This window comes from Notamacropus eugenii, chromosome 1 (genome assembly GCF_028372415.1).
Source record: "Notamacropus eugenii isolate mMacEug1 chromosome 1, mMacEug1.pri_v2, whole genome shotgun sequence".
In the NCBI taxonomy this organism is placed as follows: Eukaryota; Metazoa; Chordata; class Mammalia; order Diprotodontia; family Macropodidae; genus Notamacropus; species Notamacropus eugenii.
The window spans coordinates 533962912-534107090 of record NC_092872.1 but is presented as its reverse complement, the minus strand read 5'-3'; the positions used below and the strand labels follow the sequence as shown (position 1 = coordinate 534107090).

Below are 144179 nucleotides of genomic sequence, written 5' to 3'. Positions count from 1 at the left end.
TGCTTTCAAAAGCAGAATTAGCCAAATGGAAAAGGCAGTTCAAAAGCTCACTGAAGAAAATCGTTCAAAGTTTATATTAGCTCTACTAAGAAAGAATTGGGTTAAACATTAAACAATCAAACCTGTTGGCTAGAGCTTAAATAAAGCATGAGTTCTTTGAATACATCCAGTACAATTTTTCTCTGATTTCCCTTTTGTGAAGGAATAAAGAATGGGCCTCATGCTGATTTTGCAATGGAGAACAAGAGAAACTTGAAAGGATGTATGATGCAGAGGACCCCTAACGGGGGAAAGAGTAGGGCCCAAACAATTATAAGGCACCCATTATGCTAATGCTGAGGTTCATTGTGGGAATATGTGACCACTGGTGGTGTTTCACTGGAGTTTTCACAATGGAACTTCATTGCCTCATGTAGATTGAGCAAGCACAGTTACGAATGCAGTTGGTTTATAAGACTGACCCTTACTTTGTTGATTGCAATGAGGATTGGCTTTTCAGCAAAGAGAAAAACTGAACCAAGATGGGTGGCCCTTCCACGTTTAGGGAAAGGTCTGGCTGTAGTTGTATAGATATTCTGGGCAGTTTCCTTTCACAAGATCATTTTCTCTAGGGTCCTCCATGACACTGCTCCACAGAGTCAGAAAAGCAGATGTTTGTCTCTACATCCCTAGTTGGTGGTGCAGTGGCCTGCTCTTGAGTCAGGAAGACCTGAGTTCAAATTTGACTTTAGGTACTTATTAGTTGTGTGACCCTGGACAAGTCACTTAAACTCTATTTACCTCAGCTTCCTCATCTGTAAGATGAGGGATCATAAAAGCACCTAACTTCCCCAGGTTCTTGTGAGGATCAAATGAGACAATAACTATAAAGTGCTTAGCACATAACAGGTGCTATGTAAATGTTAGCTGTTATTATTGTGTTATGTATTTACATTAGACTTGGTTGTGACATCACACAATTCAAATAGAACTCAGGCATTATTACTGATAAGGCTGTTGTCTGAGACAGCTCCATCACCTTTGTGTGTTTTGAGGGCCCAAAATTTAACAGAGATGAAGAAAAGACAACTCATATGGCAGACAACAGACAGAAGGAAAACTAACCCACATGTATATGAAAGAGGAAAGTCTCTGGAAGGGTGACCTGAGCTTTAGTTCTGAGTGTTGTCCCATAAGTTGCTGGGCTAATTTTTTTATAGAATCATGAAAATCTTTCACCCTGCTGGACAAATGGAAGGATTCACACATCTTCAACAGGAGGTCTCTCTCCCCTTGTCTTATTAGAAATAAGTTCCTTCGAGGCAACCATAATTTTATTTCTTTCATAACATGCCCGTTGCCTTGAATGATGCCTGGCAGAGAGCTGGTGTTTAATAAATGCTTTTGACTGATGGGTTGTTTGATTGCTGAAACCAGGACTAGCCCCCCTCTCTCACTTGAGCCTGCCATTCTTACTGCTGCCTTGGAGCTTGCCCTGTGCGCTGCTTTTCCTGTCTAGGATTCCCTTTTCCCTCCTCTTCATCTGTCTAGATCATTAGTATTTGGGAAGCCTTACCCATCTGCTGCAGCATGGCCAAATGTCAGCTCTGCTGCTTACTATTTGTGACACTTTCAGGAAGCCTTTAACTCCTCTGGGCCTCAGTTTTCTCCTTTCAGGCACAAGGGAATGGGACTAGATGACCTCTAAGATCCCATCTACTTCTAAATCTATCACCCCATAGGTTTTTTGGTTATCATGAAGATGTTCCATTCCTGTGTCTCTTATGAGTCAGCGTAGAGAGTAAAAAAATTGTGGACTTGGAGTCAAAAAGATCTGGGTTCATGTCTTGTCTCCATCATTGAGTAGTTGTGTAACCATGGGTAACTCACTTAATCTCTGAGCCTCCATTTCCTCATCTATAAAATGGGGACCCTAATGTACCACTTAATTCACAGGTCTGAGGAGGTGCTCAAATTAGAAAATATTTGTAAAGCATAATACAACCATAAAGCATGGTATATGGGAGTCAATATTCTTTCTTTACTTAGGTTGAATGTTCTAACAGGGGTGACTTTAAAGACTAGGATGAGCAGTTTGTATTTTCATCCTAAATTTTATCCTAAAGGAGCCACTGAATATTTTTGAGCAAGGGATTGACAGTGTGACCAGTGTGTTAAGAATCTTGATTTGGTAATTGTATGGAAGATAGATTAGGAGAAAGGTAAGTCTAGAAGTAAGGAAACCAATAGGGTGGCTGTTTTTTTAAAATTTTATTTTTTTTCAGTTTTCTACAATGACTTCCATAAGTCTTAGATTTTCTCTCCCTCCCTCCCCTCTCCCTCCCCAAGATGGCATTCAGTCTTATATGTGGTCTACACATACATTCTTCTTAAATACATTTTCACATTAGTCATGTTGCACTGAAGAATCAAAATGAATAAGAGAAACCATGAGAAAAACCCAAACAAAACAGAACATAACACAAGAGAAAATATTCTACTTCATTCTGCTTTACATTTCCATAGTTCTTTCTCTGAATGTGAATGGCATTTTGCCTCAAGAGTCCTTTGGAAATGTTTTAGATCTTTGCATTGCAATAAAGTACTAAGTTTACCAGAAAAATTCCTTGCACACTGTGGTTGGTATTGTGTACAATGATCTCCTGCATCAGTTTCATCAGCATCAGTTCATGTAAGTTCTTCGAGGCCTCTCTGAAGTCTTCCTGTTCATTGTTTTTTATAGCAAAATAGTATTCCATTACATTCATATACCACAATTTATTCAGCCATTTCCCGATTGATGGGCATCCCCTCAATTTCCAGTTCTTAACCACCACAAAGAGAGCTATTATAAATATTTTTGTACACATGGGACCCTTTCCCATTTTTGTGATTTCTTTGGGATACAGTCCTAGAAGTGCTGTTGCTAGGTATGCCCATTGTTGTAGCCCTTTGGGCATAGTTCCAAATTTCTCTCCAGAATGGTTGGATCAGCTCACAACTCCACCAACAATGAATTAGTGTTCCAACTCCCCCACATTTTCTCGAACATTTATCATTTTGCTGTTGTGGTACCTCAGAGTTGTATTGATTCGCATCTCTCTAATCAATAGTGATTTAGAGCATTTTTTTCATGTGAGTATAGATAACTTTAATTTCTTTCTCTGAAAACTGCCTGTTCATATCCTTTGATCATTTATCAATTGGGGAATGACTTGTATTCTTGTACACATGACTCAGTTTTCTACATATTTTAGAAATGAGATCTATATCACAGACACTGGTTGCAAAAATTCTTTCCTTGTTTCACCCCTGATCTTATTGGAAATGCATCTAGCTTATCCCCATTGTATATAATGTTTGCTAATACTGCTTATTATTTTATGGAAATTTCCATTTATTCCTGTGTTCTCCAATGTTTTCAATAGCAATGGGTATTGCATTTTGTTGAAAGCTTTTACTGCATCTATTGAGATAATCATATGGTCTCTGTTAGTTTTGTTGTTGATATGATCAATAGTACTCATAGTTTTCCTAATATTGAACCATCCCTGCATTCCTGGTATAAAACCTACCTGATCATAACGTATTATTCTCGTGATAAGTTGCTGTTTTCTTTTTGCTAATATCTTATTTAAAATTTTTGCATCTATATTCATTAGAGAAATTGGTCTATAATTTTCTTTCTGTTTTCACTCTTTCTGGTTTAGGTATCAGAACCATATTTGTATCATGAAAAGAATTTGGTAGGACTCCTTCTTCACCAGTTTTCTCAAGTAGTCTATATAGTATTGGAATTAAAGGTCTTTAAATGTTTGATAGAATTCACTTGTGAACCATCAGGCCTGGGAGATTTTTTCCTAGGGAATTCACTGATGACTTGTTTGATTTCTTTTTCTGAGATAGGGTTATTTAAGTATTCAACTTCCTCTTCTGTTAATCTGGGCAATTTATGGGTTTTTTTAATATTCATTCTGCTGACGTAGATTGTCAAATTTATGGGTATACAGTTGGGCAAAGTAATTTCTAATTAATTCCTCCTCATTTATGGTGGCTGTTGTAATGGTCCAGTTGAGGGGTGTTGGGGGCCTGAACTAGGATGGTATATGAAGAAAAAGGAAAATATTTGATAGAGATGGTAGAGATAGGAATAATAAGAATTGCCAATGATGGCAATTTAAAATTGTGAACCAGGGTGATTTGAAGGAAGGTGATGCCCCCCCCAAATCAAGAAGTTTGGAGAAGGGGTAGGTTGGAGGTGGGAGGGAGGTAGATAATGACTTCCATTAGGTTGTTGGACTAGGTGATCTCTGACGTCCCTTCCAGCTCTAAATGATCTTATGAATTAAAACCATTTGGTTAGAAAGTGTGAACTACTGTGGTTAGTAATTGTGTCACAGAGATTCTGCCAGAGCTGAGATATTTAAAGAGGAGGTAACTGAAAATTGTAAAGGGCTGTTTTGGGGTATCGCATGGTGACTGGATGCCTACTATGTGCTAAGTGTTGGGTATCCAAAGATAAGAGCAAAATAAGTCTCCACCCTCAAAGATAGCATGCAATACACTGGAAAAAATAATAGATACACAGATAAGTAAGTTAAAAATATACATCAAGTAAATACAAAGTAATTTAGAGGTGACCCAGGGCTGAGGAGAAGACTGATTACTGGGAGTATCAGGAAAAGTCTGGTGTAGGGGATGGCCCTTGAGTTAAGCTCTAAAAAGAACTTTGGATTCCAAGAGGAGGAGAGAGCACCCCAGTGTAGAATGTGTATGTGTGTCCGTCCTTGGTTGACCAAGAAGACGATGCCATCAGAGAAATAATGATATAACTTGTACTTGACTTTGTTTTGAGTGAAGGAGGGCTGTGCTGGTCACCAGTCTCACTTCTCCTCCAGAACCATCTGAATCCAGATACTCCTCAGGATGACTGGAGATGACCCAGGATGAGGCAATTGGGGTTAAGTGACTTGCCCAAGGTCACACAGCTAGTGAGTGTCAAGTGCCTGAGGTGAGATTTGAACTCAGATCCTCCTGTCTCCTGCACTGGTGCTCTATCCACTTCACCACCTAGCTGCCCCACTCAGTGTAGAATGACAACCTGTCCAAAGGCATAGACTGGGAGATGAAATAAATGCTGATGATCCTACATTGGAAATGGGGGGACAGAGGAGGGCTGAATACATAGATTCTGGAATCATCTGCACAGAGATGATAATTGAATCCACAGTACCAGTGAGCTCACCAATTCAATAAAAATTTTTAAAGTATGTATTTTGCTACTATGCTGAGTGCTTGAGATACACTGTATTCAGGATAGAGAGGCTGGAGCAAGGAGGGGGAATAAGCATGTATATGGCTTCTACTGTGTGCAGGCACTGAGCTAAATGCTTTACAAATATCTCATTTCATCCTTACAAAAATCCTGTAAGGCAGGTGCTGTTATGTCCATTTTGTAGTTGAGGACACTGAGGCAAACAGAGGATAAATGACTTACCTAGGATCACAAAGCCAGTAAAATGTCAGAGGCTGGGTCTGACCTCAGGTGTTCCGGACTTCGGGCATAGCTAAACTGTGACACCTGACCTCTGGCTAGTGATTGCGACAAACTCTGAAGGAAATTAGGTATTCTGAGAGATAAGGGATGATGTAGGAGTGAGATGAAGTACCATATTCCAGGAAGAACAAATAGACCAGCATGGCTGGAACATAGATTGTATGAAGGGGACTAACATGTAATGAACTTGAAAAGGGACAGACTGGAGTTATGACAAGAACAGAATTTGTTTCTGCTCCTAGAGGCATAGACTTGTCACTGCTTGGCACACTGCTTGGCACTTGACTCCCAAATCTATGTCTATCTTTTAATCTCTCTCAAATTCCAGTCCCACATTCCCTATTTATTATGGGACATTTCAAAGTAGTTGTCTCAGGGACATCTCAAATTCAACATATTCAACAGAACACTTTGTCTTTCTCCCCAAACCCATCCCTCTTCTGGATTTTTCTATTTCCGTCAAGGGTATTGACACTCCTCCAGTTTCCCAGGTTGGCAATCTTGATACTTTTCTTGACTCCTCCCTCTCCCTCATCCTATATCTCTAATTAGTTGCCAAATCTTTCCCTTCCTGTCTCTATATTATCTCTTGTATCTGATACCTTTCTCTACTCACACAGCCACAGTCTTAGTAAAGACCTTCATTGCTTCTAGCTTCCAAAATTGCAATGAACTTCTAATTGCTCTTGCTCTCTCAAATTTCTCCCCTCTCTCTTATCCTTCACACAGATCCCAACATGATCTGTGGTAAAGTGGTTTGCTATTTCTTGCTCCAGTTCATTTTACAAATGAGGGAACTGAGGCAAATGGGGTTAAGTGACTTGCCCAGGATCACATAGCTATTAAGTGTCTGAGGCCAGATTTAAACTCAGAAAGAAGAGTCTTCCTGACTCCAGACTTGGCATTCTATCTACTGCACCATCTAGCTTCCTGCCTGGCATGTAATAGGCACTTAATAAATGCTTGTTGATTATCTGGTTGCATATGGAACCAATAGAACTTGCATAAGGGAGTGACATGATCAGATCTCTTAATTTTCATGGAGAAAGGAGGACTGAGACAAAGTTCAAGGTATACCCACATGTAGTAGAGGATATAGCTTCATTTAGCAAAGGAGACTGAAGAGTCATCATAAAGGTAGAAGAAGAACCAGGAGACAAACTCTCAAGGAAATTAGGGATTCTGAGAGGTAGGGAGGAGATAGGGATGAGATAGGAGAGAGATGAAGTACCATGTTCAAGGAAGAGCAAAAGGACCAGATTGACTTGAACATAGATTATATGAAAGGGACTAATGTGCAATGAACTTGGTGCAGGCTGCAGGTAGTGGTGAAGGCCTTCAAATGCCAAACAGAGAATTTGTTTGTCATTGAAAACACCAAACCCATTATTTTAGACACTCTATTTTGAATTATTCTTATGTGGGTACATGTAGCAATCCCCGAATTATGGCAATCACCTCTTTTTAACTTTTGTACTCCCAGGGTACCCATGCTTAATAAACATTAGTTGAATTTTATTTACTTGAGTCTAATAGACATAAAATCATAGACTTTCTACGTCCCTTTAAGTCTAAGTTCTACATGGAATTGTTACCACAATGTGCCAGACAAGTGGTCATCTAGTTTTTTATTGAAGATTTAGAGCTAAGAAAGACCTAGGAGATCATCCAGCCCAATCCTTTCATTTTTCCGATGAGGAAAATCAGGTTTAGAGAGGTAAAAATGACTTGCTCAAGGTCACGTAGGTACTACTTGAAAGAGTAGGTAGGTCCTGTGATACCAAATCCAGCCTTCTTTTCATTGTACTTAATCTCTGGTGGCAGTGTGGTGGTGGTGGTGTGTCCATTGCCTACTGAGGCAACTCATTTCACTTTCTGGTTCTAATTAGTAGGAAGATTTTCCTCATGTTGGAGGTGGTAGCTAGTAGTGGCCTGGAGTCGGGAAAACCCGAGTTCAAGTCTGTCCTCACACATTTATTATTTATGAGACTCTGGGCAAGTCCTGCAACCTCTCTCTGCCTTAGTTTCCTCATCTATGAAATGGAAACAATAACAGCACCTACCTATCAAGGTTGCAGTGAGGCTCTAATAAGATAATATTGTAAAACATTATATAAATGTTAGTTATCATTATATCAAACCTAAATCTTTCTCTCTGCAACTTTTAGCCGTTGATCCTAGTTAAATTCTCCATGGCTAAGAAGAACAATATGAATATTTTTTGTATCTGACAACCTTTCAAATACTTGAAGGTAGCAAAATTCCTCTTTGTCATTCTAATAGAAATATATTAGCCAGTGGAGAAAATGGTTTGAAAAGAACAATAGTGAAAGTAGAATGGCTTAAGATTGGTAGCACAAAGGATGGGCTGGGTCAAACTCATTATCAAGAATAAAGTCTGATTCTGAGCCCTGTGGGTGGCATAGTAATAATGATCAGAACTTAACATTTGCAAAAAACAAATGATACCATTTGATCCTCAGAAAAGTATGAAGTAAGCAGGGCATATATTATTAGCCTTATTTTACAGATGAAGAAACTGAAGCTAGGTGAGTTTAAGTGGCTCCTTGAATTCATCAGGGCAGCTAGATGGCACCTTAGAGGTAGAGTGGATGGAGTCAGGAAGACTCATCTTTCTGAGTTCAAATCTGGGCTCAGATACTTACTGTCTGCGTGATCCTGGGCAAGTCACTTAACCTTGTTTGTCTCCATTTCCAATAAATAAAGTAGAGAAGGAAATGGGAATCCCTTTTGGCAAAACATTCCAGTATCCTTGTGAAGAAGACCCCCAAAGGCCAAAGGGGTCACACAGAGTCAGACAAGACTGAAAAATGACTTAATAACAACAACCAGAACAAAGTCATGCAGCTAGTAGGGTAATAGAATGCAGAGCAGGAAGGGACCTTAGAGATCACTAGGGAGTGAGTGTATTCAAATTCACCTAACCCATGATAACCACCATGTTCCACATTCCATCCAGTCACACCAAAGCCTACCCAAGCTTGGGTACCTTGACTTCAGCAATGTTCCACCTCTTCTTACTTTCCACCTCTGGTTTTCACTCTGTAAAGAGTAATCAAATCAGATCAAAGTTACCATTGCTACTGGAAAGGGTGTGACAACCAATGAAAGAGGGAGGGGAACAAAGGGTGGAGAGGGGAAGAGGAATTCTTAGAAGGTGTTGTACTACTCTAGTAGATAGAGTTCTAGACTCAAAGATAGGAAGACTTGGGTTCAACTCCTGTCTAGGCATTCACCAGCTGTATAAGCCTGACTCTACTCACAATTCTTTACTCTCCAGACCCAAATTCCCTTCTCTGGCCCAAGTATCCCTACATATATTACCTTGCCCTATTGTAATGTTAAACTTGTTGAAGGCAGGGAGTGCCACACTTTTTGTATTTATGTCCCTAGCATCTAGCACAGTCCTTGACATATAGTAGGTACTTAATTAGTCCTTGTTCATTCATTTATCATTTTATACAATCCATTTATTTTGAAAATAGAGAAAACGAGGTGGAGCCAAGATGGTGGAGTAGAAAGAAGGACCTATAGAAGCTCCCCAACATGGCCATAAAATACCTGTAAAAAATGACTCTAAACAAATTCTAGAGCAGCAGAAGCCACAAAATGACAGAACGAAAGAGATTTCCAGCCCAAGACAATCTGCAAGGCTGACAGGAAAGGTATATCGCACCAGGTGCTGAGCAGAGCACAGCCCAGCATGCGTTGTGCGGTATGGCAGGGGTAGGACCCAGAACAGGCTTCAGGGAGCCACCAGCAGCAGCAGTTATCAGATTGCTCAACCCACAAATGCCAAAGACAGCTTCAAAGGTCAGTGAGAAAGCCTTTTCATCTGGGTGAGAAGGGAATGTGTTGTGGCCCCACCAGCAGCAGCCACTACAGCTGTAGCATCCATTTTTGGAGCCCTTGGCTTAAAGCTCCTGGGGAGTTGAGCAGCTGACCTGACTCTCAGCCCTGGCCTGGGCCCTGGGTTGAGGAGGAATGCTGGCCGTGGAGTTGGAGACAGTTCTGGAGAGGGAACTCTACTCGCAGATTCTCAGCAGAAAAGTTTTTGATTGCTCCCAGAGCAGAGTGCAGGCCAGGAGAGGAGTAGTTCATTTTCCTTGATTGTGCCACCTTGGAGGAACTGAGAACTTGCAAGTCCCTAGAGTATACTCTCCTCCTGACAAAGGACACAAAAGTCAGGTAAGTGGCTCTGAAAATGCCCAAAAAAGGGGAAAAAATAAGGGTATAGAAGGTTACTTTCTTGGTGAACAGGTATTCTCTTCCATCCTTTTGGATGAGGAAGAACAAAGTGTAAAATCAGAGGAAGTCAAGGCTTCTGCATCCAAGACCTCCAAAATAAATATCCAACGGTCTCAGGCTATGGAAGAGCTCAAAAAGGATTTTGAAAATCAAGTAATAGAGATGGAGGAAAAATTGGGAAGAGAAATGAGAGTGATGCAAGAAAATCATGAAAAGTGAGTCAACAACTTGCTAAAGGAGACTGAAAAAAATGCTGAAGAAAATAACACCGTTAAAAACAGGCTAACTCAATTGGCAAAAGAGGTTCAAAAAGCCAATGAGGAGAAGAATGCTTCAAAAAGAAGAATTAGTGAAATGAAAAAGGAAGTTCAAAAGCTCACTGAAGGAAAGAATTCTTTAAAAATTAGAATGGAGCAGATGGAAGCTAATGATTTCATGAGAAATCAAACATTACAAACCAAAACCAAAAGAATGAAAAAATAGAAGATAATGTGAAATATCTCATTGGAATAACAGCTGACCTGGAGAATAGATCCAAGAGAGACAATTCAAAAATTTTGGGACTACCTGAAAGCCATGATTAAAAAAAGAGGATAGAGATGATCTTTCATGAAATTACCAAGGAAAACTGCCCTGGTATTCTTGAATGATAGGGCAAAATAAATATTGAAAGAATCCAGCGATCACCTCCTGGAAATGATCCAACAAGAAAAACTCCTAGGAATATTGTATTTAAATTCCAGAGTTACCAGGTCAAGGAGAAAATACTGCAAGCATCTAGAAAGAAACAATTCAAGTATTGTGGAAATACAATCAGGATAACACAAGATCTAGCAGCTTCTACATTAAGGAACTGAAGGGCTTGGAATATGATATTCCAGAAGTCAAAGGAACTAGGATTAAAACCAAGAATCCCCTACCCAGTAAAACTGAGTATAATACTTCAGGGAAAAAATGGTCCTTCAATCAAATAGAGGATTTTCAAGCATTCTTCATGAAAACACCAGAACTGAAGAAAAAATTTGACTTGCAAACACAAGAATTAAGAGAAGCAGGAAAAGGTTAACAGGAAAGAGAAATCATGAGGGACTTTCTAAAGTTGAACTGTTTACATTCCTACACGGAAAGATATTATTTGTAACTCTTGAGACTTTTCTTAATATTTGGATAGTTGGAGGGATTACACACACACACACACACACACACACACACACACACACAGCCCAGGATGAGTTGAGTAAGAAGGGATGATATCTAAAGAAATAAAATTAAGGGGTGAGAGAGGAATATAATGGGAGAAGAAAGGGAGAAATGGAATGGGGCAAATTATCTCCCATAAAAAAGAGAAGAGAAAGCTTTTTCAATGGAGTAGAAGAGGGAGGAGAGGAGAGGGAAACAGTGAAGCTTACTCTCTTCACATTTGGCTTAAGGAGGGACTAAGACACTCACTCAATTTGTTTTGAAAATCTATCTTACAATACAGGAAAGTAGGGGAGACGGGATCAAGTGGGATGGGGGGCTGACAGAAGGGAGGGCAAATGGAAGGAGGGAGCAATTAGAAGTAAACACTTAAGGGGTGGGACAAGGTCAAAAGAGAGAATAGAATAAATGCGGGGCAGGATAGAATGAAGGGAAATTCGTCTTACACAACATGAGCATTATGGAAGTTTTTTGCAAAACTGCACATATATATAGCCTATACTGAATTTCTTTCCTTCTTAGTGGGGATGGGTGGGGAGGAAAGAAGGGAGAAAAATTGGAACTCGAAGTTTTAGGAATGAATGTTGAGAATTGTTTTTGCATACAACTGGAAAATAAGAAATACAGGTAATTAGGTATAGAAATTTTTCTTGCCCTACCAGAAAAGAGAGAAGATGGGAAGAAGGGAAGGGAGAGATGTGATAGAAGGGAGGACATATTGAGGGAAGGGATAATCAGAATGCAAAGCATTATGAGGTGGAGGAGGGGAGAGATGGGGAGAAAATTTGAAACTCAAAATTTTGTGGAAAGGAATATTGAAAAACAAATACAGAAACATTAAAAAAAAAAAGAAACTGAGGCCCACAGAAGTTCGTTGACTTTCCCCATAAACATGAGAACTATAATTCACATTCAGATCTTCTGACTTTACACCCAATCCTCTTTGCAGGACACCACCTTACACAACTTTCTGAATTATTCCCAGCTTTTACTTGTGCTGCAGATGATCTGAGTTATATATTTCTAAAAAAGAAGCCTGAATTTTTAATAGAAGTTTTATTTCTCTAATACATAGAATGCTAGACTCAAAGTGAAGAAGACTTATTTTCAGATCTGTCTAGGCATTTACAAGGAATATGACGCTGGGCAAGTCACTTAATTTCTCTTCCTCTTCTGCATATTGAAGATAATAATAGCACCTATTTCACAAGGTTTATCAGACTGAAATGAGATGATGCATCTCATCTGTCAATTGCTCCATAAAATTTAAAATGCTACAGAAATGTGCTATTATTATTATTATTAGCTTCCCTATTCCTGCCTCCTTCTTCCCCCTCACTCCCCCCCACCCAGTGATATATTGGACTTGCTCTGGATCAACTCCAGGTTTTGGAAAAAGATAACCTATAGAAATTAATTTTCTTTTTATCTTTGAAGAAGAATGGTCTTTCATTTTTGTTAATTTGTTAATTAAAATGTAAACTCTTTGACTATTTCATGTTGGGGGTGTAAGCTCAGTTTTCACATGAAACTTTTACCTGCCCGAGACTGTCCACATGAAAACTGAGCTTACACCCCCAAACAATTTCACTTGTACATTTATATCCCCAGCACTTACTACATTGCCTAGCATACAGTAGGTACTTAATAAATATTTGGTGATTGACTCAGTGAATTTATATTACTCATTATTCACTGCCAGCTACATGGAATAATAGATAGAGCAATGGGCCTGGAGTCAGGAAGAGGAATTCATATACATACTAAGACACTCCCTAGTTGTATGACTCTGGGAAAGTAACTTAACCTCTGTTTGCCTCAGTTTCCTCATCTGCAAAACTGATATACTAGTAGCACCTACTCCCTGGGGTGGTTTTAACGATCAAATAATTGTAAAGCACTTACCATAATGCCAGGCATAGAGTAGGCAATTTATAAATGTTAGCTATTATGATTATATTTAGTAAAAAAGAAGGTGGCTGTGATCAGGGTTTATTAAATTTCCACTGGGAGAATAGCAGAGGTGTCTTCAAAGAGCCTTTCTTTCCTTACCTGTAAAATTAGGATAATTAGACCAATAGTATACCCTGTAAAGGTTGTTATGAGGCTCAAATGAGATACTATGTGCAGACCTCTTTCCAAATGTTAGAAATATATATATATACACACATATGTATATATGTACACATATATGTAAGTAACCATAATTACAACTATTTAAAAAATTTTAAAACATTTTTATTCAAAGTTTTGAGTTTCCAGTTCTACTGTCTCCTTCCTCTTTCCCTCCTTCCCTCCCTTCCCCTGTCCCTACAATGGTAAGCAATTATACATGTGCAATTGTGTAAAACATTTCCATATTAGTCATTTTGTATAAGAAGCCTCGAATAAAAGAAAAAAATGAAAGAAAAAAGTGAAAAATTTCATGCTTCAGTCTGTATTAAAACAACATTAGTTCTTTCTCTAGAGGCAAACAGTATGCTTCATCATTCCCCCTTTGGGATTGTCTTGGATCACTGTATTGCTGAGAATAGCTAAGTCATTCATAGTTCTTCATTGAGCACTATTGCTGTTACTGTGTACAACATTCTCCTGGTTCTGTTCACTTCACTATCTATCAGTTCATTAAGTTTTTCCAGGCTTTTCTGAAATCATTTTGTTGGTCATTTCTTATAACACAATAATATTCCATTATGATCATATACCACAGCTTATTTAACCATTCTTGAGTTGAAGGATATCCGTTTGATTTCCAATTCTTAGCCACCACAAAAAGAGCTGCTATAGATATTTTTGTACAAATAGCTCCTTCTCCCTTTTTTGGATATCTTTGGGATATAGAGACCTAGCAGTGGTATTGCTGGATCAAAGGGTATGCATAATTTTATAGCTCTTTCGGCATTGTTCCAAATTGCTCTCTAGAATGGATGAATCAGTTCACAACTCCACCAACAGTGCATCCGTGTCCCAGTTTTCCTGCATCCCCTCAAACATTTTTCATTTTCCTTTTTTGTTATATTAGTCAATTTGATAGGTGTGAGGTGGTACCTCAGAATCACTTTAATTTGTATTTTTCTGATTAATAGTGAATTAGAATATTTTTATATGACTTAGAGATGCCTTTGATTTCTTTGAAGCTACCCATTCATATCCCTTGACCATTTCTCAATTGGGGAATGATTTGTATTTTTATAAATTTGACTCAGCTCTCTTTATATTTGAGAAATGAGGCCTTTATCAGAGATACTTGCTGTAAAGATTGTTTCCCTAGTTTTCTACTTTCCGTATAGTTTTGGTTGCATTGGTTTTGTTTGTGCAAAACCTTGTGTAATTTTATGTAATCAAAATTCTCTATTTTACATTTTATAATGCTCTCTATATCTTCTTTGGTCCTAAATTCTCCCTTTATCCATAAATCTGACAGCAAGCTATTCCATACTCTCTTAATTTACTTGTGGTACCATAGTTTGTGTGTAAATCATGTACCCATTTTTACCTTATCTTGGTACATAGTGTGGCATGTTGGTCTACATACTCTATACCTAGTTTCTGCCATGCTGTTTTCCAGTTTTCCCAGCAGTTTTTGTCAAATAATGGGTTTTTGTTCCAGCTTAGATCTTTGGGTTCATCCTATACTAGATCACTATGGTCATTTAATATCATGTAATTCATACCTATTAGATTCCATTGGTCTTTGACTCTAATTCTTAGCCAGTAACAGACTGTTTTGTAATTACTGCTTTATAGTAGAGTTTGAGATCTGGTACAGCTAGATTCACTTTCTTTCACATTTTATACAACTATTAATTAATTAATGCTGAAGGATTTCATAGTCAAACTATGCACATCCCCAAGGTAACTTGCACTGAAGGTTGATCAGGAGGAGCTGTGACCAGAAGCTTTTTCTTCCTAGGGAAAGTACCACAAGCCATCAGTATGCACCAGTAGCGTGAAGCACACTTTCAATTGAGCATGGAGAAGATAGAGATGCTGAGACGTCAGTGTGAAATAAGGGAGCAATGGAGGTAGGGTGAAGTGCCTATAAAGGAAAAGCATGGAGTAGTGGGGGAGTGTACCACAGAAACCATCTGATAGCTTCCTATTTTAGTGAATTATTCTCACTAACTAGGTGCTAAACACTGTTGTTTCTACTGATGGTAAAGGAATACGAATTCTGTCAGCATTTTCTCTTGATTCATCACCCTGGAAGAAAGTCCTGGTTATCACAATGTAGTTACAATTCTGACAATACATTTCATTTCAATGTAACTTCCACTATCAATTTACTTTCTAAAAAATAAATAAGCATTAATTTTCTCATCCTCTCACCCTCCCCAATTCTACTTTGGGGAAAAGAAAGAAAAAACAAACAAAACGCTTCTAATGAATATGCATAGTCAAGAGAAACACATTCATTCATTGGCTTTGTTCAAAAATGTCTATCTTACTCTGGATCCTGAGTACATCACCTGTCTGGCATGAAGTGAGTATCATGCTGCATCTTCTGTCCTCTGTAATTATGATTGGTTATTGCATTGATCGGAGATCTTAAGTCATTCAAACTTGTTTGTCCTCAAAATACTGTTGTTTTTGTCTAACAATATATTGTACCAGAAGTTCCTTGTGGACTGTTTGGGGAACCACAGCCCAGCCAAGTCATTGGTTGAGATACCTTGGAGTCAATGGACTTCAAGTTTATCTTATTCCTTCTGGCTTTCTGTGCCCTTCCAGGTCTGGACACCAGTGTACTTGAAATGTCCTATCCTTGTCTTGCAGATCTTGATGCTCTAGTAAGTGAAAAAAAACATGCATAGAAAGGAAACACATCATCATCTCTCAATCATTGCTTGCTACGAAATGGAATCACTAATCAAAGTTGCTCTTGTGGAGAGATTAGCAAGGTAGAGAACATAAGGCCTCAGAGAAAATACCAAGTATTTACCAGATACTTTATGTCCCTGAGATGAAGGGTCAACAAAGTGGATATAAAGACTTTTAAATGAAGAACTCTTCTCTACCTATCATGCTTCTTAAACCAACTCTGTCTCTTGCCCAAATACCTGTGAAACATTATTACACTGTGAACATTGTAGACAAATATACAAGATGTTAGAGGTGAGGAGAGGGTGAGATACTAAGTACTGTGCCAGATATTGGAAGACAAAAGAGGGTTAAAATTCCTTCCATTCAATCCACCAACTAAGCAAGAAGCATTGATTAAGCTCCTAGTATGTACCAAACACTAGATATGGAAAAGCAAAAGGAAACAAGTTCTGTCCTCTAGCATCACACATTGTAGTAGGTGAGATAGTATATATGTACATGCAGAATAATTAATTCATTTATTCAATAAATATTTGTTAAGTGCCTACTATAGACCAGGGACTACTCTAAGCACTGGGGATGTAAAAAGAGGCACAAGACAGTCCCTGTTTTCCAATCTAATGGGGGAGCCAATATGCAAACAAACATATACAAAGCAAGCTATATATAGGATAAGTAGAAAATAATTAAAAGAGGAAAAGCATTAGAATTAAAGCATTAGGGAAGGCCTCCTGTAGAAGATGGAATTTTAGGTGAGGCTCAAAGGAAGTCAGCAAGGCCAGTAGTCAGTGCAGGAGGGAGAATATTCCAGGCATGAGGGAAAGCCAGAAAGAATGCCTGGAGAGATGGATAGCCAGGAGTCTGTGGATTAAAGAATGCTAGTCCAGGAGTAAGGTGTAAGAAGACTGAAAGGTAGGACAGGGGGTTGGGTTACAAAAATTTTGGAATGCTGAATAGAGCATTTTGTATTTGCAACAGGGAGCCATTGCAGTTTTTTGAGTAGGGGGGAGATGTGATCATTTTATGAAATGGGTTTCAGGACTCACTTTAGTGGTTGAATGGGGAATGTATTAGAATGGGAAAAGATGTGTGTATGTATATGTAATATAAATCCATGTATATCTAGACCATACACAAGAAAACACATGGTAGTATTTGGAGTGAGGTTGGGGTGGTAAGGGAAAACCTATGGTGTAGTCTATGCTAGGCACTGTAAGTACAAAGACAAAAGAGAAAAACAATTCCTATCCTCGAGGAGCTTATATTCTCATAGGGGAAGGAGGAAGGGTGAGTCAACAACATTTTCAGTGGTGGGCAGTGCTGGAAGTCAGAGATGAAGGCCTCAGAGTTCTAAGAGTCAGAGGAGGAGGGAAGTAGCTGATACAGATGCAGGGAAGTGTGAGATGGGGTGGTGAATCTGGGGAGCATCAAATCAAGTCAGTTTGGATGGAATATAAATTGTGTAAAGAAGACTGATGTGAAATCAGTCTGGCCAAGGTAGGTTGGCCAGACTGTGAATGACTTTAACTGGGGAAAAACTGGGGAAAAAAAGAAAGAATGATGATAAATACCCCTTTGCTCTGCACATACACTCACTACTTCCTGCTATGGACTTTGTTCACTTGAAAGAAGATATAGACCCACAATGTTGCAACATGCCTTTATTGACTGCCAAGCAGATACACGTGAAATGAACACTTTGAGCCAGTAACGTGTGTAAGGGTGGACTTGTCAGAGATGAAAAACGGTCCTTAGGGTAACAGGGGTGGAGAATCTGCACCCTCCAAGCCACATGTGGCGTTCTACATCCTTGGGGTAGGTGTTTTGACTGAGTCCAAGTTTTATAGAACTAATGCTTTTATCAAGGAGATCTGTTTCATGAAGTTTGGATTCAGTCAAAGGGCCTCACTTGAGGACCTAGAAGGCCACAGGTGGCCTGGAGGTCACAGGTTCTCCACCTTAGGGAACATTCTACACTGTGGAACTTTCCCTTTCTCTTTCCTTAGCTCTCTGCTTGGTATGGCTAACATCTAAGCAACTCCTAAGGTAGGGAGCTATTGGGTTCCAGGGCTGTGTCCAAATATATCCTGAGCTATTCAGCTGGACAAATTTCATTTCAATCAACATGTATCCAGTTCAATTCAAAAAGTTTTTATTATATGAGAATCTTCTATGTATGAGGCACTGATGATGCAAACACCAAAACAAAACCATTCCTATTCTCAATGAGTTTATATTCGACTATTCACATTGTGACACTGTTTCCCTCAATAAAAACAACATAGTTGTTGTTAGAGCTATTAAAAGTTCCCAGGTATGCCAATTATTATTTATTTGTGAGAGACTATGAGTGAATCTTAATTGGAATTTAATTGTCCCAATAAGAGAGGCTTCTATGAGTATATGGTATAAAAAAAGGTCTTTCTCCTATGTTGAGACAGCTTTATGGTCCTTTAATTAGGGACAGGTTAACGATCAGTAGAAACCTTTGGAAGTCTGAATGAGAGTGTCAACACCCCAGAGAGCTACATCAGGTAAAGTCTCTTAGCCTTTAATTTCTCCATCTGTTAAAAGGAGATAATCATAACAATGCTCTTCCTTTCCTCCAAAAGCATTGTTGAGAGGATCATCTGAAATAATGTAGGTGGATGAGCTTAGGAAACTTCAAAGTTCTATGCAAATGAAAGGCTCTGGCCTTTTTTTTTTTATGATGATAATGAGGGGGATGGTAAAGCCCTGTCTCTACTTATGCTCTAGTCTCATGTTTCATCCTGGAGTGGACATTAGCTTAAATTCCTAAAAGCTAGGCCAGTGGAATACAAATTTGAGCAGTTTGTAAAAAATTGGAAAGGTTTCAAATATAGGCCAGGTGATAGACGCCCACCCATCTATGAATTGAGGTCAGTCCTAGCTAAGTTCTGAAAGGCTCATTACCAGAAGATTGGCTAGCAATAGCAATGCTATTGGTCATAGCTACTTAGTGAGATCTTATGGGGGCCCTTGGTAGTTAATTTTCCTCTACTCTCCTCCTTACACAGTTCATATATATATCATATACATATATCATATATATATAAAATTTGTGAGCATATGCATATAATAATATGTTTTATATAATATTAATAAGTAATATGACAACAATAATAATATGAACTAATATAAGTTTGTTTGTAGTGTCTATTGTCCAGGGGTATGTTATCATTCCTTCCTCTTTCCTCAGCTTTTCACAATATGGCCCCAGCCTACCTTGTCCAGATTAATTCCACCTTAGTCCCCTTCACATACTTTCTGCTCCAGTCAGACTGGTCTATTTGACATTCCCCAGAAGTGGAGAGAGTAGGAGCCAGTCTACACTGGAAGCTCAGTACACACATGAAATAATAAGTCAGACCTAATAATGATGATGATAAATTATGTAATGTGATTTTATCTGTGTGGGGAGCGTTCAGTAAGGAAACTCACCCTTCCAATGCAGACTGGCACCTACTCTGAGGCTAGTTCTCTATGCCCTAGTGGGTGCTCATCTGTACATGTATGTATGTATGTATGCATATGTCACCTGGCTCTTGCCCAAGCAGGACAGAGAGAAAGGAGCCCTGTTCTGCATATGGAAGGAGATGTGTTGCTTGATTGGGTGAATTTGTCCTCATATGTGGCATAAGTAGCATGACATAGTGGATAGTGAGCTAGGCCTTCGAGTCCAGAAGAACCAAGTTCAAATTCTGCCTCTGACTTGCTAGGCAAGATGCTCCAATTCTCTCTGCCACATGATAAGTGACAGTTTCCAATCTGTATTGGCAAAAGGAACTTCCACATATTTGTGTGTTAAGGTAGGCTCAGTTCTCATGTGAACAGCCTAGGACCAGGTAAGGGTGAGGGCTTCTAACCCACCAAGCTATTAGAAGGCCCCACAGACAACAGCTGGGAATTGAGGAGTGAGACACGAGTTATCTCACTTTCCACATCTTCTCAGTGGAAACTTGCTGGGGAGAGCGTCCCACCCTTGAGATTGGTCCATGGTCTGAGCACACCTTTTGTTGATTGGCTAAGGGGCTGAAAGCATGCAGTCCACGAGTGAACTAGCAGGGGGACAGCTTAAATGGGGACAGGAAATCCTGAGGAGTTGTTCTTCCTTGCTCCTCGGGAGGGAGAAGGGGGCTCTCACATGGAGTAGTAGCCCTGCATGATGACATGTAGCTTGTATCCAGAATAAAGCCTATACCTCTGACTCTGGAGGCCTCTTCTCTCATTTGTTTATCTGGCTGGCCACCAAAGACCTGAGATAGTTAAGATGACCCAGGCAGGCCACAGCAATTATGCCAGGAGGGGTGGCACCCGAACAGGGACAAGTGGTAGAGATCCTGGGTGGCGGGAAACCCAGAAGGGGCTGAAAGAGAGAGGGTACCTGAACCTTGTTTTCAGAAGTAGAGAAAGAGGAGCTTCCCCAACCCGTGGGAAAACGGCAGGGATGGGGAATCAATTGTCAGTAATAAAGCCAAAGGAACAGGACGTCTGTGCTAAGATACTCTAGAAGGAATGCAGGAATGCGGGGGTCACTAAACATCTGAACGACCTCCGAAAGTTTTGTAAACAAATGACCACTTATGAACAGCAATACCCCGGGGAGTTGGAGGATTTAGATTTCCTGATATTTGGTTTGATAAAGGGTCTGCTGAAAGGCCCCAGGGACCACAATGGTATTGGAATGAAAACAATAGTAACAAAGCAGAAAGGGGAAGAGAATCCTGGTGAGCAAGTTAATGAGGAAAAGTTAAGAAACATTCCCCTGTTCAGTCAATTACCCCTTCTGTTCTAATCTACCTTTCTTCACTGGTTAGTGATTGTTATATACAGTATTCTATTGATTCAGTTTGGAGAAGAGGTTTTCAACATGCACAGAGCTGCCTATTAAACACAAAGAGCAATGCACACGATTTAGGTGATTTGAAGGAGGTGTTTTTCCCTATTCCCTTAGTAACTAACATCTCAGGCTTTACAAGTCCATTGGTATTTCTTGTCAATCAGTAGAATGTTTATGTAATGGAATTGCTACAATTTGCCACATGCACTGTTACACCCACTGAGGAAAATGTTGTTGTTCTAATTGTGCTCCAGCTATGAGACATTTTGTTACAATTCCACAGCAAAACCGGAAGGAAAGTGATACCCAGGCTGGAAATAAGGACACATGGGCCATGGTAAAGGACATGGCCTCAGGGAAATGGCAAGGTATTAGTATGGCATCCAGGGTATGTTTGTGTTTCCATAGGAAAAGGGGATGCGTGGATCCCCATCAGAAGGATCCACATGGGGGAGCCACCGTCGGAGATGACAAAGACACCGCAAGCGACGAGCTTGGAGGCCCTGGAAAAGGACCATGCACCACCTAAGTCTACTGCTGACAGCTTTGACCTTGATGCCCAGAGGGGGAGCAGCACCAATCCCAACCCCTGCCATGCTGATATAGTACTGGGCGCTCCTGCAGAATCCATTATGGCTGGTACTCGTCAAGTGGACTGATACATTGCCACCTGTTATCCATCAAGGCAACTCCTCCCAGTGGCTGAAGGAGGACTTTGACATCACGGATCCAGGATGTACAGGGGTGACAAACTTTGTCTGAACTCCACAGGCTTGGCCGTGCGGCCCATTTGCATAACTAAGGGGGGTGGTAAAGTGATTAGGCGCCTGCACTGCACCACCTCTCGTGAAATACACTTTGAGATTAGTCATTGCACTTTCCATCTTTGCTTTGTTGCAAAACCATATTTGTATCATAGAAAGAATTTGGGAGGACTCCTTCTTCCCCAATTTTCAAGAATAGTGTATGTAGTATTGGAATTAACTGTTCTTTAAATGTTTGATAGAATTCACTTGTGAATCCATCTGGCCCTGGAGATTTTTTCCTAGGGAGTTCATTGATGGCTTGTTCAATTTCTTTTTCTGAGATGGGGTTGTTTAAGTATTCAACTTCCTCTTCTGTTAATCTGGGCAATTTGTATTTTTTAAAATATTCATCCATCTCATTTAGATTATCGAATTTGTGGGCATAAAGTTGGGCAAAGTAGTTTCTAATTATTGTTTTAATTTCCTCCTCATTGGAGGTGAGTTCACCCCTTTCATTTTTAATGTTAGTAATTTGGTTTTCTTCTTTCTTTTTTTTAATCAGATTGACCAAAGGTTTATCAATTTTATTAGTTTTTTCATAAAACCAACTATTGGTTTTATTTATTAATTCAATAGTTTTCTTAATTTCAATTTTATTAATCTCTCTTTTGGTTTTCAGTATTTCTAATTTGGTATTTACTTGGGTATTTTCAATTTGTTCTTTTTCTAGCTTTTTCAACTGCAAGCCTAAGTCATTGATCTCCTCTTTCTCTATTTTATTTATGTAAGCATTCAGAGATATAAAACTTCCCCTAATAACAGCTTTTGCAGTATCCCATAAGTTTTGGTATGTTGTCTCACTATTGTCATTCTCTCGAATGAAATTGTTGATTGTTTCTATGATTTCTTCTTTAACCCAACCCTTCTTTAGAATTAGATTATTTAGTTTCCAATTGATTTTTGGTTTCTCTTTCCACGGCCTTTTATTACATGTAATTTTTAATGCATTATGATCTGAAAAGGATACATTGATTATCTCTACCTTTCTGCACTGGATTGTGAGATTTTTATGTCCTAGTACATGGTCAATTTTTGTAAATGTTCCATGTACCGCTGAGAAAAAAGTATATTCCTTTCTATTCCCATTTAATTTTCTCCAAAGATCTATCATATCTACCTTATCCAGAGTTTTATTTACCTCCTTAACCCCTTTCTTGTTTATTTTGAGGTTGGATTTATCAAGTTCAGAGAGGGGGAGGTTGAGGTCCCCCACTAGTATAGTTTTGCTATCAATTTCTTCCTTCAACTCCCCCAACCTCTCCTCTAAGAATCTGGATGCTATACCACTTGGAGCATACATGTTTAGTAATGATATTGCTTCATTGTCTATGGTGCCTTTTAGCAGGATATAGTTTCCATCCTTATCCCTTTTGATTAGATCTATTTCTGCTTTTGCTTTGTCTGAGATTAAGATTGCTACTCCTGCCTTTCTTACATGAGCTGAAGCACAATATATTCTGCTCCATCCTTTGACCTTTATCCTATGTGTATCCTCCCGTTTCAAATGTGTTTCTTGTAAGCAGCATATTGTTGGATTATGGCTTTTAATCCATTCTGCTATCCGTCTCCGTTTTATGGGAGAGTTCATTCCATTCACATTCACAGTTATGATTACAATCTGTGTATTTCCCTCCAACCTCTTTCCCACCATTTGTGCTTTTAGCTCTCCCGTCTCCCTTCCCCTCCTCAATAGTATTCACTTTTCTCCCCCTCCTCCTGCAGCCTTCCCCTCCTTCTTTTGACCCCCCTCCCTTTTAGTTCCCTTTACTCTTATTGCTTCTTTCCTCCCTTTTAGCCACCCTCCCCTTTCTTCCCCCTTCCCCTCCTACTACCTATAGAGCTAGTTAGGATTATCTGCTTAAGGTTATTGTTCCCTCCTTTGAACAAATCAGATGAGAGTACCTCTCAAACAATGCTCATCTCCCTCCCCTCCTTCCCTCTACTATGGTTTTGTACTTCTTCCTGTGATATAATTTGCCATTTTCTGCTTCCCCCTTTCCACACCTCCTATTACATTCCCTTCTCATACTGACACAGGACATGACATCATTTACTTTATGCCCGTTCCCTCTACATATATCCCTTTTATCATAATAGCTGCACAGTTCTCAAGATTAACAGGTATCATCTTCCCTTATAGGGAGGTAAACAGTTTGCCCTAATTGAGTAGCAAGTTTTTGTTTTTGTTTTTTCCCCTCTGTTTACCTTTTTATGATTCTCTGGAGACCTGCATTTGAAGATCAAATTGTCTATTGAGTTCTGGTGTTTTGGTCAGGAAGCTCTGGAAATCCCTTATTTCTTTGAATGACTTTCTCCTTGCCTGAAATGTTATGCTGAACTTTGCTGGGTAGTTGATCCTTGGTTGAAGTCCCAACTCCTTTGCCTTACGGAATATTGGGTTCCAATTCTTTCGATCTTTTAATGTAGAAGCTGCAAGGTCCTGTGTGATCCTGACTGTGTGTCCTTGATATTTGAATTGTTTCTTTCTGGCTGCTTGTAGTATTTTCTCCTTCACTTGATAGCTCTGGAATTTGGCAACTATATTTCTTGGGGTTTTGAGTTTGGGATCCCTTTCGGGAGGGGAACGGTGGATTCTATCAATGACTATTTTGCCCTCTGAGTCTAGTACTTCTGGACAGTTTTCCTTGATGATTTCCTGGAAGATATTGTCCAGACTCTTTTCTTCATCATGGGTTTCTGGCAGGCCAATAATTCTTAGATTTTCTCTCCTGGATCTATTTTCCAGGTCAGTTGTTTTTCCAATTAAATATTTTACATTTTCTTCTATCTTTTCATTCTTTAGATTTTGTTTGACTGATTCTTGTTGCCTCATTGAGTCATTAGTTTCTACTTGCCCAATTCTAATCTTCATCGTAGTGTTTTCTTCAGTTAGCTTTTCCATCTCCTTTTCCATCTGACCAATTTTTCCCTTTAAGGAGCTATTTTCTCCATTTAATTTTTGTACTTCTTTTTCCATTGGACCAATTTTCCCCGTTAGGTTTTGGGTTTCCTTTTCCATCTGATCAATTTTCCCAATTAGGTTTTGGGTTTCCTTTTCCATTTGATTAGCTCTTCCTTTTAGGGAATTATTCTCTCCAGTTAATTTTTGAACTTCCTTTTCCATTTCTTCAATTTTCTTTTTCAGGGTGATGTTCTCATCCGTGAATTCTTTTTTTATAGTTTTAAAATCATTGGCCAGTTTTTCTTTTATATCCTTCTTCAGACGTTCCAGGTAATCTAGTTGTGCTTGCGAGAAGTTCATAGTCCCATCTGAGGTTTCAGATGGAAGTACAGTCTCAGCTCTAACCTCTTTGGTGTTTGTGTTTTGGTCCTTATCCCCATAGAAAGATTCTATGGTTTTTTCACTTTTCGTCTGCTTTTTCCGATTCATGATGTTGGCTGAGTGTTGTGGCTTTTGGTTCTTTCAGTCAGAAGGTACAGATCTTTCCATCTTTGCTTTGTTGAAAACAAACCTGGTTCCCTGTGATGGGGAGATGCCTCTCTTTGTCAGTTGTTGTGCTAGCTGCAGATTCCTGTGTAAATGAAGTTCTTGCTGTGGGGCATCCGTATGTTAAAGGCTTCCCTAACCCACTTAGCCGCCAACAGCTGTTTGCTCTAAGGTCACGTGTGCTCCACGCAAAACAAAAAAGGGGATATGTTAAGGTAGGCTCAGTTCTCATGTAAACACCCTTGGGTCAGGTAAAGGTGAGGGCTTCTAAACCTCCTAGCTCTTATGAGGCCCCCCAGAGAACAGCTTGGAATTGAGGAGTGAGACACGAGTTATCTCACTTTCCACCTCTTCTCAGTGGAAACTTGCTGGGGAGAGCATTCCACCCTTGAGACTGGGCCACGGTCTGAGCACACCTTTTGTTGATTGGCTAAGGGGCTGAGAGCATGCAGTCTATGAGTGAACTAGCAGGGAGAGAGCTTAAATGGGGAAAGGAAAGCCTGAGGGGTTGTTCTTCCTTGCTCCTCGGAAGGGAGAAGGGGGCTCCCGCAGGGAGCACTAGCCCTGCATACTGACATGTAGCTTGTATCCAGAATAAAGCCTACACCTCTGTTTGACTCTGGAGGCCTCTTCTCTCATTTGTTTATCTAGCTGGCCACCAAAGACCTGAGATAGGTAAGATGACCCAGGCAGCCCACAGCAATTAGGCTGGAACATTTGTGGATCCAGAAGAGGGGAGGAATAGCATGTCCACATTTGTAGTAGTTGAGGTTTTAATTTTACTATTGTTTTTAAACTACTGTGAAAAATATCCTCAAAACAATTTGTCACATGTATAGGTTAAAAACACTATTCATCATCTCACTGGATCTTTCTATTTCTGTAAGGTTTTTACTGGAAGTATTTGTATTATCATCTCCATTTTACAGAGGAACCAATAATCCAAGAGAGATTAAGTGACTTCCTCAAGGTCAAGCAGTTGGCAAATGGCAGAGTTTGTCTTTGAACCTGGGTATACAGACTCTGAGGCCTCTCTCTTGTCTGCTTCCCTCACCATAACTTTCAAGTTTCAGGGGAACAGCTAGTGTAAAAATGTTTAGATTCCTCTATATCATCTCTTTAGTTTAACAATCTCAGCAGACGTTTAATAAGTACCTACAAGAGGAGAGCTCTCTTTGAACTTTGAGTGGAGTTGGTGTTTCTTCATGCTGATTCTGCTTCATTTGTGTAGAGGCCTTCTTGGCCCCACCTTCGGTCCTGCCCTCCAATAGCAAGAGGTGAGGAAGGATAAAGCAGGGTAGGTGCAGGCAGGGGATGAGAAAGTTACCCCTGTCCCGAGGTGGTTCCTCTATCTCTGGATGTGGTCTGACTGGAGCTCTTGCAACATACAAGTTTTGAGAATTGGCTGTGTAGGATTGGTGGAGATTATGCAAACAGTAGAGACTCCTGCCAAGGACTTTCTGTGCCTGCTTGTTAATAGCTGACTTAGTTTAATTTTTGATTTAAGTTGCATCTGGAGATAAGGTATTTGTGGTGGTGTGCACCAGAGGCAGCTGTGAGGGGGAACCCAAGAGTGAGTTGTGGGCAGCACAGGGACATCAGCCCAGGGCCATGGCAACAGATGAGTTGGTTTTCTTTGTCAATGGCAGAAAGGTAAGCAAGGGTCTGATCTTTGGCTGTTTTTGATCCCTAAAGTGGTGTGTGTGTGTGTGTGTGTGTGTGTGTGTGTGTGTGTGTGTGTGTGTGTGTGTGTGTGTGTGTGTACTCGACTGGAATTTTTTTCCATGCTCACAGAACTGGTGCTAAGTTTTTATAAAAAGTTTTAAGTTTTTCTATGTTAGGTTACAGGGCAAACATTCTGGGGATAAGGGATACTTTGGGAGGGGAAAATATGAAAAAGAAAGGAAGCTGGTTTGGGAGGAAGGGTAAGAGAGGAACTAGATCTGTCCTACAGACTGAGCTAGTGGAAAGGCTATTGAATCAGGACTCAGAGGGCCCTGGTACAAATCCTGTTTCTACCCCTTACTGCTGGTGTGACTTTGGGCAAATCTCATCATCCCCTGGGCCCTGTAAAATAAGGGATTTGGACAAGATGATGTCTAAGTGTCCTTCTAGTTCTAAAGTCTAAAGGTTTCTAGGAGGCTCTGGCCTTCTGTTGTAGGTGGCTAAAGAGATTCTTAGGTGTGTATACATGTCAATGTATAAACATATGTCTATAGATATTTATGGATATATAAAATGAAGGTGAAGCAGAGAAGGACCTTAGGTTGGATTTGAGAATATTGTTGCTTTCAAAAAATCAAAGAAAAGAGACTGGACAGCCTCACACTCTGTGAGCCATTTAGTGTGGAGTCTTGGCCAGCCATTACACAATGCTGCTTAGCTTATTACAGGCCTATTTGACTCTGAACTTTTCCCTTTTGGAGAATTACCATCAGCTATAAGCTTCTTGCTATGTGCCCACTCACACAACCAATCAGAGTATGGGATACACGTACTTCCTCTCCCCCTTTTTTATTAAGGAGAGAGCAAAGGATGAGTTTTCTCTCTAGGTCTCCTCTCCCTCTTGCCCCAAGTAGAGGGCTTACCTGTGCACAAGTGGCTGCTGCTACCAAGTTCAAAGACTGATGCTTTAGCAGTTTTAGGGACTATGGAGCTTCTCTTCTGGCAGGAAAAGTTGGTTGGTCTCAAGATCAGAACTGGACAGTGACTCAAGAAAATTCAGAAGGATTGAGGCTAGATTGGGAGGTCAAGCAGTTGAAAGACTATGAACGATTTGCCTAAAAATCTGCTCTCTTTGAGGGATGGAAAGAAAAAGATCTTAAGATTTAGAACTAGAAGGTACATTAGAAGTCATCTAACCTCACATTCTCATTTTACAGGAAGTGACTTGCCCATGGTCACTCAGCTAATTAGTGCCCGAGGTTGGAAAAGAAGTGAGGGAGGACTGTGTAAAGTCACCAGCCTGGCTTGGTCCTCTGGAGTTGTCTTGGCCCAGTGGCCAGATATAGATCAGGGTAACTGGAGATGGCTCACAATGCAGAGGGAGGTCTCAGCTTTTTTAAGCTAAGGTCCTTCTAAGTTCTCACTTTGACTGAAACAACACCCATTCAGTGATTAGAGGTGTTTAAGAAGTGAGACAAGGGATGCCTCCTTTAATAAAAATAAGTAAATAAATAATCAAACAGGGAGGAGAAGACCTTCAGGGTTTCTGGCCAAAAGAGCAACAATTACTGTTTATATTCACTTTGAGCCCTCATCTTCCTGATGTCACAGTCCTCCAAGAAAGAAGGACAAACCCCAATCCTGCCAATAGAACATGGATTTCTTAGAGGCAAGAGAAATTGTATTTTGGCCATTCTATCCCTGTTGGCTAGCACAATTCCTTACACGCAGTACAAGTTTAATAAATATTGAATTACTGGCGAATTCAAACAAAACGTTCCAAGCTGCCTGAGTGTTCCACATGATGTATTTTTTTCCTTCTTTTGTAGGTGGTGGAGAAGAATGCAGATCCAGAGACAACACTCCTGGCCTATCTGAGAAGAAAATGTATCCTTGAAGCTTGAGGAAGAAAAGGCTTAACCTTCAGACTTTTGAGGGGAGGCAGGGTGGGTCAGGGGCCCTACCTGTACTACTGACTATGTGACCTTGAGCAAGTCATAGCCCTTTGGTTATCGTCCTATGGACAATGTCCAGTTGTCTCCTGGGGTGGAGGTGGGTGGGGTCTGAGGGGAATTAGTTTGGTCTGGATGACCTCTAAAATCCTTTATAGCTCTAATTATCAATGATTCTGTGGGTATAAAAGTTTCATTTTGGGGCCTTCAAGGTAATAGATCAGATAGGGTGCTCCCTTTAGCCTTTGTTCACTCCAAAAAGATTACATCTCTAGGGAAGTGAAGGGCCTTTTTCCTGTGAACCTTGGTCTAGCCATATGCACTTATCCCACCCTATACTAGTTCAGAATGATGGAAGTGCATTGCTGGCAAAATGGGGGGAAGGAGGCAATGGTGTCTGCTGTCTGGATGGGCAGATCCTGGGAGGACACGGAATCCTGTGGCAGGTTTGGGTGACCCCAAGGGACAGCCCAAGTGGGGATGTGGAATCATTTGTGTCCTTTGCTCTATTAGAAATGGGTACAGAAGAAAAGAACAGCCGTTCAGTCTCTGTAAGCATGTCTTCACTGGTCATCCTGGGGACTTGAACTGCCTATTTTACAGACTCCCTTGGATTGGCACTGATGTTTCTCCCCCTCCATCCCCCACCACCCACACCCACACCCACATACCCACACACACACAGCATGCCCAGAGCAAATTAAGAGTTGTTGTAAAGATAAAATGAAATAATTATTGTGAAGTACTTAGCACAGGACCTGACACATTTTGGGGCAGTCATTTCAGTTGGGTCTGACTCTTTGTGACCCTATCTGGGGTTTTCTTGTCAAAGATACTGGAGGAGTTAGACATTTCCTTCTCCAGCTAATTTTATAAATGAGGAAACTGAGGCAAACAAGGTTAAGTGACTTGCCCTGGGTCAGACAAGTAAGTGTCTGAGGCCAGATTTGAATTCATGAAGAGGAGTCTTCCTAAGTCCAGGTCCAGCACTCTATCCACTCTGCCACCTTGCTACCCCTGGAACATGGTAAGTTCTACACAGAAGTTAGCTATAAATATTATTATTATGCAAATATAAAATATATCTTTTTTTAACCAGACTTTTGATTACATTAGTGTGGGTATGTCCACACGAAGAACTCTATTTATTCAGCCAGACCAGTGCCTCCTCCCGGACAAAGGACATTGGCAACTGGGTAGGGAGACAACTGGACTAAGCCTTTTACAAGCTGTGACTCAGGGCCTACAGTTATAGATCATCCAGCCTTTTTATCAGTCTGTGCCTGGCAGATGCACTTGGGTTTTGCCTTGAGGTGGGCACAATTAAAAGGTTTCAATAACTGCTAAAATCCCTTCTACCTCTAAATCTATGATTCTGTGATGAAGATTATTGGAACCATCCAAATTTCCTGTGGAGAGGAGCTGTAGAACCCTCCCCCTGGCCCCACATCTGGTAATGGATCTGGAGTGATTGTATCAGTGTCCCATAGAACTCTCTGGAACATTTTCTTTTTTCTGTTTCCTTCTTTATGAAATTGGGATGGCCCTTTCCCTGCTGCATTCCAGAAATAGTGAGTCACCCCTGATTAAGTGGGAAAATTAATGAGGATCTTTGGATCTCTCCCTTGCCTATGTAAGGAAAGATAGATAGGGCACTTACATATGGAGAGTCCCAGCCCTGTTACCTGGGTGGGCAACTCCTCAGGCAGCTATTCTGTTCAAGTATGTCTAGGGGCTGAGGAGTCCCTTGCATTGGACCCCTTTCCTTAACTGTTGTACTCTCAGTGGGGTTAAGTGGAACCAAGCTTGGCTGTGGAGAAGGTGGCTGTGGAGCCTGCACGGTGATGCTGTCCAAGTTTGATAGACTCCAGAACAAAATTGTGTATCCTTTGTCTATTGGTGTGACTGCTGGGACTCGCGTATGACTTCATATGTGTTTGGGTCCATGACAGAGAAGGACAACAAGGTTGATGAAGGGTGTCAAGATTGTGATATTACACATGCATAAGGACTGAGTGAAGGGACTTGAGATGTTTAGCCAGGAAATGAGAATATGATGTGTGTGTGTGTGCATGTGTGTATGTATGTGTGTGCATATGTGAGTTTCTGTGTGTTGGGAGTGGAGACAGATATGAGAGTTATCTTCAAAAATGTGAAGGATGGTCATGAGAAAGAAGGGTTAAGGTTATTCTGGTTGTCCTTGAGCACAGAACTAGGAACAATGGATGGAAGTTAGAAATAAACAGATTTGTTGTTGTTTCATTGATTCAGTCAGGTCTGACTCTTTGTGACCCCATTTGGGGTTTTTTGGTAAAGATACCAGAGTGCGTTTGCCCTTCACTTCTCTAGCTCATTTTACAGAAGATGAAACTGAGACAAACAGAGTTAAGTGACTTACCTAGGGTCACATAGCTAGTAAGTGACTGAGGCACTTAAGCAAAATATTCCCAATAATTAGAGCTGTCCCACAGTGAAAAGAGTTATCTCTGGAGACACCACATTGCCCTCTACTAGATGTCTGCTGAGATGCTTCCCAATTCTGAGATTCTGTGATTGTGATAGGCTGTTTCTGGTTCACCTTTGATCTTTGGAAGAAAGGAAAGAGGGAAGAAAACAGGAAGGGAGAGAAGAAGGAAGGGAGGGAGGAAAGAAAGAAAAAAGAAAAGGAGGAAGGAAAAGGAAGGAGGGGGAGAATGAAGAAAGCAAAAGCTGAAAGGGCAAGTGAGAGAAAGATGGAGAGAGGGAGAGAGAGAGAAAGACAGGCAGAGAGGGGAAGGAGAAACATGGAGAGAAGGAGAGAAAATATGTGAAGTGATGCTATGAAAAGAAGAGGATCTATGTTCTGTGTTCAAATCCAATCTGAGACTCTTTATTAACCTGTGTGATCTTGGGTAGATCATATAATGTCCCTGGTTTCAGTTTCCTCATCTGTACAATGAGGTAGTTGGAGCATGTGACCTTTGAGGTCCTTTCCAGGTCAAGAGCTACTATCCTTTACTTGGGTTTCCAGCCACTTTTCTGCCAATGCCTGTCTGGCACCTATCTGCTCCCTACATCACATTGCTGTGACAACAGTGGAAGGAATTGGAAGCACCAAGACCAGGCTGCATCCTGTACAGGTGAGTTGGGCTGGTTCTGAGGCTGGTGAACCAAAGAAGAGAAAGCAGGTTCTTTGGCACCAGTAGGTTTGCACTCACATTCCAGACTCATGACTTGAAAGATTCTCAGAGCTAGAAGACAACTCCAAGGTCCTTGAAGCTTATACTATGTCTCCATGAGGACAGTGCTCCTTACTGACATCAGGTCTAAGTACTTTACAAACATTGGGTTTTGTATTTAATTTTGCTTTCTGATGTTTGTACTACTGGGCTGTATTTATAAAAACAGAGAAAGTACTACCTATCTGATTCTTGTGGGTACTAGGAGACTGAAGGAAGTCATAGTTGAGTATAGTTTTTCATTACAGATTGTTGCAAAATCTTGTGTATTCCTTATTTTGGTAGGAGGAGGAGGCTAAAAAGTAAAGAAAAGGGAGATCAATTAATCAACATTAATTAAGTGTCTACTGTATGCTGGGTACTGTGCTAGGCAATGGAAATGATACCTTTTCTCTCTTCTGCTCATGACAGGTATGACAGGTGAGGCCTCCCATTATAATGACCTTATTTTCTGAACCAAAAATGGGGATACATGATCTGGCCAAGGATATATTACTTTAGCAAAATCATGCTTATACATTCAGTCAACAAATATTTTAAACACTGAGCTAGGCAATGGGGTGAACTACCAACTTTAGAGAAGCTACAGGCCTTGTCCTCATGGTCTGTTAGATAAACACAGATCAACATGGTACACAGTGTGGTGTGGTATTGTGGAAAGCTCAGTGCATCTGGAGACAGAGGATGTGAGCTCAGTCCCTGGTTCTGCCACTTGCTGATCTGTTCAACCTTGGCCAAATCCCTTAATCTCTCTGGGCCTCAGGTTCTATATCTGTAAAACTGAAAAATGTGGACAAATGAGACGAATTCTAATGTCATTTCCTTCTTCAAGTGTGTGATAGAAACTCACTCAAGAAGCGTTTCTTGGGCGTTTACTGTGTGTCAGGCATTGTACTAAGCACTAGAAATATAAAGAAAGGCCAGAACAGTACCTGCCCTAAAGGAACATATATCCTGATGGAAGTTACAATATGTAGATAATTAGGTTCACTAATATATATATATATATGTATGTATGTATACACATATATGGTGAATGCACATGTGTGTACACATACACATATACACCACACACACATATTTATACACATATATGGTGAAGGTATATATGTGTGTACACATATACACCACACACACATTATATATACATATATATCTAATATCTGTCTGCCTATTTTTCTATCTGCCTCTTAGATGAAAAGTAATATGAGAAGGTAAGGTGGTAGCAGCTGGGAGGGGACCAGGAAGGCTTCCTGCAGAAAATGGGCTTTGAGCTAAAGCCTTTTTTTTTAACTTTTTATTTTTTTTGTTCCCTCCCCTCACCCCAAAACACAGAGCATTCTAATTGCCCCTATCACCAATCTGCTCTCTCTTCTATCATCCCTCCCTTCCCTTGTCCCCATCTTTTCTTTTGTCTTGTAGGGCCAGATAACTTTCTATACTCCATTACCTCTATTTCTTATTTCCTAGTAGCAAGAACAGTACTTGACAGTTGTTCCTAAAACTTTGAGTTCCAACTTCTCTTCATCTCTCCATCCCCATCCATTCCCTTTGGGAAGGCAAGCAATTCAATATAGGCCATATCTGTGTAGTTTTGCAAATGACTTCCATAATAGTCATGTTGTGTAAGACTAACTATATCTCCCTCCATCCTATCCTGCCCCCCATTGCTTCTATTCTCTCTTTTGATGTTGTCCCTCCCCAAGAGTGCTGACTTCAAATTGCTCCCTCCTCCCATTGCCCCTCCCTTCCATCATCCCCCCCACCCTGCTTGTCCTCTTCTCCCCCATTTTCCTGTATTATAAGATAGGTTTTCATACCAAAATGAGTGTGTATTTTATTCCTTCCTTTAGTCGAATGTGGTGAGTAAACTTCCTATTTTTCTCTCACCTCCCCTCTTTCGCCTGCCTCTTTTATGAGAGACAATTTGCCCCATTTAATTTCTCCCTTACTCTTCCCAATATATTTCTCTCTCACCGCTTAATTTCATTTTTTTAAGATATGATCCTATCCTGTTCAATTCCCTCTGTGCTCTCTGTCTCTCTGTGTGTGTGCATCTGTGTGCGTGTGTGTGTGTGTGTGTGTGTGTGTGTGTTTGTAATCCCACCAAATACCCAGATACTGAAAAGTTTCAAGAGTTACAATATGGTCTTTCCATGTAGGAATGTAAACACTTCAACTTTAGTAAGTCCTTTATGACTTCTCTTTGCTGTTCACCGTTTCATGCTTCTCTTCATTCTTGCGTTTGAAAGTCAGATTTTCTTTTCAGCTCTGGTCTTTTCATCAAGAATGCTTAAAAGTCTTCCATTTCATTGAAAGACCAATTTTTCCCCTGATGTATTACATTCAGTTTTGCTGGGTAAGTGATTCTTGGTTTTAGTCCTAGTTCCTTTGATTTCTGGAATATCATATTCCAGGCCCTTTGATCCCTTAATGTAGAAGCTGCTAGTTCTTGTGTTATCCTGATTGTATTTCCACAGTACTTGAATAGATTCTTTCTAGCTGCTTGCAATATTTTCTCCTTGACCAGGGAACTCTGGAATTTGGCCACAATGTTCCTAAGAGTTTCTCTTTTTGGATTTCTTTCAGGAGGTGATTGGTGGATTCCTTGAATACTTATTTTGCCCTTTGGTTCTAGAATCTCAGGGCAGTTTTCCTTGATAATTTCATGAAAGATGATATCTAGGCTCTTTTTTTGATCCTGGCTTTCAGGTAGTCCCATAATTTTTAAATTGTCTCTCCTGGATCTATTTTCCAGGTCAGTTGTTTTTCCAATGAGATATTTCACATTATCTTCCATTTTTTCATTCTTTTGGTTTTGTTTTGTGATTTCTTGGTTTCTCATAAAGTCATTGGCCTCCATCTGTTCCATTCTAATTCTGAAAGAACTATTTTCTTCAGTGAGCTTTTGGACTTCCTTTTCCATTTGGCTAATTCTGCTTTTGAAAGCATTCTTCTCCTCATTGGCTTTTTGAACCTCTTTTGCCAATTGAGTTAGCCTATTTTTCAAGGGGTTATTTTCTTCAGCATTTTTTTGGGTCTCCTTTAGCAATGTGTTGATCTGCTTTTCATGCTTTTCTTGTATCTCCCTCATTTCTCTTCCCAGTTTTTCCTCCACCTCTCTGACTTGATTTTCAAAATCCTTTTTGAGCTCTTCCATGCCCTGAGCCCATTGAATATTTATTTTGGATGTTTGGGACACAAAAGCCTTGATGTTTATGTCTTTCCCTGATGGTAAGCATTGTTCTTCCTCATCAGAAAGGATGGAAGGAGACACTTGTTCACCAAGAAAGTAACCTTCCATGGTCTTATTTTCTTTCCCTTTTCTGGGCATTTTCCCAGCTAGTTACTTGACTTCTGAGTTTCCTTTCCACACGCGCTTTGAGCTAAATCTTAAAGGAGCACATGGAAACTAAAAGGGAGAGGTGAGGGGATAGAGAACATGGAAGCAGATAGAAGTTAAGTGACTTGTCCAGGGTCACACAGCTAGCATCTGAGGCCAGATACATCTATCTGTCTACATATCTGCTATATGTCTGTCTGTCTGTCTATCTAGTCAAGCTAGTACGCCTCTAGTTATTTGCATGTTATTTCCTTGGTTAGAACTCTAGGTCTTTGAGTTCAGGGACCTGTTTTGCCTCTTTTTTTTTTTTTTTTTTTTGGTATCCCTAGTACTTACAGGATTTTGACACACAGGAAACAGTAAATGCCTGTTGACTGACTATTGGCAGCTAATTAAGGCTTTCCCTCCAATAGAAAAGTAGAAATGAACACCACCAATGGAAGGGTGTGCAAAGTGTGTGATGGGATATCTTGTATGGAAAGGCCTCTCTGTAACCAAAGGAAAACAGCAAGTACAGTGACAGAAATAAATTCCTCTTTGAAGTAAGGAGATACCAAACATTTTTCTCACTATTTTGCAGCTGGGGAAACTGAGGCACAGAGTTCAGTGATTTTTTTTTTTAATAGTCACAGGAAGATGTCAGACTCACATCTAGATTTAGATGTTCTGATTCCCTTGGTCCTCACCCTTTGTCCTCAGACTTTCACAACTAATGATATAAGATATTAATGCACCTCATTTTATCTGTAATCCTGCATCTTCCCATTAAAAGTCCTTAAACCCCTTGCTCTGCGGCCAACATCCTTCCAGAAGGCTTTCTTCCTTGGGACTGACTCTGACTCTGACTCACAGAATGCCCAAGAAGATGTTGTTTCATTTCCAGAAATATTGGTTTCTTTAGCAGTAAGAACAGTATGCTGTTTATTTGCTTAACTTGTGAGAATGGTGTAAGGTTTAATGAATACTTGTACTTGTTTTCAAACAATAGATAAAAGATAGAATGAAAAGTTTTATTCTGATAATCTGCCTAACATCTATTCTCAACCAGGAAAACAGGTCTTTATTCCTAGAAGACTGGTAATCTCAGCTACTTAAAGGAGCCTAAATAAGGTGCTTGGCTAAATTTCTTCTTTGCCCACCCTTACCTTGCCTCTATTGGTCGTAAGAGATCAACTGGTATTTCCTAAACATCAGCTTTCCAAATGTTGCAACTGTATCATTCAGCCCCTATCAGGTTAAATGTGAATTTCCTTTACAACCCTTCTCCCCTCCAACTTCCTCTTCAAGGAGCTTTAAGGGACCAGTAAAACCATCTGTTTCTTAGCTATTCCTACTATGAGATCAGAGAATCATAATTTTAGAACTAGAAGGGAAGTGAATTGAATCCAGCCTTTGCATTTTACAAATATGGAAACTGAGCTGAGAGATGTTAAGCATTATATTAAAGGTCACACAGGTCCAAAGTAGCCAAATGGGAATTCAAAGTCAGATCCTAATCCGAGATTCTCTGACTACAAATCTAATGGTTTTTCTGTGTTGGTTTGGATATATATATATATATATATATATATATATGTATCTGTGTGTGTATACATACGCACATGCACATACACATGCACACACACTCACACACATAGACACACACACACACACACACACACACACACACACACACATACACACACATATAAGAATTCTCCCAAGGAAGGAAATGTTCCTAACTTGGATCAAAAGACAGGGAGTCCAATTACTTCACAACTCCTATTGACAAAAATTCCCATTTCTCACTTTCATTCTAGACTTTCTAGACCTTTGGGGATCACTTCATTAGAATCTGGGTTAAACAATTTAATGCTGTAGCTAGCTCCTTAATACCTACTGGTTGGGTGTACCCTGAGGCTACCCTCAATTTCCACATCTGTAAGATGAGATGGAGAAGAAAATAGCAAATCACTTCAGTATCTCTGCCAAGAAAATGCCAAGTGAGATCACAAAGATTTTGACACAATTGAAAAACAACTGAACAACTACAAGAACAACTGGGTGTAATAACCATATATTTTGGGGAAAAAATAAATTAGGAAATGTGTTCTGACAAAGGAAATTGTTTTTGCAAAGTTTTATCGAAAGTGTGCTTTTTTCTTGAAATCAGTATTGTCCCAGGTAGTATGTGGTCACTTTATACAGAGGGACCCTCTTAAAGTTCACTGATGCCTTTTCCTCGTAGGCAGCAATGACCTTTCCATTTTGACAGAATCAAAATTGGAAGGGGCGTAAGTGGTCAACTTGAAAAAAAAATCTCCATTACATTATATCATTTAGCCATTCATCCTTCACGTGAAGACCTGCAAAAATGAAATCCAGCTGTCTTGAGACAGTCCATCCAACTTTTGGACTTTACATAGCATTTTGTTCTGAATCACTCATGCATTTATGATGTAGGATTTGGTATCCTAGATGTCTGTATTTGTATCTTATTCCCCTGCTGGACTTCAGGTAATCTCCATGTGGGCAGGGACTCCATCTTATTTAAACTTTGGACCTCCTCGAGTTCTCTGTATGTAGCATGTACATAAAAAATTCTAATGGCTGAATGCATGACTTTACTTGAGCCTTGGTCAAAGCCTTGGGATGTAGCAACTGGTTCAACAATTTGTACCTTCTCTTTTAGGAGAGAATAGCCAAAAGTCATGGCTCCCAGTGTGGCTTCTGCACCCCTGGCTTTGTCATGAGCATGTACACTCTGCTCCGGAACAACCCTGAACCCACAGTGGAGGAGATTGAGAATGCTTTCCAAGGTTTGTTGGCTATCCCCCCCCCCCACCCCCATAGCAGTCCAAGGGAGGTACCCTAGAGGATTACTTGGAACTGGGAATCTTGAAGGAAAAAACCATCTATAGGTTGAAGTTAAGACTTAGATTGGTCTCTTAAAATGAGGCGTGCTGGAAGAAGTAAAACAGGAGACACTACTGTTTGGAAGAGGGAGAAGATTTAGGCAGGATGCAGAGCTGTCTTCAAGAATGTGAAAGTCTACAATGACAAAGCTTGCTCTTGACCTCAGAGGGCAGAAATAGGAATAGTGGGTGGAAGTTGCACAAGAAAACAATTTAGGCTTGATGTAACAGTAGATTAGATGTAGCAGATCTGATGTAGTAGAATCAGGGGGAACTTAGTAAGAAGTAGAGTTACCCAAAGTGGAATGGACAGCCTCAGGAAGCAGTAAGTTCCCCCTGACTTGGAGATCCTCAGACAAAGACTGAAGAGCTCATTATCAGTCTTAATGACCCCTGTCATTAAGGGTGTGGAGCCTTTAGACTTTGAATCCTGTGATATTAAGAGCATTTGTCAGAGTTGTCCTAGAAGGCATTCTTGTTCAGGTACTGATTGGATAATTGGCCTCTAAGTCTCTTCCATTTCTGAGATTCTATGATCCCAGTAGCAGAGAGAGTTTCTAAAGTCCATAGGATCAGGATTGAGATTTGGCAGAATGTAAACCCTTTCCTTTTGGGAGGACTTTTTATACCGTTGAGGATAGGCAGTTGGGGAACATGGGAGAGAGAGTGCTGGACAATGGGCCCAAGCTAAAATCCCAACTCATGTACTTGTTAGTGGGGGGAGACTGGGCAAATCACTTACCCTCTGCTTACCTATAAATACTGCTTACCTTATCTATAAATAGGAATAATAATGGTATCTATCTTCCAGGGCTGTTGTGAGGATAAAATGAGATTATATGTGAAAAGCATTTTGCAAATCTTAAATTGTTCCATAAATATTAGCTATTATTATTCTTATTACATCTTATCCTTATATTCACCCCAGTCAGTCAATAGAAAACTTATTGAGCACTTACTGTGTGCCAGACATTGTGCTAAGTTCTGGGGATACAGAGAAAGGGGAAAGCATGGTGCTTGACCTCAAGAGCTTACATTCTAACAGGGATAGACATTAGAGGAAAAATTGATATTGTTTGCAAGGTCCATACGGTGTCAAAGGAAGGCCATCTCCCAGGGCAGATGCTGGCAGTTGGGGCTCCTCTTTGAGTTGGCCCTGGTCTGTTCCTGGCTCCAGCGTAGTTGGTGAGGAGCTGAAGTGGGCCTTGCTCACACGTTGGGAGATGGAGGGAGCAGTGAAAGACCCATGAAAGGCCAGTTTGAGAAACAGTATGGCAGCCAATGAATGCATGTTCAAACGCCTGTTCTTTTCCTCCACTACAAGTTTACATGTTTGTGTTAAGTTGAGGGTGAAGATGGTTTGCTACTTCAGGGCAGTCGTAAAGTCCGAGATCAATATTAAGTTGTGAGGAAAGAGACTTTTGTTTCTTAATAGACAGAAGCAACATCCTTTTCGTTTGTCTTCCTAAATGGGGACCTGCATCATGATAGTAACGGCTAACATTTAAGTGGTGCTTACTATGTGTCAGGCCCTGGGCTGGGTGCTGTACAGTTATTATCTAATTTGAGCCTCACAATAACCCTGGTAGTTTGGTGCTATTATTATCCCCATTTTCCAGGTAAAGAAACAGGCAAATAAGGGTTTGAGTGACTTGCTCAGGGTCACTTAGCTCCTAATTGTCTGAGGCTGGATTTGAACTCTGGTCTTTCCATCTCTAGGCCCATCCCTCTATCCACTGGGATACCTAGCTGCCCAATACAGTAGCCATCCTGCTGGCGGGTGGGGACTGTGTGTCCCAGTGAACTTACCAAATGGTGGCTCCTAAGCTGCTAGGCAGTGCAACAGATAGATACATCCTGACTCAGATCCTTATCAGCATTGGTACGTAGTTTAATAGTTTAATCTCTTCTAGTCTCAGTTTCTTTACCTGTAAAATGAGAGGTTGGACTTGATGCCTTCTAAGCCCTCTTTTAGCTCTAAGTCTGTGGCCCTGCAACACTCCAGATATGCCCATTTAACTCTCAGATCCACTCTCTTAACAATTCTTTGTGCTGCTGGGTATCACCACTGATGGACATCTCTGTTTTTTTGCTTTGACCCCACAGGGAACCTGTGCCGTTGTACAGGCTACAGACCCATCCTTCAGGGTTTTAGGACATTTGCCAGGGTAAGTACCATTAATCAGTTGCTACCTTACCTCTTGGCACGGGGAGGGAAGAACTGACATAAATTCAAAGTAGCAACAGGACTGTCTGGTTCAAGTAAGTGGCTGTCCCAGTCCTGCCTGGAATGGTCTTAATTCATTTCTGCTTCTTGGAAATCTTTAGTTTCCTTCTAGACTCAGCTCAAGGGCCCCCTTTGACAAGAAGCCTTTTTCCTGATTCTCTCCGTTGTGTCTTCTTCCTCCCTCCAAATTCCTTTTTATTTATTTTTATATCTACATGCATTTTATTTACTTAACTGTTTTCATATTGTGCCTTCCCCCTTTACCCTTCCAGGTAGAAAGGAAGTCCATGAAGGCAGGAATTATTTAATTTGTGTTTTTCTATCCCTAGTGCTTACCACAGTATCTGTTACTTGGTCAGTGCTTGTGAATGCTTGTGGAATTGAATCAAGCTGACTTGTTGACCATGGGAAAGTTATTCAGCTTCTGTAAATCTCAGTTTTCTCATCTGTAAAACTGAGATTAATAATACTTAAGCTCTTTATGTCTTAGAGTTGTTGTGAGGAAAGTGTTTTGCAAAATTTCCATCTCATAGAAAGAGGGGGTAGGGTTAGGGTTAGAGTGCATTTAGGGTTACGGTTAGTATTATTATTGATTGTGACATGATGATTATGATGAATCCAACGCCATAACTAAGAATTGTGGTGCCTGGGGCCAGTCCAGTTGTCAGGTGGAGAGGGCAGGTAGGGTGAGGAGCCTTTGTATGAGCACTTATTGAGATGGCTCAGATAGACTAAAGAAGGAGACAGGGACATGGTGGAGCCAAGTTGTACTCACTCATGAAAGCCTATTGTTAATTTTCAATGTGAGCTTCAGAAAACTGCAAATTTACTAGCTGTGTGACCCTGGAGAAGTCTCTTAAATCTCTGTTTGCCTCAATTTCCACAACCATAAAAAGGGAATAATAATAGCACCTCCCTCCTAGGACAGTTGTAAAGATCAAATGAGATAATGACTGGAAGATACTTGGTGCAGTGTCTGACATTTAATGAGTGCTACATATATGATAGCTATTATTGTTGTTGTTAAACTCGAATATCAATCAATCACCTGAGAAGCACCTGCTATAGGCTAGGCACTGAGAATACAAAGACAGAAATGAAATCGTCCCTTCCCTCAAGGAGGTTGAACTCTTTTGGGGGAGACAAAATGTACATTCACAAGCATATACAAACTATGTATGTAAAAAGGCATTTTGTTAGGGGAGGGGCTGTACTAGAAGCTGAGGAGATTAGGAGAAGCTCCACGTAAAAGGTGAACAGACCTTTGAAGGAAACAGAGTTCTAAGACATGTTGATGAGAAGAAAATGAGTTATAGGCATGAGAGAGGAGATGAGATACCATGTCTGAGGCGGGGAGAGGTGTGTAATGAGTCAGGAAAAGGAAAAGATGAGCTTTTATTTTAGGCTAGAGGTAACAGAGAGTCATGGAGAGTTTCTTCAGTAAGGGAGTGGTGTGATCCACTCTTTCTTTTAGGAAAATCACTATGGCAAGCACTTGAAGAGGAGGATGGAGTGGGGAGAGACTCAAGTCAAGGGGATCAACCTGTAGTCTCTTTTAATCTACCTGGCAAGAGGTCTTTGTCTCACCTCTACTTAGCAATGTACTGTGTGTGTTACAAGTGACTTATCCTCATTGATTTAGGGATGTCTTGTGTTTAGAGTAGACCAAGTCACGGAAAAATCTCATAGAGATACCAACTTTTGTTTGGAAAAGTAGATGAGATGGGAGGTGTCCTTTAGACTCATTTTCTCCAGCGAGAAGGAATGGGGCCTGTAGTTTTCTGAAAGGGAATTCATTTTCTTTAGCCCTGAAATTTCTGAGTTAATGCCAATGTTCCTTGTTCTCTTAGGATGGGGGATGTTGTGGAGGAAAGGGAGAGAATCCAAACTGCTGCATGAATCAAAAGGAAAATAGCAAGGTAAGTCCTGCCTTTGACCCTCACCCTCAGCTCCAGCCCTACCCCTAGTCAGAGCCTGTGCAACTGAGTGTTGACAAGGGGCGGCCTGCTGGGCAGGGAGGTACATGCTTGGTGTTTCTCCTGGGCCACTGCCCTGTATATCCTGGGATTACCGCAGTCATTTCTCATCTTTACTCCTCTGCTCCTACTTCAGTAAGTGAGTGAAGGGAATCCTGCAAGAGCTTTCTTATTATTAGATATTTTAAAGGGAGGTAGAGAATGCAAGTTTCATTTCTTCTCTTTCTCTTATCCTTCTTTATTCTTCTTGTCTTCCTTCTTTCTTTCATACATTCCTCTCTTCCTCCTTTTCCTTCTCCTTTTTCTTCTCTTTCCCCATCCTCCTTCTCCCCCTCTACTTCCTTTTCTTCCCTCCTCCTCCCCCTTATCTTTCTCCTCTTCCTCTTTCTTTTCAATCTCCTCCTTTTCCTTTTCCTTCTTCTTCTTCTTCTCCTCCTCCTCCTCCCACTTCTTCTTCTCCTCCTTCTCCTCTTCCTTCTTCTCCTTCTTTCCTGTCCTCCCCTTACCTCTCCTTCTTCTCCATTCTTCCTCTTCTTCTTTCTCCACTTTATTGATTCTTTTGTTTTGTTTTGTTGCAGTTAAATCTCTCATCATCTTTGTTCAATCCAGAGGAATTTCTGCCATTAGATCCCACTCAGGAACCTATCTTCCCACCAGAGTTAATGGTAGGTGAGGTCCCAAAGAAGGAACTGAATCTTTTTAGCTTGATTGTATGAGACACACTTCTTTGGTTTCATAGCCCCTGGATGCTTGGGTGAGGTGACTCCATGAACCCATATAGTTGTTTCTTCCAACTGTACAGAGTCACCTTGGAAGAGAGGCTCACATAAAAGACAAAAGTTACCTGACTATTCAGCCCAGTTTTATGATATCACATAAATCTGTTCTCTCAGTTTTATCCCCAAAGCACTTTCACTGTGACTATTGTAATAGCAGGTACTGATTAAGGTCAGAATTAAGTCACTGTCAGAAAAAGGAACTAAATACAGATTTTTCTGTGGTCTCTACCACAGCCAGCTATGAGGTAAGTGGATGAGACCCAGTAGTCTTGGGTTTGCATACCATTCTTGCTATTTATTAAGTGTGCAATAACCATACCTATTGCACTGAACTTGGGGCTGTTCTGGGGTAATGTATGCAAAGCACTTCATAAATGTTAGCTTTTAGTAGATAAGAACAGTGGGATGTAGTACGTCTGAAGCTGGGAAGCTCTGGGTCTGAATCCCGGATTTGTTTCTTCATTTTTTTTAAAGTTGCCTTCTTTTGAAATGGAATTCACCCAGCCCAACAAAAGTCCTTTGACTTTCAACATTTGATTCACTCCTAGCTTTTCAGGAATATAATTATACAACAGAGAAAAGTTTGCCTACAGTGCGATTTGAGGGTGGCCTTTTAGTCTATAACTTATTGTCTCCTCACGTAAAACAGTGTGTTTCCCTTTATATCCACAGCATCTTTGGAGTCTCTCTATTTTGGTATACTATTTCAAATCAAAATCATTTATCCAAAGATTGTTTATCTCACGTGAATTCATAGAGTCACAGAATGCCAGAGTTTGAAGAGAGCTTAGAACATAGAGTATAAAATACCAGAGCTAAAAGGGACCTCAGAACATAGAAACATAGAATGCCAGAGCTAAGATGGGCCTTAAAATATAGAACAATATAACATCAGAGTTGGAAAGAACCTTACAACCATCGACCTACAGAATGTTAGAATTGAAAGGGACCACAGAGGTACCGTCATAGCTAGAAGGAACCTTAGAACATAGAATGACCCATCAAAAGTGAGATCTAAGAGGTGTTAGAATGTAGCGCTATAGATTTCAGAACTGGAAAGGAGTTTATAAATGCAGAACAACAGAATGCCAGAGCTAGAAGGGACGTTAGAGTATAGAAACACAATATCATAGCTGTAAGACACCAGCTTAGAACACAGACTTATGGAATGACGTAGAAGCTGGAAGGGACCTTAGAAAATTGAACCGTAGTTTCATAAATGGAAGAGAAGTAGAGCTGACACATAGTGGCTGTGTGACCCAAGGCTAAGTTAGTTAGCTCTTGGTATTCTGGGCAGACCACTCTCTAAAACAGCTGCACAGAAAGTACATTGTTACCTGCCTTGGTGGAGGTTTCCTTACCCGGAGGGTTTTCCACATTGGGAAACTGTGGGTCTAGTCCCTGTTCCTAAGAGAGCATAGAACAATCAGCTAGCTCTCCCAGGGCACTCAAGAATGACTTCTGTCAGGAAAACAGGAATAGGGAAGAGGTGATGGGGCAGTATGTTTTCCCCAATCCAGGGAGAAACAATTGAAACCTATGTTCCTAGAGGCTGAAAGATGAGCTCCAGAAGCAGCTATGTTTCCAAGGGGAGCGTGTGAAATGGATCCAGACTGCAACCCTGAAGGAACTGTTGGAACTGAAGGCCCAGCACCCAGATGCCAAGCTCGTGGTGGGGAACACTGAGATTGGTAAAACGGGATGCCTCTCATGGGCAGCCACAGAGATGGTGTGCATGTTGTACTGCTTTTGGCAAAGTTCAAAGCTGGTGTTTGTTCCCTTTGGTCTTTCCACAATGCTCCACATGTTGGATGCCTCAGAGGAATCTCTGGTAACCTGCAAATCTACCAGACTGTTTCCTGACTATGTCAAGGAGAACCATAGCTTGAGAGGGTTCGGTGCTCTCTAGCATCCCATGTGTGGAGAGGTGCTCTGATAGGAAAGGAAGGAGGTGCCCAAATGAGACTCCAGCTTGCCTCCATTAGTGCTGCTGCCCAGAACTTTGCAACCCTAGAAATAGGGTGCACAAGAATGTGAGAGGCAGAGCTTAGATTTGGGGTCAGAGAACCTGGGTTAAACTTCCCCACCTACCCGAATACTTAGAGCCTATTTGAGTGAGATAGTGCCTGTAGAGTACCACTTTCCTTATCTATAAAGTGAAAAATTTTGACTAGATGAACTTTAAGGATCCTTCTCATTCATATCCCAGGATCCTTCAGGTTCCTGGAATCTCAGGCTCTGTTCAGATGCTCACACAAGGCATGAAGATACATCATGCATGGCCAGTATTCTCACAGACTCTTTCAGTTTTTAAAAATGACTTGGGGAAATGTGACAAATGACTTCAGGTAGTGACAGTTTGGGGGGGGAAATTATACCTGATGCTCCTTGGAAAGGAAAACATCACCTATTGATAAAATGGCACGTTGGAGAGTGACTAGAGAGATTTGCTGCCGAGGCAATAACTGCATTTCAGGTTTGGTAGAGCTACTCCTGATTGCTCAGTGGTAATTATCCTGATGTTCAGATGCTGGAAAGGATCCCTGTTTGTGACCTCTTCTTTCAATGCCTCCCAGCCTTCCAATGGAAATTGTTTTAAATTTAATGAATTCAAGCTTGCCAAGAGGAGTTATGTCCTACCTGCCCAAATAGATCATAAACTCCCTGAGGGTGGGAAGAGCACAATTTTTATAATTGTATCCATAGTCCTTTGTTCAGAGTTTGGCAAATAGTAGGTGCTATTGAATTGTAGAGAATTATGATTGAGAGGCAGCATTTTGTGATGTGTGGAGAGTTGGTACCACCAGAGCCTGGCATGAAGTCTTACCTCTGAAACATACTGGCAAGTCTCCACCTCTTAGTGCTCTTATCAGTGTTCTAATATTATAAATGGCAGCTGTATTGATAGAGAGTATTTCCTCACCTGGAAGTTCCCTAGAATAATGAAAAGCCCAGGTCCAAGATCTATCCTCTCATTATGATAGATGCTCAGTAAGTGTCTGTTGTGAAGAGTCAGTCTGGGTTCTTGCTGTCAGATTATGTCAATGCTTAGGGAAGCATTTGTTAAGTACCTACTATGTGCCAAGCACTTTCCTAGGCATTGGGAAAGCAAATACAAAAGTGAAACAGTATCTGTCCTCAAGGAGCTTATGTTCTAAAAGAAGGTTCCCAAATCTATCAAAGAATGGTAGCCAGGAAAGAGTGTTTTAATATAGTTAGCCCAAGAAGTTGTCAGTAAAATGGTAGGGCAGTTGTGGTTGTTTATCCTGACTTTTCTAGTAGTGATAATGGTGATTATGAGGACAATGATGACTGGATTTATAAAACTCTAACCTTTTCTTAAAGGTATTGAGATGAAATTTAAGAACAAGCTATTCCCTCTAATAGTCTGTCCATCTTGGATCCCTGAGCTGAATTTTGTGGAGCGTGGCCTAGAGGGTAAGTGGGAGATCCTTACTGAGTATGGAGGAGTTAAGGCATCACACATACATGAAGTACTTATTATGGGCCAAATGCTATGCTAAGCACTGGAGATCCAAAGCAAAACAGGGCTGCTGACCTTAAGTAGCTCACATTTGAATGGGGGAGACAACATGTGAAAGACCTGAAAAATGTGAATGGAAGGCAATCTTAGAAGTAAGGAGGCAGCAAAAGGGGAGAGTGGGAAAGGTTTGATGCAAAAAGTATGACTTTATTTGGGCCTTGAAGGAAGCCAGGGCAGCTAGGAGGTGGTCAGAGGTGAGGAGGGAGCTATGATGAATCACCACTAAAAATATAAAGAGTCAAGATGTGGAGTGTTTTATATATAAGGAAAAGTGAGTAGACTGGTATCACTGGACCATAGAATGTATGGAACAATACAGTGTAAGAAGACTGGATAGGTAAGAAGAGATCGCCTTGTACAGGTCTTTAAATGCTCAACAGGATTTTGTATTTGATTCTAAAGGTGAGGGAGAAAGAACTACCGGAATTTATTGAGCGGGGGGACAGGGATGGCTGACATAGTCAGAATTGTGCTTTGTGCCAAAATCCCTTTGGCAGCTGAGCATAGGTTGGATTAGAGTGGAAAGAGATTTGAGGCAGGGAGATCTGGTAGGGGGCTATCACAATAGTCTAAGTAAGAATTGTTGAGGGCCTCACTAAGGTGGTGGCTGTGTGAGTAGAGATACAGAGATTGAAGAATCAATTTCCTAACTACTAATACTGTTCAAAAATGGAAGGAACTTTTTTGAGAGATAATGAGTCCTCTCTCCCAGGTCTTCAAACAAAGCCCTTGTTGGCTATGCATGTTGTTCAGGAGTTCCTGAACAGGTATTGTTCATGGATTTAAATTTTTAAACCTAGAAGGTAGAAAGAGCATTTGACTGAGGGAAAGAGAAAATATTTTGTGAAGAAGTAGCATTTCAGCTGGCCATTAAAGGATAGGCAAGATTTTGACAAAGAAGGGGGAGGGTATTGTAGGGGAAGAAAGAACAAAAGCAGAGGTAAAGAGGTGGGAAAGGGTAGCATTCATGCATTTAAAAAGTAATCCAGTTAGGCTACAGGAAAGTAGTAGAAGATAACATCGGAAGAGGAGGCTCAAGAAAAACCATGGTGGACCTTGAAAGCTAGTACAAGGAATTCAACAGCTGGTTGTGAACAGTTTATTGAATTGTTTGAGATTTGAGCAAGGATATGACAGGATCAGTGCTGTACTTTCTATCAGTAGTTTGGAAAGAGGAGAAGTTAGAGGTGGACAGACCAGTTAGAAGGCTGTTGACTGACAGCCAGAACCAGATTTATAGAATGGGAATGGAAAGGAGGGGCATTGTACATGGTAGGTACCTAATATTCTGAGTGAATGACTGAATAGAATGGGGCACATTGCAGAGGGAGAATTCACAGGGCTTGACCATTGTCTAATGCAGATGAATGAATGTGTATGTGTGTGAGTGTTAGTTGATAGGAAAGATGACAGTAACTTCCTTCCTAGGCATCTCCTTCGGGGCAGCCTGCCCTCTGAGTGATGTGGAGAAAGCCTTAGTGGCTGCCGTAACTGAGCTCCCAGCATACCAGACTGAAGTGTTTAAAGGGATCTTGGAGCAGCTGCGCTGGTTTGCTGGAAAGCAGGTCAAATCTATGGCGGTGAGTCCCTGTGTCAAAGATTCAATCAGGTAAAACAGAAATGTCTGGTCAGGGAGGATAGGTTACTCTGTGAGATGCTAGAAGAACTATTTTAGTCTCTGCAGCTGATTTGTTTTGTACCTTCCAGCCAAGTGCATCTCCCTCTCATTGGGCCTAGGTTTTCTTGAGGCTAAAAAAAAATATTGGATCTTGGAGCCAGAGGATATGTGTTCAAATTCCAGCTCTGCCTCTTGCTACTTGTGTAATTTTGACAGAGTTATTTATCTTCTCTGGGTCTCAGTTTCCCCATCTATAAAATGATGGAGTTGAATTAGTTGGCCTACAAGGTCCTTTCTAGCTCTAAACATATGATCTTATGGTCTTGAAAAAGACAAATAATTTTTCCCACTCCTTCCTTGACATGGATGTAGAAAGGATGAACAAGAAAGCTAAGATTCCCACAAACAGACCTATAAAGAATCCTGATGGTATGGAACACTAGGATGAATCTAGTAAGATTAAATATAACAGAGATAAATGTTAAGTCTTATACTTAGATTTAAAAAACCAACTTGACAATTATGGGATTGGGAAGGCATAACTGGAGAGCAGTTAGAAAAAGAGCTAGGAACCATTAGTCCAACTGTTGAATTTTGAAGATTTTTTTTTTAAAAAGCTAACAACATCTTAGACTGTATCAAGAAAGGCATCACTTCCAGGAATAAGGAAGTGGCATTTACCATAAACTCTCCTATGGTCAGACCACATCTGGAATTTTGAGTCCAATTCTGGATGTCATGTCTTTGGAAAATCATTGATAGGCTGGAGAGTGTCCAGAGGAGGGCCGTTAACATGGTAAAAGGCCTTGAGCTCATGCTGTATGAAGATGGCTGAAGGAACTGGGGATGTATAGATTGGAAAAGAGAAGATTCACAGAGCAAACAGTAGTTGTGCTCAGAGTTATTAATTGGAAAAGAGAGAAGGTTTGTTTTATTAGGCCATAGAGGACAGAATTAGGAGCAATGGATGGAGGTCACATAGAGATAAGTTTAGGCTTGATATCAAGAAAAATTTCCTGAAAAATTAGAACTATCCATAGGTGAAAAGGCCTATTTTAGAGTCCTCTCCTTCTTCCGCACTGGAGTTCTTCAGGCAGAACATTTGTCAAACATTTGTCAAGTATATTGTAGTGGGGATTCTTTTAGGGGTACGAGTTGGACCAGAAGACCATTGGTCCAGCTCTCAAATTCATCCATTCAGAGTAGCCAACCACTGGTGATTCACATAAATCTGATTGTCCTATCTACCTTGCCCATTTTCAAAGTTAGGGTGATACTTAATGGAAGACAGTCAAAGAAATGGGGAAGGTACATTTGTAATAGACAAAGGTGGGGTGAGTCATGAGAACTCCCCATCTCTACCAGCTCTGTTTTCAAAGATTAAGAATTAGTAAGCAAAGTTTCCTGGTAGTGGGCTAAGTTTAATCACATGTCTCTGTTTACAGTCCATTGGAGGAAACATCATCAATGCCAGCCCAATTTCTGACCTTAACCCTGTCTTCATGGCCAGTGGAACCAAAGCGACTCTGGTATCCAAAGGTGAGTTTCCACAAAGTGGAGAGAGGGATGGACCCGAGTCAGAAAGACCCAGTTTCAAATCCTTCCTCTGACAATCATTAGCTGTCTGACATGGGCAATCATGTCACTTCTCTTGACCTCAGTTTCTTTATTGGTTAATTATTTACATCTGTAGTACCTATTTCCACAGTAGTGGATTAGAGTGCCAGGCCTGGAATAAGGAAGACATCTTCCTGAGTTCAAATTTGGCCTTAGACACTTACCAGCTATGTGACCCTGGGCAAGTCACTTAACCCCATTTGCCTCAGTTTCCTCATCTGTAAAACTAACTGGAGAAGAAAATGGCCACTCTAGCACTTTTGCCAGGAAAACTCCAAATGGAGTCTCAGAGTCAGACATGACTTAAAATGACTAAATAATAAGAAGTATTATCTCACAGGATTATTCCACGGTTCAAAGATATGTGGACCATGCAAATCTTAAAGCACAATTCAGATATAAGCTGTCATTACTATTATTATAAGAAAGAAGGCACTTAAAAAACTATTTTTTAAAAAACATTATTTAGTATTTTATTTTTCCCTAGTAAATGTCAAAGTATAAAAACAATTTTTAACATTCATTTTTAAAACTTTGAGTTGAGAGCAGTCAATATAAGTTATTCATATGTAGTCATGGAAAACATTTTCATAATAGTCATGTTGTGAAAGAAAATACAGACCAAAAAAGAAACAAATCTCAAGAGAAATAAGAAAATAAAAAAATATGTGCTTCAATCTTTATTCAGACATCATCAGTTCTTTCTCTGGGGATGGATAACATTTTTCAGTCTAAGTCGTTCAGAGTTGTTTCAGGTCATTGAACTGATGAAAATAGCTAAGTCATTCACAGGTGGCCATCTTAACAATACTGCTGTTACTTTGTATACAATACATTTCACTTTTCATCAGCTCATGTAAGTCTACTCAGGTTTTTCTGAGAGAATCTTACTCATCATTTCTTACAACACAATGGTATTCCATCATAATCACACACCACAATTTGGTCATCCATTCCCCAACTGATAAATGATCCAAAGATATGAACAGTTTTCAGATGAAATAATCAAAGCTATCTATAGCCATATTTAAAAAATGTTTGAATTCACTATTGATTGGAGAAATAAAAATTAAAACAATTCTGAGGTACTAGTACCTCATACCTATTGGACTGGCTAATATAACAGAAAATTAAAATGACAAATGGTAGAGGGAATGGAGGAAAAATGAGACATTAATGCATTGTTGGTGGAATTGTGTACTGATTCATCCATCTTGTAGAGTAATTTAGAACTGTGCTCGAAGGGCTGTATAACCATGGGTACCCTTTGACTTAGCAATATCACTACTAGGTCTGTATCGCAAAAAAAGAAAAAAACCCAAAAAGGACAAGGATTAATATGTATAACAATATTTATAGAAACTCTTTTCTGAGGACAAAGAATTGGATATGGAGGGGGTGCCCTCAATAGGAAGTCTATGTTCTAGGAAAACAGAACCTGGGACCAGTTGGGAATGGGAGCGGGGAGAAGTTCAGACACCCTGGTATCTAGCCTGGTTAATGTTTGAGATCAAAGGGATTACTATGGTAAGAGAAAATATTGGAATGATGGTCAGGGTAGCTGCACTCATTCTGAAAAAGGCATAATAAATAAATAAAATTAAAAATAAATTGAATGAATGAGTGGAAGGAATTTTTTTAAAAAGTGGTATTTTATAGCAGAAAGAATGCTAGATCTTAACCTCTGTGGTCCTCACCTGTAAAATGGGTTTGGACTGCATAGTCTCTAAGGCCTCTTCTGTCCCGAACTCCACAATCTTATCAGTGATTTTTTAAAACCAAGTTAATAAGACATTTTGTTGTAGAGGATACAGAAGTAAATTCTTTCTGAGCTTTACTCCCTTTTCTATGCCAGCTATCCTTTGAATTCAAGGTTTCATGATGATTCTGAACTGTTGAAAAAGAGATCCAGGGCCCAGGTGTTTCTAGGCTGGGCTTGTGATGAGCTCTGACATAGCCCTCTGAACTTACTCCTCCTGAGTCTCTTCCTTCTTCTCTCCACACAGGGACCAAGAGGACTGTTCGGATGGATCATATGTTTTTTCCTGGCTACAGAAAGACACTCCTAAGTCCTGAGGAGATATTGCTTTCCATTGATATTCCCTACAGCAGGAAGGTGAGATGTCTGGAGCTGACCCTGTAGTCTGATTGAGGTCTGACTCTTATATTTAGAGACACATGCTTCAGGGAAAAGAGCTCTGACTCTGGAATCAGAGGACCTGGATTCAAACATTAACTCTGTGACTACCTCTGTGACCTCATGTAAATGATTTCACCTTCCTGAACATCAATTTCTTCAGAGAGATGGTTTCTGGGGTTCTTTCCTGGCTCTAAATCCAAGATAATATCATGTCTAGAGAAGCAAGATGCACAGTCTACTTCATAATCTATCACATCTGGAACTTTCTTTCTTTCTCTCTTTCTTTCTTTCTTTCTCTCTTTCTTCCTTCTTTCCTTCCTTCCAAACCAACCCCAAATCACTTCTGCAAATTAATTCCAAGAACACATTGATTTATTGAAAAACACGTTCAGTGTTCTTGTTCCAAAAGATGGCATCATACTTGTCCCACCTCTGCCACTCATACCTTTCCGCAGCATCACAGACTTACAAAATTGGAGAGTTGGAAAGGACATCAGTAGCCATCTAGTCAGACATCAACAGGAAAGGAACCCTTGTGATCATATACCCAACAAGTGGTCATCCAGTCCCTGCTTGATGACCTCCAATATGGGGACTCATCCCCTCCCACAAGGCATCCCATTCTACATTTGGGCAGCAATAATGGCCAGGAAGGTTTTCTTTATAATTAACCTAAATTGGCTTCTTTGTAATTTCCACCCACACTGGCTCTGCTTCTGATGTCTGGAGCCAGAATAAACAAGACTGGTCCCTCTTTTATGAAGGCTCTCTTCACATACTTGAAGACAACCCTGAAGACAGAATCTTACCTTCTCCACAATAAACAGTCCTTCACCATTCTGGAGATCCTCCTTGTATCACCAAGGCAATATTCACAGCACCAATGGCAGCTATGAATAGGTTGGTGTGGTTCTGAATCACAAAGTATAACAGATTCTCCATAGACAAGGCAGAAGAAAAACATTTATTAAGACACCAGAAAGCGAAACCTTTCATAGTAACCCAGAAATCCATCATAGTGACCAAGAAGTCCATACACATTATCAGGCCTTTCCACAAACAGGGTCCCCTTGGCAAAATGCCCTTCTCTCACCAAATGGCCTGCTCGTCTGTATCCTTCCCAGCTTTGACTAGTCTGACCAACTTCCTCTCAGCTCTTCTCCAGCTTCACCTCTTCCTATTCCACCCTTCCTGCTCTACCCATTCAGTAAGCTCCTCCTACCACATATGACTTAGGTTTCCATGTATTTTAAGCAGGTCACATGGGCCTATTTAATGAATGGGAAAGATCTTCCCATTTAAATTACCATTACACTCCTCCAGACATTGTTTAGCTTGTCAATGTGCTTCTGAAATCATGGTACCCAGAAATGAACACGGTCCTCCAGACATAGTCTAATGGCTGCACAGCACTACGGGCCTATCACTTCACTATTCCTAGAAACTATGCTTTTCTTAATGCCCAAGATTTCTTTGACTATTTTGACTGCCATATCACACTACTATCTAATAATGAATTTGTCATCCATTAAGACCTCCAGATCTTTTTCTCCCATGGAATAACTGATGTGTCTAACTATGCCTCCTCCATGTTGTCCTTGGAGCAGTTTATCTTTGGAACTCCTGGGAAAGATTTTATATTTAGAAACTCCCTCTGGACTTCACCTTAGATGCAGCCAAGCCCTCAAGTCAGCCAAAATTCTTTCAGACCCTGACTCTATCATCCACTGTGACAGCTCTACCTCTTTGGTCTTTAGTTTTATCTGTAACGTTAAGGAGAGATGGATGAAATGGGCCATGAAAGTTTCTTCCACATCTAGCTCTATCCTCCTATGGTCCTATGTAGTCACATGGTAGAGTTTTGGTTCTAAGGAGCAGAGTGTAGTAAATAGAGAGCTGGCATTGGAGTCAAGAAGACCTAAGTTCAAATCCCTGCTCTGCACATTTGGTTAGGGCAGCAACTTGGGCAAGCACTTACCCTCTCAGTGCTCTAGCCCAGGAGTGTCCAACTTGTGGATGCAAGGCTGGCAAGACTCCTATTTAGCCAGAAAATGTAATTAGGAAATGTTTAACAAAATACATAAAACTCTAATACAATGTAAACAATGTTAATTTGTGATTTTTGATGCCAACATGCAGCTGTCAGGGATCAATTTCTGTTTGAGTTAGATACCACTAGACAACTTTCTAAGACTACAAAGGTGCCAACTCGTACTAGTGGACAGAGTTTCCTTATCTTGGAATTCCCTACAGCACCGAAATCACAAGTCCAATCCTGATTCCTTTCTTATTTGAGGAAATGCCACCCACTTCCATTTCCATATAAGTGCTCTCTAATCTCTATGTCTTGATTTAACAATTCTCCATCCCCTATCTGGATTCCTTTCTCCCATAGTTGGTTCATTTCCTGGAATGTTTCTATAGTCCAAAGAGCTTTGTATGGTTTCTTCTAGTCTTTATGACAGCCACTTGTCGGGGGCTGTGTGCCCCCCGACCCTCGGGGGCTTTGTGAGCCCCGACACTGGGGTCCGCGAGAGTTACCCAGCTAGTAAATGTCTGAGGCCAGATTTGAACTTAGGAAGGTGAGTCCTCCTAACTGCAGGCCTGGCGTTCTATCCAGTATACCACCTAGCTTCCCATTTGTTATATATGAAATATATTAAAAAATGAATACAACATATTTTTTGGTGGAGAGTTCCTAGCATCTGGAGTTAGGGAGTTAGAATAGACTTTGTGTTCGAGGAGATGGTTCTTGAACTGAGCTTTGATGCCTGTGGCATTTAATAAGTCCTGGTGAACTTGACAAGTTACCATATGTAAAGAGCTTTGGAAACCTTATAACGCTATATAAATAATAGCTATTATGAACATTATGGGCAGCTACATAATATTCTGGATAGAATGCCAGACTTGGAGTCAGGAAGACTTGAGTTGAAATCCAGCCTCAGAAACTTACTAGTTGTGTGACCCCGGGCAACTCACAATTCTGTTTGCCTCAGTTCCTGGAGAAGAAAATGGTCAACCATTCCAGCATCTTTGCCAAGAAAATCTCCAATGTTGGACACAACTGGACAGCAACAATAAGAAATTTCTAAAAAGTGGAAGTAAGGAAGACTATTCCAGGCATTAGGGATAACCCATGCATGGCTAGAAAGACAGGAGTTGGGATGTCTTGTGGGTATAATAATAGCAAGAAAACTAGTGTCATTCCAACCTTCCAATGAAAGGGGATAGGAATTCAGTACTAGCCCACTGAGTTCCAAGGTCCCCTCTTCCTCTGATTTCCTGCAGGTTCCCCTCTAGGTCCTCTCTGTGACTTAGTTGTTCCCTCTATAAAGTAGGGACAATAATCCTAATCTAGCCAACTCAAGTACTGGGATCCTTGCAAAGTATGGTGATAAATAGAAGACCACCCTGTGCTTCTTTCAGGGGGAATATTTCTCAGCCTTCAAACAAACCTCCAAAAGGGAGGACGACATCGCTAAAGTTACCTGTGGAATGAGGGTCTTATTTAAACCAGAAAGTCTCCAAGTCCAGGAGCTAGATATCAGTTTTGGAGGCATGGCCAACAGGACTATCCCAGCCCTGAAGACCACCAGGAAGCAGCAGGGGAGGTGAGATAGTACTGACTGAATAGTCTCATTCTGTCAGGCGGGGGGATGGGGGGTAAGGGGCAGGGGCAGAGGACACTTTCTTCCCATGGTCTCAGGTTAGCACTTCCTCTCTGGCCAGAGTCTGGAATGAGGAGCTGCTTCAAGAGGTGTGTGCCAGCCTAGCCCAGGAGCTGAGCTTGGAGCCGGATGCCCCTGGTGGGATGATAGAGTTTCGACGTACGCTCACTCTCAGCTTCTTCTTTAAGTTCTACTTGACGGTGCTCCAGAAACTGAACAAAGAGAGTTCATATGTGAGTGTGGGAGGGTTGGCTTGATCAACAGGGTTTGCGTCGGGAAGCTTCATGACCTGCCTTGGTTGATGTATCCAAGGAATAGTCATCTGGGGCAACGATATCAAACAAATAGAATCAGGGTCTCTAAACCATACATAAGAATCCCTGCTGGCTGCATATTAACTTAGAAACCTATATATTAACATTATCTATGTTCTATCGTGTTTTTATTTATTTTGTTAAATATTTTCCAACACATTTTAATCTGGTTCTTCACCTGGGAGTGTTGTGGAAGCTTTGTGTATGGCACCTCTAGTCTGGAAGACAGATGGTGTATCTTCAGTCCTCTGTCCTGTGTGCTCTCAGTGGGGCAAACAGACCTCCCCTTTGGAAATGCAAGGACCTGTGGGAAAGAGCAAGTTAGCACATCATCATGACACTGTGTGAGAGGCTGCATCGAGTAATAGAAAGAGACGTGGCCTCAGTCAGGGAGACCTGAGTTCAAATGTCATCTCTGATATATGTGTGACCTGGGCAAGTCACAACCTCTCAGCACCTCAGTCAACTGTCTAAGATCCCAAGATGCAGAACAATTGATGATCTGCATTGGCAGAAGGAATTAATCACAAAACTGGCAATGGGAGTGAGGGGCAGGAGATAAACTGTATACACCTGTAGAGTTTTAGATTACATGCTGCAATCTAAAACTATACAGACATGTGGTAGAGTGAATAGAGTGTTGTGTCTGGAGTCAGGAAGACCTGAGTTTAAATATGGCCTCAGACACTTATTAGCTGGTTGACCCTGGCAAGTCTCTTCACTCTGTTTACCTCAGTTTCCTCATCTGTAAAACAAGCTGGAGAAGGAAATGGCAAACCATTCCAGTATCTCTGCCAAGAAAACCCCAAATGGAGTCCTGAAGAGTCAGACACAATTGACCAATAGCAACAGCACAGAGACCTGGGTAATTTTAGAATGTCTTGTCCTTCCAAATGGACCATTGAAGGCAGCATGGTGTAGTTACTAGAGCGTTGAGTTGCAAGTCAGAAAGATCTGAACCCAAATTCTGCCTAACTGTGCTGCTTTGGGCAAATCACATCATCTCTCTGAGCCTCATTATTTAATCAACCATCATTTGTTATGTCAGGCTAAAGCTAGGCTCTGTGTCTTGGTTTTCTCATCTGTAAAATGTACATCATGATAACAAGTACTTCATAGAGCTGCTGTGAAGATGAAAAGAGATAACTGGACAAGATTTTGGCTCTTAGAGTGCTGTATAAACATATTAGAGTGGAAAAGCTGTGGAATGCAGAGCTGGTATAGACCATAGGAAACATCTGTCCTTCAGAATAGGTGATAACTATGTCTAGAATATAGATCATCAGTTTTGGAGGTGGGGTAGGGAGGGATGGGATCTCTGATTTTAGAAGGGTTGAAAGGTCTTGGAGAGTAGTTCCCTCTACCATCACATTTTGACATCTTCTCCAAATTAGAGTCTTATGGAATTGCCTGGGGGTCACTGAGAAGTGAAATGACTTGCCCAGGGTCATAGAGTCAATATTTGGCATTTGTTGCTGTTCAGTCATTTCAGTCATGTCCTACTCTTCATGATCGCATTTGGGGTTTTCTTGGAAAGATACTGGAGTGGTTTGCCATTTCCTTCTCCAGCTCATTTTGCAGAGGAGGAAAGTGAGCCAAACAGGGTTGAGTGACTTGCCTGAGGTCCCACAGCTTGGAAGTATGCGAGGCCAGATTTGAACTCAGGAAGATGAGTTCTTGACTCCAATTCTGGCATTCTACTCACTGTGCCACTGAAATGCTCTAATATATGAAATAGGCAAGACAAATCTAGGTCTTCCTGGCACCTGGGGCCAGGTCTCTCTCCACTATGTTGCTTAGGCTGCAGATGTGATTAATAATGTATCAAAACTGTTTCGATGTGGATTCCCCAAGATTCCTCATCACTCTCTCTCTTTCTGTCCATCGTCCTATAAAAAAAAGATGCTGCTGAACAATCCATTCTCCATTGGTCATCATTGTTCAAGGATGGAATGGCTATTCGTGCATAGCATATAGGGGAATATAAAATGACATGACCTCTTCCCTAGTGGAAAAACCTTCACCTGGGGACAAGTAAAGACTAATAATAGAGATTTAACTATTGGACATTCCCAGTAAGTCCCAACTAAAATCCTGTCCTATAGGGAGCCCTTCTCAACCCCTCTTATTTTTCCTGTATATATGTTGTTTGTACATATTTGTGTTTTGTCTCCCCCATTTCATTCTAAGTCCTTGAGGGCAAGGACTGTCTTTCATCTCTTTTTGCATCTACAATGCTTACTTCGCATGCTATTTGTCTGACTGGGATATTGTGAACACGTCCATCCAGGCTCACTTCTGTCTTCTCTCTTTCACAGAAATGTGATAAACTGGATCCAACCTACGTCAGTGCCACTACCCTCTTTCAAAAAGAGACCCCTGCCAATGTTCAGCTCTTTCAAGTAAGTGGAATGCCTCCAGGTCTCACCTGGAGGACCTCTCCTAACTTAATCTTTTGGATAGAAGTAGGAAGTCCACTGAATGCATTTAGGATAGTGATCCTTAAATGCTTTTGAATAAAAAGTCAGAGAATAATTCCAGAATTTTTCTCTCGATAAAGAAACCCAGAATCACATTACAATCAATATTACATTTATTTTCTTTTTATTCCTCCTCATCTTGTCCCTGGAGCTTCAGTTTCTACTTTTTAATCTGTTCTTTAAATAATGATCAAACCCTCCCCACTCTCTTGTCTCTTCCGTGCCTCTCCAGGGTTGGTGGACAGAACTGTGATTAATCATGCCCACCTTTGCTTTCCCTTCTCATCAAAAACTGCTTCTTCTACCCCCTTCTGTATCACACTCAATCTTGAAGCCCTACTGTCTTCAGTCTTACTAGCAGGCTGTAATATAAAGTGAGAAAAATCTGGGTTCAAAGCCTTTCTCTGCTGCCTCCTACCTCTGTGACTGTGGGGAAGTTATTTAACCTCCTTAGTCATCAGTTTCCTCATGCACAAAGAGGGGGTTGGATTAATGGCCTTTGAGGTTCCCTTTTCTTCTATGATCCTATATCTTCCAGTCTTTTTTGTCTCCTAGTATCTCCCATCTCATTTCTCCAGCCTCTTTTGCTGCTAGCTTGAACTTTTCTCCTCTTTTCCTGAGTAGTTGCAGAGACACCTCCCTTCCTCTTGTTCTAGGAAGTTCCCAAGGGACAGGCTGAAGAAGACACGGTGGGCCGGCCCATCCCGCATCTTTCCGCTGCCATGCAGGCCTCAGGGGAGGCCATGTACTGTGATGACATCCCCCTCTTTTCCAATGAACTCTACCTTCGGCTAGTCACCAGCACCCAGGCTCATGCCAAAATCAAGTGAGTTGTAGCTATGAATATGATAGAATAAAGTGACCCTTGGACCTAGAAATTAGGAATTAGGTGGTATCTTCATAGAATTGACCGCCGAAGGTCTTATTATGTTCAGAATTCTCCATGAATCTTACATCTAAAAATGGTTTTTTTTAGATTGCAAGATTCCTAGAGAATTCTGAATGATCTATTAAGGTCTCAGCTCACTTTTGTGTGTTCAGACCAGAGCATCCTATTCTCCCTCACAATCTAAAGGGAACCAGATGTTTGTTAATTGACTGATTAATCTCCATTTCTAAACATTCAGTTGTGTAGCCAAACACAGGGAAAACTTAAAAATTTTGGCAAGCACTTTCAGGAAAATGATATGAAAATTATCTGATGCATTATTTGTGTTGGAGCCTAGAAGCCTGGGCCAATTGACTGACATTACTTAAACAACATAGGAGACTATGGGGTACTTTTTCAACGTCATCTCAGACATTCTTCCCTTCAGCCAAATAACATCTGGATGGAGGTGAAAATGTTGAAAGAGCAGAAGCACCTTATATACGTTCTTATTTTTCCATGGAGGAGATGGAGCAAAGGATGAGAGAATTTCTGTAGCTTGGTTACTTTGGGCTCCCCTCCCGTAGTACCCTGGACCATTTGAGATGCAAACACTGCAACTTTCCCTCTGGCAAAGTTATATTGGATATTAGCAAAAGTGTTGTGGAAAATAGATGAGCAAATTTGCTTCCTAGATTTTGCATCAGGATTGTGTCAGAAAATTCAGTGCCTAGCACAATTTTCTGCATATTATGTGTATATTTAATATATATTATATATAATGTATAACATATTATGTTATAACTAAATTTTATGTAACACCTTTTAAAGTGTATTACAAAAGTTAGTAATTATGATGATGCTGCAAGTAAGGTAGTATAAGTATTATTCGCTCAGCTTTATGGACGATCAGAGTGAACCTCAGAGAGGTGATGAGACAGGTCACATAGCTAGTAAGAGACAGAGAAGTATATTCAAATTCCAAATCTAGGGACTTTTTACTACCCTGTGCTACTTCTCTGTGCTTTTCTATTCCCTTGGTATCAGGGGAGGGGACAGGGGCAGAAACTAGACCAGTAATCACAACCCAAAGTGTAGAGTGGAAGACTCCAGACAAAAACAAGTCTTGAGTGGAAGAAAACATGATTAAATTCATTGGATAATTATTTCCTTTTTTCATTTTGCCCATGGAGACCCGGCCTGAGTAATAGAGCTTGCTGCAATTTCCTTGCCTTCTCAATCATGATGCTCCTTCTTTTAGGTCCATAGATGCTTCAGAAGCTCAGAAAGTCCCTGGGTTTGTTTGTTTTCTCTCAGCTGATGATATTCCTGGAAGTAATGAAACCGGACTATTTAATGATGAAACTGTCTTTGCTAAGCATAAGGTATGCTTGTTCCCTATGAAGTAAGTGGAGACTTTTATAGATTTAATCTTGATCATGTCTTCTGAGGTTTCTATATTTTCCATACCTTCATGGGCAGCCACCATCCATCTGACTGATTTGCCACAGAAAGTTCTGTGTAGGGCTACCTTAATTACGTTTCTACTATCATCCTTCTGTTGGTTTAGTTGATGAATGACTGATGTCCTTATTAGGTGAAAATCCTACATCAAAATGATGTCTGTTGAATTTGGCAAACTGATTGTGCTTCTAGTTGCCCTTTAGTTCCTAGAGATAGTCGCAGTCATTTAAAAATTTCCCCTTTTGCTGCTCTGAGTTTCTCCATTTAGAACAGGAGCCATCATTTAAGTGATAATGATGGTTCTGGTGCCAATAAGAGCCAGCATTTATATAGTGCATTAAGATTTGCAAATTGCTTTATAAATATCATCTTATTGTATCTTATTCTTACAACAATTTTAGGAGGTAGTTGGTATTATTATCCCCATTTTACAGATGAAGAAAATGAGACCAAGGGAAGTGAAATGACTTGTCAGCAACCCGTAGTGACTGAAGCTGGATTTGAACAGGTCCAGTGCTTTATCCACTATGCTACCTAGATGCCTCTATGTTAGATAAATACACTAACTACTTGAATAAGAATAGAACTGTAAATAAACATAAACATAATTTGTGGTTATATCTTATACATTCTAGTCACTTCAAGCAATCTATATGCTCAGTCCCTTCACTTTTGCACAAAGTAAGAAAGCTATCTGAATAGCCAAAAATAGAAGTCACTTGGTTTACTTTCTAATAAAAAAATACATATGTATATATATGTATATATATGTACATGTATATATAATCTGTAATGTGTGTATTTACATGTATACTCTATCAATTTAACATTAAAGAAACATTACTCATTTACTACATACAAACATAGTATTACCAGAAAATAGACTTTGGGAGGAAGCAAAGGAACATACATTCACTGAGCTGGGCTACTATATTCCAGACGCTGTGCTAAGTGCTTCGCAGCACTATCTCATTTGATCCTCACAACAACCCTGGGATGTAGGTGCTGTTATTTTTCTCGTTTTACAGGGGAGAAACCAGGCAGACAACAATTAAATGACTTGCTTGGGATCAAATAGTAGGTGTCTGAGATCACATTTGAACTCAGGTCTTCCTGATTCCAGGCCCAATGCTCTATTAACTGAGCTTCCTAACTGCCTCTGGCCTCAGGGATACAAAGACAACTCTAAGAATAACCTCTGGCATTTATACAGTGCTTTAAAGGTTATCAAAGTTCAATTATCTGGAAGTTTCAGTTCTGTAGAATACCTTTTTCCCCAGTGATACTCACTAAATGAAACATTACTGTACTATAATAGAACCTTGTAGTAGTATGAGTGCTGAGAATATTAATAATAATGAGATTAGAAAGACAACATCGTTGTGAATATGTCTTTGATCTAATGAGATAATCTTTAGAAAGGCCAAGGTCCCAGGCCATCACCAGCTGTCTTGACTTTTGTCTTGCTGATGGACTTTGATGACTGGATGAGAGAGTGAGGTTGACAGCTTGGTACAACTCTGCCTCCCTCAATTCCATTTCATGTGCAAGTTCAAGAAATTATGCTTAAGATGTCATTGGTCCTCTTTGAGAAAAAAGGATGATAAACAATTTGTGAAACACAGAGTGCCTAAAATAGGTGCCATATATGCTCAGTCTCTTCTCTTCTTTCCTCTGAGACACAGGGAAGACACTTGGGATTTCATTAGCATAGGGATCTCCCAGGTGAGAAAATTTCTACCAGTGAATGTCAGGACTTTCTCTGTTTCTTATAGACTCAGAGAGCTGTCTAGAGCACTGAGAGCTTAGATAATTTGCTAGGGCTACATTCCCTCAGGACTTCGACTCAGGTCTTCTTTGCTCCAGATCAGGTTCTCTATTCTCTTTCCTGCTCAGCTCCTCTGTCTTTGATAAGGACAGGTGACTTAGGGAAGGCATAGAAAGCTCAAGGAATGGCTGAGTGGGCTTGTTGATTCACTGAGACCATCTTGGGTCAACAGCAGTTTCTCCTAGGTCACTTGTGTGGGACACATCATTGGGGCTGTGGTCACAGATACCCCAGAACATGCACAGAGGGCAGCTCAAGCTGTGAAAATTACCTATGAGGAACTTCCAGCCATTATCACGATTGAGGTAACTGATGCTAGACCCTGGCCTTCCCACCTTTACCCTGACACTGTCCTGCTCCCCGCCTAAACCTCCATTCATCACAGTCATCCTCAGCTCTGACTACATTCTTGTAGTTATTTGTCATCCTTGATATACAGTGTTTAAACACGATCCCTGTGCCATGCTGTGTAGCTTGCTTTGAAGAAATACAATCCCTGAGCCCTTTTCTGATTTTGTGGTCATATATCTCCCCACTTCCACCCATCTCCTGAGTGCATCCAAATGAACCTGGGAAAGAAAACCAACCAACTGTAAGAATTTGCCCTCCTCAAGTCAGTAATACCCCTCTTCTCTCTTCTTCTGTTAACTCCCTGAAAATCTGGGTACCATCCCTTATTTTTTGTCATTCAGGATGCAATAAAAAACAATTCGTTCTATGGTTCAGAGCTCAAAATTGAGAACGGAGACCTCAAAAAAGGATTTGCTGAAGCTGATAACGTTATTTCAGGTACAGTCTAATTTTTCCCTTCATGATGCCTGGGTAGGGTTGGGTGGCAGCTGTTGTTTGGGAAGAAACCAAATGACAGTTTTACATAAAGGATGCTAGTCTTTTCTGTTATTTCTAAATATCATAGAAGTTTATAACTAGAATGGAGTTTATCAACTACTTCAGTCCTCTCATTATAAAACTATGTAAAGATGAAGTAACCAAAAGGGAGATTGGGGAGGGAAGGGAATAAGCATTCATTAAGTGCCTCCTGTGTACTAGGTACTTTGCTAGGGCACTTTTGATCTTCTAAACAACTCTGTGAGGTAGTTGCTACTATTATCCCCATTTTACAGCTGAGGACACTGAAGCAGATAGAGGTTAAATGACTTGCTCAGGGTCACACAGACAGTAAGTGCTTGAGGCTCGATTTGGACTCAGGTTTTCCTGACTTCAGGTCTAGCACTCTATCCACCCTACCACCTGCCTGCCTCTAGATTTATGAACTATTAGATTTCTGTTTAAGTCCAACAGGATGATCTGTAACTTCCATAATCTTGGGGTATTCTGATTCCATGGTAACATTAAATTGCTTTAGTCTTGACCCATAACCAAAAAGGATGCTTTTTAAAAAAAGCTTTGAGACTTAATAATAATAGCTAGAATTCATAAAATACTTCAGAAGTATCAACTATTTTACTTTCACAATAACTCTGTGCTATTATTATCCTCATTTTACAGGTGAGGAAACAGGCAAAAGTTAACTAATGTGTCTGAGGCTGGATTTGAACTCAGGTCTTCCTCAGTCCATAACTATTCACCATTCACGATGCCAGTTAGCTGTCTCTGGCAGAATCCAGTCTAGATTGACCCCAAGTAATTGTCAAGAAAGCTAACATTATCTTGAGCTTCACTAAGAAACGCATGGTGCCCCCAGAATAAAACAATGAGAATCCTAGTGATCAACTACATTCAGAGTCCTGTGTTCATTTCCAAATGTCAACTTTTAGTACAGGCGTTAATAAATTTGAGAGTTTCTGGAGTAAAGTAACCAGGATGGTGAAGATTCTCATGTCCATACCATATGAGGATGGATTAAAGGTACTGGAGAGTGTTTACTCTGGAAAAAGGAATACTTTGGGAAGAAATGCTGTGTTCAAATATGAGAAGGGTCATCATAGGGAAGAGTGCTTAGATTTTTTCTGCTTTTGAAAATTTGGTTGACTTTATTATATTCTTTAAAAGGCAATCAAGTGACATATAATAGAGATCTGGGGTTCCATGTGTATAGTTCTCTCATCTATATGAAAATAAGTAATACATATGTTGGGAAGTGTTCATTTTATTTGGTATTGGCTAAAGGCAGAATAAAAATATATAACTTTTTCACAAAAGATTCATTTTTCTTGGTCCTCGAGGATACAGCTAGGAGTAATGGGTGAAAGTTGCAGAATAAAGTTTAGACTTGATTTCAGGAAAACTTCTTAATAGTTATTGCTATTGTTCAGTCATTTCTGACTCTCTTTGACCCTTTTTGGGTTTGTTTGTTTGTTTTTTCTTTTTTGCAATGATACTGGATGGTTTGCCATTTCCTTCTCCAGTTCATTTTACATATAAGGAAACTGAAGCAAATAGGGTGAAGTGACTTGCCCAGGGCCACACAGTAAGTGTTTGAGGCCAGAATGGAACTCATCAAGATGCATCTTCCTGACTCCAGGCTTGGCATGGTGTCTCCTCTCTTTTCTACAAAGTCCCACACTCAACACCTTGATCCTTAATTTGGACATTTCTATTTCTTCTACTGTACTGGAAAAGTCTGAGATTATTAGGTGTGAACTCTCTCATTTTCCCTCCTGCCACCTGAAGTTATCTGCCCCCAATTCCAATCCTTTCTCCTTTCCTCTCCTATATCAGGTTTGCTCTTCCTTTGCACCTGTTTTCTTTGTCCCAATTTATCTCTGATTTTGTTTCTTCAAACAAATCTCTCTCTAGTATTTTCAGTTTCTCCTCAACAGAATCCCTCCCTCCTTCCTTTAAGGATATAGGCATTCAAGACCCCCCACTCTGGCCCCAATTTACCATTAGTTTTATCTCTTACTATCTTTCTCTGTGAAATATTGACATCAAATTGGTCTATTCCTTATATCCCCAATATAACTTGTATCCTTCCATTTTGTACCTCCATCTACCCCATTGGCTATATCTGAAATACCCTTTCTCCACCTGTTCGATCATCTATACTCTCGTAACACACCCTAGAATGGCATTGTCTTTCTTTGCTGTCCTATTTCACCATTGATTCACGTTTAGTTTGGAATCCACTGAGACACCCAGATTATTTTTTAAAAGACAAACTGCTACCTAGTCATGCTTCATCCATTATGTACTTCTGAAATATATATTTTTGAAGCCAAGTTGCCAAACCAAGGCAACTAGATGGTATAAAGGAGTATTGGATTTGAAGTCAGGAAGACCTGCCTTAGACACTTACTACCTGTGTGACCCTGGACAAGTTATTTAACCATTTGCCTCAGTTTCCTCAGCATAAAATATGGGTGGTAATAGCACCTACCTCCCAGGCTTATTGTGAGGATCAAATGGAATAATATTTGTTAAGTGTTTAGCATTTAACAAGGCACATAATAACCAAGTCATTAATAAATGTTTATTCCCTAAACCCTTATTTCTATTGGCTTTTTTCCATATGTGATCCAGTCTCTTCTATCCTGTGAAGAACTCTTTGAGTCCTAATTCTTGCACTCATTATTTTAGTTACTTCTAATGACTGTGTCATTGGCAAATTTAATTAGCTGGCTTCCTAGGCCCTTATCCTAGTTATTGCTATAAAACAGTAAACAACACAGGGTCCCACACAGATCCCTTGGGATCTTCTTGAACAAGACCATGGATACCTCCTGTTTGGGTCTGGCTACTCAACCAGTTCTGTTCCCATCAAGCTGTGCCATGATCAGGCTTGCATCCCTCCATCCTTCACAAGAATAGCAGGAGAGAACATCAAATGCCTTGTTAAAATCTAGGCAAATTCTATCCATAGCATTTTCCTTATTCTGTTTTATGACATAGTGGATATAGTGTTGAACATTGGAAAGAAAGATGCTGACAGAAATCCAACCCCAAATACTTTCTCATTAAGTATGAATGATTTCTCTTTGAACTTCAGGTTCCTCACTTATAAATTGAATAATTAATTAAATATTAAAAGACTAACATCTATCTCATGGGGCATTATGGAAATTGCTCAACAAACCTCAAGGAGACACATTAATATGAGCTGTTATTATTGCCAGTTTAGTAAGCCTTCCTAAGCGTAAATATGATTAGTTGGCCTCACCTGTGGCTGAGGTATGGGGAACAGGAAGCACTGGATTCAGTCCTACGTCATATACTTATTAATAGTGTGATCCTGGGCAAGGCACCAAAGATCTCTCAGTCAGAGTTTCTATATCTATAAAATGGGGATATCGGTGACATCCATTCCGAAAGGGTTTTGTGAGACTCAAATAAGATAATGTCTGTAAAGTGCTCTGGCAGCCTTAAAGCAGTATAGAAACGTGAACTACTGTTAATGCTGAAGACTTCCTGATCATTGCCTGCATTCCTATGCATTCACGAACCATGTGTTTAGTGATGTGTCCTAGATTTTCTCTCCCTCTTTTAGCTGGTTTAAAGTCTTGTACATGCCGTGGGGTAATTTGATTTTCATTATCCTGCCTTGGGCATATGTAACAGTGAGTTACTCTTCTTATAAAAAGGAAGATTTCCCTTGTGTTTAACCTAAATCTCTCCAAAATGCAAGGGGAGCCCATTTCTTCCAAATGATAGCAAGTAAAGTTTTATAGCATTTTTAACTTCTTTGAAGAACATTTCACACAATCTTCTTGGATCTCCCTTACTGACATATAGTCTAAGTGGGAAATTGTTATCCTCATTCCACAGATTTGCTTAAGGTCACACATTTGGACAGCACTGCTTATTTTTCATAGTCTCACAGCATCATGGTACAATGGGAAGAACATAGTTTGAGGGCACAAGATCCTGGATTCAAATTCTACTTAGGATAGTCACTCCCTCAGTAATCTTGTTCAAATAACTTCACTTCCTTGGACCTTAATTTCTCATCTGTAAAACAAAGGGATTGGATTAGATGATTCCTACACTAGGTTTATGTTCCTACTATTTTCTGTCTCTGTTGCACTAATGTACATTACTAAGTATGCATCTCTTTTTCAAGTTCTATAGCCTCCTGATTAAAAAAAAAAGACATTTTCTCCATATGTAATAGAATTGATTAATGTTAAAGCTGAAGATAATTTCCCTTCTTTTGACAGGGATAAGAAAAAAAGAAAAAAAATCTAAAAAGGGGAAGCATTTGGGCCAAGGTTGCATAGCTACTATCAGAGCATAGAGTAGAATTCAAGTCATTTGACAAATAGCCTTTAATTATTTTTGTTGATTTCCTTTTATCTTTTTCCAGAATTGTACAATAATCTTTAGCAAAGACCTCATCGTTGCTGACTGCAGTAGCGGCATACACATTCTTCCTAATATTTTAAAATGTCATTTAAATGAGTTCATCTTCTACCCAACTACCAAATTGATTTTCCTAAAGCGTGTTACCTTCCTACTCAATCACCTCTAGTGCCTTGAGCAGTGTGCTTGTAAATATTTAACCACCATGAATTTGGGGAAACATTGTAGGCACCAACATATTCTGACATTTAATCTGCCCTATTAATATTTTCTCCATCACTTTTTAAAGACTTTGCAAGAAACAAAATAATCAAGTACTGATTTGTAGCATTTGCTGATTTCTGAGGTGTAAATGTTGTGAGAATTTCACACTTGCCTCCTCAGTTAGACTCTGAAAAGTCTGATTGAAAGGAAGGACTGCTTTTTGTCTTCTCTTTGTATCTCTTTACACAGTGCCTGGCATGTAGTAGACACTTAATAATACTGGTCTTGCCTAGACTAGACATTACCGATGCTTCATTTTCAATTCATGGTCAGCTATGAGCCTGAGATCTTTTTCTGATTTCCTCATTAACACATAAACTTCCTCCAGTAGGAATCTGTGTACTACATTTTTTCCTCCTTATATAGGATTCTACTCTACCCTGCACTACTAACATTTAATTTTCTGTGGCCTTTCCAGGAGAGCTATATATTGGTGGGCAGGAACACTTCTACTTAGAGACTCACTGCACCATTGCTGTTCCGAAGGGTGAAGCAGGAGAAATGGAGCTCTTTGTTTCCACCCAGTACCCAATGAAGACTCAGGTAACCATCTAATTCATTAATGGACTAGAAAAGGGAATTTGACAGAAGTATGCAAAGAGCTGAAATTTCTGTTTGCAAGTAACTGTAGAGAGGCAACACTGAACAAAAAATCAGAGGCCCATCTAGTTAGAGCTAAAAAGCACCACTGGAGGCTAGCAAGTCCCCTGCCCTTCCTTTTACAGAAAAGAAAATAAAGCAGAGATAAGGAGTGAAATGATTTCCTTTAGGCCACACAGCTTGAGAGTGTCTGCTATGGGATTTGAATCCAGGGCTTCCTGACTGCAAGTCCATGCTGTCCATACATTATACCTGGGTGATTTCCTACATCTGCCTCATACTTCCTGTTTGACTGTGAGGCAAGGAATTTAGAGAAGGGATTATTGTTCAAGTATTGGTCAGACCAAATGGCCTCTAAGGTCCCTCTTGACTCTGATATTTTGTGATCTGAGTGTTTTTGTAATAGTAACCATGGTAGGGCTAGATGTAGTAGTGAATGCTCAGAGGTATACTGGTCAATTTTTGGTTTAATCTGCATTATTAGTATTTTTTCCATCACTTTATTAAGTCCTGGTGATCAACAAAACAATAATTTGAACCCTGATTTGTAACTTTTGGGAATTTCTAGGGTTTAATGTTCACACTGAAAATCTAACAGAGTTACAGGGGTAGGGAACCTACAGCCTCAAAGTCACATGTGGCACCCTTCTTGGGTGCAGTCTTTTGACTGAGTCCAAGTTTTACAGAACTGATCTTATTGTTAAGGGGATTTCTTTTGTGCAGGTTGGATTCAGTCAAGGGGTGGCTAGATGTGGACTTGAGGCCACAGGTTCCCCACTCATGTAGGAGCTGGCTCCAGCATACCCTTGTCTTATCCATAGTCTCTGCCTATAGTCCTTCCCAGCCAGGGAGGTTAAGGCTGATAAATCATTGGAGTTTCAGAGTTCTGAGATATAGTAGGGTTAAAACTGATTGATTAGGTGTTGAATCAGAGTTTCAGCATCAATATGGGAACGAGGGATGGGGATTCAGAGTGCCAATGGAGGAATGAAGCAGTACAGGTTAAAAATAGAACAGTTCAAAGTTTCCATGCCAATCAATGATGGAATTGGGCTCATAAGTGGATGCTGCATTTTCAGCCTGGGCAAGATCAGGATATCCAGTAAGGGTGTGAGAAAGAGAGAGGCAGAGAGAGAGAGAGAGAGAGAGGGAGGGAGGCAAGGAAAAGAAAGAAAGGAAGAAAGCAAAGAAAAGAAAAGAAAAGAGCTATTATGCTGGATATAAAATGAGGAGAGTGTAAGTTTAGGAATAGTGGGGACCAACACTTCAATGGAAACCATGATGTGGTAGCAAAATCAATTTTGTTAAAGTCATAGAAAAGATAAATGAGGTATGAAAGGTGAGTTGTCCCTCCCCCATAATATTCCTGAGGAATAGGCAGGTTCTGTGAGGTAGAAGTCTCACTGGGAATGAGCCTGTTGCAGTTCCATGTTGTGTGGTGGTGGAATCATCCCAAAGAATTCAGTCAGACTAACTCTAATCCAAGTGTAGGCATTTATTGAGATGCTTCTCATGAAGTAGGTCAAGTTCCAAGAGGAACCAGTCACTTCAGAGAAAGCAAGATGGATTTTTATAGGGTAAAGATGCAATTACATAACAGGAATTATGAATATTAAAAAAGTAGGAGGGGTTTGTTAAGGAATTAGGTAATGGGGTGGGGAGGGGATGGCCTGGCCACAGTGGAACTGAGCATATGATTACCAACAATGATCCCCAATCAGAAAAATCCATTTGGGAGGGGGATATATGTATGATAATGATATTATAATAAGCTTCTCTACTTCATAAGTTTATTGTAGGTCAGTTCTTTACTGTTACTGTGCAGGTGCCTACTTAGGGAAAGTCCCTTCTATTGTTTTTGGGTCCACATCCTGTTTGGGTATCCTGGTGGTGGTGCTTCTGATTGGCTGAGTATTGTGGTCCTTTCTGAGATTTGATGGATGTGGTTGTCATTGAGTGCATGGACACACCTGCTGTTTCTGTGGGAAATATGAAGAATGGATCTGCAGGCAGTGGCTAGCTAGAAGCAGTGGCTGGGATCCCATCACATGGACACACCTGCTGTTCTGTGAGAAATAAAAGTTCATGGACACACCTGTTATACTAATGAGCAGTGAGACCTATATAAAGAAGTTAGGATGTTGAGTGTGTAGGAGGGGAGTGGTTAGGTAGGGGCAGTGGGTCTGCTGTTCAGTGGGGCCTATAAGGAAGTTAGATTATTGAAGCTGGGGGCAGCTTTATTAAGATTCCATCAAGCTCAACAATTGGGTCTTATACAACAGATGTTATCCAATGGTTTAGTGTTGGCTATTTTATAGTGATGATATTCACTTGTGTTTCAGTTGTATTCAATGCTTCATGATGTCATTTGGAGTTTTCTTGACAAAGATACTGGAGTGGTTTGCCATTTCCTTCTCTAGCTCATTTGCTGAGGCAAACATGGTTAAGTGATTTCTGCAGAATCGCACAGCTAGGAAGTGTGTGAGGTTGGATTTGAACTCAGGAAGAGAGGCTTCTTGACTCCAGGTTCATCATTCTATCCACTGTACCACCTAGCTGCCCAGTGTGTTTTATGATACATAAGGAAATAGAAAGAAATTCTAGTGTCTGTGTTCAATCAGAGGTCACTACTTGTCTGGAACCATGATGCACCTTTTGTTTGACTTGTTTTTTTTTTATTATTATTTTTACTCGTTTTTTTATAAATAAACTTCTGCAGAATTCCTATTTGCTCCAGTGGGATTAGTGTGTGTCATGTTAATCTGGAGTGAGTACTCCTCTGTGCCTTGCTGGGATCTGCAAACAGTCCATTAGGCACAAAACAGCCTGAAATCCATCTGTTGCTTTGGAGCTGGGTCCCAGTATAAGGTGTGATCTAGCTGAACTAGACCTCAGCTGTAGATATTTCTGGTCTTTCTCCTTGCATGTGAACAGGCTGTTGTCACCAGAACTAGCTCAACAGTTCTGTGTCTATTAAAAGTGACACAAACCTAGATGGGATGTTCATTTTGAAGCACACTCTCATTTTCATTCTAGAGTTTTGTTGCCAAAGTCTTGGGGGTCCCAGCAAATCGCATTGTGGTTCGAGTGAAAAGAATGGGAGGAGGTTTTGGAGGGAAGGGTACCCGGAGCACAGTATTGTCTACAGCAGTTGCTTTGGCTGCATACAAGTAAGTTGTGAAGTCAAGGAGTTGAATGTGGGAGTATGGGGGGAAAGGAGGCTTCCTTGTACTTTTTAGAAAGTTAGTTTCCTGGAAAAGGTTGGTATGTCTGTAAAGGAAATGGTTTCTCTCCCAGGACTGGCCGCCCTGTACGTTGCATGCTGAATCGAGATGAAGACATGTTGATAACTGGCGGGAGACACCCCTTTATGGCCAAATATAAGGTATCCGATAGAAAGGAACAAAGTCACGTTCAGCCATGCTGTTTAGTGATGTAATTGGAAGAGAGAAGTTCAAGAATGTGGGACACATTGTGTGAATGGGGAAGCATTTCTTTACTTAAGTTTTCCCCACCTGTATGAGGAAGCATGGTCCATGAATGAGAAGCATAATCAGCAATTTAGGAGTCTAAAGCAAATATCACAAAAGATATCCATGGTGAGCCACAAAAAATATGCCCTCACTTTTAACTTTTTAGGAAAAATTCGGTTGGTTGGATTAGGCCCCTGGAAAGAGTTGTGTGGTTCTGGATGACAGAGATATTGGCCCCTGGGGAATTAGTAAGGACATGTACAGAGGGGAAAACATACCACTTGGTAGTTTCATATTCTGATTTATTTTTCTTGTTGATTAATGGCTCAGCTGAGTGGTTTCTAGGCTGCCACTGTAAGTGCTGTTAGCACCCTCTTAATTTTAGTGCCCTAGGAATAAGCCTAGATCACCCTCCCCTAGTCACAGTTCTAGTACATATAACATGGGATTAATAACCCAATGATCTGATTTTCAATCCTACCTCTTTCAACATCTATTTTAATTCAATTCAGTAAACATTTAATAGGACCCTATTATGTATCAAACGTTATGCCAGGTTTTGAGGATACAAAGACAAAAATGAATCCATTCCTGCTACCAAGGTGCTTACATGCTAGCTGTGTGACCACAGGCATATATCCTACCTTAGTTTCCTCATCTGTAAAATAGGGAGGATAATAACTGCCTCAGAGGGCTGTTGTGAGCATGAAATGCTGAGATGGGTATGGATATGCTTTGAAAAGGAGAGAGTGCTGTGTGAACAAGAGGTTTAGCTGTGACTGCTTGGTGGCTGAATACCATGAAAAAAGTTCATAGTATTACATCAGTTCCAATGTACCCTGCCTTTGCCATCCCTCTTTCATCGATATTTGTATGCTTAGAAGACTGTTTGCCCTTAGACTGAGACCTTTTCCTGGATGCCTGAGACTGACAGAATTGGGTTAGCAGAATATATTCTTTCTAGTGGATTTAGTGATTTTGACATCTTCCCTTCTGATGCACTAAAATCTGTTCTGAAGCATTGTCATACCTTGCCCTTCTCTTCTCCTCCCTTCTCTCTTTCCTCATATACCTTCCTTGTTTCAATATCTTTCTGTTCCTTCAATTCTCCTTTTCTGTTTCTTCCACAAAAGCCATAAAACTGTTCCATTCAACAAGATTTTGAAGTTCCTGTTGTATAGAATTCACTGTGTTAAGTGCCAAACATAAAACATAAAAATAAAACCTAACACAATCTTGGAGCATTGAATTGGTGGGGGTATGTTCAGGGTTGCGAAGTTGAGGTTAGTGTCCTTCCAAACTGTGGTTGCCCTTTAAAAGAAAGTTATTTTTTTTTCTTGAATGAAGCATCTGTTGTTAGGTTCTTTCTATTATATCCTTAGTATATTATTCCCTCTGTTTTTCTCCTATGATGCTAAAGAAAGAGGAGGGAAAGGGATGGATAGAGAGATGGAGTATTGGGAAAGTACCCTGGCTGAAGAGGTCTGCTTTGTGATTAGGTCGGCTTCATGAAGACAGGGAAGATTGTGGCCCTTGAAGTTGAACACTACAGCAACGCAGGGAATACTTTAGACGTCTCTGAAAGCGTAAGTAAGACCCAACTTTGGGCCACCATTCTCTCCAACCTCTTTCCCCCCCCCGCCCTGCCCCAGCTACAAGTTTAATGGTGAACAAGAATAGGGGTGGACCTCCCATGGTGCACAGCTTCGATTGTAGAACTGTCCTTGACCTGATTGAAGTGACCTAAGGGTATGACTTAGTTTTTGAGACACCCTAGGACCCCCAGCAAGTGAACATTGATAGTATAGTGACTGGTTAACAATGGTTAAGTCAACTTAGCTTCTCAGAGGAAAGATATCCTGAGGGATATCATCTATTTTTATTGATTTGACTTAATTTGGGGGCTCATTTGATGCTGTTCTGACTACAACTTGAAATATACCATGAATAGATCATGAGTAAGCATAGAAACTATGGATCTGGAGGGAGAATTCAAGGATTAGTCAAGAGCCCTTAGGTCAATGGGTGGGTGGAAAATGAAGGAAGTAGAGTAGGGGGAAGAATGGTGAAGGTACTGTTAAATATTTGCTTTGGACTAGTTGAGACCAAAAACATTGGGCAATATTTTTAGAGGTGGTATGGCCATAGATAGGATGCTGTAACTCTCTGCTCAAGTCCTACAACAATGACTGATCTAAAATCATACAGGTGATTTCTAGGTTCTCTAAAGCCATTCCAGGAGAACACAAACTCTAACTAGTCTTAATGAGCTGGAAAGGCTTTAAATGTGAACCTGGTGGTGTCTGAAGACCAGCCTGGTTAAGTTCAGGTCATCACGTTGCCCACAAGGGGATCTTTTTTTTAAGCCATACCAACTGTCATATGTCCTCTACTATGTTAAGTGGTGAAGTATGTAGAGTTCTGGACCTGCAGTCAGGAAATGCAAACTTCAAATCCTTTCTCTCAACTTTCATCAACCTCAGTTTCCTCATCTGCAAAATGATGGGGTTGGATTTGATGACCTCTAAGATTGCTTTGAGTCCTAAATCTGTGATCCTATAATCCCATGACCAGTAAACTCAAGGTCCTTGAAGAAGGTAGTACCCCTCATACTTAAAGCCTGGGACATTTGACTATTTAAATTGGACAGGATAAATCTTTGGAGATAGCCAGTGGAAGTGGTGGATTATTTGTTCCATTTTTGTATCTCCTTTTCCTCAGATCATGGAACGGGCTTTATTGCATATGGACAACTGCTATAAGATCCCCAACATCCGAGGTACTGGCCGACTCTGCAAGACCAATCTGCCTTCCAACACAGCCTTCAGGGGCTTTGGGGGGCCCCAGGGGATGTTCATTGCTGAATACTGGATGAATGAAGTTGCCCTGACCTGTGATCTTCCAGCAGAGGAAGTAAGAACCAAGATTAATGTTGCTGGCTAAAATATTGGGTTGCCCTGCTCAGGATACATTAACCTGTCTCCAGGAGCAGTGTTAGGTTTCAGTTGGAGCCTCTGAGTACCCCATCACCCATAAGCTCTCTATCTCTGTTGGGTAGGTTCGAAAGCTCAACATGTACAAGGAAGGAGACCTGACTCACTTTAACCAGAGGCTGGAGGGATTCACTTTGCCCAGGTGTTGGGATGAATGCCTGGAAAGTTCACAGTACCATACCAGGAAGAGTGAGATTGAGAAGTTTAACAAGTAAGACCGGGGAAGGAAAGCATAAGAAATTAAGAACTTGCTACATAGAGAAGGTCGGGGCGGGGCGGGGCTGGGGGGGAAGAGGGGAAGGGCAGTGGGGAAGGGCAGTGATGAATATCCTTCCATTTCTGTCATGGTCATCTTTGAAATTTTCTGTTATCATTTCAATTGTTAGACTACAACAGATATTCATTAAGCACTTTCTAGGTATGTACCTGTATATCAGAACTTGGGGAGTGACGATGACTAAATAAAACCATGTGGTATCCTAGAAAATATACAGTCCCTGCCTCATGGAGCTCACAATCTAATAAGGGAGATAAGACATATATACAAAGAGGTTCAAGACCTACACAGGTCAATAGGGCCTTTGGTAAAAATGTCACTCTCTTTTTTCCAGGGAGAGTTGTTGGAAGAAGAGAGGTTTGTGTATAATTCCTACAAAATTTGGAATCAGCTTCACAATTCCCTTTCTGAATCAGGTAATTAAGTACCTTGTCTCTGCTCTTACATTTCCACTTGACAGGGACCCCTGCATTTTTATTATTCTAAAAGCTGCTTCAGAGGAATATCTATTTTTTGGTAGTGGAAGAGTTCACTGGAGAGAGCAGCCCAGGGTTGCTTAGACATTTGCTGTATTTGATTGATTATCTGAATTTCAGCACCTCTTTCTCAGCTGGGGAATGCCACCACCATTCATCAAGTGTCTGTCATGCCTATGGCATTGTGTGAGGTACTGAATATACTATGATGAAAACTGTAAGTAAGGTACAAGGCAAAATGTAACAAGGGCAGATGAAGGAGTTAGACCGAGGACCCTAAGAAAGGTGAGGAAGCAGGGTTCTGTTTCATCTGAAGGGAAAAGTGGTGGTTTCCTGGAAGATGGAGTCCCTGAACTGAGCCTTGAAGGCATAGAAGGTTTTCAACAGCTAGAAATGTGAAAGGAGTAGTACAATGGCATGACAAAATGCAGGATTCAAATATACAGAGGCCAGAGGGGGCAGGACAAAACAGGGGAACACCTAGTGGTCTAGTCTGGCTGAAAGTTACATGATATGAAAGGGAGAAGAGTGAAATGAGGTTAGCAAAGTATGTTGGAAGCCAGATTTTCAAGGACTTAAATGCCAAGATGAGGAGTTTATCCTATATACTAAGGGGAGCCAGTAAAAATTTTTGAGATTGAGAGTGACTTGATCACTCCTGTGCATTAGGGAGATTATTTGGTAGTTGTGAAGGATTTGGGTGGGAAAAAAATGAGGTAGGAAGACCAGGTAGGAGTTTACCACATAATCTAAGTGATGAGAACTCCTGCTAGGATGATGGCAGTGTGAGTGGAAAGGAAGGAACATATGTGAGCTGTTGGGAGGAAGGTGTCAAGACTTGGAAACTTATTGGATAGAGAGGCTGAGGAAGAGGGGAAAATCAAAGATGAACCTCAGATTTTGAACCCAAGGGACTTAGAGAATGATACTGACAATTGATGAGAAATTTGAAGGCAGGGAAGCTTGGGGTGGGATGGAGAGTAGATGAATTCCAGCAGGGTTTTGATGTAGAGACATTCAGTAGGATGTTGAAGAAGCTGAAATTAAATGTAGGTGCTGGGTCTGGATATGTGGTCATCTGCAGTGATAACTGAATCCACAAGGAAGAATGAGATTACTAAGGGAGAGAATGTAAACAGGGTAGAAAAGAAGGCCCATGACACAGCATTTCACCCTCTGGTGCTTAGGGTGCCATCCACAGTGTTTTGGGGGCACTACTACCTTCAGTTTAAGACTGAAGAAAACTTGAAGCTGAATAGGTCCCATGTGGTGGTCCTGATGTGGTCTCTTCTTTCCACAGGCTGGAGCTCTGATACATGTGTACACGGATGGTTCAGTCCTTCTTACCCATGGTGGTACTGAGATGGGCCAAGGCCTTCACACCAAGATGATCCAAGTAAGCAGCCTAAGTGAACACAACAGGAACTTACTTTGTGTGGGAAATCCTCTCAGAACAAGGAGTTTCCTTTAGAAAGGCAACAATAGTGTGATGGATAGACTGCCTGAACCCAAAAGACCTGGGGTCAAAAGCCTCCTCTGAGGTTAACTCTGACCCTGGAAAAGTTATTTCAAATCCTGGAATCTTGGTTTTCTCATCTATAAAATGGGGAATCATATCAGTACTGACAGATGGCATGGCAGAGTGGCAGAGGAGAGGGTCAGAAGACCTAGATTCAAACCCCATCCTCTGACACACACTGTAAATACTGTGCGACCCCTAGTAACCTTTCACTGCATCGAAGTAGTCCTTTCACCCTACAAGTTGCAGAGAAACTTTAGATTTTCATAGACAGTGTATCTTACCTGGTAGTTTCCTACACTGAGGAAATCAAAGTCCAGACATGCCCCTTTATCCTTCGTCCTCCACACACAAAAATATAGAGTACCTACCTCACAGTGGGTTTTTAGAAGGTTCAAATGGGAGGAAAGAGTACTTTATAGAACCTCATTATGCTTTATGAATCAGTTGTTGTTACAATTGCTAGTATTCCCTTGGTTAAAATGAGGCTATCCAATAGAACATCATAGATTATCATAGGATTAAGAACTGGAAAGGACATTAGTCATCATTTAATCCATCACCTTCATTTTACAGATGAGTAAATGGAGGTCCAGTAAACTTGAACAAGACATTTACTTTTCTGGGCCTCAGTTTCATCATCTTAATAAATGAAGAGGTTGGATGAAATAACTTCTAAGACTTTTTGAGACTCATCAAAGTTTAAATGGATACAGAGCCAAGCTCAGCATGAGGAAGACTTCTAGACTCTCATACCTATGGCCATCACCCCTATTGGCTGTATGACCCTGTCCAAGTCACTTAAACTCTCAGTGCCCCCACTCTGAGATGCAGAGGAGGCAGATGCCTCTTAGTTTTTGTAGAAAGTACTTCCTCATCTAGTATTCTTTGTACCAATGAAATCATGAATCCATTATAAAAAAAAGTTCCTTTCTACCTTAACATCTGATGACCTTTCCACAAGAGGTGGTGATGTTGGCTACAGGACAGACTTACAGGGAAGGATTAGTTTCAAAGGAGACAGCATGGGTGAATTGAACCTCAGAGGTATTGTCAAAGGTTCTGGCAGGGAATGGGAGGTTAGACTAATTCTAAATTCTTTCCCAATGCTAATAAGATTCAGTAATTCTAAGGAGCGCTAGCAATGCTTTCCAACACCTCATAGCCATGGACTCCTTGTTTTACAGGTGGCCAGCAGAACTTTGAGGATCCCCACCTCCAAGATTTACATCAGTGAAACAAGCACCACTACAGTGCCCAACACTTCTCCTACAGCTGCCTCTGTCAGCACTGACATCAATGGACAGGCTGTCTTTGTAAGGTTCTTGTGGGACTCTATAGGTCTCTGGTATGCTTCAGGTCCAAAGTTGCCTCCTTGGGATGTCTATGCAGTATTCCCCTAAGGCTATTTGTTCATGAGTTGTTCTTGTTTCTCTGCTACGCTTCCTCCAGACTCAAGGGCACAAGAAAAGCCACAAGGTTCATAACTGCATCGATTAACATCTTTGCATTTAGCTGTCAAGGCTGAAGACAAGTAAATGGACAGGGCAGAACAGTGAACAGAAAGTGAGATGGCCAAGTCAAGAGATGTGATAACTACTCTGTGATCCTTGATATAAGAGACCTGACTGAAATGAGGGGTTAATGATCTCAGACACAGCCTTAACAGGCTCCTTCAATATGCTGCAATAAAATCAGTATGTTTTAACTCATGTAAAAGATTTGCTGTGGCAGTGAATGAGGAAGCAAAATGGCAGCCTTCTGAGTAATACCTACTTTCTGAGCTTTTCTTCTGTATGGTGCTCACCTCAGCAAGGGTCCTTGGACTGTAGGTGTATCCCACAGAGAAAGTCAGAGATTACCTCTAGTCTTTAGTCAACCCCACTCTGCATCCCAGAGTTCTGGGGTATTTCTGTAACTTCTGGGGAATGCTGAGTGAGGAGGGGCAATGCAATAAAGTTTACATACCATATAGGGACTTTTGGGGTAGTTGAGGAAGAGTTGGACTTGAGTCAGGAAGACCCAAGTTCAAATGTGGCCTCAGACCTTTACTAGCAGTGTGACCCTGGGCAAATCATTTTATCTGTTTGTCTCAGATGCCTTGCTGTAAAAGGAAAGATTTGAAGTTGGTGCCCTTTAGGGTCATTTCTTGCTCTAAATCTATGATATCATGACCAATGACCAATATCTTGGGGGGGGCGGGCATGATTTGTGTGTGCTTTTTCCTTTAGGAAGCATGTAAAACCATCTTAGAAAGGCTAGAACCCTTCAAAAAGAAAAACCCCAATGGATCCTGGGAAGACTGGGTAAGTGTGCATTTATTAAAGATAAACATGGTGAAACCTAGGACCTGTTTGTATTTGTAGTACAAAATGCTCAGGATCTCTGATTTCCTGGATTCAGGAGCTCCATCCACTGGTGCAGTGTATAACCTCTTTGCCTTTGTAGATAGGTTTTATGAGTTTCATTGGTCCCTCAAAATCCATCCATTGGATCAGTTCTCTAGGGAAGAACTCTGATACTCTGACCAAGACTAGTCCTCTATTGATGCACATACACACAGTTCAGCATTCAGTGCCTTTCCAGCTTGGTAGGACCTGCCAGAGCTCATGCATGCCAGTCACCTGCACACAATGAAGAGCCACTGGAGGATATCTTTAGTAAAGACCTTCCATAATAAGTACTTACTAGGGGCAGCTAGATGGTATAGTGGAGAGAGTACTAGATCTGGAGTTTAGGAAGGCTCATCTTCCTAAGTTCAAATCTGGCCTCAGACACTTACTAGTTGTGTGACCCTGGGCAAGTCACTTATCCCTGTTTGCCTCAGTTTCCTCATCCATAAAATGAGCTGAAGAAGGAAATGGCAAACCCCTTTAGTATCTTTGCCAAGAAAACCCCAACTGGGATTATGAAGAGTTATGACTGAAACTACTGAATAACAACAGAGGAACTTGTATGACCTGCATGACCTTGGGCAAGTCATTTAATCCCTGGGCTTCATTTTCCTAATTTGTCAAATGAAGGGTTTGGACTAGATAGTCTCTAAGGTCTCTTTCAGCTGTGGAGCTTTGATATAATGATAAATATGTTATTGGAATTAAACTGAATTTTGTCTATGAATGGAAAACTGATATAGAGATGAAAAAATAGAGAACAGAGAGATTTCTTTCTCTTGTTCTTGATATCTTTTCCAAGGAAGAGTGGCCCTAAGACAACATCTACCAAATCACACACAGGGAATGTATTTTAGGTTTTGTTCTCATTGTCATTTTTTCTTATGACTTGTAACAGTATTGTCATTGCCTTTAAGACTTTTGGGCTTCATGCCTAGGAAATTAATGAAACAAACCATGCTTTTTTTTGCCTCCATATTTCATTCCTTAAATCCTCTTCCCCCCCTTCCAGTAACCTCTTCCCCTCAGGGCCCTATCTTGGTCTCTGATGACTGGAACTAATCCTTATGAGGTATTAGCTTATTAGCTAATTATTTAAGTGTCTCTCTTAGGAGTAACCGAATTTTAAGAGAAAAATGTCAATAAAGTGATTTGCAAATGCAGAAAGGTATTAATATCAGCTACTGCAATTGTGATTGTTGGCTGATATTTTCATTTCTGACTGGGATCAGGGACATTTTGAAGTGGAGCGAATAGGTGAAACACTATGGCATGTAGGATAGAAAACTGTTGGTCCTCAGAATTTGGAAGACCTGGGTTCAAATCCCATCTCTGACCCACACTGGCTATGTGATCCTGGGCAGTGGTCCGGGGCATCTTCCTAAGACCAAACATAGCAGTGCAGTTTCTGATCTGCACTGGTAGAGTTTCCTCACTAGGAGTTCCCTACCTCAGTGGGTTTTACCCCAACCCCACCCCCAGCAAGAATGATAATAACAAAAACTGGTGACCAGAATTGTGTGAGGGGTTTGAGCTTTGTGCCACATTGAAGGAACTGGGGGTTTTAGTTTGGAAAAGAAAAGTCTTGGAGATAGGATTAGGGGAGGAGGAGACATGACGAATTTTTTCAACAGTTTAATTCCAATAACATATTCATCATTATATCAAAGCTCCACAGCTGAAAGAGACCTTAGAGACTATCTAGTCCAAACCCTTCATTTGACAAATTAGGAAAATGAAGCCCAAGGATTAAATGACTTGCCTAAGGTCATGCAGGTCATACAAGTTCCTCTGTTGTTATTCAGTAGTTTCAGTCATAAAAAAAGACTCACATGGAGGAAAAATTTTCTTGTTCTGCTTGGGCTTAGAGGACAGAATTGGGAGCAATGGATGGCATTTATAAGGAGGCAGATTTACGTTTCAGGTGATGATATCCTGAAATAAAGCAGAGGCAATGCTGGAAAAAATAATTGTAGAAACATCATAAAGGAATTCTCAGCAGGACTCAGTGATAGGGAGAGAGAAGAGGCGGTGATGGATGGTTGAGGTTTGAAGCTTGGGTGGCCACATTCCAGTCTAGAACAGCAGGTCTAGCTATGTCTTCCTGATTCCCTCCAAGCCTGGAGGTTGGATAGGTAACCTGGCCATAGCTCTCATGATCATTTTCTCTCCCTCAGGTCAATGCTGCCTACCTGGAACGAGTGAGTTTGTCTGCCACAGGATTTTATAGGTAACTGTTCATTCTTTTCTAATTCACCATATTTGGTTACTGAGGAACTGTTGGAAAAACTTCACCATTATGAATTCTGATTACGTGGCCAGGCACAGAGAGTGCTAACCTTTCACTCCATATGAGTTTTCCATTAACACCATAGACAAAACTGTTGTACAATGGTGGAAGTAGAGTATTCCCGGGATTTTCCATTTGGGGCACTCCTTTTGATAGAACCAACATATTTCTCATGAAACTTTGGGCCTTGTTACAAAATGATAAATTCAGTGGAGAGGTTGCATTGATTCCTTTTCAGCTTTGATGGTGATAATAACGGACATTTTTTAGACCAGACCTATTATTCCTCTGGTACAGAGAATGCCTTGTGGGGAATTTCCTTCCAATTTTGATAACAATAATTATGATCACAATGATGATAATAGCAATTAACATTTATGTAGTGCCTACTGTGTGCCAGCCACTATGCTAAGTGCTTTACCAATATTACTTCACTTGATTGTCACAGCAGCCCAGCTGGTAGGACATTATTATCCTCTTCTCACAACTGAGGAAACTGAGACAGACAGGAATGAAGTGCACTTTGCAATTTATAGCCTTACAGAGTTACCTGGGGCCATTTAAAGGTGACGCCATTTTCTCAGTCTTCTACTCTGGCATTTTTATGGGCTTTAAACTTTGCAAAGTATTTTATAATACCGTATCTTACTTGTGCCTTCCAACCACTCTGTGAAGTAAGTAACATAAGCCTTTTTATTCCCATAATAAGGATTCCCATAATAAGTGAGGGTCAGAGCTATGTCCACATAGCTAGAAGTGTCAGAAGCTGTATTTGAACCCAGACTTTCTTGACCCTTGTGTCCAGAAACTATTTACTGCACCACATTGCCTCTTTGAAATATGTTATCAACCAAAGACATCAATGGACTGAAGGCCTGCCCATTAGGTTTAGAAGCTCAGAAATGGGTGAAGGCACAATTAACATTGGTTTCATTTTGATAACACCTCTCCCTATGAAGTTTTAATTGGCAAACCTTTAGTTTCTTATTTAAACTCAAGTAATAGAGTTTTATTTGCTTTTAATGATCTTTTTAGGGTATGAAGCCTGTGGGTGTATATGTATAGACTTCTTAAAAAATATTTTTTTCTGAGACCAAAAGAATGTCAGCAGAAGAGATAGAAAAACAAAGCAATTTAAACAATAAATTGAGGCTCTCTAGACCAGGGTAGGGAACTTGTGGCCCTCTTGGTCCTCAAGTGCGGCCCTTTGACTGCATCTAAACTTCACAGAACAAATCCCCACAGTAAAAGAATTTGCTCTCAAAAAGTTTACATTCTACTGCTGTTTTAATAGTAAGGTAGACTCGGCAGCAACACGGCCCAAAAACTCCTTACAGGTAGACCTCTCTACCTGAGAAGACTCTGGATTTAAATGTAACCACATCTGTGACCCTTCTGAGGCTCTCATTGTCTATCTCAAAAATTGGGATGGAACTCTGATTTACAAAAGGACTTGATTCATTAATTTCCATTGATTGATAATAGTATACTCATAAAAATACATGATTACAATGGCAAGGATAGATCATATATTAGGAAAATACCTAGATTTCCTTGCCAGGTTAAAATGTTCTGTCTTGACTTTGTTGTTGAATAGTTGGAAAATGAAAATGAAAACTTCTGTGAGCTCAAGGAGAAAGTTGAGGTTTCTTTGAAAGGCAGTGTGGTGCAACTGGGAGGTCATTGAATTTGACATCTGAGGACTTAGGTTTCCATATCACTTTTACTAATTACTACTTGAGAGACTTTGGGAAAGACTTTTCACTCCCTGGGGTTAAGTATCAGCTCTGTAACTTCTGTAAGTTTCCTTCCCTGTAAAATGAGATTGGCTTGAATGGCTGATTATGGATTTCTTCTATCTGTCCATGGTCCTATGATGTCTCCTAAACTCAGTTTCCTCACCTGTAAAATGGGAAGAAGAACAATAATACTTGTACTATCTCATGAGGTTTTTGAGAACCTTAATGTGCCATAGACATTGATTCCTGTTATAGGGAAGGTCTGCTTTTTCCTACTGTTCATCTTGAAATGTATGATATCTTTTCTTCCCAGAACACCAAACCTGGGCTACAGCTTTGAAACCAATTCTGGAAATCCCTTCCACTACTTCTCCTATGGTGTAGCTTGCTCTGAGGTTGAGATAGACTGTTTAACAGGTGATCATAAGGTAAGAAGCTTGGAACCCTCTTATTCAAGTCAAGCTAACCAGTAAGTTACTGGTTAGTAACACTGTGAGCTATTAGCAGGAAAATCCTTTGTTTAAGAACATTATAGGTTCCTAGGATTGAAAACTTTAAAGACCGATAGACCTGATAAATCAGAGAATCATGTACCTAGAAGTAGAAGGGAACTTAGAATCTAATTCAATCATTCCCACCTTCTCTCCTATTTTATAGATGAATAAACTGAGACCTAGAGAGGATGAATTATTTTCCTTAGGTCACAGAGGAGTAACAAATTCAAATCCAGATCTTTTGACTCAAAATCTGATAGTTTTACATAATCTCAGCACACTCAAGAAGTGCTGAGCTGTACCATCAGACCCTAGGAAGTGAATGTGATTGGCAAACCTTAGGTACATAGGATAATGGAAATAAGGCTTGATCTGGAGTCAGGATATCTGGGTTTGAAAGTGGGCTCTGCTGCTTCCTACCTATTGACCTTGAAAAAATTACTTCTATGGGTTTCATCTTTGTCATTTGTAAAATGAAGAAATTAGTTTTAAGTTCATTTAGTTTTTAGTTAATCTTTAAGATTCCTTTAGGGTGATCTCAAAACATGCAGCTTGATAACCATGGATGTACTATATTTTTCTGAATACTAAGTTTTCTCTCTTCTAAAAACTTCGTCCTTGCTTGATATCTGCAGGGCACAAATTATCAATTAATTAATTAATTAATTCAACGGTTATTGAACATGTACTTTAAGCCAGCTTTGTGTCACGTAAGTTATTTGTAATACAATCGTAGGGTAGATAGAAGGGTAGATTTGGAACAACAACCCCTCAGTAAATTTTTCTCCCTGTTAAATGAGATTGACCTGGATGGTTGATTCTGAGAGTCCAATCTGGGTTCAAATCCTGACTCTGAGTAGTCATGTGACAATTCAAGGAGGTAGATCAGATTAGGCTGCTGTGACTCTGACTTTTCAGTCACACTTTTCTTGCTCCTCTATTCATGTGCTTTTCAGTGAACCTGTGCATTTGTCTACATATTGTGACTGAAGGTTTAAACAATTCAGGAAATCCACTGGGGCTTGTTGGGTTCAACCACTGAATGCAAACATTGGTAGGAAAATTATGGTGGTTTCTGAAGTCTCATCTCATAGATCTGAATGGTGCTGCCACATACATTATTTGCATATAAATCTGGTAATTATCATGTTCAGAGGACAGAAAATGACTTCTTTGATATGTTTTTTCTAGTCAGCTGCCTTGGTTCCCTGTCAATTTACTCTGGTGGTATCATTCTTTAAGATCATATATATTTATTTTTGGAAAACTGTTTTTGACTGCTTCAATAGTTTCATTGAGAAAATGATGTGGGTGGGCTACTGATACTGTGGATTGTAAATACAGCTAAACTTTCTGAAGAGGATGGTATGGGTCAGGCAGTCAACTCTGATTCCTATGATCTAGTTGATGCTTGCAGCAGTAAGACTTGAGCGAGGACAGAATAATTTAGAAATCAATGAGCCTTGTGGATCAAGTGGGTCTGGGACACCATGTGTACAATAATGGAAGAGTGGCAAGGTGGTGTTCACTAAGGTACTTCCAGAACCTAACCTAGCCAAGATCTTGACTGGTTTTTTTGTATTTATCTGTCTTCACACTACTCCAACTTTTCTTTCCATTGTAGAACATCCGCACAGACATTGTCATGGATGTTGGAACCAGCCTGAATCCAGCTATAGATATTGGACAGGTAAGGATCTTATGGAAAACTAGGATTGAAATAGATTTAGGTACTGGTTTCTCCATTTTGATTTTCTGGTTCAGTTGCCATAGCAATTGAATAGTTACTTTTAGAACCCCCCCAACTAGAAAAGTAGTTGATGGATGGATTCTGAGTCTAGAATGACAGCGATCTTTTTTACAATATGGCCAATCCATGGGATTTATTTTGTTTACTATGCATATTCATTATGAAGGTTTTACTCTCTTTTTTCTTTGGAGAGGTGGGAGGGAAAGAAAAAACATTTATTCAATTGGAAAAATTAAATTAAATTAAAAAACCCCTACTTACTAAGAATATTCACCCATAGTATGGTTTGAAGCATTGCATAGTGGTTTTAGGTCAATATGGTCCCTGCTGAGTGGACATTTTAAATTTAAGACAAATGACACTAATAAGAGCTTTCTTTAAAAGGTAGCACAAACAACCAAATAAATTCAGGACAGTAAAAGTGTTAGATGAGAAAAAGCATGACCTAATGAATAGAGAGCTGGCCTCAGAGTCAGGAAGACAGGTTTAAATCCTGCCTCTGGCATATATTGGCTGTGTGAGTATGGACAAGCTACTTAAAGTGCTCCAGACAATTCTTCAGGACTAATTTGGAGAAGAATTGTTGATCTGCATTGATAGAGGGAGTTTTCTCTCAAGAAGTTTCCTACATCAATGGAGTCACAGGTCTGGACCACTATCCTTCCCCCTGCCACCAGTAAAACGTATTGTATACATCCAGACATATTGAGAGCAAAGCCTTTGTGGAGTAGACAGTGTAGACAGTGGGGAGAAGTCTGCAGATATATTCCCAGAGAGAGTAGGAAGTTAGAAATTATCATGGTTTCCTTTCTCCTTCAATAAAATCTTATGGCAGAGATTAGAGTTGAAAGCTTGGAAGTTGCACCAGAGATCATTGGGAGGGCTAGAGGGTAGAGGATGGGAGGGGATTGTGGAAGGGAAAGTTTCCAGAGTAATGACCAAACTTAAGCGATGCCTATTCAGAATTAAAGGAATAAACAAATGATGTGCCCAATACACAGAAGATACAAACCTGAGGTTTAGGGAATGATGAAAGAAGTGACCGGATAGAAATATTGAGCAGGTAAGTCTCGAAGTTAAATCATATTTCTAGGTACAGGAGCAACTGATAACAACACACAGAAATCCAACATTCTAATAAGCAGATCATTTCTCCTTAAGATGTGGATTTAGTGAATCCATAGAGACTCTGTGTATTAACTGGACACTAGTGCTAAAGGGGCCTTGGAAGACTCCTCGTTAGTTCTCTGTCTGGGATGTCACAGATGAGAACAGAAATTGTGCATATGGAAGAGAACTTGCTTTTTTCCTGTGTGGCATCATTGACAACTGCAAGCTGAGAGACCTGTTTCTCTCTCTTACTTCTCCACTTCCTCAGAAATGAAAGGGAGGTCCCTTTTCTTCTTCCTATCAAGGTTTTTTGCAAAGACAAACATATATACAACATTGTATAGTTAAGTGGTATGAAACTAAAATAGAAACACAGTCCACTGAACCATACAAAACCATACAAAAGGATTTCTGCAGCCCATATATGTGTTTTAAAAACCACATATTAACATTATCTATATCTGTTTGTATTTTTGCTTATTTTGTTAAATATTTCCCAATTATATTTTAATCTGGTTGTGCAGCAATCAGTAGCTTTTGGGCCCATACACCCTGGTGTAGCTGATAGACAACTGACATCAGAGGCAGCAAGGCCTAGGTTCAAGTCCTACCTCTGATTAGGAGAGCTCAGCCACTGGCTGCATAAACCCTGGAGAAATCATTTGAACTCTGAGTTCCACAAGTGAATCTGTAAGACTAAAAGATGGACAGAGAGGTTTCAGATCTATAGTGGTAGAGAATTTTCTCATGGGGCATTTTCTATAATAACTGAAAGCAAAAGTCTAATTCCCAGAAAAAGTGTTGATCAATGTATGAAACTCCTCCCCTATCAAAGCTTTTATGAGTATCACATGACCATAACAAGTTGGGATTTTGTATGCCCCTTCTCTGGATCAAACTCTTGGTGGAAGTGCCAACTAGTAGTCACCGTAAGGACTAGATGTGGAAGGTCAATGAGGAGTAATGGGATGACATAGATCTGCCATTGTTTAATTAGGCTCTGAATACTTTCATATGCTAGAGAAATAATGCAATGATCTTCTCATCCCTTCATTCTTCTATTAGGCTATTTCTCAGGTCTCATTAGATTTGGGTTCTCCACGGGAAGAGTTCCTTTGAGAAAAGTCCAGTACTTGGTGTTGAGAGCTAGGGTAATGAGTGAATCTTTGTCTTGCAGGTAGAAGGGGCATTTGTCCAAGGCCTTGGCCTCTTTACTCTGGAGGAGCTGCATTACTCTCCTGAAGGGAGCCTACATACTCGGGGACCCAGCACCTACAAGATTCCTGCTTTTGGCAACATTCCTATTGAGTTTAGAGTATCTCTTCTCCGGGACTGTCCTAATAAAAAAGCCATCTATGCCTCTAAGGTATCACTATAGGATGTGCATATTTGGGCTTAATAAATGTCTCTTTTAGAGTCAGTGTAAAAGGCAGTGGTCTTTTCAGCTGTCTATTGCCTAGGTCTAAAATTGTCCTGTTCTCTTGGAAACAAATGGTGCTGGGTGCTAGCCCTGCCCAAAGATTCAAATTGAGTTTGAGTTTGAAGGGATATCTTGATGGAATATGAACCTGCATCATCTAGAATCAGTTTAGGAAAATTTCCAGATTAGTCTAGTTAAGTTGGTGTGGCTCCACAAGTGTCAAAGGTAGACTCAACTTTGCAGGGATTATCTTTGATCTTAGGCAAGCCTCAATCTACTCATTTGTTAAATGATGTGGCTAATAATCCATGACAACTCTCCTAGCCATGTTGTAAGGATTGGCTAAGATATGAGAGAAGAGCCAGCCTAGTGTAATGGATAGAGTGCTGGTCTTGGAGTCAGAAAAGTAACAGGTTCCAATACAGTCTCAAATGCCTGCCTTTACCATGGCCGAGTCCCTTGATCTCTTTGAACTTTGCTTTGCACATCTGTAAAATCTTTGAGAGAGAGAGAGAAAGAGAGAGAAGAAAAAAAGAAAGAAATCTGTAAAATTAATAGTACCTCTCTCACAGGATAGTTGTGAGGATGAAATGAAATAATGTATGTAAAGTGATACATAAGTAAAAGCTATTATTATTTTAAATAAATATCTTGTTATTATATAACCTCAATTTGTCCTATAAACTTCCTTCCCTTCCCCCTTAGAGAGCCATCTCACGACAAAGATTTTTTTTAAAAGAAAAATAGGAAGAAAAGAAATTCAGCAAAACCAATTAGCACATTGAAAAAAACATCTGACAACATATTTAATGTTTCACACTTGTGGACCACCAGTCCCCATGCTAAGAAATGGAGAAAATTGTCTTCTCATATCTTATCTTTGGGGTTAAGCTTTGTTCTTTGTAATTTTGCAAGAGTCATTTTCTATTGCCTTGTAGTTGTTGTTTTTTCTGTTTCTCTTGTAGTCATTGCATATATTGTTTTTGTGACTCTATCAGCTTCATTCTACATCAGTTCATATCTTTCTGTGCTTCACTCTTCTCATCATATCCATTGTTTCAACACAGAAATATTCCATTACCTTCTTGTACCACAGTTTGTTCAGCCATTCTCCAAACTGTATTATTCTTAATACAGTTTGTCATTCACCTAGGTCTCTCCACCTCCTTAATTTGCCTCCAAAGCCAAATAAACATTCTCCTTTGTTCTTTGTCCATTCTTCTTTTGATGGTCTGGTTATGAAATCCAAGTTCCAGGTCTGGCTCTCATTTTTCACTCACTGAGTAAGGTCCCCATTTGCAACTCATCCTGTATTCCTACATATTTATATGATCCAGGCTCCTATACAATAAAATGAGCGTGGGGCTCAGTTTGACTCCTTTCCCCTGCTTTCTATTTGCACAGGCTGTTGGAGAGCCCCCCCTCTTCCTGGCCTCCTCCATCTTCTTTGCCATCAAGGATGCTATCTCTGCAGCCCGTGCTCAGCATGCAGATTGTAAGATAAGGGAGCTTTTCCAGCTGGACAGCCCTGCCACTCCAGAGAAGATCCGCAATGCCTGTGTGGACAAGTTCACCACTTTGGTATGATTTCCATAGCCTCAATGATAATTCTTCTAGAATGGAAGGGGTTTGGAAAGAAATCTTGTCTGTGAATTATTATGAAAACCAATGTTGAGGAGCAAAGGAGAAGGCCTTATGGGCTTCCTTCTCTGTGGGACAATATAGATTCAGTGATGAAGCTACTATGGTGAAAAAGCCTCTGAAAGTGGAGCCTTTCAGAGGAGGAAGCACTCTCCCACAGGGTCTATTGGCACTCTCAGTTTCCTACCCTGAAGCAACATCCCACTACCCCACCGTTTTTATACCTCTCCTGGCTCAGACTTTCTGAAAGGGAAATAAAATGATGAGAAAACTCTCTGTTTTGTAGCAGGGACACAGGTCACATGGCCTCCTTGGAACTTAAAAAACAAAAAAAGTCCCCAGGCATGGATCCTATCTATGCTTTTCATAGATATGAATAAAGGAGGTATATAATAGATCCACAGAAAAGTCATGTCTTCAAAGTTAGTCACTGACATGTATAGAAGCCTTAATATGCTGTGGCTCTGTGAAGAGAGACAAATGATACAGAGAGTATTTTCTTTTTTTGGCATCCCTTTGGGAAATGTTGATTTGATTTTGTTTGTGTGCTGGTTCAGTTGAAAGACAGCCTGCAAAAACTGGTTGAAGAGGATTTTTTCCTCGGTCTCAACTTCAGAACTAGTGTCTTATCTCAGGGTTTGTCTTGAGCTGCATATACACAGCAGAGCACTCTGATGGCCATCGATAAAGCATAAGGACTTTTCATCAGTAATAAAAGTAATTAGAAAATGGGCTTATAACTTGATACTTTTATTTAATTATAAAACACAATCACTTTGTCTGCCTGCACAATAGTCCTTAAACATTACACATAAAAAAATAATAGGAGCATATTGACAAGTGCCAGAACCATTTCTATTTGTAATCCATCAAAAGATAAGGAAATGATGATAATGATGATGATGACAACAATAATCCCTCCACTGATAAAGATTGCATGATGTCCTTACTTTCTCTTATTATGTGACTTTCATCTGTGGCCTCCCATAAATTCTCTATAAAGGATCCATTTTCTTCTAGTTATTTTAATAATGTCCAGGGAGGCAGCCATACAACACAATGTATAGATTTTCCCGTCCAGATTCAAATGAATAGCTGGTGGTATTAGCCAGAAATTCTATGAAGGGCACTCTGTTCTAGAATCAATGAGCTATGACCTGTGTGAATGCTGTGTTCCAAAAGACAGGACTGAGGAGATGTGTTTAATTGTGGAGGGGATGAGGATAATTGGAAGGATGTACAACAGGGATCTTGCTAGTCAACAACTACTTTCTTTCCTCTGCAGTGTGTTACAGAAGTGCCAGCAAATTGCAAGCCATGGTCTATGAGAGTCTGAGAAGAAAGGTCACAGAACAAGTTCTTTGTTGAGCAGAAGGTTCCTCCAAGGGAACGGAAAACATCTATCATGAGGTCTAAGATTCTAAGTGCACAACATAAAAAGTGTCTGAGTCATCACATCTTCTCTTTGGATTACGGAAATCAAACATTTAAAAAAATTTTGATCTGCTAGATGATTTGCAACAGATGTGATGAGAAAATTCCGAATTTTAAGGTCTCAATAGTAGTAACTGAATAGTTACTTGATAGTAATTCATAGCTTCCTTTACAAAAAACAGAAAATAAACAAAAACCCACAACAAAAAAACAGCTTCAAATCTAGTGCTATTGCTTAGAATATCATCAACGCCAAAATCAGAATATCTCCAGACAGCCTCACAAGCTGGAGTCTGTCTCCTTGGGATTCTTCTAGACAAGACTTACAACCTCCAGAAGCTCAGACTAAAATTCTTTGGTATCCCTTTACCTTTCTTTAAGGGATTCTCATTACAATAGCAGAACTTGAAATGCTGAGTTGTCCCCTTTGTTTAAGGGTAATTAAGAAAAGATGTTTTAAATTCTTCAGGAGAGAAAAGATACTCCCAGTCTTCTGTTTGTTTACTGATAAAAAAAACAAACAAAAACTTGGATGTTGATTTCACTTCATTTTGAGTAGCTTACATGGAATAAGAAAGGAAGCATGGAATAGTTGATAAAGTTCTAGGCTTGGATATAGGAAAACAATTTTAAATCCTGCCTCTAACACTACTTGTGGACCCTTGACCTAGACCATTTAATGTTTGAGTACCTCAGGTAACTCCTTAGGCCTTGTTCACTAAGTTATACATGGGTTAGCAGAGAAAGCTCTGAAGCCTAACTGAGAAAATCACAGATGCTTTGCTTCAAGCAAAGACTAGATTCATATTATTCAACAAACCAACGAGCAAACGTTTATTGAGTCCTTATTAGCTGAAAAGCCAATTAAATACTAAGCTGAAGAGGCAATGGAGTAGGGGCCATACAGAGAGAGACTGTATGTTACCTGAGGAATAGCCTGGCTTTGTTCCAAGAGGTTCCTCCTAAGCCTGGCCAAAGAGTGATGCATTTCTCAGCCACAGCACCTCCCAAAGACCTGCCGCTAAGCTGTAGAGGGTATGTGACCTGTGTTTGTGGAGTAACTAACTACATAGATCTTTTAATATCCTCAAAGTAATCTTAGTATCAGTGATGATACTGACTAACAATTAATTTTCAATTTGACCCCTTTCCAAACAGTAAGTGCTTAGTGGATTTGGAAGGCTCTGGATTATGTTTATTAGCATTGAGAAAGTCATATATTAGGTATTGTGATGACTAAGAGCCAGAACTAATGTTTATAGCTCTCAGTTCAATGGTCCAGACTGAGGATGTAGGAAAGGCATCTTGCCCAACGTTTTCCCAGGAAGAGAGGACAAAGTCCTGCCCTGAATTTTGAATGTGGAAGTTCACTGCCTTGGTTTGCTTAGGCAGAAAGGGAGAAGGAAGTAGCAGGGTTCCTTGTGGAGGTGTGGTCAGTGACAATATTGATTAATTGGTCTTGAGATTCATAGTGGGAGTAAGCTTGTGGGTGTAAGCTTTGGCCTTTCCTTGTATAAATGATTTTAAAAATGTCATGTGCTATACAAATTGTAAGGTGTTATCATTGTTATGGAAATAGTTTTAGGCCACTTTTTCAAATGAATCCATATTAGGTCATCCCAGAATGACTTCAGGTAGAATGTAAGTTCCTTAGGAACAGGGACTGTCTCGTTTTTATTTTGCATCCCTAGCACTTAGCACACTGGCACATAGTATGCTTTTTAAATAAATGCTTGTTGATTCATGGGGAACCAGAAGAGACAAAAGAAAGCTGCAGAATCCCATAGTTGCAAGGAACATCAGAGACCATACAGTTGAACTTCTACTTGAATAGGAATACTCTCTCCAACGTTGCCAAGCAATCATCCAAGTGTTTCCACTCAAGTATCTTCAGTGAAGAGGAACCTCCCACCTCCCAGAGGAGCCTATCCCACTTTTGGACAGCAGTAATTGCAGAAAATTTCTCTTTACTTTAAGCTTAAGCCTGACCCTCTGAAACTTTCATTCACTGCTTCTAGCTCTACTGTGTGGGGATCAAGCAGAATGTATCTAGTGCCCTTCCATGCTACAGATTTTCCCAAAATGGAGAGGAAGCTGGTTCTTATCTTGGCTTTTGGACTAGCTACTTGCCTAACTTCAGGCAATCCATTTCATCACCTCTCTCTGGACCTGTTTTCTCATCTCTCAGGTGGTTAGATGATGAGCTCTAAAGTCCTTTTCTGGATATAAAAATTCTGTCATTCTATTAGCTTGAAATGTAACAATATCAAAAATTTGCTCCACTTGCAGAAATGGATTACTTATTATTGTGGGCTAATAGGGTGTGAAGACATCTCTCTGCTTCCTGCTTCCTAATATTCCCTGCATCCATGGGGCAGATAAAGAGAGCAAGAAAGGAGAACACATTCTCAACTCTGGTGGCTATGAAATAAAGAATGATGCCACTTTCTCTAGCTCTTAGTTTTGATAAAAGTTTTTCCCCTCTGACTAGCCAATCATTATTAAGCATGCTCACACACAGCCTGGTTGTAGGAAGAGAAGTTTCTGAGAGGCAGCTTGGTGGATTAGAATGTTAAATGTGAGAAATAAATGAAGCTGTCAGCTGTTCCAGAGGAGTGTCAAAAGGGTCAGACCTACCAATGGCACATGAGAAGTGCTAATAAATCATCATACTCACCCTTAATGATAATGAAGATGCTGATAGGGTTATAATCTGCTTTCTTTTCTGCAACATGGAAAAAAAATTATTAAGTGCTTACTGTTTGCACAGCACTAGTCTACAAATAGAAAAGTAACGTAGACCTTGGCTCTTAAAGAGCTCATGTTCTAATAGTGAAGACAATACATATAAAAGGTTTTAGCTGCAGTCACATGGAAAGGTCCCATTGTCCTGAAGGTGCAGCAGCAAAGCAGATGCTAATACATCCTCTTTAATATATTTTTTTAATGATAAAATTCCAGTGCTTCTTGTAAAATTTTCTTTTTAGGGTATTGCATAAATTCTGGTTAAGTACAGTGTGTTGAATGCTGCAGATCATCAAAACTTGTGTTCAAGTTTACCTGGAGATCCACAAGGAAAAGGTACAGGACAATATTCCTAGAAGATTATGTTAAAATTCTTAACCCCCAAACAAGCAATGGCTTACACTTCCCCATAATTTACGTTTTAGGATCATGACTGAACAGATCCTTCATTGTAAGGGTGATACCAAGACAAAAGAATATTTCTTTCCATTGCAGTTTAAAGGCATTTAAAAATCTAGGGAGTCTGCTTACCCCAGGGATGGGACAATGTGATCTTGCAATAGGAAATGAAGGGAACATGCCTTCAAAAAGGGCTTTTGTTTTGTTTTCTTTTGTTTGCTTAAATTAAATTTAATCATGTCTTTCATTATCATTTCAAATAGGCTGGGTAGAAATAAGTGCAGGGTGAGGTATAACATCTTAGCCTTGGAGATAAGTTTTGAGGCAAAAATATTTCAAAAATAAACTTCAGTTTAACTTTGCCACTTTTGTACTCAGACCTGTTCCACACCTTTCATTTCTCAACCTAATCAGAGCTAAACATGATTTTCATTCATACTGATAAAGAAAGATAATATATGCCTAACTTGTTAGTTGATTTGATTAATTCAGGTAAAATTTATGTATTTTTTTCCTTTTGGTAGGAAAGATGATTTCATATAAATGTTTCTGATTATTTCATATTGTTACCACTAAGGAAAATTTTTAAATCTTCAGGCTCATAATCAAAATTAAAATGCTCATTTATTAATCTTGTGTTGTTGCTTAAAAAAAACCAAAACACTTCTTGCTGAGGCAAACAATTTTGCTACCTGTTTCTCTCCTGATCTGAACTTCCCCTCCTTATTTTAATAAGGTAGTAGGAATGATTGTGTAACCTAATGCCCCTCCATTCAAAATGGGGTTTATGTATTGATGGTGAGTGGAGTCTCTCACAGACAGTAGGCAGAATCACACTGTAAGGGGCGCTGACTGCCATGCCATCTGTCAGTGGTATGTATACAAGACACTACACCAAGTCAGGGAAGGATTTCCCCAGGTGTTAATATGCCATTATATGGATGGTGTTTTAGGAGCTGGATCAAAAATGAGATGCTTTAGGTGTGGAAAAATAGGACATTACAAGAAGGATTGTAGAAACAAAGCAGAGGGGAGAAACGGATTCCAGAACCAATGGGACAGAGCACCATTTAAGAGTAGGCCAACCACACTGTGATCAAAATATAAGAAACCAGGACACTGGGCTTCGGAATGTAGGTCATCTTCTACTACCAAGAGTAGCGCTCAGTATTTAAACATGCAGATGGTCATCCCTGCAGCCCAGGAGCAAAGGGTGGCCACCTGGGAGGATGCAGAGAGGATCCCACAGGCCACTTTCAACCTCAGGAGGAAGTATCAGACACTCAAATCAGTGCCGTACAGTCAAAATTAATTAGAAGCAGTAAGATGTAGCTGACTAATTTCATGGCTCAGGCGTTGTAATTTCCTTTTCGTTCTCTGGTGGAATCCCTGTGATTTCTTCCCCATGCTGTACGACCCGTAGTCTTTTCACTGGTACCCAGATCTCATTGTCTCCTATAAAGATACAAGCATAACCCTTGCCCCAAGTTACTCTGGCATCATGTTGTAGTGGTCAGTCTGAGCTGACCATGTATTTCATGGCAGGCATAAGACCGTGCTCATCGAATTTTGCCAGTGCCAATTTCCAAAAATTGATTGTATGCCGTGAACCTGTGATTGTGTGCCGTGGACCTGGGTCCCAAAACTCCCCCTTTTTGTTTTAGGACATACTGTTTTATGGTGCGGTTTGCACATTCTTGTCCTGTGGAGTTATATGGGATCCCAGTCACATGAGAGAGCTCCATGATAATTTCTCATTGTCGCTGCCAAGATGGATGTCTATACTCTTGCTATGTATGTCTGAGATCCAGCCTTCTCACATCTATTTAACATGTCCTCAATGGAACAATTCTTGGGCAATCCTAACATAGCCTTCCTACAGTCTGCATTAGCTCCTGATTGGAGGATGTCCTTTATCACCACAGCAGTACCCTCTACTTCACCTGTAGTCTGGGTGACAACCTCAGTTCCCTGAGTACAGAAATCTGTGAAAGATTCTGCATTTCCTTGCTTCAGTGATTGCAGAGATACCTTCTTAGGACCCTTCTCAGGAATCAGTGTAAAGGCCTGCTCCACCCCTTGGGCCAACCTCTCACAGCACTAGATCATGTCCTATTTGCTTAACATCTTCTGCATACTCTCCTGCCCCAAATAACATATCATAATACCCTTGGGCATTTGTTGTGTTGCCCGCATTAACTGACATTGCTATGGCTCTTAATTTTTCTGTGAATAGCTGAAGAAAGCAAACATATTGTCTGGGAGGCAAGATGGCTCTCATGATTAGTTTCCAATCATTTGGCGTTAACACATAATTAGACAATTCTTTTAATCTTCTGAGAACATAAGGAGCATTTATCCCATAATCTACTACAGCCTTTTTCAGTTCCTTTATTTGCGCGGCTGGTATGGGCCCATGAGTTCTTGTCATGGAGCTGTCCTTTCCTTTATCCTCCAATACAGGGAATGCATCTATCCATCCTCCACCAATCTCCCTTAAGCTAGTGTAATCACCATCCTCACTCAACTTTTCTAAAGTTCGCTGTAAAGATGATTTCTTGCCTCTAGATGGTGGTGTTGCCTCATTTTCGAGGAAGTTCCCCTTTACTCACATTTCATGCTTTCTCTTTTCTCACTACCTATGCTTCCTCCTTTCTCACTGTTGGTAAGTTCTTCTTTCCAGCTAACTCTTTTTTCTTTCCTCAGTAGGTTTCTCAATTTATCAGGTAGCTCTTTAACACTGTCCTGCCAATCCTGCACCATCTGTCTGTTCTGCCATCTCTCTTGTTCTAGTGGTAAATTCAGATATATGGATGCTGGCTGCCTTTCTGGGCTGTTTTCTCTTGTACTACTCTGACTCTGACGGGGCTGTCTGTGAGGATGTGGTGAATGTTCTCATTTGCACTGCCTTGCCACCATCTTCCTCTATGAACACATTCTTCAGCATGTTATATAAGAAGAATGTGTACTGACCCTGACTCAACTTTTGTGAGCTTTGCCCCATTTCGATTCTACTCACGGTTACACTGCGTGTCACTCGAGCTGGATGTGCATGTCTTCTCCTGCGTCAATTTCTTGGAGGCACTCTGGAGGCACTCAGTGAGGGAGACAGGCTACAGTCCCTTGTTGCAAGCAGGCATCTGCTTCTGACCCAGTCGTGATAGCTCCTATACACTGCACTCTGTGAATCCTGACTGCCTAGGATATTGGGGAACCTGACTCACTCGACTGGGGTTCCTGAGGGACCTGACTCCCTCGCCTGGGCTATAACGTAGCCTACAGTCCTGCTCCTTCCTCCTGCCTGCAGCCCCATGTTGGGCACCAAGTTGCTATGGTAACGGCATAACACACCAACAGGAGCAAGTCTTATGCCTGGCCAGCAGGTGACTTGTCCTCCTGTGGAGCTCTCGAGTAAAAGAATGAAGCAAGAGAGCGGGTCATGAAGCAACTCCAATTTATTCAAGCGAGCACTCTGGTTATATAGTCTTTGCCAGTCAGCCCAACGAACCATGGTAACATATACAAAGAAACCCGAAACTATAGTAATGAACACAAGCTGAAACTATAGTAACAAACACAAACCAGGGGTGGGGCCATCCCTTCCAGCGCCATCTTGTTCACTCTTCCCTGCTCCAGACTCAGTTTACCTGATGTCCATCAGTGTGGTGTCCCAGATGGCATGGTAGTCAGCTACCCTTACATCATACATCAAAGTTTATATTAGCTCTACTAAAGAAAGAATTGGGTTAAATATTAAACAATTAAACCAGTTGGCTAGAGCTTAAATAAAGCATGAGTTCTTTGAATACATCCAGTACAATTTTTCTCTCATTTCCCTTTTGTGAAGGAATAAAGAATGGGCCTTATGCTGATTTTGCAATGGAGAACAAGAAAAACTTGAAAGGATGTATAATGCAGAGGACCCCTAACAGGGGAAAGAGTAGGGCACAAACAATTATAAGGCACCCATTATCCTAATGCTGAGGTTCATTGTGGGAATATGTGACCACTGATGGTGTTTCACTGGAGTTTTCACAACGGAATTTCATTGCCTCATGTAGATTGAGCAAGCACAGTTACAAATGCAGTTGGTTTATAAGTCTGACCCCTACTTTGTTGATTGCAGGGAGGATTGGCTTTTCAGCAAAGAGAAAAACTGAACCAAGATGAGTGGCCCTTCCACGTTTAGGGAAAGGTCTGGCTGTAGTTGTATAGATATTCTGGTCAGTTTCCTTTCACAAGATCATTTTCTCTAGGGTCCTCCATGACACTGCTCCACAGAGTCAGAAAAGCAGATGTTTGTATCTACATCCCTAGTTGGTGGTGCAGTGGCCTGCTCTTGAGTCAGGAAGACCTGAGTTCAAATTTGACTTTAGGTACTTATTAGTTGTGTGACCCTGGACAAGTCACTTAAACTCTATTTACCTCAGCTTCCTCATCTGTAAGATGGGGGATCATAAAAGCACCTAACTACCCCAGGTTCTTGTGAGGATCAAATGAGACAATAACTATAAAGTGCTTAGCACAAAACAGGTGCTATGTAAATGTTAGTTGTTATTATTGTGTTATGTATTTATAATAGACTTGGTTGTGACATCACACAATTCAAATAGAACTCAGGCTTTATTACTGATAAGGCTGTTGTCTGAGACAGCTCCATCACCTTTGTGTGTTTTGAGGGCCCAAAATTTAACAGAGATGAAGAAAAGACAACTCACATGGCAGACAACAGACAGAAGGAAAACTAACCCACATGTATATGAAAGAGGAAAGCCTCTGGAAGGGTGACCTGAGCTTTAGTTCTGAGTGGGCTAATTTTTTTATAGAATCATGAAAATCTTTCACCCTGCTGGACAAATGGCAGGATTCACACGTCTTCAACAGGAGGTCTCTCTCCCCTTGTCTTATTAGAAATAAGTTCCTCTGAGGCAACCATAATTTTATTTCTTTCATAACATGCCTGTTGCCTTGAATGATGCCTGGCAGAGAGCTGGTGTTTAATAAATGCTTTTGACTGATGGGTTATTTGATTTCTGAAACCAGGACTAGCCCCCCTCTCTCACTTGAGCCTGCCATTCTTACTGCTGCCTTGGAGCTTGCCCTGTGTGCTACTCTTCTGTCTGGGATTCCCTTTTCCCTCCTCTTCATCTGTCTAGATCATTAATATTTGGGAAGCCTTACCCATCTGCTGCAGCATGGCCAAATGTCAGCTCTGCTGCTTACTATTTGTGACACTTTCAGGAAGCCTTTAACTCCTCTGGACCTCAGTTTTCTCCTTTCAGGCACAAGGGAATGGGACTAGATGACCTCTAAGATCCCATCTACTTCTAAATCTATCACCCCATAGGTTCTTTGGTTATCATGAAGATGTTCCATTCCTGTGTCTCTTATGAGTCAGCGTAGAGAGTAAAAAAATTGTGAACTTGGAGTCAAAAAGATCTGAGTTCATGTCTTGTCTCCATTATTGAGTTGTTGTGTAACCATGGGTAACTCACTTAATCTCTGAGCCTCCATTTCCTCATCTATAAAATGGGGACCCTAATATACCACTTAATTCACAGGTCTGAGGAGGTGCTCAAATTAGAAAATATTTGTAAAGCATAATACAACCATAAAGCATGGTATATGGGAGTCAATATTCTTTCTTTACTTAGGTTGAATGTCCTAACAGGGGTGACTTTAAAGACTAGGATGAGCAGTTTGTATTTTCATCCTAAATTTTATCCTAAAGGAGCCACTGAATATTTTTGAGTAAGGGATTGACAGTGTGACCAGTGTGTTAAGAATCTTGATTTGGTAATTGTATGGAAGATAGATTAGGAGAAAGGTAAGTCTAGAAGTATGGAAACCAATATGGTGGCTGTTTTTTTAAAATTTATTTGTTTTCAGTTTTCTACAATCACTTCCATAAGTCTTAGATTTTCTCTCCCTCCTTCCCCTCTCCCTCCCCAAGATGGCATGCAGTCTTATATGTGTTCTACACATACATTCTTCTTAAATACATTTTCACATTAGTCATGTTGCACTGAAGAATCAAAATGAATGAGAGAAACCATGAGAAAAACCCAAACAAAACAGAACATAACACAAGAGAAAATATTCTACTTCATTCTGCTTTACATTTCCATAGTTCTTTCACTGAATGTGAATGGCATTTTGCCTCAAGAGTCCTTTGGAAATGTTTTAGGTCTTTGCATTGCAATAAAGTACAAAGTTACCAGAAAAATTCCTCACACACTGTGGTTGGTATTGTGTACAATGATCTCCTCCATCAGTTTCACCAGCCTCAGTTCATGTAAATTCTTCCAGGCCTCTCTGACGTCTTTCTGTTCATCATTTTTTATAGCAAAATAGTATTCCATTACATTCATATACCACCACTTGTTTGGCCATTTCCCAATTGATGGGCATCCCCTCAATTTCCAGTTCTTGACCACCACAAAGAGAGCTACTATAAATATTTTTGTACACATGGGACCCTTTCCCATTTTTATGATTTCTTTGGGATACAGTCCTAGAAATGACATTGCTGGGTATGCCCATTTTTGTAGCCCTTTGGGCATAGTTCCAAATTGCTCTCCAGAATGGTTGGATCAGCTCACAGCTCCACCAACAATGAATTAGTGTTCCAACTCCCCCACATTTTCTCAAACATTTATCATCTTCCTGTTTTGTCATGTTAGCCAATGTGATAGGTGTGTTGTGGTACCTCAGAGTTGTTTTGATTCGCATCTCTCTAATTAATAGTGATTTAGAGCATTTTTTTATGTGATTATAAATAACTTTAATTTCTTCCTCTGAAAGTTGCCTGTTCATATGCTTTGATCATTTATCAATTGGGGAACAACTTGTATTCTTGTACACATGACTCAGTTTTCTACATATTCTAGAAATGAGATCTTTATCACAGACACTGGTTGCAAAAATTCTTTCCCAGTTTTCTGCTTCCCTCCTGATTTTGGTTGCACTGGGTTTATTTGTGCAAAAACTTTTCAATTTAAATGTAATCAAAATTATTCTTTGTGCATTTCATAATGTTCTCTATCTCTTGTTTGATCATATATTCTTCCATTCTCCACAAATCTGACAAATACACTGTTCCTTGCTCCCCTAATTTGCTTATAGTGTGCATTTTTATACCTAGATCACATATCCATTTGGACTTTATTCTTGTGTATGGTGTCAGGCATAGATCTGTGCCCAGTTTCTATCATACTGTTTTCCAGTTTTCCCAGCAGTTTTTGCCAAACAGTGAGTTCTTATCCCAGAAGCTGGGGTCCATGGGTTTATCAAACAGTAGATTGCTATATTCATTGACTACTGTGTCTTGAGTACCTAATCTATTCCACTGGTGTACTCTTCTAGTTCTTAGCCAGTACCAAGTGGTTTTGATGACTGCTATTTTATGATACAACTTGAGATCTGGTAGGGCTAGGCCACCTTCCCTACCATTTCTTTTCATTAATTCCCTTGATATTCTGAACCTTTTGTTCTCCCAGATGAATTTTGATACTATTTTTTTTCTAGCTCTAAAAATATTTTTCTGGTAGTGTGATTGGTATGGCACTGAATAAGTATATTAATTTAGGTAGAATTCTCATTTTTATTATATTAGTTCTGTCTACCCACAAGCAACTGATGTTTTCCCACTTACTTAGATCTGATTTTATTTGTGTGAAAAATATTTTGTAATTATGTATGTGTATTCTTTGGGTTTGTCTTGGGAGGTAGACTTTCAGATATTTTATAGTGTCTACCATAGTTTTAAATGGGATTTCTTTTTCTAGCTCTTGTTGTTGGGCTTTGTTAGTAATATTCAGAAATGCAAATAATTTATGTGAGTTTAGTTTGAAACCTGCAACTTTGCCAGAGTTGTTTGTTATTTCAAGTAGTCTTTTACTTGATTCTCTGGGATTCTCTAAGTACATCATCATAACATCTGCAAAGAATGATCACTTAGTTTCTTCTTTGCCTGTTCTAAATCCTTCCATTTCTTTTTCTTCTCTTATTGCTAAAGTTAACATTTCTAGTGCTGTATTGAACAACCGTGGTGATAATGGACAACCTTGTTTCACCCCTGATCTTATTGGAAATGCATCTAGCTTATCCCCATTGCATATAATGTTTGCTAATACTGCTTATTATTTTATGGAAATTTCCATTTATTCCTATGCTCTCCAATGTTTTCAATAGCAATGGGTATTGTATTTTGTTGAAAGCTTTTACTGCATCTATTGAGATAATCATATGGTCTCTGTTAGTTTTGTTGTTGATATGATCAATAGTACTCATAGTTTTCCTAATATTGGACCAGCCCTGCATTCCTGGTATAAAACCTACCTGATCATAATGTATTATTCTCGTGATAAGTTGCTGTTTTCTTTTTGCTAATATCTTATTTAAAATTTTTGCATCTATATTCATTAGAGAAATTGGTCTATAATTTTCTTTCTCTGTTTTGGCTCTTCCTGGTTAGGTATCAGAACCATATTTGTATCATAAAAAGAATTTGGTAGGACTCCTTCATCACCAGTTTTCTCAAGTAGTCTATATAGTATTGGAATTAACTGTTCTTTAAATGTTTGACAGAATTCACTTGTGAACCATCAGGCCCAGGAATTTTTTTCCTAGGGAATTCACTGATGACTTGTTTGATTTCTTTTTTCTGAGATGGGGTTGTTTAAGTATTCAACTTCCTCTTCTGTTAATCTGGGCAATTTATGGGTTTTTTAAAAAAATATTCATTCTGCTGACTTAGATTGTCAAATTTATGGGTATACAGTTGGGCAAAGTAATTTTTAATTACTGTTTTGATTTCCTCCTTGTTTATGGTGGCTGTTGTAATGGTCCATTTGAGGGGTGATGAGGGCCTGAACTAGGATAGTATGTGAAGAGAAAGGAAAATATTTGATAGAGATGGTAGAGATAGGAATAATAAGAATTGCCAATGATGGCAATTTAAAATTATGAACCAGGGTGATTTGAAGGAAGGTGATGCCCCCCCCAAATCAAGAAGTTTAGAGAAGGAGTAGGTTGGAGGTGGGAGGTAGGTAGATAATGACTTCCATTTTAGATGAGTTAAAGGTAAGATGCCAGTATCCAGTTGGGCTTTTATCCTTTTGAGACTGTTTCCTCATTTGTAAGATATGGAACTTAGTTTCCATGAGAAACTTGAGATAATTAAGGAAATTTTGCAGTTTTCTCAAAGCACTCCAGCTCACTCCTTCCTGTTTAATTTCAGTCCTAAAATATTGTATTTTCTTATATGCATATACTTATGAATGTGCTCTAACTAATGTTTATTCAAATATGTGCCATAATCTGGTCAATAGGAATTCCTCATTCACTTGGTCTGTCTTGTATAGATGGTCAGGCTTTCAAACTCTTTTGAATATAAATATCTATCTATCTATCTATCTATCTATCTATCTATCTATCTATCTATCTATCTATCTTCTGTAGGCTTTGCAATACACAGAGGCTTAATATGAGCAGTACAATAGCATAATGTAAATTGGAACATAAAGAAGACCTTACCATCTACAGAGAAAGCCTCTTCAACTTTGGACTTTTTGGTGGCCCTTCTCTATCATAGTATCTAATACCATACATAAACATACATCTCCCTGTTTTGTGATTTGTTGAATGTTTATGAACTTAGTTATTTTAAAGAGGGTTGCTTCCATTGTTTTTTTCTATAATGACTTTGAAGTATAGATGGAAAACATATTAGAGGATCATCATTATAGAGCCAGGAAGAACCTAAGAATTCATGGAGTCCTCCTGCTTCATCTGAGGAAACTGAGACCAGAACAGTTTAAATGACTCAATCAGGGTCTCAGAGATGATAAGTGTTTGAGGTGGGATCCAAACTTGGGTCTTCTTAACTTCAAATCTAGTACATCTACTGTACCAGACTTCCTGTGCTTATGAGATAAGAAACATGAAACAGTTATTAGAAAAGATCCTGTAAGATTCATTTTTTAAAATATCAACATTCTACTAGAGTCACTATATTGCAACAAGACACGTAATACAACAGACACCAAAAAATAGACTTGAGTATCCCATAGAAGTTGATAGAGAGGTGCATTGTGAGTGGGAGGGAACAGGGTGCAACATATAATCAGTGAGGAACTTTGGAGAAAAAGAATAAAAGAGATCATTGAAGATATTTATATTAGGAAGAGAATATGGATAGGTCATATGACAAGGTTGAGCAATGAGAGGTGGACTTCCAGAGTATTTTTCTGCTACCCACTTGATTTCAGGAGAAATTGAGGAAGGTTTCCACTATGTTGAGTGTACCTGGAAAGATATATGTAAGATTCACACAGGATGGGTAAGGACATGGATGGATTATGATATACAATAGAGGAAACTATATAATCCATAAACACAGATACATTTGTAAATTGGAATAAGATAAGGATAATAACACTTACACTTATTTACCTCATAGGGCTGATGTGAGTTAAATCCGTTGAACATTTCACAGTGCTAGATAAATGTGTGCTTATAGGCAAGGGATTAGCTTTGGAATCTAAATGGATAAAGAGAGGTCAGAGGTAACTCTGAGGTCTAAAGTCTCAGGGAAGGGGAAAATAAAGGTCTTACAAACAAAAACATGAGGATGAGTAGCTGGTTTATAGCGGACATAAGGAATTCTGCTTGGGACACATTAAGCTTAAGATGACAATGAGACATACAGGTGAAGCAATCCAATAGAAGTTTGGTATTCTGGCAACAGTGCTCAACAAAGCATAAAAGACAGAGCCCTGGTGAAGTAGATAGAATATTGGAACTGAAGTAAAATTTCTTTCTCAGGTATGATTATTAGCTATGTGACCCTGGACAAGTCACTTAACCTCTGAAGGCCTGTTTCTTCACCTGTAAAAAGAGGATAATTATAGCACCCACCTCCCAGGGTTGTTGTGAAGATCAAATGATGTATAAAGTGCTTTGCAAACCTTAAAGTATGAAATAAATATGAGATATTGTTATCAAGAAAAACAGAGAGGGAGAGAGAGAGAGAGAGAAAGAGAAAGAAAGAAAGAAAGAAAAGGAAGGAAGGAAAGAGAAGGAGAAAGAAAAAAAAGAAAGAGAAAGAAAGAAACAAACAAACAAAGAAATAGATGGATATATCTGGCCTTACATACTTACTACCTATAGGACTCTGGTCAAGTCACTTAACCACTTCAGTTTCCTCATCTGTAAAATGGGGATAATAATAATAACACCTAACAAAGGGTGGCTGTGAGGATCAAATAAGATGATATATTTAAAATGTTTTGTAAACCTCAAAATTAAAAATATGTATGAGTCATCATCATTATTATTAGGAGACTATGCTGGAAATCAAGAGATCCAGATTCTAGTTTCCATTCTGCCACTACCTGACCACATGACCTCCATCAAGTCACCCTAAGCCTCAGTTTTCACATCTATAAATTAAAGAGATTGGACTAAATATTCTACAAAGTTCCTTCTATCTCTGAAAATATAAAAATATATGAAAGAAGTCAATTTTAAGGGATATGAATTTGAGAGTGATAGTTAAAGCCATGGGAATGGATGAGTTTAATTGGGGAGAAAGGATAGAAAGGAAAGGGCCAAGGCCAAAACATTAGGAAGGGTAATCCACACAGGGATGTGCTGGAGTCAGCTCTAACTAGCTCTGGAGTCCATTGTTAAAATTTTCAATGTGAGCATTTACACTTTGGAAATCAGTAAATGCTATAAATCAAGACTTGATTTACTGTGTTGTTTTGTTGATTGCCTGAATCTGATTCAGTCAAAGGCTGCACTTGAGGTCCTAGAGGGCCACATGTGGCTTCCAGGCCTCAAGTTCCCCACCCCAGGTAGAAATGATGGAGAAAATAAGGCAGATTAGACTTAAAACTGTGTTGTGGTTTCATTCCCCTCCATTTTCCTTCAGAGTTGGTTGTTAAACATTTATCATCACATCACCCCAGGATACACAAGAAGGTGTTTCAGATGCAAATGACACAAATATTAAGTAAACAATAAACCAGGGCTATTTTTTGATGCGACTAGATTCCAATGAACTTGATATTTCCTGCAGTTCTGCCATTGAGACATTAGATGGTGCCAGAAGATTGAATTTAAAACATCTGAGTGCTCAGTTGAAACTCCTGAGAGCTGTTTGTCCTCAGGAACAAGAACATTAAGTCTGGATTGAAATTGACAAACTGGGAATGACTGCAGTAATGTAAAAGTGTCTTGGGAAGTCATTGGTCAACAGATTGGAAGAGGACACTGGCCTGAGGATCAAGCCCAGGCCCCACTACTCACTGTGTGCGTGACTTTGAGTAAAGCATTTAACTTGCCCAAACCTCACCATCCTCATCTGCAAAATAAAGGGGCTGGACTAGATCATCTCTAACACTGTTTTCCTCCTCCCAATTCCCCCCACCTCTCCACCATCTAATAGTCTATGAATCTATGACCTCTGAGTGAGGAGAGAGATGGTAGAAGTTCCTCAGGATTTTTTTTTTAATGATATATTCATAAAAATACAGGGCATCTAGGTGACACAGTGGACAGGGTGCCAGACCTGGAGTCAGGAAGATGCATCTTCCTGAGTTCAAAACTGGCCTCAAACACTTACTAGTTGCACGACTCTATTCAAGTCACTTAACCCTGTTTGCCTCAGCTTCCTCATCTGTAAAATGAGCTGGAGAAGGAAATGGCAAACACTCTAGTACCTCTGCCATATATATATATATTTTGGGTTATACATGTATAATTATGCAAAACCCTTTCATAACAGTCATATTGTAAAAGACTAACTATATTTCCCTCTATCCTATCCTGCCCCCCATTTATTCTATTCTCTTTTGGTCCTGTCCTGCCTCAAAAGTGTTTACTTCTAATTACCGCTCCTCCCATTTACCCTCCCCACTGCACCCCACCCCACTTATCCCCTTTCCCCCTACTTTCTTGTAGTGCAAGATAGATTTTCATACCAAATTGAGTGTACATGTTATTCCCTCCTTAAGCCTAATGCTATGAGAGTAAGGTTCACTCTTTCCCTATTACCTCCCCCCTCTTCCCCTCCAGGGAAAAAGCTTTTTCTTGCCTCTTTTATGTGAGATAATTAGCCCCATTCTATTTCTCCCTTTCTCCTCCCAATATATTCCTCTCTCACCCCTTAATTTTCTTTTAGATATCATGCCTACCTATTCAACTCACCCTGTGCCCTCTGTCTATATGTATACAATCCCTCCAACTACCCTAACAAGTGAGAAAAATCTCAAGTTACAAATATGATCTTTTTATGTAGGAATGTAAACAGTTCAACTTTAGTAAGTCCCTTATGGTTTCTCTTTCCTGTTTATCTTTTCATGCTTTTCTTGATTCTTGTGTTTGAAAGTCAAATTTTCTATTCAGCTCTGGTCTGACTGTATTTCATTGAATGACCATTTTTTTCCCCTGAAATATTTTACTCAGTTTTGTTGTGTAGATGATTCTTGGTTTTAATCTTAGCTCCTTTGACCTCTGTAATATCACATTCCAAGCCCTGTGATCCCTTAATGTGGAAGCTGCTTGTGTTATCTTGTGTTATCCTGAGTATTTTCACAATACTCAAATTGTTTGTTTTTTGCTGTTTGCAATATTTGCAACGACTTGGGAGCTCTGGAATTTGACTACAATATTCCTAGGAATATTTTCCTTTTGGGATCTCTTTCAGGAGGCAATCAGTAGATTCTTTCTATATTTATTTAACCCTCTGGTTCTACAATATTGAGGCAGTTTTCCTTGATAATTTCTTGAAAGATGTCTAGGCTCTTTTTTTAATGGTGGCTTTCAGGTAGTTCCATAATTTTTAAATTGTCTCTCCTGGATCTATTTCCCAGGTCAGTTGTTTTTCCAATGAGATATTTCACATTGTCTGCTATTTTTTCATTTCTTTGACTTTGCTTTATAATTTCTTAGTTTGTCATAAAGTCATTCACTTCCACCTGCCCCATTCTGATTTCCATCTGGTCAGTTCTTCTCCTCATTGACTTTTTGAATCTCTTGCCATTTGGGTTAGTCTATTTTTTAAAGTGTTACTTTCTTCAGCATTTTTTGGATCTCTTTTAGCAAGCAGTTGACTCGTTTTTCATGATTTTCTTGTATCACTCTCATCTCTCGTCCCAATTTTTGCTCTATTTCTCTTATTTGAGTTTCAAAATCCTTTTTGAGATCTTCCATGGCCTGATACCAATTAATATTTTTTCTTGGAGGCTTTGGATGTAGGAGCTTTGACTTTGTTGTCTTCTGTTTGTATACTCTGGTCTTCCTTGTCACCAAAGTAAGATTCTCTAGTTTGATTCTTTTTCCAGTTTTTTCTCATTTTCCCAGCTATTTACTTGACTTTTGAGCTCTTTGTCAAGGTGTTCTCTGATTCTGTTTGGAGTGGGGGTGTACTGTCAGTTACTCGATTCTCCACAATCTGTGGGCCAAGAGCTCCATAAATAGTTGCTGCTGCTGCTGCTGCCCCTGCCCTTGCCCCTGCTGCTGCTGTGAGTTCTTCCTCCTCGGGCTCCTCTACAACCTCCTGCTGCCCTGGGTCTGGGGTCTGATCACTCTACTCTCTCACACAGGTCCCATAGCTTTTTTTCACTGACTTTCCAATGTGTCCTTGGTGTTTTGGGGTCATGAAGTCTGGAAATTGCCACAGGTGCCCAAATTACGGTCCCCCCAAGGCCTACTTAGGTCCCTTCTGTGCCAGTGTGACCCACACTGGACTGCATTTTGCTCCCAGCCTGGCACAATAGACACTTCCCAATGACCTTTCAGGCTGACTTGGGCTGAAGATTTGCTTCACTGTGTCATTCTGTGGGGTCTACAACTCCAGAATTTATTTAGAGTAATTTTTTACAGGTATTTTGCTGGGTTTGAGGGGAGAGCACTAGCAAGTCTGTGCTGTTACTCTGTCATCTTGGCTCTGCCCTCCAATAAAAATATTTTTGGGGAGGCAACATGGCACAGTGGGTAGAGAAGGCTAGCTTTGGAATCCAGAAGACCTGGGTTCACATCCTGCTTCCGACACATACTAACTGTGATGTTGAACAAATCACTTGGCCTATGAATGCCCCAGGCTAAGCCCGTAAATTGCAGATGAGTGCTCATCTGCAACAGAAGAGAGGATTTCCATGTTGGGAGTTCCCAACATCTATCTCTCTCTCTCTCTCTCTCTCTCTCTCTCTCTCTCTCTCTCTCTCTCTCTCTCTCTCTCTCCACACACATATATTTACTGCTTATCTTTCCAAGTTCATGATACATTACTCAATTTAAACAAACAAGCAAGCACTTATTAAGCACCTATTATGTGCAAATCAGTCAACAATCAGTATTAAGCACCGGCTGTGTATCAGACACTGTGTGAAGTGCTGGGGGTACAAAAAAAAAAAAGGCAAAAAAAGCCTCTACTTTCAAGGAGATCAATCTGATGGAGGTGACAACACAGATAAAATCTATACAGATTAAATCAGAACTAATCAACAGAAGAAAGAACTAGCATTAAGGGGGATTGGGAAAAACCTCAGACACGGTGGTAGGGATAGAGCATATAGATAGAGACAATATACAGATATATAGGTATGTACAGACCAAATGAGAAGCAGATACAAGATAACCTTGGAGGGAAAGCCTTAGCAGCAGAGGAGATCAGAAAAGGTTTCATGCAGAAAGAGGTGCTTGAGATGAACTTGAGAGAAACCAGGGAGGCCAAGATGGGAAGGAGAGGAGACTATTTAAGGTGTGGAGGACAATCCCTCTTGTAGTCTGTGTCAGAGCCAAATGGACATTCTTGCCATCCCCACCCCCACCCCCCTTTTTTTGTCCTTCTATACACAGACTGTCTCCTATGTCTAGAGGCCACTCTTTTCAAATGTCCCGGTAACCTTCATTCAATTCAAGTATTGCCTCCTCTTTGATTCCTTCCTATCACTTCTTGAGGGAAAACTTGTATGAACTGATGCAGAGTGAATTGTGCAGAACCAAGAGAATACAATAATAACACTGTAAAAACAGACAACTTTGAAACCTTCAGAAATCTTATTAACCCAATGACCAACTGTGATTCCAGAGGACTAATGATGAGAAATGCTGCCCAACGCTTGACATTATGCAGAATGAGACATAGATTCTTCTGGACATGGTTAATGTAGCAATTTGGCCTGATTACGCATGTTTGTTATAATGGTTTTGCTTTTCTTATTTCCTTTCTCAGTTAGAAGTGGGGGAGAAAAAGAAAAGAAATGCTCATTAAATTTTTAAAAATTCATAAAAGCATTTTTTGAAGAATCTAGGCTGTGCCAGATATTGTATTAGGTGCTAGAGATACAAAAGTGAAAATGAATCAAGGATCCTTTATTGGAAGGAAACAATATGGACATACATACAAACATAGATACAAAATTAAATACAAAATAGATATTCCTTCTCCCCCCCCCCCAAAAAAAAAAACAAAAGAAAAACAAAATCCAAAAGGAAAGTTCTAGCAAATGGGATGGGGAAGAGTGAATATCAGGGTAGATTTCCTGAAGGGGGTGGCAACAGAGCTGAGCTTTGAAGGAAAGTAGATATACTACCGAGCAGAGGTGAGGGAAAAGGACATTCTAAATATAGGAAACAGCCTTTGAAAAAAAAAAACACCAAGAGGGTAGATGTGTATGTGTGCAAAAGAGATATTTTGTATACAAAAGAGAGTTACTAGGCAGGCTAGTTTGATTGGAATGTAGAGTTGAGGGGGAGGGAGTAATTTGTAATGAGTCTGGAAAAGTAGTCTGGATTGTGAAAGACTCTAAAAGCCAAACAGACTAGATTTTCTCCTGTAGGTAAGAGGGAGCCACCGGATCGTCTTGAATGGAAGAATACTATGGTCCAAACTATGCTTTTCAAATATCACTATGGTGACTGTATGAAGGATGGCTTGGGGACTACTTTGTGGGATAGTTTGGGGGCAGCTAGGTGGTGCAGTAGATACTGCATCATGCCTGGAGTCAGGAAGAGGAGAGTTCAAATCCGGTTTCAGGTACTTGCTAGCTGTGTGACCCTGGGCAAGTCATTTAACCCTGTTTACCTCAGTTCCTCATCTGCAAAATGAGCTGGACAAGGAAATGGCGAAGTGTTCCAGTATCTTTGCCAAGAAAACCCTAAATGGGGTCACAAAGAGTTGGACACAACTGAAACAACTGGACAACAACAATAACGTCGATATAGTGTGAGATCTGGTATTTCTAAACCCCCTTCCTTCATCTTTTTTTCCCTTTGATTGCCTTGATATTCTTGACCTTTTATTCCTCCAGACAAATTTTGTTATAATTTTTTCTAGCTCCATACAGTAATTCTTTGGTAGTTTTATTGGTATGGCACAGATAAGTAAATTAATTTATGTAGCATGTCATTTTTATTATCTTGACTCAACCTACTCATGAACAATTTATCTTCAATTATTTACATCTGTCTTTATTTGTATGAAAAGTGTTTTGTAACTGTGTTCATATATAGTTCCTGTGTCCTGTGTCTTAGGAGGTAGACTCCAAGTATTTTATATTGCCTGCATTTATTTTAAATGGAATTTTTTTTTATCTTTCTTTTCCTTCTGGGTTTTATTGGTAATATATAGAAATGCTTATGATTTATGAGAGTTTATTTTATATCCTGTATTAGATGGATAGGGGGAGAAGCTGAGACAGAGACATCAATTAGGAGGCCATTAAAATTTTTCAGGAAAGAGGTAATGAGGGCTTAAACTAAGGTGGTAGCAGTGTGAGTGAAGAGAAGGGGATAGAGGCAAAATATATTGTGGAGATAGAATCCACTAGAGTTGGCAACTGTTGAGGTGGGAGCGATGAGAGAGAGTCAAGAGTCAAGAATGACTCCTAGTTTATGAACCTGGATGTCAAGGCGGATGGTGATATTCTCAACAGAAATAGTGCAGTCAGGAAGATAGGAGCATGAGGTAGAAGGGTAATGAGTTCTGTTTTGTTCATGTTGACTTTTCAGCACCTATGTCACCTATGTGGCACTGATGGAGTGATGGGCCTTGGACTCCTCATTCTGTATATGAATGTGAATGTAAATTATTTGTCTGTATATCTGTCATGTTCCTCCCACCCCAACAAAATATAAACTTTTTGAGGACAGGGATTTTTTTTCCTTTGTCTTTGTATCCCTAGCACCCAGACCAGTGCTTAAGAAATACTTGTTGAAATCAATTCAATTTGGTAAAATTTTACTAAGGACTTACTAAGTGCCAGGCAACATGCTAAGTGTGAGAGATACAAATAAGAAAAAGAAAGAATTCCTGCCTTCAAGGAGCTTACATCCTAAAGTGGGAAGACAAGCACATAAAAAGAAGCTAGAAAGGGGCAGAAGGGGGTGGGGCTGGTGTTGCATCATGAGCCTTACAAAAGGGGAAAATACAGTTTTTGAAAATGTACGGTTGGGGATGGCACCATTCTGAAATATAGCAAACACTGCTGCTCCATTTTCAGCCAAGCTGAGGAGCTGAAGGGGTCACTGTGGCATCTATGACATTACAGAAGGGGTTGGGGACAATTTGGGGGCCTTCCGTTATAATTTGTGGACATGTCCCAGGTTCTGCCCCAAATTCCTCTTTCAGGCTGTGAACTCTTTGCCCATAACCCTGCTAAGGATCAGAGAAGTTACACAATGTCCAACCTATTGTTTCACCTCAAGCAGAGTGGTGGAGTGTCTTCAGGAGCTGGGTGTGGGAGGGAAAGGAAAGGGAAGAAAGAAGGCTGTGGGAGGGAACCAGAGTTTAGGAAGAGAACGAAAATAATCTCACATAATGGATGGCAAGCAATTCCCCCCTCCCCTTATCTTTTGATATTTTTATCCCCGTCTGCGGGGGAGCCCGGAAATAGCCTGATCACTGTTTGGTTACATCCCACTATGAGCCTGTTCAGAACAATCAACTTCCTTCTGAACCAGGAGATGACCTTGAGGCCCACAGGTCCTGCAATCTGCCCTTTTGTACAGTTCCTTTCCCAACTGGGGGAGTAATGGCTGCCTGGTGAGAGATAGGATTCTGTGACACCACTATCTCCTGGAACAAAATGAACTGATATTGGGAAGGAGATGCCAGCTCATGACTTGGAGGATAACGGGAGTGTCCCCATTCCCTCAATCTACCCGCTCAGGTTTCCTAAGCTGAGTCTGATCACCAGCTTCACTAGTGAGAGAAAGTCTGGGCTATAGAATTCTAATGTCATTGGAGACTGGGATGTACAGGGGTATTTCCCTCCTTGGTTTTTATTTTCAAATGGAAATAAAATAGCCTAACAAATGGACAAGAACTTCTCTGCCTAAAAGAGTATTGGCTACAGTATAGCAGAAAGTAATTTCAGTTTTTTCAAATTAACAAATGGAAAGACCAGTAGATTGGGAGTGAGGAGACTAGTTCTTGTCCTTGGCCTGCCACAACTCACTAGCCATATGACCTTGGGGAAATTACTTAACCTCTTGGTTTAGCTTCTTTCTCTATAAAATAAAAGGATGGGACTAGGTGACTTCTAACATTCTGTGAAGTGCTGTTTCTGTTGTTTTATTCTAAACCAAGGCATTCTGCCAGCAGGCATATTACAGTAGGCCCAGGGGCTATATAGTGTTTCACAGAGGAGCTGATCAAATGGCTTTGAAGGGAGCTAGACCATTCTAACAGGCTGAAGTGAGTGTGGAATACAACCCTGGCCAGAGACAAAGGCAAATGCATGAAAATGGGAGAGTCATGAGAAATACAAAGGAATAATAGTCCCATACATCTCCAGAAACAAAGATGCCCTTCCTCGGACACACCCTCTACTGTTCTGAGTCTGATCACTGCTCTCTCTTTAATTCAAATAATAAGCATATGTGCTGACATTTATGGAGAGTTTTCATGTTTGTAAAACATTTTATACAGCGTATCATTTGTTATTTTTGACATCTCTGCAGGGCGAATATGGTAGATATTGCTATCTTGATTATATGGGTAAAGAAACTGAACCCCAGTGAGGTCATGACATATACAATCCTATAACTAGCAATCACATAAATATTGTAGTAAGGGTTTGAACCCAGGTCTTTTTGACAAGCTCAGCACTCTCTCCAGTACATCAGACTGGAGCATGTTAAGGTAGCTACTATTACACTCTAGTCCTGAAATTTCAAGAATTGGGTTTGAAGTTTTCTTTCCCCGTAGGACTAAAACCTTGTGTTCAGTCTTGTCTAACTCTTTGTGACTCCATTGGGGGTTCCAGATACTGGAAAAGTTTGTCGTTTTCTTCTTTAGCTCATTTGACAGATGAGAAAACTGAGGCAAACAGGGTAAAGTGACTTGCCCAGAGTCACAGAGATAGTGTCTGAGGCCAGATTTGAACTCAGGAAGATGAGTCTTCCTGATTCCAAGCCCAGTGTTGTATCCACTGTGGCACTTAGCTACTCCAGGACTATAACCTACTAACCCTTAAGTTGATAACACATCCTAATTATCCCTCTAATTCAGGTTCTTAAGCCTCAAGAGTCCATCCATTGAAATATTATCTTAAACCCTGGATCATGTGCAGCTAAAGTCTAATGTAGTCTCTTCCAGTCTGTTTATTCTAAATATTTTTCCTCAGAATGTATGCCCTGAAGGCCCTGCTTTCAGTTTTTTAACAAGCTGGGATACCATTTGTCCCTGTCTGTTTTCTTGTGATTTCATAACATTTGGATAGTATTTTACAGTTTCCAAATAACTGATATCTGTGATCTCATGTGACCCTTACAGCAACTCTAGCAAGTTGGCAAGGAAGTCTTGTTACCCTCACTTTGCAGATGCAGAGATGGTAGGTGATTTGTCTAGCCATCCACCTAATTAATGGTAGAGCCCAAAATAGGATTCTTTGTTACTGCCCCATTTCACTACTTATTCTTTGACTAACGTATTCTCTATGTGGAAGATTCGAGCCATCTTTTTTAACAGGCAATTCAATTACAGAGCAGCTTTATTCATTCACTCATCATTCAACAAGCATATATTAGGCATCTACTGTGTGCCAGGCAGGTGCCAGGTATACGAAAGACAAACACAAAGCAGCCCTTCCCTTAAGGAGATTACAGTAGACTGCAATGTATATGTATACATTAGTATATGATCTTGATCTGCTCTATCTTTTCCTTCCTCTTCCAACCTTTCTACTCCCCACCTGGCTGGGGAATTCCCAGTGAGGAAACCCCCTCTACCAATGCCAGTTGGTAACTGTCCTGCAATGTATAGTTTTAGAGAGTTGCCTAGAGTTATGTAGTTGGTTATCAGTATCAGAGGCTAGACTTAAATCCACTGACCTGGGGTCACAGGCAGGAATTCTATCACTTCTCTATCACTGTCTCTATCTCCTCCATCTTTCTCTTTCTGTCTCTGTTTCTCTGTCTCTGACTCTCTCCATCTGTCTGTCTCTGTCTCTCACACACTCTCTTTTTCTCCCTCTGTCCCTTCCTACCTCTCCCCCTTTAGAAGATAGTATCTTTATTTTTCTGCAAATGTCAATTTAAGGTATGACTTTTCAACATAAATGTGATTATCATGCTACAATGGAGAAGTACAAGAACCTGCCCATCAGTGAGGGGTGTATCAATTAAATGCAAGCAATAAAATTGTGAGAGAGATCATAACTGATCAGCTCAAGCCAGCCACTTTAACGAGCCTTTGTCAAGAATTCAAGCAGGAGAAAGTCATTCAATTCTGTAGCTGACATGCAGGATTTAACACTGGGACTTGGAGGTAATCAGGTCCATTGATTCTCAAGGGGAGGTGCTGATGCAGAATTTCCGCTAGGGTGCCAGGATTGCATGGGACTTAGCCTTGCAATCCCAGGTATATAGAAGTCTCCATACTCTCCAGGAATGCCCCCTCCCCTCAGCTCATCCCACTTCCCATTCCTCTTGGTAAGGACTATACCATTCTGTGAGACCTCATTTTTCCAGGTGGGAAATGTAGATTGGTTGCAGGATTTGCCTGACCTCACAATGGTATTAAAGTAGAAAGCCAGGATTTGAAGTCATTTACTTACTACGATATACTACTTCCCCCCTGAGGGGTTGCTTCCTTTTAATCAGAATCTGACCCATCTGATCCATTTTCTTCTCTAGCTATTTTGTCTTATATGTTTAGGGTCAGATACTGCTCACCTGCTACATGCTGATCTAACCATACCAGCCTCGCTGGTCAGTCATTCTGTAAGGACAGAAAAGACTGTGTACCTGAAAGCAGCACGTGGGGCACCGAGGTTGCCCTCCCAAAAGCTAATTCAGTACTGGGCTGTACTATTAGAACTGAGGATTTAAGAACAAGGGAGGGCATTTGCCTGCCACACTTGTCACTGGTCAGATCATACCTGGAGTACTCTATTTCTTTCTAAGCACCAGTTTAGAAAGGATATCAACACAATAAGATATGTATAGAGGATGATGCCATAGGAAGATGAGTTGAAGAAAACCAGGAGGTTCTAGCTTAGAGAAGAAAAGGCTTCAGGAAGGTCCTGGTCATATACCTGAAGACCCATCGTTTGAAAAGCATTAGACATTTCATGTGGCTTCCAAGGAAATTACTAGCAAACAGAGACAGATTTTAGCACAATAAGTCTTCCCTCACCTTAGCAGGGTAATTCATTGTTGAAAAAATTCGAAGATGGCGAAGTAGAAAGATACACATATGCTAGCTCCGAACCCACAGCCCATAAAATACCTGTAAAGAAGAACCAACAATTTCTGGAGCAGCAGAAGCCATAAAACAATGGAGCAGAGGAGACTTCTGTTCCAGAGAGCCCTGAAGAACCGATTTGAAGGGTCCGACCCGGAGCAGAACCCAGCACTGCCTTGGCTGTGAGGCGCTGAGGGGAGCAGATCCAAGCAGGCTTCAGGGACAGAATCTCCAGCAGCCACACAGGTCCCTCCACCCACAGGTGCCAAAGGTCAGTGAGAGAGTTCACCTGAGCACCTGAACTTAATCTCACACTGAATAGCAGCCCCGCCCCCACCCAAAGCCCTGAGGCTGGGAAGCAGCATTTGACTCTCAGACCCCAAGCGCTGGCTGGGCGGATCTGGAAGCGTGGTGGGTGTGGAGAGGACTCTCAGAAGTCAAGTAACTGACCGGGAAAATGCCCAGAAAAGGGAAAAAAAAATAAGACTATAGAAGGTTACTTTCTTGGTGAACAGATATCTCCTCCCTTCCTTTCTGATGAGGAAGAACAATGCTTACCATCAGGGAAAGACATAGAAGTCAAGGCTTCTGTATCCCAAACATCCAAAATAAATATTCAATGGGCTCAGGCCATGGAAGAGCTCAAAAAGGATTTTGAAAATCAAGTTAGAGAGGGGGAGGAAAAACTGGGAAGAGAAATGAGAGACATGCAAGAAAAGCATGAAAAGCAGGTCAACACCTTGCTAAAGGAGACCCAAAAAAATGATGAAGAAAACAACACCTTGAAAAATAGGCTAACTCAATTGGCAAAAGAGGTTCAAAAAAAGAAAAAATTCATCCTCATAGGGTAAATTCTCCTAAGTCAAAAATGAAATTGCAATTCATTTAAATAGGACAAATTTTTATGCATTCGGAAGGCTCAAAATTCATAATCATTTAACACTCACTTAAGAGATCCAATGTCTGCGTAGTTAAACTTTTAATGAAAAAAGAGCAGTAAATATCAATAGCTAGCTTTAGCTATTTAAAGTTTACGAAGCAAGTTACATACATTTGATTTTCATAATCCTACAGATAATACTGTTATTATACCCATTTTGTAGTTCAGGAAACTGAGACAAATAAAAATTAAGTAACTTGCCCAGGGTATCACAGTACATGTCTGAGTCCACATTTGAACTCAGGTTTTCCTGACCCCAACTCACATCAACTAGCTGCCTTTTGGTTGGCAAGTAATTTAAAATTTAAATTAAACTGTAATTTAAAAGGCCTTTTCTTCATTACAAAGAAACAGTATTTATTTTGACTTTAATTTATGAGAAACCATTTGTTCCAAAGAAATCACACCTCAATCCCCTTACATTTCTCTCCTCCCCCCATTAGTACCTTTTCTTGCCTGAATCCAACAATCTCTCCTTCTATCTTACATTAACTCTAAGTCTTGGGCCAAAGTCTGCATTCTTTTAGGTCTCATATAGCGCTAAGTATATGCCTGTACTTAGCACGTAGTAATTTATAATAATGATAATCATAAACTCACACAGTGCCTGTCCTAACATATTCATTTGCTCACATAAAATGGCCTACTACCTGCCTAGGAGCTCTCTGTAAAATCAGTCCTAGAATGTTAGAACTAGAAGCAACTGTTTCTTGAATATTACCTCCTTCCTATATGTTTCTACTGGATTTCTCCTCCTCTGACTTTGTGATTTTACTTGGTAGATGTTTGTGTGCATATGTTTTATGTCTATATTTACTCATATGTCTATATTTACTATCCCTATTTTTATGCATTCCATCCCTATCCAAGAGCCCATTGTTCTTATACCTTACTTCATGATCCTAAAATTTAAATTCTATTCTTAAACATCATCTTCTTTCTTCAAATAGATTTCTATTGATATATTCTGCTTTTATTGTCTAAATATCTCCCTCTGTTGTTTTCAAAAGCCCCTCCAGAAAGCCATCTTTCATAGTAAAGAACTAAAAAAGAAAAAGAAGAAGGAGAGAAAAAAATTAGCAACTCTAATCAACTGACAGAAAAAATCTGATGGTATATGCAGTGACACACTCCCATCAAACACCTTGACTGCCACAAAGGAAGAGGAGTGAGGGGTGGAGGAGAGAAACTTTCATATCTCTTCTTTGGGACCAGGCTTGTTCTTGATCATTTCACAATTGTTTCAACTGTTTTACTGATCATTCCTTTTCCTTTTACTGTCCTCTGAAATCCCCCTCCCCAACTGCTAGGTTGCTTGACTGCCCACAGAGTTTGGATGAAATGGGAGTCAAACACTCCATTACTTTCTATAAGATGGAGGGCCATCAGAATTTGCCATCTGCCCTGCCACTGGCTCCCAAAGTCCTCCAGGGCTTACCATTTGCCCTGCTTCTCTTCTCTGCAGTCCCTTGGTACTGCTACCTGGCTTTTGGACCTTGCCGTCTTCCCTATTGCAGCACTCTTAGGACTTCTGGGGCTTTCCACTTGCACTGCAGCTGACCTTTCTTTTCTGTGTTGTCAAACTTAATTATAGTATGTGTTTCTTGAGAACAGAGGCTGTCTTTCTTTCTTTTTCTGTCTCCAGGGTTTAGCACATTGCTAAAATTGTAAGTGCTTAATAAATGCATTTACATTCATCTACTCATTCTTTCCATTTACATGGTAGTCACTATGTACATTGTTTTTCTGGCTCTACTTCACTTTGTATCAGTTCATATAATTCTTCCCATCTTTTTCTGTATTCATCATTTTGGTGATTTCTTAAAGGACAATTATATTTTGTCACTTTCAGGTACCGTAGTTTGTCTAGCCATTCCACAATTGATGGGCATCTTGTTTAGTTCTGCTATCACAAAAAGTTTTGTTATAAACATTTTGGTGTTACACAGAGTCTTTATTTTTGTCAATGGCCTCCTTAGAATGTATACCTAACAGTAAACTCTCTGGGTCAATTTTATTTGGATACTTCTAAATTGCTTTCCAGAATATTTGTGTCAGTGCTTTCTACACCTCTCTCAACATGAACTATTACTGTCTTTTGTAATCATTGCCAATTTCTGGGTGTAAGGTGAAACCAAAGAGTTGTTTTAATTTGCATTTCTCTTATCATTAGTGAATTTGAACTTTTTTCATATGATTGCTAATAGTATACAATACTTTTGATAATTTTTCATACTGTTTGGCTACCTTTTTTTTTCTTTTTACTAGGGAATGGCCATTTTATGTATAGTTGTGTTAGTTGTTTACGTATCTGGTATATCAAACCCTTGTTAGAGATATTTGAAAGATCTGACCCCCCCAACCATTTCTCTTCTTATGTTAGATGCAATAATTTTGTTTGTGCAAAATTATTTCAATCTCATGTAATCAAAATTATCTGCATCTTTTGTGATTGCTTTGATCCTTTACTTGGTTAAGAATTCCTCTACTTCCTATGACTAGTAAATGTATGTAATATGTTTCCTTTCTAATTTTTTATGGTGTGATATTTAATAGTCAGGTCACATATCTATTGTGAATTTGTTGTGGAATATTGTGTAAGATATTGTTCTAAGCCTAATATCTGCCACACTGCTTTCTAATTTCCTAAGCAGATTTTTATCAAATGAGAATTATTTTCTAGGTAATTTATGTTTGAGAGTTTATCAAACACTGGGTTATTGAATTCAATTGGTTCTGGTACTTCATTTTTCAGTCTATTCCATAGATCTACTTTTTGTTGTTTAGACATTTTAGTTTTGTCTGACTTTTCATGACCCAATTTGGGATTTTCTTGGCAAACACAATGGAGTGATTTGCCATTTCCTTCTCCAGATCATTTTACAGATGAGGAAACAGAAGCAAATAGGGTTAAGTGACTTGCCCAGGGTCACACAGCTAGTAAGTGTCTAAGGCTAGATTTTAATCTAGGTTTTCCTGACTCCAGGCCCAGCATTCTATCTACTATGGCTTTGATGATTACTGTTTTACAATATAGATGAGTCATTCTTAAAGCATGGTCCAGGGATCACTTGATCAGAGACTTTTCAGTGGTTCTATAACCTCAGAGCTATTTTCATCATGATACTCAGATGTTTTTATTTTTAATATAAGAAAATATTGTTAGATACACCTCACATAAACAAAAGCTCTTTCAGGGGCAGGGGTCTTTGATAATTTTTAAAAGTGTGAAAGGGTCCTAAGTCCAAAATTTTGAGAACTACTGATAGAGACTGATCAAACACTATTTTTTTTTATCAGCTATTCATTTCCTAAATCTGTCCCCTCCTCTGAAGTCCCTTTCTGGTACTGGCAACTGTAATGAAAACAGTTAGTGCTGCCTTGAGACCTTTCATTTCTTGCCCAGGACTTTGAAATCCTTAGCACTCTTTGCTGTCTTTCTTCTGGAAGCATTGCCTCTCCTCGTGTGAGTCACCAAACTTAGTTCATGTTCTGGTTCTTACACTCAGAAGCTGTTATGACACTGGAGAAATCATATAGTAGGAACTAATTAGGAGTCAGAAAGGACCTGGGTTCAAGTCCTAGCCTTGCTATTTAATGCCTATGTGATTTTTAAAAAGTCATGAAATGACTCTCTGAGTCTCAGTTTCTTTTATCCATAAAACAAGAGAGTCAAAGAATTCATCTCTAAGGTTCTGTCCAGTTTTAGACCTTATTAATAAATCAAACAATGATCAAGCACTTACTAAGAGTCTACAAGTGCCAGGTACTAAGTTCATTGCTAGGGATCCGCATTTCTTTTTTTTTTTTTTAAAGAAAGGAAAAATCCTTAGTTGCAATTAACTTACATTCAATAGCCTGTCTTTTTACTGACCTCTTCTTAGTCTCCATTTTCCCAAATCAGAGGAATATCTACCTCAGAGAACTAGACTAGTTTTTCTCCAAAAGGTATTGAAACTATTCTTAAGATTTAAGATCTAGGGGACTAATACTTAAACCACTGACACATGGTCATCTAAGTGCAAAAGCCATTATGAAAGGAGTCCAGTGGTTCCACGCTCTCAGCTTTGACACAAGCTCATGCCAGCATTGCCAGTGAAGACCCAGGGAAGCTACACCCATCTGAATCAATGCTATATCTTTGCTGAACATCCTTTCTGTGCCATTGCCAAGTCAATTTCCTTTTGTTAGTTACTACAAATGTCTTATTACATTCCAATCCTGACCTGGAATCACTGACTTGGTCTGAGTTGAGCCTGGACCAGAACAGTGGAGATCTAGACACTTATACAGTCTACCTTAAAGGTGTTGTGAAAAAAGCACTTTGTAATCCTTAATAGATCAGATAAATATGTTCTATTACTAATTGTAATAAACTAGAATAATCAAAACAACAAACGATTATTGTTATGTTTTCCCCAAAACTCAAAGAGTTGCCAATTAGGAGAGGCAGACAGCAGCAGATCAAAAGTTCTGGTCACTCATTCATTGGTTCTGGAAATCCATAAGGGCAAAACTACAACGAAGTATTGAGGGTGAAGTATTTTGAAATTACGTATTGTCTTCTGGGATGCCTTGTTCCTCAGAGAGGAGCCATCCTCCAAGTAGCTTATCTTTGTATACACCCCATAATTATTTCCAAGGCATTGCAGATCCTGGAGCAAGTAATAATGGCTAGTTGTTGAGAATTGCTAGAAAACTAAGGTTTATGCAAAACTAATAAGATGGAACAGTATGATCCATTATAACTGAAGGAAATGTTACAAATGGAGTGGAAGTGCCCTTTCAGGACATTATACACACAAAAGACGTGCTGGAATGTAATGTGCTATTATTTCAAAACCATTTAATTAAAAATGGACATAGTATCAACCAACAGATCGACAATGCATTTGTATTTGCTCACTAAGTGTCCTAAGGAGTCAGCAAGACTGAGGTCTCTGTCTCACATTTCTGATGGACTGATTGCCAGTCAATAGGTAATATACCATGTCTGAGTGGTGGCCGTAGTACTAATTGAAACTTCATGGAGTAGGGGATCAGAAGGAGAGAGAGAGAGAGAGAGAGAGAGAGAGAGAGAGAGAGAGAGAGAGAGAGAGAGAGAGAGAGAGAGAGAGAGAGAATATAAGATCTCTTCTGTAATCCAGCATGGCATCCCTTGTGTCCCCTTCATTGGCTTCCTTGTATCCTCCCATTTTATTGACTTCCTCCATAATTTTGCTTATGCTGCTTTATACTTTCTTCTTTCCAAAAACCCTTTTCAACCCCAAGTTCAGGGCAGAGTTCCTCAGGCTGGGGGAGTGCTGAATAAAATTCAACCCCACCAAAAGGGCAGATACTTGAGATCCAAGTCTCTCAATTTACCTTCCCCCAGTGGGTGGGAGGCTAAGACTAGACTACATACAAAATAAACACATAACAAATTCTTTTTAATTGATTCAATAAATGCTTTTTGGATTAGACTGAATTGGACTATACTGAATTAAGTTAGATTCAGAGATCCCTGTAACCCCCATCTTGTTTATGAAGACAGAAAACCAAAGCAAGTGAAAACCACAGAGCCCACCTAGACCTTTCTCCCATCACAGGTGCAATGAATATGGCATCTCCATGACATTCCCAGCCAGAAGGACTTGACTGACACAACTCCTTGGCAAGGACCTGGCTCAGAACTGTAGGAAATTGTTAGTACCCCAGAGAGGATTCAGAAACCTTTCAGAAGTGCCATATATTTGTTGCTCTGTCTCCTCCCAAGGGAACCAGGAAAAGAGCACCTTGCCTCATTCTTTACTACAGACATCCTGCTGCCTTGGTCCAACCCAATATCACCTTCCTCACCGGATAAGAATATGTATGACAATCACAACCCTGGTGGAGGCTAAGAGGAAGGAGCTAAGGGCCAGGATACTGCTTACAACCTCCGCTTCACTCCCCTTCTCAAATGAACTACAAACTTCCTTCCTTTTCTTGAGTGGCTCTTCCCACTGTGGAAATTCATTTCACAGGAGACTGCTCCCCTGTCTGCTTGCTGCAACAGGTTCATTCCTCCAGGCAATAGGCCAAGTCATTAACCTTCTCCCCAGGGTAAGAGGTTCTTCACTTAGTCTGTGAATTTTTTTTATATCTTATATTTTGAGAAGTATATTGACTTGATTCAACAAATTCACAATATTCATTAAGCACCTACTATGTACAAGGCATCTTGTCATCATCCTTGGGGATAAAAAGACAAAAACTAAGAAGGCCTAGTCTTGGGAATATGTGTCAGCACTATGATCCTCGGTGTGCCTCCTTCTCAAAATCTGTCATGATAGGACGTGAGGAGGCCCCACTTGTCACTTCAGCATAATTCTATGACTATTTCCAGTCTGATTACTGTGTAGTAAAGATTACTGAGTAGTAAAGAAAAGAACATTTTTCAGCATTTACTCCCAGTATCTAAAAAAAGTATCTTTTTTTTTTTTTTACCACCAGTAATAGGACTAGAAACTGTCACAGTACACTTGCTTTTTCTCTGAGTTGAAGTTCAACATCTCTCTTCCTGTCCAAAATCTATATCATCTGTATATGCTCGCAATACTTGATCCTCATTTATAGTAAAAAATTACAAAAATTATATTACAAAAATATTATGTCTTGTCAGTGACATTGAATGAAATAGAGCAGTTATAGGGTGAAAGGAAGAGGTTTCCTAAGTAGGGTGGGGACCTGCAACCATGAGATTTGACTGACACAGGCCCAACCTCAAGTAGGAATTTAGTCCCACAGGCTTGGAGATAAGGAGGTAAACTGCAGTCAGATGCTCTAACAGCAGGATAGAGAGCTTAACAGTTCCCCAGGAGTACCAGGATGGTGTGCTTCAATGCAGACCACATGTCTAGTGTCCTGACTTCTGATGAGGATCAGACACTGGTCACATTACTCCTTACCCAATAGATATAGGTCATTGCTAAATGCTCAAAGGCCAAGAGTCCAGAGAGCTCATCTATTCTTCTTTCTCCATAAGAAACACATTGCCTTCTGAAATACCTAAAAAACAACATAAACTCTTGCTTTTTTATTGGGCAAGCAAAGAAACTTCTCCTCAGGGTGGCCTCTTAATCTAGCCTCTCATTTGTTCTCAAGAGAAATATTCCCAATTCACAACTTTTTGCAGGCTCTTTGGCTCTCAGTGACCTTCTTGATAGGGAAACACAAATAACAAACTGCTTTGACATAGTAATTCTGAGAAGAATTTTGGGAGTAGAGCACAAACAGAGAGCTCAAAGGAAGTAGGCAGAGTGAGAAAGAAAAGATATATATCCATCCTCTCCCAGTTCATGGTTAGAGTGGAGGTATAACTAGGGGTTGGCCAATGCAACTTCCTGCCTTGAGCATAGTCTGGTTAGGGTGAGAGATACAGGAGGGAGATTTGGGATCAGAAACTATGCTGGAATGACACTTCCTGAAAAACCAGGAAATAGCTAAGGGTGGATACTGATACTAGGAAGCTGACTCATCAGCCTAGACCCAGGGCTCATATGTCTTGGAGACTGTTCCAATTCTCCTTCTCCAGCTCTGCATGACTGGACCAAGGATCTTGAAACCCTGAGCACAATGCCTGCATCTTCTCTCTAAATTTGTCCTTTGCATCTTCTTCTCATTGCATATAGTTCTGCTCTCTGGGAACAAAGAGGAAAACAATCTAGTCCCTCTTCTGAATAACAGCCCTTCAGATAGCTGAAGACAGCTAGTATCTCCCATCCCCCTCCCACACCTACCACCATATTAAACACATCCAATTCCTAGATCTGATCTTAAGGAATGAAGTCAATGTCCTTTACCATTCTTGTTTCCATCCTCTAGAGAGTCTCCGGTCCTTCCTAAATGATGGTGTTCAGCACTGTACACAATACTCCTGATAACGTCTGACTAGGGCAGGGTACAGTGGGACTCGTGCTGTTTTAGTCCTAGAGCCCAATGGTACATTAGGTTTTCTTGACTGCTATGTAATACTGTTGACTTATATTCAGCTTTTGAACCATGAAAATGCCCAAACTTTGTCAGACAGACTATATTCTAAACATATTTTCCTGATTTTATACTTAATAGAGCTGATTATTTGAATCTCAATTCAAGATTTTACAATTTTCCTCATGAAAGCTCATGTCATTAGACTTGGCACTGTGTTCCAGCCCATCAAGAACTTTTTGGCTGCTGACTTTATTATACAGTGTGCTAGCTATCTTTCTCCACTTTGTGTCCACTGTAAATTTGATAAGGATGCCAGTAGGCTTTTATCTAAGTCATTGGTAAGAATGTTAAATAGCATAATCACCGGGGCACTTCATTACAGACTTCCTGCTAAAGTGACCTGTTAATGACTGTCCTTTGAGAAAGTCATTCAGTTAGTTCTGGATATATCTAATTATATTATTGTCCAATCCGCATTGCTCCTTTTTCCTCCATGAATAGCATGAGATATTTTATTAAATTGATACAATACTTCAAGGTTTTCAAAGCACTTCACAAATATTATCTCATTTTATCCTCACAATAACCCAGGGTGATAGGTTCTTATCTCCACTTTATAGATAAGGAAACTAAGACAGATAGAAGTTAAATGACTTTCCCAGGGTCACACGAGTGTCTGAGGTTAGATCTGAATTCTTAAATTCTTGACATCCATACACTACATCAACTTGCTGCCCAAAATCCAAAATCTGGAGAAGCTATATCTAAGCATTCCTCTGATCTATTAGTCAAATATATATATATGTATATGAATATGTACACATATATGTACACATGTGTGTATACACATATACATACACACATATAAGTATAGGTATACATCTAGGTTTAAGTATAGTTGTATGTATAGTTATAGGTATGAGTATATATATGTATGTGTATATATTTATGTATGTATAGTGAGTCAGCTAGGTGGTACAGTAGGTAGAGGGCTGGGCCTGCCGTCAGAAGGACCGGATTCAAATCTGGCCTCAGGCACTTACTACCTGTGTGACCCTGGATAAGTCATTTAACCTCTATTTGCCTTAATCCACTGGAGGAGAAAATGGCAAACCACTCCAGTATCTTTGCCAAGAAAACTCTATAGACCATACTGATGTGTATGGATCCATGGAATCCTGATGAGTGGAACACAACTAAAAGGTCAAACAGTAATAGTATATGTGCACATATATGTGTGTACATTTAGGTATGTGGATAGGTATAAACATGTATATGGATTGGTATAGATATATGTATAGGTACACAAGTGTCTGTACACATGTGAGTATGTATATATATATATGTATGTATGTATGTGTAAGTATATATGTATAGGCATGTACATGTAGCTATATACACATATATCCAAGTAGCATATGTATGTGTGTGTATATATATATATATATACACCTACAGGTATAGGTGTATATAATTATAAGTATAGTTATATGTGTATCTGACATGACATAACTTGTTTTTAATGAAGCCATATTGACTCCTGGAGCCCCTGCTTCATTTCTTATATGTATATCCATCATCTCTTTAATAATCCATGATATTATTTTCCTGGGAATCAAAGTCAAGCTCATAGCTTATAGTTTGAAGGCTGTATTCTCCCTCCCCCACCCCACTCCCAAAATCAGGATATTTGTCCTCTTCCAGCCCTAGGGTCCCTTCTGGTTCTCCAACATCTGGAAAAAGTTGCTGACATGGTCTCATCAATCATATCTGCCAGTTCTTTCAGTGCTGGAGAGTGTGAGTCTCCTGGGTCAAGTGACTTGAATTAAACAAAAGGAATGTCAGCAAGTGTTCCTTTTACTAGCTCTTTACTGATTTGGGGTATCAGGTCCTTATTAACCATATTTCCTCCATTCTTTCCAGGACAAAGATTATTTTCTTTGACAGAGATAGCAGAATTGAATCACAAATACTCTGATTTTCCTTTGTCATTAATTATTATCATCCTAACCTTCCAGAGCAGCAGTCCTGTTCCTTCTTTGAGCTTCTTCTTTCCCCTAATAAACCTAAAAACAAAATAAACAAAACCCCCTTCTTGTATTCCTTCACACCTTTGTCTAGCCTAAACTTATTTATTATGAGCCTCAGTCTTCTGGACGCTACTCTTATGGAACTGCACAATATCTTTGCATTTATTCTCTGTTAGTTGTCCTTGTTTTCATCTTCTACACATCTAAATTGGTTGGTGAATCCCTGTGTATCTATGTCAGTGTTTTTAGACAACTCTCATTTTCCTTCTCATGAACTGTTTCTCTGTATATCTTCAAGTTTTCATTCTTTGAGTGTGTCAAAGAACAAATCAAAGGAAAATCAATAATTTCATTAAAGAGAATGGCAACAAGGTGACAACATACCCAAAGTAGTACCTAGGAGAAAATTCATTTCTCTAAATGGTCGTGTAAAAAAAAAAATAGAGAAAGAATAGTTCAGTGAATTAAGAATGCAAATTTTAAAAAAAAGCAACTGGAAAAGGAACAAATTGAAAATCCCCAATTAAATACCAAAATGGAAATCCTGAAATTCAAAGGAGAAATTAATAAATTGAAAGTAAAACAAAACAAAACATCAAACCATTAAAAAAATAAAACTAGGAGCTGGTTTGATGAAAAAAATAAATCAATAAAATGGATTAACTACTGGTTCATTTGATTAAAAAAAGAAAGAATGAAACCAGATTACCAGTATCAAAAATGAAAAGGGTGAATATATCATCAATTAGGAAAAAATTAAAGCAATTATTGGAAACTATTTTACCAAATGATAGGGTAAATTATCTGACAATATAAGTGAGATGGATAGATATTTTCAAAAACATAAATTGCCCAGATTAACAGAAGATGAAATAAAATACTTAACTCTATTTTACAAAAAGAAATTGGACAAGCCAACTCCTTAAGGAAAACATCCCCAGGGTCAGATAGATTTACAAATGAATTCTACCAAACATTTAAAGAACAATTAATTCCAATGTTATATAAACTATTTAGTAAAACAGGCAAAAAAGAAGTCCTACTAAATTTCTTTTATGACACAAATATGGTGCTGATACCCAAACCAAGAAGAACAAAAATGAAGAAAACTATAGACCAGTTACCCTAATGAACATTGATGCAAAAATTTAAATAAAATGCTAGCGAGGAGATTGCATCAATATCACAGACTATACACTATGACCATGTGGGATTTATACCTGGAATGCAAGACTAGTTCAATATCAGGAAACCTATCAGCATAATTGACCACATCATCGACAAAATCTACAGAAATCACATGATCATCTCAACAGATGCAGAAAAAGCTTTTGACACAATTCAGTGCACATTCTGATTAAAAACACTCGAAAACATAGTGATAAATGATACTTTCCTTAAAAGATAAGTAGTATTTAACCTAAAAATCAGCAGCAAATATTTTCTATAATGGGGATAGGCTATATGCTTTCCCAATAAGATTAGGAGTGAAGCAAGGATGCCAATTATTCAATATTGTACTAGAAATCCTAGCTAAAGCAATAAGATAAGAAAAAGAAATTTTAAAAGTTAGAATAGGCAATGAAGAAACAAAACTGTCACTCTTGGCAGATGATATGATGACATATTTAGAAAATACTAGAGAATCAACTATAAAAACTAGCTGAAACAATTAACAATTTTAGCAAAATTGCAGGATATAAAGTAGACCCACATAAATCATCAGCATTTCTCTATGACACCAACAAATTTCAGCAAGAAGAGATAGAGAAATTCCATTTAAAATAATTGCAGATAATATAAAATACCTGGGAGTCTATCTACCAAGACAAACCCAGGAACTATGTGAACGCAATTTTAAAACACTTTTCACACAAATACAGATCTCAACAACTGGAGAAAAATTAATTAATCATGGGTAGGCCAAGCCAATATAATGAAAATTACTCAAAAAAGCTAATTATTGTTCAGTCATGTCCAACATTTTGTGACACCATTTGGTGCTTTCTTGGCAAAGATACTGGAATGGTTTGCCATTTCCTTCTTCAGCTCAACTGAGGCAAATGTTGATTTGCCCAGGGCCCCGCAGTTAATTAGTATCTGAGGCTGGATTTGAACTCAGGTCTTCCCGATTCCAGGCATAGTGTTCTACCCACTGCCCTACATATCTGCTTCAAATAAAAATGATAGTTCTACCTAAATCAATTTACTTATTCGGTGGGTTTTTTGTTTTTTTTTTTGTTATTGTATTTGAGAGTGTCACAGACCTCCTTTTATTAAAAATACAAGCATTGGAGTGGAACCAAGATGGCAGAGAAAAGGCAACAATTTACCTGAGCTCTCCCCAAATCCCCTCTGAATAATTTTAAATAATGCCATAAAACAATTCCTTAAGCAGCAGAACCCGTAAAAGGACAGAGTGAAATGATTTTCCAAAGGCAACTTACAACAGGAAGGTCTGTTGTACCTAGGTGAGGATGGAGCACAGTCTAGCATAGGTCACACCAACACAACCTTAGCCCCAGTAAACTACGAGTAAACTTGGGAGCCACTGAATCAGCAGTGTCAGCAGCCTCCCTTCTACCCTCCCCACTTCCCTCATTAAGACAAGCAATTCTATATAGGTTGTACATGTGTAGTCATGCAAAACATGTCCATAATAGTCATGTGAAAGAAAACATAGACCACAAAAAACCCTCAAGAAAAATAAAGTTTTTTTAAGTATGCTTTAATCTATATTCAGACACCATCAGTTCTTTCTCTAGAGATGGATGGCATTTTTCATGATAAGTCCTTTAGAGTTATCATGGATCATTGTATTACTGAGAATAATTAAGTCATTCACAGCGAATCATCTTACAATATTGCTATTACTTTGTACACAGTACATTTCTCTTTACATAGGTTCATGTAAGACTTTTCAGGTTTTTCTGAGACATCCTGCTCATCATTTCTTATAGCACAATAGTATTCCATCACTGTCACATATAACATTTGTTCAGCCATTTCCCAATTAATGTGCATTCCTGCAATCTGAAATTTTTTGCCACAAGAAAAGAGCCGCTATAAATATTTTTGCATATATAGGTCCTTTGCCTTTTTGTTTTTTCTCTCTTTTGGGATACAGACCTAGTAGTAGTGTTATTAGGTCAATATGCCCTTTTGGGCATAGTTCAAAGTTGCTCTATAGAATGGTTGAATCATTTCACAACTCCACCAACAGTGCATTAATATCACTCCCCCCCCCCCCACATCCCCTGCACCATCTGTCATTTTCCTTTTCTGTCTTGTTAACCAATCTAATAGATGTGAGGTGGAACCTCAGAATTGTTTTAATTTGCATTTCTCTAATCAATAGTGAGTTAGAGCATTTTTTTTAATATGGCTATAGACAACTTTCAGTATGTTATCTGAAAACTTTTCATATCTTTTGGCCATTTATCAATTGGGGAATGACTCTTATTTTTTAAATCTCCCAGTTCTCTATGTGTTTGAGGATTAAGGCCTTTATCAGAGAAACTTGCTTTAAAATTTTTTTACAGTTACTATTGCTAAATGTGTTTCTCTCCATCCTATTCCTCTCCCATTTGTTCTATTCTCTCTTTTCATCCTGTCCTTCTTCAAAAGCGTTTTGCTTCTGATTACCCCCTCCCCTAATCTGCCCTCCCTTCTATCACCCTTGCTTTCCCTTCCCTTCCTTTCCCTTCCCTTCCCTTCCCTTCCCTTCCCTTAGAGAAAAAGTGAACAGAAATGACAAAAAATACTCCCCATGCTCATGATATAGCCTCTCATAAGACCAGCATGGGGAAGAGTAAAGGTTTCTGAGTTGTGATTTTCTATTTTCTGGCAAATATATTAGGGAAGAGAGTGACTAAGAATAATTCCAATGCTCTTATTGCTTCTAGCCCTGTTTCTTCTTCAAGGCCCATCCCAAATCTTATCTTCCTTGATCTTCCTTAAAGACAGCCTATAGTATAATCTCTTTTCAACTTGACCTCCCATAGAATGTTCTTCCCACACATTTTGGCATAAGACTGTCTTCTGTCTTGGATTTTTCTCTGCTTCACTCCAGTGTTTATGTTGGGTCTCCCCAACTTGACAACGAATTCCCCAGGGGAAAAGATCCTGTTTTATACTCTTTTTAAGTTCCTTATAATCACAGTAGTAGTAATGGTTGTGGTGGTGATGATGATTCACAATTTTACAGAACTTTAATGTTTGCAAAATGCTTTATTTATACTGTCTCATTTGATCCTCACAACAGCCTTATGAGTTATGTTCTATAGTTATCCCCTTCTACAGATAAGGAAAGTGAGGCTGAGAGAAGGATAGTGCTAGGCCTACAGAGGTAGAATGGTAACAATGGAAAACATGCTGAATTTGGACTCAGAGGACTGGATTCAAATTCTAGTTCTGATACTTAACTGTGTGACCTTGGCTCACCATTCTGGACCTCAGTTTCCTCACCTATAAAACAGGAATGTTGGACTAGATGTCCCTCCCAGCTATGATTCTGAGTCTCTATACATCATTGCCTCTTTAACTGCATGTTCATGTTCTTCTACCTTGCAATAGAATACCTAGGCACATCTATTTCCTTCTCTAATATTCTCCCACCAATCCTTACAGACTGTAAGCCCCTGGAGGGTAGGGTTGTGTCTCATTCAACTTTTCTCTCCCGTAGCATTTAAGTCAGCCCATAGTACATATCAATAAGTATTTGGTGGATTTTTTTGCCTAGAAGAAGTTAAATAAATCATTGTTGGATTAAAGTCAAATTGAACCTTAATTTATTTTTGATTAATTTTCATTTTACTTCAGGATAAGAGGAATTAGGGCCCTGATTTCCTATCTGGTGTAAATTTAAACTGGAAGGAAAAACATAATCCCCTGAAGAAACACTAGTTGCTAACCTGAGGATCCAGTATTGAACCAGACAGAATCATGGAATTATAAAGTTGGAAAGGTCTTGGAGATCATGGGATGATAGAATGTTAGAACTGGAAGAGATATTAAAGCTCATCTAATCCATTACCCTAATTTCCAGATTAAAAAAAATCAACAACACAAAAACAAAACTGAAATTCGGAGAGAGGAAGTGATTTGCCTAAGATCACCGTTCTAAACAGCAAAGCTAGGATTTGAACCCAGAGCCTCTAATTACAAAACCAGGGCTCTTAACACATGCCTAGTCCAATATCCCATCCAATGCAAGAATCCCTTCTACATATCCCTGACAGATGCTCATCCAGATGATAGTATGCAACAAAATGAGACAACAAAATCACACTGGCTGGCTGTTGGCAGCAAGCCTGAAGATGACTCATTCCTCTCACAGGGTTAGAAGCTACTTCCCCTGCCTGGGTTCCTTCCTAACAATTCTGCTATTGACTGACAGGTGCTAAAGGCACAAGACCATGAATCAGACACCATGGCACACTACTTTTAATGACTGATTTGAATTCTTATGCCTTGGTCTGATAGGCTCATGGTGATAGGTCTGTTAGCCATGAGAAGGCATTGATGTGTTCTAAAATGGTGGCTTGTCAGGTCAAAGTCAACATTAGTTCATCAGTCCTAACACAGCCATTATGGCTTTTTTTTTTTTCAGAGTATTTTTCAGGGTTTCTCTCCTGATTCTTCTCCTCCTTATCTGGATGCTCTTTCTCAGTCTTCTTTGCTGTGTAAGTGGTGTCCTCCTTTGCATGTGTATACCCCAAGGATACCCCTGGGCCTTCTCTTTTCTTTTGACACTTTCTTAATGATCTCATAGGTTCCCAGCGGTTTAGCTATTACTATTCATATGACTCCTGGATCTAAATATCTAGCCCCAGTGTCTATCCTGTCCTCTGGTTCCTCCTTACCAACTGTCTATTGGACATTTCTGGCTGAATGCTCCTTGTAAACAATGCATATGCAACACAACTCATTAATTTTCTCTTCAAACCCTCCTCATTTTCATTTTCAAACCCTAAGATTGCATAAACAGCAAATGGCAGAGCTAAGATTTGAAGTCAGGTCTTCTGACTTCTCTGTAACTTCTCTTTAACTTCTTCTGATGCTCTTTAACTTGGCCATTTCCTGCACTCTCCATATCCTATTTGTTGCTAACTGTTGTTGATGACCTCCAAGGCATCTCTCACATCTACTCCAATGGCAATCACCCTTCTTCAGTCCATAATACATCTCACCAGAATATCATTAATACTCTCCTAATTGGTCTCCTTGCCTTAATCTTCTCCTCTTTCCAAACTATCATAGGCATAGTTTCCAAATTTATATTCTTAAAGTACAGGTTTGATCATGTCACTCCCCTACTCAATAAACTTCAGTGGCTCCCTATTGCCTACTTGACATTTAAAGCTTTTCAAAATCTGGTTGCCTACCACCTTTCCAGGTTTATTGAACATTCCACTCCTTCATACACATTGTGTTTGAGCTAAAATGGCCTATATAATTTGTCTTGCATGTGATCCCCCATCTCCCATCTTTGTGCCTTTGTCCAAGTGATCCTCCATGCCTGACATGTATTCTCCTCTTATTTTCATCTTTTAAGTTTCAGCTGATTGCTGCCTCTTACATTGGTTTTATCCATTAACTAGTATCCTTTCCACTGAAAATTATTGATTGTTATTTTAATTATTTTAATGTGTTTTGCATTTACTTATCTGCATTTGTGGGGAGGCTAGGTGGCACAGTGGATAGAGCAGAATGTGAGTTCAAATCAGGCTTCAGGCACACTAGATGTATCACCCTGAGTCACTTAACTTTGTTTGCCTCAGTTTCCTCATTTGTAAAATGAGCTGCAAGAGGAAATGGCAAACCACTCCAGTGTCTTTGCCAAGAAAACACTATGAGGGATTGGACATGACTTAGTTGGTTTGTTGGTTGTTGTTCTTCATCTTCGAAGAGGACCAAAATGACATCACCACTGTAAAGTGAAATTTCAGTGTGTCCGACTGTGGCTGATCAGACCAATATGAGCTCGGAATGCTCTACCACAGGTTGGGCACAGATAGTCCATATGAATATTTGGGGTGGATATCTCAAATTTGCACATCCTGCATTTACTTTGTGCTGTCTCAACTCTGCTTTGCTCAAAGACCACAGCACCTTCTCTTATGTGGGCACACCATGCTGAGTGGTCCTGTGCCAATGTCTCCCATGTTGTACAGTCAAATCCAAAGTTCTTGAGAGAGACCTTGAGAGTGTCCTTGTGTTGTTTCTTCTGACCACGATGTGATCTCCTGCCCCATGCAAGTTCTCCATAAAATAGTCTTTTTGGCAAGCATATATTTTGTGTTCAAACAACATGGCCAGCCCATCGCAATTGCACTCTCTGAAGCATAGTTTGAATACTTAGCAGTTCAGCTCAAGAAAGGACTTCAGTGTCTGGAAACTTATCCTGCCAGGTGATCCTCAGAATCTTCCTAAGACAGTTCAAATGGAAGCGATTCAGTTTCCTAGCATGATGCTGGTAGACCGTCCATGTTTCACAATCATATAACAATGAGGTTAGCACAATGGCTCTGTAGACTTTCAGTCTGGTAGTCAGTCTAATACCACTTCTCTCCCAAATTTTTCTTTGGGGCTTCCCAAACACTGAGCTAGCTCTGGCAATGTGTGCATCAACCTCATTGTCAACGTGTACAACCCTGGAAATTAGACTACCAAGATAAATGAACTTATCCACAGCATTTAAAACTTCTCCATTTGTTGTAACCAATGGTTCCATGTATAGATGGTGTGGTGGTAGCTGATGGGGCACCTGTGTTTTTTTGGTGTTAATTATTTGGCCAAAATTAGCACAGGCAGCACAGAACTGATCTATACTTTGCTGTATTTTAGCTTCAGAGGCTGCATTGAGTGCACAATCATCTGCAAACAGAAAATCATGCACCAACACTCCCTCCACTTTGGTTTTGGCTTGTAACCTTTTCAAATTGAAGAACTTACCATCAGTACAGTAGTTGACCTTGGTGCCGTGTTCATCCTCATTGAAAGCATTTGTCAACATGACTGAAAACATCATGCTAAAAAGCATGGGAGCAAGCACACAGCCCTGTTTCACTTCATTGGTGACTGGGAAGGCATGAGAGCTTTGTCCATTATCCAGAACCTGGGCAAACATGCCATCATGAAATTGATGTACAATATTGATGAACTTCTCTGGGCAACCAAATTTTGACATAATTTTCCAAAAATTTTCCAAAAGCCCTCATGACTAACAGTGTCAAAGACCTTGGTCAGATCTACAAATATTGTGTACAGACCTCTGTTCTGCTCCTGGCATTTCTCCTGCAGTGGTCAGGCAGAAAACACCATATCGACTGTTCCTCAGCCTTTTCTGAAGCCATACTGGCTCTCAGGTTTATGCCCATCTTCCAGGTGAAGGATCAGACTATTAAGGAGGACTCTAGCAAGAATTTTGCCAGCAATGACTAAGAGAGAGATCCCCCTGTGATTGTCACAGGACAATCTATTCCCTTTTATCTTTATAGAGATGGACAATGGAGGCATCCTTGAACTCCTGGGGGATAACTTCCTCTTGCCATATAACCTGGAAAATTTCAGTCAGTTTTTATATGAGCAATGATCCCCCTGCCTTGTAACAGCTGGGTTAGAATCAGCACCAGGTGCTCTGCAACATGAAAGGAGCCTAATAGCACTCAAAACTTTTTCTTCAGTTGGAAGTTCAGTTAAGGAGGGATTGACTTCAACCTGCAGTAAATGGTCAATGGCCTCAGCATTGATTGATGATGGTCTGTTGAGAACACTGTGGAAGTGTTCAGTCTATCTCTCTAGGATCATGTCTTTATCACTAATCAATATGACTCCATCAGCACTGAGTAGTTGTGATGCACCATAGGTTTTTGATCCATAAATAGCTTTCAAGGAATCATAAAAGCACCTTGGATTGTTACTATCAGCATAAAAATTAATTTCATCTGCCTTCTTACTGAGCCAGGCATTCTACATCTCTCTAAGCTTTGCTTGTACTTTGTTTCTGATGGAATTAAATGCTGCCTTCTTAGAGGTGGATGAACTATCCTGCTGGTAAATCCTATGGAGTTCTCATTTTTCATTTAGCAGTTTCTGAATTTCTCCATCATTTTCATCAAACCAGTCCTGGTGTTTGTGAGTGTTCTGACCCGAATGAGCAAACGCAGTGCTGTACATCAAATCTCTGAAAGCTGCCCACTCCTTTTCTGCTCCACTGTTGCCAACTGTGTGTTGGCTCAACTTTCCCTCCAAGTCAGCAGCAAACTGCTCACACTCAGAGAAGAGCTCTAATTTGTTGACATTAATTCTTCTGGTAGTCATTTTGCCTTGGGGGCAGCATTTTTGATGAATGCTAATATTTAGCTTGAAAAGAATAAGTCTATGATCAGTCCAGCACTCTGCACCACACGTTGCCTTTGTCACTCTCACATCTTGTCTGTCTCTTCTCTTTATAATCACATAATCTATTAGATGTCAGTGTTTGCTATGAGGGTGCATCCATGAAGTTTTATTGTGTTTAGGTAAATGGAAGACAGTGTTGGTGATGCACAAGTCTTCAGCAGTAAATGACCATTGCTGTTGCTGTTTCCAACTCCATTCTTCCCTAGGACTCCCTGCCAAGTCTGGTAGTCTGAGCCTACTCTAGCATTAAAGTCACCCAGAATTACAAGCTTGTCCTCTTTTGGCACAATGACGATAAGGATCTCTAGGTCTTCATAAAATTTTTCTTTGACTTCATCATGGTTTGTCATGATGGGAGCATAGGCATTGATAATGGTGGCATGGCATTTTCCTGCGAGTGGTAATCGCATTGTCATGAGCCTGTCACTTACTCCTTTTGGCAGGCATACTAGCTTGTTGATTAGATTAGTTTTGATTGCAAAACCCATGCCAGCTTCACAGCACTCCCCTTCACTGTGCCTACTCCAGAATAAGGTGTATCCAACTCCATCTTCATTTGCCAACCTTGTTTCACTCCAGGTTGCTATTTGGAGTTGATATCTGTTGAATTCTCTTGCAACAAGAGCAGTTCTTCTTTCAGGTCTATTGGCTTTTGTGTTATCTATTAGTATGCACACGTTTCATGGGCCAATGGTGAGTGGAATCATCTTTGCATGTTTTCGTACTATTTTTGTGTTTCAACTGCATAGTGCGATTCCCCTCCTGCTGCAGTAATTGGGCCAGGGTTGGGTAAGCAGACAATGTTTAGGGTACCTTTTCTAGCCCCTTTCCTCACAACTGGAAGTGAGCAGTGCCATCCTTAAAAGGCTGCTCAGACACCCAGGGGGCTGCTGAGTCCCACTGCTGCTTCCAGTGAGAAACGACCCTATGGCCTGGGCCACTGGTCTGCAGGGTCATGACTACAGCTCCCAGTGTATCTGCACCTGCTGCTTCATCACTTGCCTGTCACCACAGGACTTTGAGGCATAATAGTGAAATGGTATGGGTGATATCTTTTGATTCATGTGTAAATTGGATTTAAGTGAGGCAGAGTTGCACAAAGTAGTCAGTTTCACTCTCTCCTCCAGTGTCATCATAGTCCAGTGGCAGGACAGAGTCAAGATGGCTGGCAATGGCTCAGGATGCAGTAGATGACCTTGGCGTCTTCAGTGTCTAACCAAGCTCTAAGCACTCCACACCATCTGCTTCATCTGCCTTCATGGTCGTTGGAACAAATTGTTCTCATCCGCCCATTCCACCAGATGAAGTCTTCGCATGCTTGGGGTAGACACCTCCCCTAACTCACCAATGGGTTTGAGAACCCTTGGTTACCCTCAACCTGCTTTGGCCTGTCTGCTGAAACAGTTCACTGAGGTGTGGCCACTGTGCATACTGCAACTCCTTGGAGCCACAGGTGAGAGTTAGGCGGAGCAGGTGAATACCAAGGTGGAAAGAGCCTGGAAAAGGGCTCGGTAGCCATCACACCAAAGGTACTGGACCTCCCTGAATACGCTCTACACCCTGGCACATGACAAGCATTTTATTCAATATATATGTTAAACTAATGAATTAATATAGCACTACTTAGTGGCTATTAACATTACCATCATCATCATTATTATTATTTGACTATACCGAGAAGCATGCTGCCCAGGACAAGGAAGCTTACCATCCTGGTCTAACCACATCTAGAGTATCATGTTCAGTTCTGAGCACCACATTTTAAGAAGGAGAATGTTCCTATTGTTTTGAGATATTGGTTGTAGACGACAGCAACCAAGATGGTGAAGACCCTTAAGTTCATGCCATGTATAGATGGTTTGAAGAGCTGGGAACATACGTCAGTGTCTTACTCAAGAAGCTTCAGTGGCTCCGTATTTCTTCTAGTACAAAATATTAATCCTTCTATTTGGCATTTAAAGCCCTTCAAAATCTGGTCTCTGAGTATCTTTCTATGCTTAGTCTTTACCTGGCCTTCACTTGACCAGTTTGCTATCCACTATACACAGCATTCCTGCTCCTGCCTTTGCACTCTGCATAGATTTTTTGCCATGTCTGGAATATCCTTCTTCCACGCTCTCACTTCTTAGAACCCCTAGGTTCCTTCAAAGCTCAGACCAAGGGCTATACCCTCTAGGAGGCCTTTTCTGAGCAGCCCCAGCTTCCTGCACTTCCCCTCATCAATCTGCCATGTACTCATTTTGGATAAATTTAGCATTTACTTATCTCTGTTCATGTTGTTTCCTTTGTTAGTATCCTTCCCTTTCACCCCATCCCCCCATAAAGATGTTGATTGTAATTCCACTGAGTTTTACCCCTTGAATAGTGTGGGAACACTGATAACTCTGTAGATGTTCCCACCAGTCCATATGACAGAATCCCTATTCCCCCACTCTTTCTAACTGTGTGACCTTAGAAAAGTCATGTAATCTTTCTAAATCTCTCTCCCCAACTGTAAAATTAGGAGGTCTGACTCAATGACTTTTAAAGTCCCTTCCAGCTCTAGAACTATGATGGCATGGAATAGAAAAGGGAGGTAAGAAAATTCAAAGTGAAATTTCACATTACCACTTGATTCACAATGGGTATTATTTAACCTGTCCCCCCACCCTCATCCCCAACCCATTCTGCCTCTCCCCTCATCTAAGGTATGAATAGAAGTTTGTGGGAATGAAGTTGATTCTCCAGGCATGGAGGTCTGAGGATAAAAGACCTCAATGAGGAATTTAGATGTAGGATAGTGAAAAGTGCAAAAACATCTTCATCTGTTTCTTACAACCTACATGTCCCTGAGGATATCTTTTCACCTCTTATCGTCAGGCTTCCCATTTGTGTACAAAGCTAAAATGGGATTAATTGATTTCTAATGACCTTTCAGCTCTGCATTCTGTGCCTTTAACTTTAGAACAAATTTCTTAGCCAGAGAGCTAGCCCTCCAGGGTACAGAATCTCCTCTTCCTGAAACTCTCTTTGAGATAGTGAACCACAGCCCCTTATCTATGCCAGTCTCCTTCTCGTTTTGGACTTTGTCTTCCTAACTATAATTACTTAGTACCAGCTGCCCATCTGACATATGTGCTACACGATTACACAACCTCTCTACTTAGTCATTCCTCTAACCTGACATTGACCATTGCTTATACCTGCTGCCTATCTTGGTCTTAGTTTAGGTTGGCCTCTACTCACAGGAAAAGAAAGAACTATACCTAGTTCTCTTCTCCTAAGAAAAATCTACTAAATACTGCTGATTCTGGGAATAAGAAACCAGTTAGGTTAATCTAAATAAAGTTTTGGAAATTTCCATTTATCCATCTTTAAGACAATTTGCGATCAACATTTGATCAAAAGAAAACATAACTTACGACCCCCACTATTGTTTTTTTCTTTTACTAGACTAACCAAAGGACAAATTACTCAAATAAAAGTAACAATCATATGTCTCTCAGAATTCTAAACTCTCAGAATATTAAAATGTTGTTGTGGTTTCACTCATTTAGGTATTCTCTCCATCAGTTTAGATCATTCATTCATCTAAGTCCATCTTTCCTATGAGTTTCTTGCCTATGTCCTCTGATATTTCTCTAGAGGGGCTCCAGCACTCTGGTCATCTTCTTCACTTTCTTTTGATATCATGAGTTTACTAATGGAACACATAGGCTGTCCATCAATCATCCTTTGCTTCCACCATAAGCCCATCCCTTTGTGGCTCAAATAGTTCTTTCATGACATCACTTCTTGTTTATACCCATCATACACATCTCTGTTGCCCTCTGGATGATACTCATTTTCAGTTCTTTGAAGGCCATAGTATTTCATATCTCACAGCCAGATGACACTGATAGAATATTGATATTCAAAGTATGGATCTTTGTTTCACTTGTAAGATTGGGATTAGGAAAACAACTACGAAGTTTCCCAAAGGTAACCTAACCCTGTCCAATTCTGGGTCCAATTCATTGTTCATATGTAGTACCTAGGAAGGTATGGATATAGCTATAGTTATAGACAGAGAGGTAAGTGTAGGCATGGGGTGAGTACAGGTACAATTATAGGAACAGATGTAGATACAAAAGATAGAGATAAAGATGTAAACAGACAGAAATATGGGTACAAATATGGATAAAGATAAAGATATATAGATGGATGAATCTGGGCAAATAGACATTCTTTATCCACTTTACCAATGACTGCACTTGGACTAAGTACTGGATCTCCTCTGTTACAGTGGCAAGCATATTTGATGAGTATGTCTCCTTGTTTTATATCTTGTCTGGTTATTATTGATAGAGCATCAATGAACAAGGTTATTGGTGTTGCTATAACTGTTGTTGAATACAGAATAAAAATGTTACTAAATAGCATAGCTAAATAAATGACAAGGTAAATACACACAATCCATACACACGTATTGCTAAACCATCAGTGAGAGAATACACATAAGAAACACAAATGACCAGAGAACATGTATGATGGAACTATATATGTGAAGGATATTTGAAAAGAAATTGAATGAATAGGGAATGTGTGTGGAGAAGGCACACATGTATTATATATGTATGTGTATACATATATAAACACATGATCATGGAGACATGGGAGAGGATACATGTAAGGAACATATATGACTAGGAAACGCATATAATGTGTTCTTAAGGAGACATCTCCAATAAAATACTTTTCTACTTCTGATGCTCCTGTTTAGTTCCCCATGAGACACTGAAGTCACCTTCTGGTATGGTGATGTCATCAGGCTGCAAGCTGCTTTCCTTGCTGTATTGTCACACTGCTGGGGTCCTCTGCTAGTTTGTTCTCTCTGTGCTGGATCTCTGCTGCTTCCATTAACTATTGTTTTTATGAATTCTGGCTGCTACATGGCCTTTCTCCATAGGGGAAGGGTCTTGGTAATTCTAAGTTGAATCATCAGAGGCTTTTTTGGTTTTTGTGATGTTGACCTGAGGCTAAAGTCAGACAACTAGAGAATTCAGGAATTAAGGCTTTTGACTTTCTCTTTTCTAACTCATCCATCACTTTTTGAATTTATTTTACTCTTTAGTTAAGCTGAGAAAAATGTGTATATATAAAAAAACTCTTTGAGTTAAGCTGAGAAAAAATTAAATTCTCTCACACTTCTGGTCAGTACTTCTTCCCATGTGAATGACTTGGGGAGATTCTCTTAGCAAGACTTGGGGGCCAGGGTAGTGCTATTTTTTTTTCTGCACTCCTGACAATAACAAATGACTCTTCTCCTGACTATATATTCATTCATTCATTTTATTAATACTAGTGTGTTGAGGGATTCTCATGTGGAATAGACATAGATAACCACTAATATCTCTTATCACTGTAAGTTTCTATGACTTGTTGACATGCTAAATATTCTACACCATATGTGTTGCCAGATATCAATGAGAAAAAGAAAGAGTAGTAATATTTTATATTAAGAATATATATTGATATAAGGAAATTTACAAAACAGGAGATGAAGACTAGTGATGAGCTTTTAGGTTTAAATCAATAGAATTGATAGTGATAGCAGTAGATGATAGATAAGGCCAGGAGGGGAAATGGAATCTCATTAATTTCCAAGCATCTTCTCCACACATTGAACAGCAACCTCTCTGCCCACTCCAGAGACCATCCATGTTCTGAAGGGAGGTTTTAATCCTTTCATTTCCAGAATTCCTAACCTGGAATTCTATGTTTTGGTTAGTGAGAGCCTCTCCTGGCCCATTATTTCAGGAAAATCTCAGTCATGATTCACTCCCTAGCCTCTCTGGTTATTTCCTCCACAGTCTTGCCAACATCCTTGACATCACATGCATGCCTTTTTCTCTTTTCCTTCCCCAGTCACAATTCTGGAGCTATGATCAAATCGACTCTGCTAGTATTCCTGGATGGGGTGTATCAATCAGCCCCGATATGGCCCCACCCACTATCCTAGCAACCTTCTAGACAAAGTGTCCCTCCTCAGCCACCACTCTTTTTGTGAGTTTTCTTTCCTTATTAGAAGGTAAGCTTCTTAAGGGCAGGGACTCTCTTAGCGTTTGTATTTGTGCCCTTGCATTGGATTGTCCAACTTTCTCTACCATACCATGAAAGCCTCTTCACCCTGGAAGCTCCTTCAACCCCTGGAATCTCCATATTGGAAGTAGCCATTACTCTTGTAGCCTCTCCCTCTGATTGTCTGGGTCCTCCCACAACTTCCATTTTAAGGAGGATGTTCAGGCCAACCTTGTCTTCATTCCACTTCTAAGCTTTACTCCTGAACTCAGTCCCTTCACCGTATCTCTCTTCT

The 144179-nt window shown here is 39.9% G+C and overlaps 1 protein-coding gene and 1 long non-coding RNA gene across 2 annotated transcripts; one reads left to right on the top strand and one right to left on the bottom strand.

The window, feature by feature from the left end:
• The first annotated feature begins 26320 nt into the window (after positions 1-26320).
• Positions 26321-91885, top strand: LOC140520264 (xanthine dehydrogenase/oxidase-like). Its single transcript, XM_072634114.1, has 36 exons — positions 26321-26597; positions 28439-28496; positions 30347-30443; positions 31572-31680; positions 37794-37920; positions 40123-40184; positions 42094-42162; positions 42798-42884; positions 44548-44689; positions 46344-46436; positions 47971-48122; positions 49606-49699; positions 51784-51893; positions 55347-55531; positions 55650-55821; positions 58221-58304; positions 59039-59208; positions 60512-60635; positions 62728-62847; positions 63235-63331; positions 68484-68608; positions 71702-71835; positions 71963-72050; positions 73638-73724; positions 74860-75051; positions 75197-75342; positions 75743-75824; positions 77185-77280; positions 78591-78719; positions 79635-79709; positions 81974-82026; positions 84139-84253; positions 85944-86009; positions 88357-88545; positions 90004-90180; positions 91526-91885. Exons 1-36 carry the CDS (start codon positions 26556-26558, stop codon positions 91574-91576), a joined length of 3999 nt encoding a protein of 1332 aa, XP_072490215.1. The 5' UTR covers positions 26321-26555; the 3' UTR covers positions 91577-91885.
• On the bottom strand, positions 70146-77204 carry LOC140520265 (uncharacterized). The gene is made up of 2 exons (XR_011972444.1): positions 77106-77204; positions 70146-70731 (listed from the first exon to the last, which is right to left on the bottom strand). It is a non-coding gene; the product is annotated as an uncharacterized lncRNA (long non-coding RNA).
• Positions 91886-144179: the final 52294 nt, after the last annotated feature.

Bases quoted from the DNA above. Each gene is read 5' to 3' on its own strand.
- LOC140520264 (XM_072634114.1), top strand. From the start codon at position 26,556: ATGGCAACAGATGAGTTGGTTTTCTTTGTCAATGGCAGAAAG. The intron at 86,010-88,356 runs GTAAGGATCTTA...TTTGTCTTGCAG, and splicing joins CAGCTATAGATATTGGACAG to GTAGAAGGGGCATTTGTCCA. The intron at 88,546-90,003 runs GTATCACTATAG...CTATTTGCACAG, and splicing joins AAGCCATCTATGCCTCTAAG to GCTGTTGGAGAGCCCCCCCT.